The sequence below is a fragment of the Anopheles moucheti genome, chromosome 3, assembly GCF_943734755.1.
Source record: "Anopheles moucheti chromosome 3, idAnoMoucSN_F20_07, whole genome shotgun sequence".
In the NCBI taxonomy this organism is placed as follows: domain Eukaryota; kingdom Metazoa; phylum Arthropoda; class Insecta; order Diptera; family Culicidae; genus Anopheles; species Anopheles moucheti.
This window is the reverse complement of record NC_069141.1, coordinates 44,214,288-44,337,950: the sequence shown is the minus strand read 5'-3', so window position 1 is coordinate 44,337,950 and position 123,663 is coordinate 44,214,288. Positions and strand designations below refer to the sequence as shown.

Sequence of the window (123,663 nt, the reverse complement as noted above, 5' to 3'; positions counted from 1 at the left end):
TACAGGATAATTTGCATTTTTTTCTATTGACAACTGCGTTATAAGTTAAGTATTCTCGTTAGGTTAGTAGTAAACGCACGCATTTTTACACAAAAGGACCAATACGAAATCTCGCCCAAACCGTTTCTCCTAACGTAAAACTAGCTGCTTAGCTATAGATTACATTAAAGCCATGCAATGGTATGCATTTCCTAAGGTGACAAAAAGCAGATGATCAGCACTCTATGTTGATGTACTACAATCAGTGGAGGATCAATCCCCTTGGAGGCCCTGGGCGGAAATATAGTTGGGGCCTCTAATTTTAAAAACGATGCAGGATGGAAGGGGGACATTGAGGGGACTTGAAATGAGACAAGGCCAAAAGTGCAGTAAGAAGGGGCCTACTCCGCCTACCGTTTGATCCGCCGCTGGGCCGCTCCTAATCATCTTCTTCAAATGGTCCGCCAGGGCCATCACCATCTTCGAATACAATAACGGAACCGGCTATATCACCACCAACACCAGTTACCACTGTATCTGTACTCTTCTAAATGGAGCTACAATCATACGTGCGCCAACTTCGAGAAGCTGCACGTGGTGGAATTTACAACTACAGCATCTAAGGAACACTTTGCCATCGAATTGGTTCGCTCGCTGTGCTTCCGGGATATTTGCCATGCACCACTCAGTTATACTTCTTCGATCTTAACTTAACTTAACAAAACACTCAAGCACCAGCATTTGGTGGTGAACTTAATCGCTATTGTTTATCCCCGCTGCAGGATTTATCACACACAATCTCCTAATGTGGGAGATGTTCAGTCATACGTATGAACGCATGTCTGTTCGCGATGAACTGCGCCTTTGCCTCCTTTCACGTAAACCAGGTATTGACCAGTGCCGAAACAACGCACCGAATGCAGGTGAGATGGGTCATGTGTGTTTGTGACGATATCACCGGTAGCACGGAATATACACGGGAGATTGTGCTGCAACATCGTGCTGCAGGATCCTTAAGGCCAGTGTATGAGACCATCCAGATGATGCGTCCACTACAGTACCCGATCCTGTTTCCACGGGGTGAAGCCGGTTGGACTCATGGTATGTTTAAGATACGTCGCCGAGGAAGACAGCCGAGACCATCGAGCACGGGGACAAACACAGATAGTGGTGCCGTCATCAATGAGAATGATCCCCAGATGGAGCCGAATGCAGAAGAAAATTCATCCAATCAAATTACTCTTCGTAAATATGCCGCGTATATATTGCATATCCTGGCGGGAGATCGCTCATTCTCTGATGCATTGTGAGGGGTAGTCACCTCTCATACATTGTGCAATACAGAATGAGCGAGTTACTAAGTTGTGAATTTCGATTTTGATTTGAAAGACTACCTCCATGATCATTCGCTCACGTCGATATTTTAGGCGATGAACAAAAATTAACGGTGGATTTCTGCGGTGAGCTTCTACTTACTGAACTACTTCAACAATTGATTATGTTTTATAGCATTCTTTGATCCATTAGGTGCAGGGCCACGAGAGTTGACAAAATGCTGACAAATTTGTCCAATGACCAAATCAGCTGGTCAACTATTGCAACCACTATACCAAAGCCGTGCACACAATTGTTTTCAGATTTCCGATACCAGGAGAGCATGTTTTTCAAGTGGTGACATCTGCAGCTTGGGACAAATTTGCCCATCACTATTGCTATTGCATACTATCAAACACGTGAGATCGCCAATGCAAGTGGGGTGGATGAAATGGGAAGTATCTCTCATCTCTCTCGCTCAAACTTTCCATCGACTGGTACGAAATTCCGTACAAACCCAGCTGTTTTCAGATTTCCGATACCAGGAGAGCATGTTTTTCAAGAGGTGACATCTTGTTTCCCCTCTCCCCCCTTCCCCTTTCATCGCTCACTTACCGGCGCTTCCCGATAGTTGCAAATCCCAAGTGCCAGTGAGATGGATGAAATGGGAAACGCATCTCTCCCGCTCAAACTTTCCATTGACTGGTACGAAATTCCATTCTAAACCAGCTGATTGCAGATTTCCCATACCAGGAGAGTAAGTTTTTCAAGAGGTGACACCTGGTACTAGCCGAGGAAGATGGCGGTAGATGGCGCGCAACTTTTTAAGACATTCCATGCCAATTCCATGCTATTTAGCCGTCGATAAGCCGTCGATTAGCCGTCTATAAGCCGTCGATTAGCCGTCAATAAGCCGTCAATAAGCTGTCAATTAGCCGTCAAATAGCCGTCGATTAGCTGTCGATTGACCATCAATTAGCCGTCAATTAGCCGTCATCTCCCCCACGTGTCACCTACCCCTCGTGTCACCATCCCCTCGAGTCATCTTCCTCCTCGCGTCACCTCCTCCTCCCACGTGTCACCACCCTCCTCGTGTCACCTCCCCCTCCCACGTGTCACCGCCCACCTCCCACGTGTCACCTCACTCCTCGTGTCACCTCCCTCTCCCACGTGTCACCCCTCACCTCCCACGTGTCACCCCTAACCTCCCACGTGTCACCACCCACCTCCCACGCGTCACCTCCCACCTCCCACGGGTCACCACCCACCTTCCACGGGTCACCTCCCACCTCCCACGGGTCACCACCCACCTCCCACGGGTCACCACCCACCTCCCACAGGTCACCACCCACCTTCCACGGGTCACCTCCCACCTCCCACGGGTCACCACCCACCTCCAACGGGTCACCTCTCACCTCCCACGAGTCACCACCCACATCCCACGGGTCACCACCCACATCCCACTGGTCACCACCCACCTCCCACGGGTCACCACTCACCTCCCACTGGTCACCACCCACCTCCTAAAGGTCTCTTGGTCCGCCATCTTGGTCCGCCATCTTGTCCGCCATCTTGGTCCGCCATCTTGTCCACCATCTTGGCCGCTATCGTGGCCACCATCTTGGTCCGCCATCTTGTCCGCCATCTTGGCCGCCATCTTGTCCGCCATCTTGTCCGCCATCTTGTCCGCCATCTTGGTCCACCATCTTGTCCGCCATCTTGGCCGCCATCTTGGCCGCCATCTTGTCCGCCATCTTGGCCGCCATCTTGGTCCACCATCTTGGTCCGCCATCCTGGTCCGTCATCTTGGTCCGCCATCTTGGTCCGCCATCTTGTCCGCCATCTTGGCCGCCATCTTGTCCGCCATCTTGTCCGCCATCTTTGCCGCTATCTTGGCCACCATCTTGGTCCGCCATCCTGGTCCGCCATCTTGGCCGCCATCTTGGTCCGCCATCTTGGTCCGCCTTCTTGTCCGCCATCTTGGACCGCCATGTTGTCCGCCATCTTGATCCGCCATCTTTCCCGCCATCTTGGTCAACGATCTTGGTCCGCCATCTTGATCCGCCATCTTGGCCGCCATCTTGGCCGCCATCTTGGTCCGCCATCTTGTCCGCCATCTTGGCCGCCATCTTGGTCCGCCATCTTGGCCGCCATCTTTTCCGCCATCTTGTCCGCCATCTTGGTCCTCCATCTTGTCCGCCATCTGGGTCCGCCATCTTGTCCGCCATCTTTGCCGACATCTTGGTCCGCCATCTTGTCCGCCATCTTTGCCGCCATCCTGGTACGCCATCTTGTCCGCCATCCTGGTCCGCCATCTTGTCCGCCATCTTGACCGTCATCTTTGCCGCCATCTTGTCCGCCATCTTGGCCGCCATCTTGGCCGCCATCTTGTCCGCCATCTTGGCCGCCATCTTGTCCGCCATCTTGTCCGCCATCTTGTCCGCCATCTTGTCCGCCATCTTGTCCGCCATCTTGGCCGCCATCTTTGCCGCCATCTTGGTCCGCCATCTTGTCCGCCATCTTGGTCCGCCATCCTGGTCCACCATCTTGGTCCGCCATGTTGGCCGCCATCTTGGTCCGCCATCTTGTCCGCCATCTTGGCCGCCATCTTTGCCGCCATCCTGATCCGCCATCTTGGTCCGCCATCTTGGCCACCATCTTTGCCGCCATCTTGGTCCGCCATCTTGGCCGCCATCCTGGTCCGCCATCTTGGTCCGCCATCTTGTCCGCCATCTTTGCCGCCATCCTGGTCCGCCATCTTGTCCGCCATCCTGGTCCGCCATCTTGTCCGCCATCTTGGCCGCCATCTTGTCCGCCATCTTGGTCCGCCATCTTGTTCGCCATCTTGGTCCGCCATCTTGGTCCGCCATCTTGTCCGCCATCTTGGTCCTCCATCTTATCCGCCATCTGGGTCCGCCATCTTGTCCGCCATCTTTGCCGACATCTTGGTCCGCCATCTTGGTCCGCCATCTTGGCCGCCATCTTGTCCGCCATCTTGGTCCGCCATTTTGTCCGCCATCTTGGTCCTCCATCTTGTCCGCCATCTGGGTCCGCCATCTTGTCCGCCATCTTTGCCGACATCTTGGTCCGCCATCTTGGTCCGCCATCTTGGTCCGCCATCTTGGCCGCCATCTTGTTCGCCATCTTGGCCGCCATCTTGGCCGCCATCGTGGCCGCCATCTTGGTCCGCCAACTTGGCCGCCATCTTTGCCGCCATCTTGGTCCGCCATCTTGTCCGCCATCTTGGTCCGCCATCTTGGCCGCCATGTTGGCCACCATCCTGGTCTTCCATCTTGGCCGCTATCTTGGCCGCCATCTTGGTCCGCCATCTTGTCCGCCATCTTGGCCGCCATTTTGTCCGCCATCTTTGCCGCCATCCTGGCCGCCATCCTGGTCCGACTTCTTGGTCCGCCATCTTGTTCGCCATCTTGGTCCGCCATCTTGGCCGCCATCTTGTCCGCCATCTTGGCCGCCATCTTGGTCCGCCATCGTGGTCCGCCATCTTGTCCGCCTTCTTGGCCGCCATCTTGTCCGCCATCTGGGTCCGCCATCTTGTCCGCCATCTTGTGTCCGCCATCTTGGTCCGCCATCTTGGCCGCCATCTTGGCCGCCATCCTGGTCCGCCATCTTGGCCGCCATCTTGTCCGCCATCTTGGTCCGCTATCTTGTCCGCCATCTTGATCCGCCATCTTGGTCCGCCATCTTGTCCGCCATCTTGTCCGCCATCTTGGTCCGCCATCTTGTCCGCCATCTTGGCCGCCATTTTGTCCGCCATCTTTGCCGCCATCCTGGTCCGCCATCCTGGTCCGACTTCTTGGTCCGCCATCTTGTTCGCCATCTTGGTCCGCCATCTTGGCCGCCATCTTGTCCGCCATCTTGGCCGCCATCGTGGTCCGCCATCTTGGCCGCCATCTTGTCCGCCATCTTGGTCCGCTATCTTGTCCGCCATCTTGATCCGCCATCCTGGTCTGCCATCTTGGCCGCCATCTTGGCCGCCATCTTGTCCGCCATCTGGGTCCGCCATCTTGTCCGCCATCTTGTGTCCGCCATCTTGTCTGCCATCTTGGCCGCCATCTTTGCCGCCATCCTGATCCGCCATCTTGGTCCGCCATCTTGGCCACCATCTTTGCCGCCATCTTGGTCCGCCATCTTGGCCGCCATCTTGGCCGCCATCTTGGCCGCCATCCTGGTCCGCCATCTTGGCCGCCATCTTGTCCGCCATCTTAGTCCGCTATCTTGTCCGCCATCTTGATCCGCCATCCTGGTCTGCCATCTTGGCCGCCATCTTGGCCGCCATCTTGGTCCGCCATCTTGTCCGCCATCTTGGCCGCCATTTTGTCCGCCATCTTTGCCGCCATCCTGGTCCGCCATCCTGGTCCGACTTCTTGGTCCGCCATCTTGTTCGCCATCTTGGTCCGCCATCTTGGCCGCCATCTTGTTCGCCATCTTGGCCGCCATCTTGGCCGCCATCGTGGTCCGCCATCTTGTCCGCCATCTTGTCCGCCATCTTGGTCCGCTATCTTGTCCGCCATCTTGATCCGCCATCTTGGTCCGCCATCTTGTCCGCCATCTTGTCCGCCATCTTTGCCGCCATCTTGGTCCGCCATCTTGGCCGCCATCTTGGCCGCCATCCTGGTCCGCCATCTTGGCCGCCATCTTGTCCGCCATCTTGGTCCGCTATCTTGTCCGCCATCTTGATCCGCCATCTTGGTCCGCCATCTTGTCCGCCATCTTGTCCGCCATCTTGGTCCGCCATCTTGTGTCCGCCATCTTGTCCGCCATCTTGTGTCCGCCATCTTGTCTGCCATCTTGTCCGCCATCTTTTCCGCCATCTTGTCCGCCATCTTTTCCGCCATCTTGGCCGCCATCTTGTTCGCCATCTTGTCCGCCATCTTGTTCGCCATCTTGGTCCGCCATCTTGGTCCGCCATCTTGTCCGCCATCTTGGTCCACCATCTTGTCCGCCATCTTGGCCGCCATCTTGGTCCGCCATCTTGTCCGCCATCTTGGTCCGCCATCTTGGCCGCCATGTTGGCCACCATCCTGGTCCGCCATCTTGGCCGCCATCTTGGCCGCCATCTTGGTCCGCCATCTTGTCCGCCATCTTGGCCGCCATTTTGTCCGCCATCTTTGCCGCCATCCTGGTCCGACTTCTTGGTCCGCCATCTTGTTCGCCATCTTGGTCCGCCATCTTGGTCCGCCATCTTGTCCGCCATCTTGGTCCACCATCTTGTCCGCCATCTTGGACGCCATCTTGGTCCGCCATCTTGGTCCGCCATCTTGGCCGCCATCTTGGCCGCCATCTTGGTCCGCCATCTTATCCGTCATCTTGGTCCGCCATCTTGTCCGCCATCTTGGCCCGCCATCTTGTCCGCCATCTTGGCGCCATCTTGGCCGCCATCTTGTCCGCCATCTTGGCCGCCATCTTGGCCGCCATCTTGGTCCGCCATCTTGTCCGCCTTCTTGGCCGCCATCTTGTCCGCCATCTGGGTCCGCCATCTTGTCCGCCATCTTGTCCGCCATCTTGGCCGCCATCTTGGCCGCCATCCTGGTCCGCCATCTTGGCCGCCATCTTGGCCGCCATCTTGTCCGTCATCTTGGTCCGCTATCTTGTCCGCCATCTTGATCCGCCATCTTGGTCCGCCATCTTGTCCGCCATCTTGTCCGCCATCTTGGTCCGCCATCTTGTGTCCGCCATCTTGGTCCGCCATCTTGGTCCGCCATCTTGGTCGCCATCTTGTCCGCCGTCTTGGTACGCCATCTTGTCCGCCATCTTGTCCGCCATCTTGGCCGCCATCTTGTCCGCCATTTTGGCCGCCATCTTGGTCCGCCATCTTGTCCGCCATCTTGTCCGCCATCTTGGCCACCATCTTGGTCCGCCATCTTGTCCGCCATCTTGGTCCGCCATCTTGTCCGCCATCTTGTCCGTTATCTTGGCCGCCATCTTGGTCCGCCATCTTGGTCCACCATCTTGTCCGCCATCTTGGTTCGCCATCTTGTCCGCCATCTTGTCCGCCATCTTGGTCCGCCATCTTGGACGCCATCTTGGCCGCCATCTTTGCCGCCATCTTGTCCGCCATTTTGGCCGCCATCTTGGTCCGCCAACTTGGTGCGCCATCTTGGTCCACCATCTTGTCCGCCATCTTGTCCGCCATCTTGGTCCGCCATCTTGGTCCGCCATCTTGTCCGCCATCTTGTCCGCCATGGATTGGTGGTGGGGGAAGGAGGGGAGGGGGAAGGAAGATGTCACCTCTTGAAAAACATGCTCTCCTGGTATCGGAAATTTGAAAACAGCTGGTTTGTATGAAAAGTTACTGTATAAACATTGCATACCTTACGGCGCATTGCATTGCAAGTTGGTTGCAAAGTTAGTGTATAAACATTGCATACCTTACGGCGCATTGTATTGTAAGTTGATTGCATACCTTCCGGCGCAGTACCAGGAGCTACCTGTTCCGTGCATGCTCTCCTGGTATTATACATTCAAAAACTGGTTGTTTTCGAAGAAATTTTTCAGGACCAACGGGAAAGTTAGTGTTTAAACATTGCATACTTTTCGGCGGTTTTCGAGCAAAATTGCTGCAAAATTTTACTCGACCAACGGGAAAGTTAGTGTTTAAATATTGCATACCTTTCGGCGCTTTTCGACCAAAATTGCTGTACAAGGTGATCTCTTCCGTGGATGCTTTCCTGGTATCGGAAATCGGAAAACAGCTGGTTTTGTATGGAATTTCGTACCAGCCGACGGAAAGTTTGAGCGAGATGAAGGATGCTTTCCGTTTTATTGATCTTCCTTACATTAGCGATCGTTCTCACTTGTTTCATAGTATGCAATAGCAATTGTGATGGGCAAATTTGTCCCAAGCTGCAGATGTCACCTCTGGAAAAACATGCTCTCCTGGTATCGGAAATCTGAAAACAATTGTGTGCGCGGCTATGGTATAGTGGTTTTCACAGTTGTCCAGTTGATTTGGTCATTGGACAAATTTGTCAACTCTCGTGGCCCTGCACATATTAATGTGAATTTCGATCGTTTGCTTGATTTTCGCGTATGAAGTTTGATGCTCCAATTTTAGGTCGGTTGTCCGTGCGTCAAGAAATCCAAGAATTTCTGGGCCGATCTCGTCGGTCATCGTGAAGACACTTGCGATCATTTCGTCACATTTACATCAGTATGAAACACACTACGCGCTCCTCAGGCACAATTTGATAGTCAGTAGCCAATTATAGGGATACAACACCACAAATCACACACTGTTTTTTCTCAAACAAACTGAGTTTTCAATGCAAAAAAACGAGACCGCTTTCAGCACGCATTACAATGTTTTAGCAAGACTACTATGATAGGTTCTTTACTGAATATGTCGTTTTTATATCAATACCTGATTTCTTCAAGTATCTTTTTTCGTGTTCTTTTTTTAATTTAGATCAACGATTTCGCGGCGATGATCTTAAACCGTATGGATTTAGAATTGGAAATTTTAGAACAATTCCAGTCTAACAACGATGCAAATGTTACCGAGATTACAACAATGTAGTTTGAACAGTATTCTACACGGGGATATGATGAAGTGTTTGGACAGTTTGGGATGGGTGGACATAAGCTGGACCTACAATCCAGCTTCGAATAAGTAATAATCAAGAAAGACAGAAATGGTATTCCATGAACCATGAGGTATGAAATATCAAACGGAAAAGAGAGTTCTAATGATTGCAATATGATTTTATTCATAATCAATGACAATGCTAGCTATTTCGTAGTACACTGACAGATTGTGTCAATTATAACATCATTACCGGCTTGCAAACTTGCAGAAATTGTGACAATCGAAATACTAAACACAATACTCCACCACAATACTGTTTCGAAACACGTAGGCTGAACATTTTCACGGTTCAATCGGTGAGAGAAAACAATACCACACCACGAGTATCGCAATGGCAATAGCTTGCGAATATTGCGGAAGTGAAAATAAGCATGGTTTCTATTCTAGCATCTAACGGTAGGATCATTTATGAACAGATGAAAAAATTCCGTTCAAGAAATAGAATACATGAATAGGTTGAAATAAAAGGGCATATAAGGGTTCACGGGGCGGCCAGATGGTGTATTGGTAGCGCAGTCGGTCTGCACAAGACAGGACCACGGAAAAATTTCATTTGGACCACCAAACCTCCGTTCGCAGGTCTGACTATCCTACGGGTAAATAAAGTAAAAATAAAAATGGAAATGGTAGGCTTAAACACCCTAAAGATGTCGTGCCGATAAAGAAGAAGGAGTTTGAATAAACTGCATACTTCTCTTGCGTAGCCGTGTAATTGGGCCGATAGAGCTATTCAAATAAAAAAAAATTATCTAACCAAGGATATATAAAATCTAAGGATATTTTCGATCAATTTTCTACCTTTATAATTAGATTTTGTGCAATAAATTAACTCTGCTGCTAAATTTCCAAAAATCGCACAATCGGCACAAGTTGTTTGGGGCCCCCAACACGGCGAGGCCCTAGGCGACTGCCTACTCCGCCTACCGTTTGATCCGCCGCTGTCTCGGTACGATGCCAGCGGGACTGATGACAGGTGTTTGTAGGCTGCTCGTAGTTCATTCGGTGTAATCCGCTGTGCCGGTAAACCCAGTCGATGTACTGTCCGTACGGGTATCTCATACACGTGATCGTTGCCCCTGATGCCTGATATCCCAATACTCATATCCATTGACTTATTTTCACACCGTTGCTGCCCTCCGGTCCACTTCAGGCAGAGCGGCCGCAAGGTTCCTGACACACCAAGCTCTTCCATCAGCGAATGCTCCATTAACGAAACTGAGGTGCCTTCGTCCAGCAAGGCTACTGTGTATCGTTTTATCTCCTGCGTGTAGCACGACTGGTACGTGTCTGAGCAGGACATCACTTTCCGCTGTGGTAGAGTGAGAGAAATTAGTGATTGCTTTACCTGAGACCGAATTAGAATTATGCAGCGTTGGATGGTGTCGCGCTGTACAATTGTCCTTTGCACAGACGCGGGATTCTCGACATCCGATCCGGTTCCGATGGTTTTTAAGACAATGTTTGCACCACGAGTTTTGTTTTATCAGGTTCCAGCATTCCGTCACACTCATTTTGTTGTATGCGTCAAAGTCAGCTGGGTTTCTGCATCCTTTGTCGCAGGCACATCGTTGGTCTGATTTCGGTTGTACCATGTGCATGTTGACGCGCTTACGGCTCTCGGTGCTGGGGGAGGGAGGTGTTACATGAAGCGCTCCTTTTTTTATTATTTTAATCCACTTTCCAAACTCCTGTAACGTGGTTTGCGAAGTAGTTGCGCAGTGTATGCCCCATTGCAATCGAACGAACGGTGGAAGCCGATCGACTAACTCCTGCAGCAAAGGTCCATCGAAACGAATTTCACCATCACTACACCTCAGCGTTGCGCATATTTCTTCTACCGAAATAGCAAAGTCGATTAACGTGTCCAGTTTATCGCCCTTTGGAGGCGTTTGGCGTCTTACCAGGTCCAACAGGGTACTCACCACGATCTCTGGCCGACCGTACATCGATTTTAAAGTTTCGAGAACTTCTTTGAGGTTATCCTTTTCCCGAAGCCGGCACTGCACTGCTTTTAGCGCCTTGCCTTTTAACGCTTGTTGAAGGCGTATCGTATTTTCTCCATCGGTGAATCCGTAAAGCCGTGTAGTTTCGTTGTAACACGATTCAAACATAAGCCACTCGTCCTCGTTCACGCATTCGAGGTGATGATATCGGCAGCACTTATCACATGCGACGGCGTCATCCAAGTTCGCGCCATTGCAAATACTGCAAACTTGATCCATGTTTTCTCGCTCGCTTAACACTGCACTTCACTAACACTATCTTTCTCTTGGAGTCCTTCCAACGAAGCCACGTGAAGATTCGATGTCCTACCGAAGACGTCACGCGTGGTTAGGAAATAGCGTAATTAATTCGCGAAGTGATTTAGAACGTTTAATAAAAGTTTTTTTAAATTGTTGCGTCCAGCAACAAAGGTCGCGTCCAGCAACCGCTTCTCGACAGCCAAGCCGACACAAATAGCTTCTCTTAACACTTTTCATTCTTAGATGAATGTGGGAAATAGGGGGTGGAATGCGTGGTTAAAAAAACTTCTATCCTTGGCCTAAGCTGGTATCGAAAAAGCCCTAGCTGTCCCTGCGCGCTGCTTTTATCGGCACTCTCTCCCGTTTTCCCTGAACGGGAATACGTGAGAAGAGCGCACGATCCTGCTACGCAAGCGCCACCTAGCGTAAACCTACTGAACGAGGCTGCTGTTGGTTTCTTCTTTATTTAGTCGAGGGGGAAGATCTCATAGAGAACCAACATCCCAGAAGGGGAAGCCTGCTAGTTGACAGGAACCACCACGGTCATGGCACTGCCCGATTTGCATTATGCACCTACGGACTAGAAGCCCCTCTATCCTCGGCAATACTAGCGGATCGCCTGTAATAGCATTAACTTCACTAGTAAAGACCTTAGGGCACGCTCGAAAACCTCAATATCGAACCTCCCACGGCAGCACACTGTGGCCCTTGGTTAGAGGGCCAGGCGAAAATAGACAGCTCACAGCGCACGCAGTTGAAATTCAAGCAACTGACAAGCGCCGGTACCATCGCCGACCACGTTTAGCGCGGCCGACTCCTAAAACGCACCTCTGTGTTTGGCATGAATCCAACTACACGTCCCCTTGGCAGAACCCAGAGGAAGGCAGAAAGGAATCACGCCTAACACTCTATGGTGCCTTGGGTATGACCACATACCGTTTCGGGCACATGACACTAGCGGTCACGTGCCGTTGCGGTACGGGTCCTACACATTCCAAACAGACCACTTCGGACTTGCATTTGCAAGCCTGGTGGCCTGTTTCGCCGCACCTCCTACAGAGGCTACGGCGATCCTCCTTAGTGCAGCTATAGCTGTAGTGCCCCACGCACCAACATCTATAGCATCGCACTATTGTCCTACGCTCTCTAATGCGGCTCACACTGCATCCAATGGGCATTGAGCCCATCTTCAGCAGCTTCGCCGCCTCGGAGATCCCGAGCTTAACGTTGGCAACCTGGGTGCCAGCAGCATGACCCTTGCGGATACGGATGCTGCTTAGCGGCACGACCAGGTTGGCCCGCTCCTTAAGAGCTAAGGCGACCTCCGCTAAGTCGGTGATCTCGTCCAGATCACACAATTCAACGAAGAGCTTCGGTGAAAGGACCGTAGTCTTCGTTGAATTCTTCTCCTTGACCGCCCCGGCAAGGAGTGGAGCGACGGCGCTAGCCGACTCTCCCTTCTTGAGAGTAATCAGCAAGCCACCGTTCTGAGCCCGGCGGACTTTGCTGATTTTCTCCCTCGTACCACTTAGGCTCTCCTGTTCACGGAGGCCTTTCAAGATCTCCGCATAAGATGCGGGATCCTCCGACTTAACGAGGACGGCTTCCGGCCGGGGTCGTATGCGCTTGACCTTCGGCTTCGGAGGTTTCGGTGAAGGTTCCACCACCCTCTGTGGCTTTGCCTTCACGAGCCCCCCCTTAGCCTTAGGCTTACGCGCGGTCGACCCTGGCTGGTTGTTCGCCCTCTCCTTAAGGGCTGAGGGAGCCTTCGGCTTCCGGCCCTTACGTGTTTGACACGCGAACCCCTTCTCCCCGGAATGCCCCGTGCTTGCTGGGCCTGCTGTTGCCTGGGTGAAAGCTGTCACCCCAGCAGACGGCGTAGCACGATTGCTCAATCGAGCGCTGGCCTTACTCGCCGGGCCTGTTGTTGGTTGGGCAACAGCTTTTGCCCCAACAGGTGGCTTTCGGGCCTTCCGGGAGGCCGTGACAGACGCTCCAAGCTTTGACTTAGGAGTAACGGTCGCCGGGATCGGGGCCGTTTGTGTGCTGGCGCACACGGCTCCGGTCCGTTTATCGACCGCCTCGGCGTAACTTATCGGAGGCCGGCTTCCCGCTACTGTCTGAGTCTCCTCAGAGACCAGAGCAGTGGGTCTAGCCGATTGCCGCTTGAGGAGTTTAATCTCCTCAAACAGCGCCTCCATTACGCCGAGAGTCTCCTTCAAGAACTCGGCGTTTGCCACCACGAGCGTGTCGTCCACAAGGGACTCCACGTAAACCCGAAACAGGTCGAGGTAGGACGGCGTCCTTTCCTCTGCACCAACTTCGAGCTTAATCTCGCGTGCCAACATTTCCAGCGTAGAATCCGTATCCACTGTCCCCTCCACCGGAGTGGAGGGGGAAACCGCTGCACTCTGCATCGCCCTAGTGGCCGACCGGGTGCAGGGTTTTTTGCCTGCGTTCAATTTATCATGGATATCTGACATTCCAATAGGGTCCCAACTCCAGTCCGCTATCCGGACCTGCGGCTGTAGTCCCTTATAACGACCCCGTGGTTATCTATGCAAGCAGGGAGGCCACGCGAGGGTTGACGACTGTCCTCATGAGACAGCCGTTCAGAGCCAGGTCAGGGTAAAGCAGGGCCGGAGCTCACCTGCACCTACAACTACCGGGGGTTAGCCCGGCAGCAGGCCCGGAGCGCTACTGGAGACTTGCCAGGTTTTAATAGGACGGCGACAGACGCACCATTAGCCCTCACGCCGTTTCAGTTGGGTTTCACCCCAACTTACTAAGGGATCGGAATGGATTGTCCGCCAGCCCCGCAAATTGGTCTACGTGATCCTTCTACCCGTTAGGGTAGAAGTCCTTAAGCGTTCAAGACGGCTCCTACCGCTCCACTTGGTATGCAAACTGGCACGACAGTACCAGCTACACTCCGCCCGGGGCCACGAGGAGGTGGGAGTCGGATTTTCCCGGGCGGCTGCTGTTGGTTTAAATGAACCGTTGTTCGCAACACCTTTAATCTTTTCATCGACTTCAAGACAACATACGACACCATAACCAGTATAAAACCTTAACGACGCAATGACCACTTTTGAAATCCCATCCAAACTTATCAGACTAGTACGAATTTCATTGATCAACGTCACATGTCATGAAAATTATCAGGGCTGATTGTTACCACTAAGGAGATGGGCTAGCTTGTCTACTCTTCAACCTAGCGCTAGAGGGGGCCATTCACGAGTCGAGATGGAAACTTCGGGAACCAACTTCAATAAGGGCTCATCCAATTATTACGTAACGCTGATAGGGGGGGGAGGGGGTCAGTACCAGCGTTACGATTTGTTACATAGGGTGGAGGGGGGGTTTAACTTTTTGTTACGTAACATACAATAAGATTATACTTAGATTCCCGCTTCATACTATATATATGAAAAATTAACTTATATTAGGGATTTTTATACAAATTCCATGTTATTTATCTTCTTGTTGAATGTTTAAAGGTCAAGTTTCTTGATGTCGTCTCAAACCAACTCATCGATACTGATGTCCACTGGTGGGATTCACATGGTGATTTTAAATTCCGGTTTGTAGCAGTGGATGCAGTTTATACCCATTGTCATATAACAAGCATCGTCGACTCGTAAAACAAGTATTGAGCTTGAAGAGCTCTAAATAGTCTAAGAATCGTCTTGCGTTTAAGCAAATGCAGCAAATTTTTTATTTTTTTTTGTTTCGTTAGAACGGCCTGGTCGTATCGACTGCAAAAAAATTAAATCTACTAACATATATCCAAATTAATGTTCAAAATTATAAAAATATTGCCACGTGATGCATCAAAGACTTCGCCTATTTCAAAGAATTTCAGTTTGCAACACACATCAGTTCATTAATCACTATAATTTAGTGATCGAACGCACATTCACGGTACAATAATGATCAACTTTCAACAACTATAACGTGCTGCATCGCGATCGGTACTTATATGACTGTGTTTGAAGTCAGCATACGATGCTTATCAATTCAATTTAACCGTTTTTTTCCTAACCAAATGCAATGTTTTACTGACATTCTAAATTAATGATGATCAACTGGGTGTTGAATGAGTTGGTTTGAGTTTTGAGTTTTCCGGCACTTCGTGGACTTGGCCTGCTGCAGGAGTCCTATAAACCACCTACGGTCGAGCGCCGTCGTTAGCCAATCCATAATCCCGATATGTCTGTTGGACTCATCAACGGGATCTCTCTAACTTAATTTGGACCTACCAAGTCTCCTCTGTCCATGAGGACGACCTAAAACGGCTTTTTGGACAGGGTCGTACGGTGTCATTTTCATGACATGACCAGCCCACCGGAGTTCAGACTCATAGAGCTCATCATTGTAGCGGCTCCATTGTCCTTCCACACATACGGGGCCAAAAAACCTTCTGAGCATCTTCCTTGCGAACGCGGCTAAGAGGGTTTAGTCAGTTTCGAACAAAGACCATGTCTCACTGGTGTATGTAAGTACTAGGGCTATATAAGTACCATATACTCCCAGCTTCGTTCAACTGAAAATTATTCACTAAATCTACTTTACCGCCAAATACATTCGCCATTTTTTTAGATCCTATAAATCTGTGTTTTATAAAAAAAAAGTTAGTCAAAAGTAAAGTAAATGAATAATGAGAATGAACAGAAGACAACTAGGCAAAAGAAAGGTTGCTAGATAAATAAGAAATGAATAGTACTGATAAATAATTTACGTACGAATTCTTTTTCTTAATAGATTACATCGATTCGCCATGATACTATGTAATGTAAACTGTAATGTAAACTCTCAAACCAGCTTCTTAAACTTTTTAAATGTATGATTAGCGAATGAATCCTTCGTTTGGGATCTGTGGTGTTGAAGATTATCCAGAACCTATCCAACCTTGGTTTAGTTCACTTGGTACATGCCAATGATACCAATTATATTGATGAAAGATACGGACAGCCTGAAAATTAACATGGTTGATGAAGTATCGTATGCAGAATCGTAGCTGTATGGATTGAAGAAGATTCTAAAACCGCTTAAATTATTAGCAACGATCAAGCAAGTCAACCTGGCGTGAGTATTAAATTTAATAGGCTGTATGTTTGTATATTTATGCGTTAGTCGAAACACGATGGGATTACATGGATTACTTAAGAAAATTTATTTATTTTTTAAACAAGGGGGGGGGTCATCCAAATGTTACGTAATTAATGCAGGGGGGTGGCGTCCAGTGTTACGTTTTGTTACAATAGGGGGGGAGGGGGTCGAAAATTGACAATTTTAGCGTTACGTAATAATTGAATGAGCCCTAAGTAAATCCAACTTCCTGGTATTAGCTGATAACATAGACATCATTGGTTTACGGTTCTCCTACGTAGTGAATGCGTAGTGAATGAAAGGATTGAGCAGGTGCTGGCTGCCAACCGACTAATCTACAGTGAGAGGAAACTTGTCAGACTCAAAACGCCTGCCGCGATGAACGCAGCTGGGACTGTATACAACTTATACTGACTTATACTGAGAATAATACTAAGTACAGACTCACATACGCCTCTGAGCCATGGACTTTGTCCAAAATTGACCAAACCCTCGTAGCCGTGTTCGAGAGGAAGATGCTCAGAATGATGTTTGGTTCCGTATGTGTAGAAAAAAAGGGAGGAGGCGCTACAACGGCGAGTTCTTTGCGCTGTACGGCGAATTTACTGTCGCACAGCGGATGTCGTCAGACTTCGGTGGTCTGGTCACGTCACGAGAGTGTCACGAGAATGACACCGGACGACCCAACCCGTAATTTCCTTTCAGGTCGTCCACATGGACAGAGGAGGTATGGTAGGCCCAAATTGAGATGGAATGATGACGTTGATGAGTACGCCTGGCAGGCCGGGATTGGCAGACGACGGCGCTGGACCCTGAGTGGTTTAGAGGACTCCTGCAGCAGGCCAAGACCGCGAAGCGATTGTAACGCCTTATAACTTTTTCTCCTTTTTGGCCTGCTAAAGGTTGAGCACGTCGTGGTGACATGGCCAGGTCGCCAATCCAGTTCCAAGAAACTCGATCCAAGGCTGCAGTCCTCCATCCACCGTTGTATCCGATCCTCAACAGATTTATGTGTTGCTTGAGCTTTCTGGATCGCAGGAGTTTGTGGAGCAAATAATATCAGTGTGCGATATATATGCACCACATTTCATGTGTTGCTTGAGCCTTCTGGATCGCAGGACTTGGTGGAGTACATAGTAGACACGATTTCCTTCAAGAATGTGCCTTGGGATTACGCTGCTTACTGTTGTTGTCTGACCACCGTAAGATCGTCGCCATCAACTGCTGCGCCATCTGGTTGCGAGTTGGGCTCTATCACGATCCTGTCAGCTCTTGGTAAGCACGTGCTTCGTCTATTGCTCTTCATTCCATTCATATCGACCTCGCATTTTAGTCGGGTGTACACCTCGCACTCCGCCGCGGTTGTAAGTCCGATGATGTCGTTGTCATCCGCGAAAGCTAGCAATTGGAGAGATCGGGTCATTAGCTCGTCCGACTCTTCGAAACTGCGTTTCTTGTCTTGGAAGAGGCTGCTGCCTTCTCAGTCGCTTATAGTTTTCCACGGTATGATGGGTCTCGCGCTGGAGCATTCGAGTACGCACCGTAGTCTTCTCGGATGGTGTCCGTCTGCACTTATCAGCCCTTTGGCTACGCATAGTTTCTGCAGTAACCTAACCATAACCAGTAAATCTCTGAGAGTCTGTACGTCGATAACATCCGACGCCGTGCCTTTCACCAATGAGAACGTGGTCAATCTGGGAATATGTCTGCTGCGGTGATCTCCAGTTGTGGTTGAAACGAGGTGCGTGCTGGTGTTGCGAATGGTCATATGTTTGGAGAAGGCGAAGTTTATAAGGCGAAACCTATTGTTATTCGTTGAAACTTCCTGTTGTGGGTTTAAATGCCTCCTTCCCTCTGACCTGAGCGTTAAAGTCTCCGATGGCAATCTTGATGTCGTGCTGTGAACAGTGGTCGTACTCTCCAGCTGCGAATAAAAGTCGGCCTTATCATCATCGGTGATTCCAAGGTGCGGACTATGCACAATGTTAATACTCAAATTAAAGGTTTAATATGCTACTACTCCTCGCTACCGCGGGCCTTCACCTTGCCCTAGAGTATGAGAGATCTGCAGTTGCATGTCCCGAGTTTTCAACCGTTGTCCTTGTTTCGTAGCGTGGGTCGATTTCCGTTAATCCGATTCAAAATTATTTGTTCGGTGGTATTGGGGGTTGAAGTGTTGCATGACTTCGTGCGGATACTCACCTTTAATTGCTCACAAGTTAGACCAGCAATTTGATATTTCGTTAAGCTCATGCTTTAGAGGATGAACGTTATTGTTGTATTTTTCTGAATTCATAATCTTCATTGCAATTGGTTCTCAAGAACACCCCATGGGTGTTTAGGCACAATTCCAACGTATTACAACAGTATTTCCGTACTTTTTATTCTCGATCAAATGAAAACAAAAACTTACAAATTTAAAAACAACGTTACATCCAATTCTTTCGTGTTGTTTAATCATTTTCAAACATTCGAAATATGTGTACTGAGTGCTGATCTAAAACTTCTGATCTTTCGATACATCTTTTCGCGAATTTCCCTCTTTACTTGCTCTCTTCTGCGTCTTCTTTCACTTGGCGATCTGAACGATAGTCTAAAAAACTGGTTGACGACTTTCTTATAGTACAATAAATAGAAATTAAACAGAGTTAATACAAAACAGATCTACATTTTAAAAACAAACACACACACGCATGCATAAACCCCATCCCGGCCAGCTGCCTTCGATGGCGGCCCTGTCCAGTTGGAAGGGTTATTTGATTGCGCTTTTAGTAGCTTTCTCATTACTCGGTTGCTGGGACTTTGCGTTTTCTGGTGGGTCGATTGATGGAAACGAAACCAATCAACTGATTCCTGTTGATGGAGGAATTAGTAATGGTGGGAGACTCAACATTGAGCGGTATAAAAATGCAGTAACATTGCCACTAGCGAATGATGTTTGTTTCGGGTGCACTTGGGTTGTTGTCCGTGTTTGTCGTAGTATGCGTGTGTTGGTGTTGATACTGCATGCACAATCGCACAGATTGCGTACTACAGCGACGAGATGTGCTTACAGACGGATGCCCGGGTTGCGGGAGCGCACAAAGTTCAGCAGCTCGTCCGAATCTTCGCACACGAATGGCTTCAGATGGTGGCAGGCAACGTCGTGCCACTTCAGTCCATCGTTGTAGAAGTTGTTCAGGATCGAAAGGCAAGATTCGTCATTACCCTGTACGCAAACGAGAGAGAAAGAGAGAAAAGGAAAGACAGAGCATTAATCCAGGTCGCTTAATGGCCGAGCCGATCTGAAGATTGTCTTACCTGAGCAGCTTCACGATTGTCCGGTTGCTGTTGGCCGTATCCGCCGGTGTAGCTCCAGTCGCCGGTGTTGCGCTGGGTGGTCGGTCCAATCTTGACGCCCGATCCGGACCAGAACCAGCCGTTCTCGTTCGGTGGCTGCAGATCCGGACGGTCGCATCCGGCAAAGTTGCACTTGCGTCCGGACGACCAGATGTACCGCACATTACCGCGGGCGATGCGCTGCTTGATGAACTCGTTCTCCTGCGGTGTTTCCATCGAGACCGCATCCATACAGTGTCGCCGGCAGATGTTTCGTGCGTCTAGCCAGTCGACCTCCAAGCTGCGGGTCGGTGCATGTTCCCAGCTGAAGAAGTACGAATGCGCTACTCCACGGGCGTCACGGTACGTCGCATGTCGCACACCTGTCGGAATAGGGAGACGGTCAGTGTTAGTCGGCGGGTTTTCCATTCCAGCAATAGATACGTACGGTTGGCGCAGCTGCGGGGATCCGGCAGGGCTAGACGGCGCTGAGCCAGCACGACGGTGGCTCCGATGGCCAACAGTGCCAATGTCCGCAAGACAGACATAATGGTGGTAGCTGCTACAGCAGTCGGTTAAAGAAAAGATAGAAAGTTTCGCCACGTTAATGCAAATCGAACACGGTCTGTTGCCAGTTTGTTGTGACAATAGCAAACCCAGAAACCCAAAACAAGAACCCAGAACTCCGAAGTTTGGAGCACACAGAGGTGCAAAAAACGATCGATTCCCAGACCTCGATCGCTTCACATCGATCGAAGGCCGCTGCTAGTTGGTGGTATTGTTTGGCAGGGGTGCACTTGTCAGTGTCGCCGACTGCCGACCAAACCCATTTCCTTCATGGAACGCGAATGTCGGACAGCTCCGCAAGAGGAGTAGTAGGCGGAAGATCACCTCTCCCGCTGTAAAGCGCTGTCCATGATTTCATTCCACGCCCATTCCGAACCCGTTGTGTTACAATGTTTGATTGTTGTTTGTGATGTTTTATTTTTACCAGATGAAATTGATTGCAAACGCGACGGGCTGTGGCCACCGTGTGGACAGCAGCGAATGATGATCGTTTATGATCGAGTCGTGTTTTGCAGCGGCATTCAAATGCACCCCATCACGCCATCGGGGCCACACTGTATGCTGCATGCTTTGAACGATCCGCGCGAGATAGCTAATGTTTGACCGAAGATCAATTCAACGGTTGAGCAAACATTTTACGATTTTCCATGATTTTGAGGTACGTACCCTGGACAAACAACATGAACACAGCTCTGAACGGGCAAACAAAGCCCGTCTTCTGCTGAGGTTTGTTTTCAAGTACGCCTTAGTTCCGGCATGCTATTTGAATAATGTTTCGACGGCGCTCACAAAACACTGCCTTCCGTACGGACGGAAGGTAATGCCGTAATTTAGGCAAACAGGCCCCAGTGTCATTGCCTCAATTATGACTAATTGCAAAACCCCCTAACGAACTCGTTAGATCGTGCCCCGTGGGTCGAGTACGAGAAGGCGCAATGGAACAAACATTTGCCCACCGGAATTATACCCTACACAGAAGAAAACCCCCCAATCCGCCGCGTGAAGGTCTTGTTTGTCAAAGCAGCGATGTGGCCAATGCGATCGAACCCATCTGTATCTGCGGATGGCGGCGGCGCACAATCAAGTCCTCCGAAAACGTGGCATCCAAGGCTGTGTGATGGCGTCTTTCGTTCCGCGCCGGAGTGACTCGCGTGACTAATCAAAACATTAAACCGATCATCCGATCGTGGTGTGATCGAGCAGAGGGTGCAAAAGGACCCGAAGATGTCCCTTGGTGCATGGTTGCATGGGTACGTTGCGCAACTGGTTCGTGTACTTGTCCACACCGTGTAGACCGTGTGCCGCAGGCAATCTCCGTGTGGCTACAGCCCGTGTGTTGCATCTCATGTAAGATCATGCATTTTTTACGGTTTCCGCCTCATTCTTTGCGGCAAACGGGGAACGGGGAAGGTTTACGATCCTACTCCTCCTCCACTCCATAATGTCCAGCCATGACCTCACGTCCCACAGCACAGGAGGATGCGGCTGTTATCCACCGTACTTCACAACCCGAGTAGCATTCGATAATGCAACCGTGTTTCGTAAAGCGCTTGTCAGCCTGTGCTAAAAACCACTTCTCTGCCCATTCCGTTTAGAAGCCGCGACGGTGACGCAATCGCACGATGAAGATGGAAGCTTCTGCTCCAGCTGACAGCCCAGATTAGCACCCCTGTGACTAGGCATCTGCAGGGGAGTTGCATCGTGAGCGACACACTGCTGCATTCGGGTGATGCAATTCCCCACTGTCCGGAGGTCCGGAGTACGGCAAGAACAGTGCATGCTGAACGCTGGTGACAAAACAGCCGGCATTTGTCGTTACGACGAACAACCTCGCCCGGTACTGTAAGTTCGAAACTTTCTCTCGCCCGCCAACGATAGTGCCCGCATGTCACTGTGTTGTTCGGCAAAGAATGAGGCCGTATGATCGTGGTGAAAAGACCGCCCGTCGATGGTCCGCGCAGACGAGGAAGAAGTAAGGCCGGGTAGCGGGTGTGCACACGGACCAGGTTCGCACTTGCCGGTCGAGGTGTCGTCGTGTACACGATACATGGCAGACCTCGAGGTATTTTGATTTTTTTTTGTTGTGATGGCCTTTTCCAACAGAAAAATTACGATGGGTCGCGGAAGAAGTTACGACAGAGCACCAAACGGTGTACGGAGTTGGGTGTACGATGCTCGAATATGAATGAGCATTTAATGGCATTAAAACGGAGAGCTTTCCGAGGGCTTTACTTGTTGGAAGAAACCACATACCTTTTGTCCCAGATACCGACACACGGATGGGCAAAGATTGCCGAATAATGGCTTGGCACTTGGAAGGGCTTCTCTCTGGGCACTTTGGCCTATTAAATGTATGTTTCCCTGCCTGCAGCTAACGATGAAAACATTTCGTCCGCCGACGACAGTTGCTGCAATCGATCGGATCACTTTCGTCTCGTACGAAACCTCCCAAATGGGCGGCCTGGGATGGGAAAAAGTAAAAGTTTGATTTTTCTTTTTCCCCGCACACATCAAAGACAGGTTTGTGCGCTTTCCCGCCAGTGGGCAACCACAGACACACGATGCACCAAATCTCGCCGGAATGCGATTGATCGCCATTGGAAGTGCGGCATTGGCGAAAATGTGGGTGGGGGGGTTGAGTTCCGAATGTGAACGAGTAGAAGCGCATAGGAAAACCGCTTTTACGACGGATGCATAAGCGGTTCCCGTGGGCCACCCTTTTTAAGTGGCCGCACTTTTTTGCACCGGAAAACCGGTCCATCGTTTTTTTTCTTGACGTTGTTTGTGTGGCAAAGCTTTTGCAAGTTCGCCGTGGCTGGGCGCTTGTAATACGGTTGGCAATTGTTTAATTTTTCCCTGTCTACCACGGATCCCGACTGAAGAAGACGCGCCATCGCATCCGGTGGCGTCGGTGTCTGTGTGTGGTCGGTGGAAAGCCGGTTCGCTAACGGTCTTCGGTTGGATTCCTGGCGCGACAAAGGTTCGTTGACACCTCGATGCGTTGCGAACCTGTCTGGGGCGAGTGTCTTAAGTCCTGGCAGAACCACCTAAACTAACGGCATACCCCACCCTCGGTACCGCAGAACTCCGCCGCCCGCAGCACCGGACCGCCGTTCGCCGGTGGGAATGAATGAATCCACTTTTCCAAAGAACAACGAATCGGACGATTTGGATCTTTCTTTCCGTGGGCCGTGGAAGTGAGATGATGAATGGGTTGCGCCAGCTAGGCAAAAAGAAAAACAGGTAAAAAAACGGGCCCATTGTGTGCACTCACTTAACGGCTAATTAGCTGGCCAATTGCGCCCTGACTCGGTAGCTGTTTGCTATTCAGATCGGGCCACTGATTTGCCACCGCGAAACACAGTCGGCGCTATCGGTTGCCGGAGATCGTTGCATTACAAAATTGCATGTGCAACTGTGCAACCAGTGGGCTGATAAATGACTCGCGATGGTTTGCCTCCCGCTGTGGGATGGGAATTTCCCATCTGTACTGCCGCCCAAGCTTGGGAATGTTTTGGATTATGTGTTTATTTATTTTATTACTCTGTCCCTCACTCCTCCATCCACCATACCGCCCCCTTCTACCATCGGTGTTTTCCAACGTTAACTTCAAGCTCCACAACCCGGATTCAGCTGGCCGGTGGGATGGTACGGGCGTATGGTGTTGGGAACATAAAACTCTAGCTGTAAATTCATATTCCCGCGGATAGACACCGTTTGCGTTGGGTTCTGCACGCAATGGTCCACCCACCTTCCCCAAATCATCGCGCTTGGTCACAGGTGACACACTGCCATACTTGTGTCCGCGTGGATGACGGCGCTGTAAGGGCTTGGTCAATTGCGGTGTCGTGACGACACCGCAACGAAGAGGGAGAAAAAGTAAGCTCCGTTAGCGGGAGGACCACCGTATAGCAGCAACCTCGTATGGTAATAGCATGGAAAGGAGGTGACATAGGCATGCGTTATTTAGAAACGCGCTTAATCATTATATGTCAACGGCTATTTGCTAATGTTAGTTTTCTTCGACCGGCTCTCCTATTTGTAATGAACAATTAACGCTTGATATACATTGGCCACATGGGTTAGTCGAAATGTTTTTGAAAGCAATATCCAAGCAGCAGTAGAAAATTCAAAATTTCTGTGCCATTTGAATATTTCATCTTTTTCGTACAAAATGTCATGTCGATCTGAAAGTCGTTTGAAATAGCCGAATCAGTAATATTTTTAATATTAGTATTTGTTAGAAATATTCTGATTTTCGTGCAATGATGTAGAAAGTATTAATAGAAGTCTTCTCATTCATTTCTGTCGAAGAACCTGTTCTCTGATGTGTTTGAGAATGATCGTACTGATCGTGGTGCCAAAAATGCATCAACACTAGAAATCATAGGAAAGTTTTGGATCGACTGTGGATGTGTTGCTGACACTAAAGTCGTCGGCACCACAGAGGTTATTTTTACTAAAGTTTTTGGATAAAAAAAAACAGCATTAGAACACAACACAAACATGTTCAATGCCGAGCAACATTTGCAAGGAAAAAATGATCCTGCGTCGATTCCTGACTAAAAGGATGAGATTTGTGTCCACCACAGGAGTTCTGGCTCGAACCAAGAGGCTAATGATTGATGTCAAACAACTAATTAGGCACTGAAACGAATTTGTTGGATTGAATAGCTCCAAACTGATAAGACAATTAACTCTGATCACTATTGTGATCTTTTTGGACCAGTTAGATGAAATAAATTGTGAAGAGTTAGAAGATCGTTGGACATGTACATGTAAGGATCGCATGGGAGACTATACTGTGCAATAAAAGTGATGTCCTCAATGCATGGTCAATGCATTTCCACTTTCAAAACTATTTCACTTACCTAGTCGGTCGACTGCTAACGGCTAATGTCTTTTTTCTTTGACCGACTCTCCTTTTTAATGAACAATTATCGCATGACGGCCATGGTTAGTAGTTGAAATGACATTTGAACAATCCGTCATCAGTTGGCCACTTTGTCTTTTCCCCAAAACCAATTTCTGCACATCGTTTTCTGCGCACGTCATTGCATCATCTTGGCATCAATCTCGGCAACCCAGCAATGGACACGATCGACGCACGACAAACGATTGATGACAGGAAAAGAGCGTCATCAACTTTCTACGTTACCCAATGGTATCAATGGATCAATTGTTCCTTGCCAGCACTAGCACAGTTCCGAGTGTTATTCAAGCGAGTTGCGGGAAAAGCTTAACCATCTAGCCTGGGCCCCCGCGGCACACTGCCGTCCGGGTTGGCAAACCCATTTCAATTAGCCGTGTTTGTCCATGTTTTCGTTGTTTTTTTGTTTCGAGGGCCTCAAACACGAGCCACGAGGGGTGGTACACACACACTGTAAGTTGGCAAACATAATCGATTGACAGCAACCGAACAGCAAAAAAAAGCAAGCTCCTCGATTAAGACGAGAGCTCCTTTATTGTGCCGGTGCCAGGTCCCCTTTAGGGGTGGACTTTTGTCCATGTTGTTCAATAGGCCCCCGGAGGATGTTTGATTCATGCTGAAACCCCTTACGGTTACGATGCCATTATTTTCTCCGCCCAATATGTTCCACGACAAGGACAGTACGCCCGCACTCGGGTCGGCTTGGGGGTATGCCGGGGACATAAGCACATCTGAAAGGAACACACGTTCCGGTTCCATCTCCGGTGCGCTAAGTTTCACTTTTGGAAAGGAACGCGCTCGCAAACACACGGACACACGGTGTTCCCGGCCCTTCCACCCGTCAAATAATGGGACCTTCCCATTCCACCCATAATGTTGGAAATTGGATTGGCCGCGAATGTGAGCGGCGCGCGTCCCCGTTCGAAAAAAAAAAAATAATGGCGCACACGTTCGGGATCTGGCTTTGTGTGTGATGTGCGAGAAAAACGGGTTTCGTCACTTTCTTTCTGCGCCAGTTTACCACCGGCGTGACCGAAACACCCCTTTCCCGCGTCCCGCGTGATTTTCCTCCCAGGGATTCGCCCGCACGTCCCCGGCGGGCGACAGTCACACTGCCCTAAGGTCGAGGCTTTTCTTTCTCCTTCGTGGGATGTTCCATGTAGCGTTTTTTTGGTGTTGTTTTGCTGGCTGTTTTTTTATGGTCGAAAATTGGATGAATCCATGCACGGACGGAGATATCGACCGTATGCTGATAGCACTAACCGTTTTCATCCTTTCGCACCAGGCGGAAGACCGAAGTGGACGGAGTGTGATAGTAACAGGGATGCTGATATGGGTTTTGCAGCGGAAACGAACACACGGTGAATGATTGCCGTTCCCGCATTGTCGTTCTCCGATGACCATGTTTAAAAGAGGTTCGGAAAACGATGCCCTACGCATGCGTCAGCAGCAACAACGACGGTTCGTCGCTTGATGCCGTTGCAAATCTTTTGTATCGTGCACGGCGCGGCCGCGAGCGTCACATCCTGACCGAAGGAATGCGAAACCAATCTGTGGCACGCTGGCGCAGTGTCTGATAGTAGGAAAGATTTAAAAAATAAACTATCACTATCGTGTGCGTATTTTCGTGCCGAGAGCCGCTACACGCAACACCGCGGGAGATGGGAATGGATGGTTGCTGAATTCCGGTTAGCAGACAGGAGTGTGGTCCTCACCTGTCCCTGATCTTGGAACGCCTTTCGCGCGCGCGCGCGTGTGTGTGCTTGTTTGTTGACTAAGACCGGAAAGTATTTTCACCCCAAAGCCAACACACCGCGTGAACCGCGTTCAGGTTGCCGTTGCCGCCGGATCGGGTAGATCGCTTTCATTTTCCAAAACCGAACCGGCGAGGTGAATCGCACTGCCAAGTGCACCGGTTGAAGGGAGTAAAAGCGATTGATGTGGCTATTGGATTGACTCTCGTTTTCAGGGATGCGCGACATGAGCATGGACACAAAGAAAGTGTTTTTGTCGATCGTTTTACACCCTTATTCGGCACCGTAATCGAGCGGCCAGGAGATGTTTTGTAATCTCGCTTTAACGATACGCCACAATGGATGCTCAACGGCGGTACAATCCGTCGGGAATGTCGGTACTACTTTATGCGCCAACAATATTCATCCGATTTAACGATCGAACGATCTATTTAAAGGCCTATTGGCATATCCTTTCTAATCCGTTTGATGCGACTCGGACCACCATTGGTGGGCAACAAGAGTTCACTAACCAGCCATACCCCCAACACGGCCTCCGCTCGGTTTCACAGCGGCAATCAAATCAAATGAATTGTCGGCATAAACCCCCAATACTGGTTGAGTGAGCGAAATTGACCTTTGATGGTGCACCGTAAAGCACACGGGGCACGGCAGTTGCAGTTGCAAGGATGCGAGTACTTGTGCAAAATTACTGCACCGGTGAAAGTCGTGAAATGTTACCGCAGAACGACGCTTATCTAATGGCTGTGAAAGTGCTCATAATACCGAAATGATGGCCGCAGGAACTACTGCCGCGGTGTACGGTACTTGTCATGAAATGCATGACATTAATGTCAGTAGCTCCAGTTCCATGTAGTGTCGGCCGTGTCGTAGCAATGCGTACATCCCTTCATACACCCGCTATCGAATCAATCGAAATGGAAAGTGTAAAGACTTTCCGTCTGGTGCTTTTTTGTGCGCCAACGTCAGGAAGCAGGCCACAACACAACGGAACGGTACAGGGTGTTCCGGAATGGGGCGTTAAGCCAGCCGCATAATAATCACTCCGAAATGATTGGAACGTGAATTTGTAGCGGAAATTAGCAACATTGTTGGGCACAAGCACTGCTCCGAATCGGTACTCGCATCAAAGCGCGGCGACTATCATTTTGCGTTTTGTGCGGTGTGTCGCTGCCGACGATAAATGGTACCGGGCGTTTGTGCGTGCCGATGTTCCCTCGCTACTCACACACAGACACGGTAGAAGAGTATGTAAATCGAGACTTAAAAGCTTTCTTTTTCTGTTCAGTTGGCTTCCCAAAGCGTTTCAGGCGATGTTATTTAATTAGGTGCTAATGCAAAAGTTCATCAATGGTCGCCAAAGGGAAATTAATACAGTTACATAATCGCTAGTCTTTTTTATCAATTTTTGCAGCATACAACAGTTTGGATATTATCATTGTTTGGAACTCTTGTTGGAGATGGAGTTGGATTGGAATTTTAATCGCAATTTTATAATTGATGTTGTGATAACTCATCTAGTGAAACGATTTCCTGAGATATCATTAACCTTATTCAAATAAAATTTAAAATTTATCAATTTCTTATTTTTCTATTTATCCTAGTGCGAAACGTATTATAACGTTAATCTAATTTAGTGCAAAAATTCAGCCTTTTGTATGAAAGAACGAAAGCATGGTAAATTGGAAAGATTTTCTGATTTTTTCATATTAGCCTCCTGACAGTTATTGAAGGGCACACTATTGTTTCGTCTATTGTAGATATCCTTTTATATTCAACCAAAATTTGACAACGTTATCAGTGAATTCATTACAGTTGCTACGAAAACTGTCTGGCACGTGATTTCGAAGCACCCTTCACAGTATATACGAAACACCTGTGCGAAGAAGTTGCACATGGTGAGCAATTTCATATCCTTCGTATCCAAGATAGGATATAGTCGATCGGACATCTTTTTCCATCTCAATTGGAAAAAGCCTAGAGTGACAAACAGAATAACAATTGTTACTCTAAACTCCAGCAGCATCAAACGATGAAGATCGAAGGCAAAATGATCTTTTCGTTCCCCCTTAAAGTAGAAGCAATTGCCCAAACAATGAGAATTATCTGTTGATATTTTAATTTCCTACTAAAAGGAATATGCGTTTGACTTCGTACATGGCATAGAGAGAGGTCTTCACCATTCCTACACCCGACAGTCAGTTTATAGACATTACCCATAGAGCGTCCGCATGTCTCTATTCTCTGTAAATGTACTCACATTCTATTTTATTTTTCTTATGTAATCACAATTTCAAAATTTAGTAGAAAAAATCAGCATCACCCTGTTGCCAATTGGGTATACATTATTTCCAACGAAATCCCAAGAACTGTTTAGGACAAATCTCAAACAATGGATCTATTCTAAGCGCTTCTAGAGACAGTTGATCGCTTATTGTCAGCAATGGAAACGTCTGGTTTATATATAATATAATATATAATATAATATATAATTGCCAGTTTCTTTTCACAACTAGTCAAAGATAACCAGCAGTACATCCAGGGTTTTTAAGCTCAATATTGAGCTCAATTATTCTTTGGACAGATTTGTATTCTATTACAAAAGTGTAGCGTTGAAATTGCATCTTCCAAGAGAACGAAGATCACGTCTGCATGTTACCAATGCATGAACATTGTTATGTTGCACTGAGTAAATTGTGTTCAATTTGCACAATTTGAGACACAAATCGTAGGCCAGCGCTGAAACCACACACACACTTCCGCAAACAAGCAAAACATCTATGACCATTCAATAATAGACTCATGCACGTCATGGCCACACTTTCTTTTACCGTGCAAACGCGCCTTGATGAAAGTGTGTGCTCCAGATTGCGTTCTAATGTCACTGGGGAAAATTCGCCGTACTACCCCACAACCCGTACAAACACTCGCGTACGGAAACGCGGGCCGAAGAGAAAATAATGTTCCAACCTCGAACCGCGATGCCCGATCAACGCAACAGCCGGAAGAACCGAACCGCTGGCTTCAACGTACAAGAAAACCACCAACGGGCACCATCAACAACATCAGCAACATCACAACGGCAAGTCGGTTATAACGGTGTTTCTCCGGCTCGATTTCACCGTTGGCACCCACCAACCGGCCGACCCGACGCGCACGACAAGTGTGGCCGGCCAGATCCCAAAACAACCTCACTGCACTGTGCACACTGTGCGGGAACACATTACGGCAGGTACCAAGTCTCGTCTGTCGTCCTGGCAAGGCATTTCGGGTTTGCAAAATGTGTCTACTGCAGCAAAAGCACCCCCACACGGATGCTGTGGGTAAACATATCTAGGTGCGCTTCAAAACGGGATCCTATCGCAGGTGTGAATGTGTTGCACTTACGTGTTTGTTAGACTCTGCTTTTTGGCACTTTATGCACTCACTACCGAGTTCACAACAGGGTGTTTTAGAATGTGCTGTACGCGTGGAAAGTATCCGCTTGTGCTGGCACGTCGGCGAGCTTAGCATAAAACTGAACGCAAAACCGCGGCGCGACTTCGGTTTATAGCTGATCGCGGGAAGGCTACACCACTCTTGATCAGCTGCCGTACGCGACTCTCTCTCTCGCTCTCTCTCTCTCTCTCTTGCCGAACACTTCCTCGAAAGAGTCTCTCATTGCTGGGGGAAGCCGATCAACGGTCACTCTCTTGGCGGCTCTGGTGCTCGTCTGCACTGGAGCAGCATTTGCTGGAATGTTCGACCCGGAGCGATGTTTGGCGGGAACTTACCGAGCTTCAACAACTCCCGCTAAACCTCAGGGATGTTGCAGACATACAATTGCTTACCTAAATCAATCAATCCTCTGCTTGATTGAGGAGTTTCCACCAGTACGAGCTTTTCCAAATAGTATCCAGCTTAACTGCAGAACTACTGTTGGAATCTCCACACGAAGGAAAACTCTCCGTTCTCTCTGTCTCTCGTGCCATCAGAAAAAAAAAACCGACAGTCTCCCGACGATCTGCTGCGAGTCTCGGCAATGTGCGAGAATTTGGGTGGGGACGCGCATTAGCGATCATCACAACGGAACCACCATGCGGACATGCGAATCGCTTGCGCATGATGTGAACATACGGTTTTACATGCCCCTCGCTATGTCCAAAGGGTATTACACCGCTGCAAGAAAGCTTGTCTGGCCTAAGGGAGGCCCAAGCCAACTTGGAAAGGCCACAGTACACAACGCACCCGACACTTCTGTTGCCTCGAAGAATCGATGTGACGCTACTGCGGTAGATAAATTCAATCCAAACATCTATTAAACTCCCTGTACCGAGGTGACCTTATGCCAGTGCTGGTCCACTCCGAGCGACGCATCGCTTTTTTCGCCGGCAGGCGTCTTTCAGAAGACAGCATCAGGCAGGTATGCGGAAAGCGAAAGTGCACATTTTTGCACGCGATCAGTCGAAACGACAGCGTCACAGAATGATGTACCTGGCAGTTCCAGGTGATCGGTCACAGCGATAGCTCCCCAAACACACACTCGTTGTCATCACATAAGTGGCCGGGTGACTTCTGCCTTTCTGCCCAGAGCCCAATGCAATACACTCATGAATATTCAAAACAGATAGTTAGGATAATGAACAAACAAAAAACAGCACAAATATCGCTTTGCGGTTTTTATTCAGTTTTCCTGGATGGACTCATTCGTCGAAGGAGGTTTTTTTGATGACCTAGCTATTTTCTGTACCATTTGGGCATTTGGTTCCCCGAGGACTTCGGGGCTCATCAGCATGGATACATTCCATAGGTCGAGTAGGTGCTAAAATGCATCTTCGAAGGCAATGTTAGATAATCGCCTTTTGTGTCTGCCGAGCAAATTGATCGTACGAATGATGGACGTAGCAAAAATCTTTCGCATGCGCTTCATTGTGTAACTTGCAATGCTGAGTGATGAAACGCATTAAATGTTTGGGTTCAACATTTTTAAATAAATCCAATGAAACGCAACATATGTTGGGGTACAATGTTCAACCTGCTTGACACATTTCGTTTCCTTCGTGCGAACCTCACAACAGGCCGCCATAACTTGATTGTTTAATTAGCTCAACTTCAATCGTTTGCTCAAAACTGCATGCTGTTCGTTCATGTTCCGTAAACCACTTCCTAACGGCTTATGTCCGGAATGGATGGTTCACGATTCGTTTGGATTCGCATGGTCTGCTAACGATATCCGCTTAAATTCGTTTTCCCTTCCACTCTCACTGCACTGCTTCACTAGTGCGAAGTGGTTGTATTTGCAGTGCAGCTTAGTAGTTAACAGCAAAACCGCCAACCGATATGCCGATAATTTCTTTCTTCAAACTATGCTTTATTGTCGTTCGTTGGCTGCTGGCGTAAGGTATCGCCCCAAAACTGATACAAAAATATTCATTGCATCTAATCGTGGACAGTTTAGCGAAAGCGAATAGCGACAGGCAGCCGCTCAAGATAAGCATTTGGCTGTTAGGCAGCTCGACAGGGAAGGAAAAACATTTACCATTATGTGTGTCAACCTCACTAATAGGCGAAGTTATTATGAAACTGTTGATTTTACGGATGTAGATTTCCTCTCTCTCATCAAACAATTTGCACTACGTAATTTTTTTTGCCACAAACGCATTGAGAGAAATGGGAGGGAAGTCGACAATCGGCACATCCTACCCCACAACATGTATCGTAATGTCTGAACGGTGTCAGACAAGCGCTTCTCCAACGATCGACGCCTAATGCCCAAGTACAACCCCCCAAAAACAAGCGTGTAATAGACAGAGTCACTCGTTACGAGCGATGTGACAGCAATTTCGGAACAGTCCATTGCTGCTAAACGGCCGTTTTTGGGAATTTCTGGCAATCATTGTGTTGTACTCCCACTGAACGCCGGTGGCCAGTGTCCCACAGCACCGAATTTGACATCATCCCGCAGTATTTAACCAACAACGGCTTCTTCCCATCGAAACAATGCGGTTTTATCGCACTCTTCTGCCTTCGCTTCTTTGTGTGTACGCTTACGCTTGCGCGGTTGCATAAAGCTCGTTTAATAATTGCTCGTTGTCGCAGCACCAAGATTCCGCACCGTTTTCATCTGGACCAAGATAAACAACCGATTCTTCGCGGTGGTTGGTACGTTGGGTTTGGAAGCTGCGACCAGATCGTCACGATCCCCACGATTCAAGTGCGTTAAATAATGCTCACTGAACATCATCATTCCGACACATCCCATGACGAGCGACTTGACGGTTGAATGTACCATTCTTCAGCGGGCCAAGCAATTCGGGCTGAAGGGCCCCGTAGGGATTCGGGAATTGGGCAACGGGGACACACGAATCACACATCGACCACGCACTCCAAAAAAAAAACTCCAACGCCATGATGCAACACACCGGTGGATGGTGGCTGTGTGACCCTTGATGGAGCTAATCTCACGTCCCATGGAGGTCAGAATTGATACTATCCGCGTTCGGAGATTACACGCCAGCGCGCAAAGAGTTGGTTCGGGTTTGGGGTCTCATAACTGCCCTCCAAGATGCGATCATACCCAACGATCATGGCAGCAGCAAAGTGCTCGATAAGTCAACCCAGCAGGCGAGCGTGCGCTTATGCTGGAGTGCTTTGAAGTGCGGAAAATTGCGTCATCGCCATCACCATATCATGGCCGATGGCACTTCTAACGCGTCTCCTATGCTATTGGGGGGAAAATGGCATCAACTGTCTTCCGCATCGGATAAACCCCGTTGCCCCGTGTGTCCTGAGGATCACCCCCCCTCCCCCCAACCTTCCCCTGCGCAAGGCTGTTTTATTGTTACTATTTTCGTACGCTTTCCACACCGTCAGCCCCACACGCCACTTTCTTTTTCTTATAGCCGATGGCCTTTGTCACCTCTGCCTACGGCCGAGGATGGCGGGAATTTCGCCGGTTGCGACCCAAATCGCGTAGGTCTTTTTCCGCCCATTTGGTCGATCTGATGAGCTCGAGTGGGAAGAGAGACGGCAGCAGCAAAAAAAAAGGGAATGGTAGGGCCGCGAGTGGCCGCACCGATGTTGCGATGCCGCTTACGCCGAAATTCGATGCCCATGTCAGTTGCGTAACCACTTTCGTTTATATAGCCACCGGCACAATCAACCGGCAGGAGGTGTGCTTCCGATCTGGGGTCACACTCGATTCACTCGGGTCGATTTGGGAGAGCGTGTGAACCGAGCAAAGTTACACCGTGTGCGTTTCCTCGATGTTCAGCATCATCGGTGCATGGACGCGGATCGGCATTCCTTCGCATTAATATGTGGGTCAGTGCTACCGAACGTTAGGCTAGACTCTCCTGATGCCGCGTGAGCTGGTCTAGTTCTACGCAGTTTGCGATTGCAAGGATAGGCGGGCAATGAGTTTCCGCATGAGGCCACAAGTGAAGGGATGCTGTGATGACACGCCGACCAATCAGTGGCCCATTTGAATAGCACAAAACATTACGTTGATTAAACCAAAATATGCCTTTGGCCGGGCAAAGCGCGCTGCAACCTGCCAGGGAACGATGAAGGAATCATAATTATGGCACTTCATTACTACCTACAGCAAACAACCTCCAACCGGTTGCAGAAAACAACGGCACACTGATGGTACTACCGATGGCAATATGTTGAGCAATGCCATCGGTTTGCAAACGAACGCGGGTAGGGAGGATGCATCGTAGAACCGCTTAACTGCTAAGCTACACCAACATAGTACAGCACACCGCCGGTATGCAGTCATTTATCATCGCGCTCAGGAGCGCACACACACGACACACCAAGTTCGGGCTCGTAACATCGCGCACAGCCAGAAGATGACGAGACCTCCAAGAGCTGACGGAAAACAACTTTCCATTTTGTCTTAGCGCATCTTTTATTCTGTACGGCCCCCGGTGATGGAGCATTAAAATTCGCTAGGCTTTGCGATAAAGCCAGGCGAACACGAGCCTGGCTTGATTGGTGTTGTTCTATGCTGAACAGCGACGAGACGATTGAACACCGAAAAGTACAAATTTCAATTAGATGTCTGGATGGGCCATTAATTTTTGATTGATTTTGCTCGCTACATGCCAACACTACATGTCAAGGAAGAACAATAAATTAAATAATTAGGAACGCAACAAGTTTAATCTTTCTTTGTACTCAACAAGTACATAAAGCTGTAATTCTGTAACCATTACACTAAATTATGTTTATTCTCACCAAGTGCAAGAATTTAATAAAATACGTAAACATAGTCAGCCCTTGCTACAGGGGACTGGTCCGGATGAGATTTTGGACCGATCCGTTTGTGTGAAGACCGGCGCCGCTACCAATACACCACCGGCCGCCTCGCATTCCACGTATTCTTCCGAATACTCAGATTCCTCAGCTCAGATTTGAAGAATTTCGCAACGTCAAAGCCCTATAATTGCCTCAAAAATCAACCGTTTCATCATAATCGAACTTTTCGAATTAATGCATTCGTTTGCGTCATTGAAGTCGTGCACAAAATAAGCGCAACAATCAAAATAATATTCATAGTCATAACACGAGTTAAAAGATTTTATCATACGACGACGAGTTAGTTAAATAAACATGAAAATCAAAGGAGAATTTTACTTACTTACTTACCTATCCGACCATACAACCGCTTCGTGGTCTTGACCTGCTGCAGTAGTCCTCCTAATCGCACACATATGAGCGCCATTGTCATCTAATCCATTATCCCGGACTTCCTGGCATCAACGCCATCTCAATTTCGGTTTACTATACCTCCTCTGGATGACATAACAGGAATTTACGGGTTGGGTCGTCCGGTGTCATTCTCATGACGTGACAAGTTCACCGAAGCCTGCCGAGTCTAATCCGCTGTACGACAGTAAGTTCGCCGTAGAGCTGATAGTGCTCATCATTTCAGCGGCTCCTCCATTGTCTTTCTACACATACGGGGTTAAACATCCTTCTGAGCATATTTCTCTAGGACTCTAAGTTCTATATAGTCCCATCTGCGTTCATCGTGGCAGGCGTTTTGAGTGGAGAAGTTTCCTTAGACTGTAGAATGACCGGTTGGCAGCCAGCACCTGCTCAATCCTTTCATTCACTACCCATTCATTACGTAGGAGAACCGTAAACCAATGATGTATATGTCATCAACGTATGCCGGGATCAGGATTTACTTATGGAAGATGGCAGTGGAGGATCAATCCCCTTGGAGGCCCAGTAGTATCGGTGTTAGGTGTTAGGTGTAAGGGAGGTGTACTTCAAACATGATTTAACAACACCAGCAAAGTCTCGGAAAGAAAGATCCCTTGCGTACACCTCAGAGTTCTGTTGCGTAGCCCTGTAAATGGGCCTAGTAAGCTACTCTGTATATAAACGTTTGTATGCGCTAAGGAGAACTATAACGCCACTTTTTTTTACGATCTACGTAAATTTACGATTCCTGATTAGTCCAACGCCTTCTACGATTTTTCGCCCAAGGTACAGTTTTCAAACGGTTTACTTCTTCGGTAACAATCAGAGAAATTTCTTAGAAACCTTTTTCGCTCATGTTGATGTTTAAGACAATGAACAATACAATTGTTTTCAGATTTGCGATACCAGGAAAGCATGTTTTTCAAGAGGTGACATTTGCAGCTTGGGACAAATTTGCCCATCACTATTGCATTGCATACTATCAAACCCGTAAAAACGATCGCTAGTGTAAGGAAGAAGGTTGAAACGGAAAGCTTCCTTCTACTCGCTCAAACTTCCCGTCGGCTGGTACGAAATTCCATACAAAACCAGCTATTTTCAGATTGTCGATACCAGGAAAGCATCCACAGAAGAGGTAGCACTTTGTACAGCAATTTTGCTCGAAAACCGCCGAAAGGTATGCAATGTATAAACACTAACTTTCCATACAAACCAGCTGTTTTCAGCTTTCCGATATCAGGAGAGCATGTTTTTCAAGAGGTAACACCTGGTAGCAGCCGAGCAAGCACAAATCACGCGCTTCCCGGTAGTTACAATCCCAAGTTGTTGCATGTAAGATGTTGCATGCCAGATGTTGCACAACATATGTCGCGCAACATATGTTGCATGCCAGATGCTGTGCAACATGTGTTGCGCAACATGTGTTGTACAACATGTGTTGTGCAACATGTGTTGCGCAACATCCTGGTACTCGGCTGGTACCAGGTGTTACCTCTTGGAAAACATGCTCTCCTGGTATCAGAAAGTTGAAAACAGCTGGTTTGTATGGAAAGTTAGTGTTTATTCATTGCATACCTTTCGACGGTTTTCGAGCAAAATTGCTGTACTAGGTGCTACCTCTTCTGCGGATGTTCTCCTAGTACTATACATTTGGAAATTCTGGTGCAATTTCGTTCATACTTTAAAATCACAAAGTCGATATTCTTCTCTGCATTTAATTTATCACATAGAAACAAATGTTTTTATAACCAAGGAAGATATGTTCGATCCTTGTTTTACCTTTTAAATAAATTTTTTGTCATAAATGAACTCTGCTGTAAAATTTTCAAAAATCGCTCAATCGGCACAAATTTTTTGGGGCCCCCAACACGGCGAGGCCCTAAAAGTCATAAAGCTTTTTTCACCTGGGCCGAATGGAATATCATCCTGTATCTTAAAGAAGTGTATTACCTAGTTTTCCCAATCTTGTTTAGTCTTTTTTAAGATCATTTTAAGTGGATCAGCTGGCTGGAAAACGGTCTGGATCTTTCCAATCTTTAAAAAGAGGGATCGTTCAGTCACGTTCAGTTTTCGTGTGTCGTGTTTATATTGTGTCGTCAAGTGGACACAATATACACTGACTTAAAAGGAGCTTTTGATACTTTGCCTAGTACCTAATATAAGCAAAACTGAATAGAATATAGTTTGGAAGACCAATTCTGTCTTGGGTTGGGCCGTTTCTTTAGATTCATTCTGATTCAGTCAGCTTGGAACACTCGTTTTCCTCATCGTTTGAGTGCTTATCTAGTTTAGCTCAGGGAAGTGGTGTTCTACCTCCTTAAATGTTGTGTAGCGTCTTTCAGTAGATCTTCTGCGGGTCGACTGTCATGAGGTTAATCCTTATGCGGCATCCCAATAAGTAAAGAATCCACCTTGAAATACCTTGCTGTTTAGTTGGATGAGTGTCTCTCATTCGACGAGTACTTTAATCATGTGGTGAATAAAGCGAATAGAGTACTAGGCTGTATAATTCGCATTGCCTCGGAAATTCAAGAACCTTTATGTTGAAAATCACTGAATATATGCTAGGTTCATTCTGTTCTGAATTAAGTCAGCGTAGTTTGGGCTCCAGTTTAAGTGATCACTGTGCAGATACTAGAGAGGGTTCAGATGAAGTTTGCGCGGATCGCAGTTCAAAGATTACTACTAGGTTATATCGTTCCTGTTCCCTCATATGCTCTCCGATGCCATCCGCACGCGCAATTCTACTTGATCGTATGCATCTTTTCCTCCTAACAGGACGTTTCCTCTCTTCTATCTTCACATCTATCATTACGCCTGAACGTCAATTCTCGTGGAACTCGTGATAGATCTTCTATATTTATCCCTTCCTGCTGTTCGGAATTCGAGCAGAATGAACCCTGGTTAAGTGCGTGTTCTCAACTTAACACGGATCATCAATTCTTTGACTTCAACAGACCCATTTTCCGCACTCGCTTATTGGATTCCATTAACCAATTCTCTTAGTTAATGGTACTTTTTTAACAGAACGTTTTCATCATTTAACAGATCGTTCACCAGGTTAAATAATGAACCTCTGTAAGTACCTCTGAGCAATATTAAACCTATCTACCTAACCAATATTAGCTATTGCCCCTAGAACACCGTCATGACAACGTCGTACCAAGTGATCGATTGTGTCTGAAACTAGCTACCATTTGTACATTGTCTGTTTTAACCCGTGTAGTAATGCCAATCGAATTTGGAATAATTATTACTACAATCCGTTATTTAACACAAACCCGGTAATAGCCTAGCTCACGTATCCGGTAAACTTTGCAACTACATCGTTTTGTCCAGGTTTAACTACCAGTAACCGTGTGTTGTTTCACTATTATCCAACAAATCAAAGCGATTAGTTTCTTCTTGTGCCCCGGCACCACATTCTAGGATGCGTTTGGTGAAGTATGATTACGTGGTTACCTGACTTTGCGTGTAATAATCGAGCGATTTGTTTTTCCTTTCACCTCCGCACCAACTTTCCAATCGATCGATTGGAACTCACGACATGGCTGGAAATGAGTACGGATCTGATGCACACAGTGGTACAGTGTGCCCCCGCCGCTAGGTACGACGCGTCTTGATAGCTATGCTCTACTATGCTACGTACGTAATTTTAATGGCTACCCTGTAGCACCTCAATCCAGTAGCACCTTCGCGAACGAGCGCGATGCTCTGGTTTGTAATGTGCAGATTAACGTTACGACATGCTTGTGCACTTACTCACCACTTCCACCACTAAATAGCGTCACCTACGAAAATCCATCGTCCGCGAAAAACGGTTATGGGCTGGGAAGCGTTACATAAATCTCCGTGCTTTAAAGATGCTGCTTGCTTTCGATTAAACGGTTCACAGGCATTGTTTCGCACAGAAACCGATTGTTTTGACTTCCCTGCCAAGGACGGCATGGGTGATGAACAATCAATAAAATATCAATTATCAAAAGCAAATTCATCTCAACCTGTAGCGGTGCATAAACATCGCAACCTTACGTACGAATCTGCTTTAGACGAGCATTGTTCACAAAATTGCAGCCAACCCCCGAAAGACCTTTTGTGCATGATTAACCTTAATTCGTATGAAACTGCAGTTAGAATGATTCTCCTCTTACCAGTGACACCATCGACCACAAGGAGAGAAATATTCTTATTGTTTGATTGGAACGATTTAGTCGCACAACGCACCAACGAACAGGTTGCATAGTTCTTGGCTGTACTTCTTGAGGTGTCAGTAAAGCCATTTGCCAGAAGCTAATGTAGAAGATTTCTCACGATCACGACCGCCCCCATAATATAGGACTTACCGGTGAGATCTGCCCAACGAATAGTGAGCACTGTTCGGTTGTAGTAGATGGTGGCTCCACCGCGCAGTACCGATTTTCTTTTCGATACGATTCGCAAGCCGAACAATACACACCAGACGGCGGATACTGCACACCTCTTCGTGCAACATGGGGTTTTGTGTGTGCAAAAAGGTTGTTTGTTCAAGGGTGTAATGTAATTATTTTTATTTATTTGTTCACGCCGTAAAATGGCGGGTGGTTGAGTGGGGAACGTTGATAAACGAGCTGCGATATGAAAATTTTATGCAGCACATTCTTCAACAGGTTCGTTTTGATGCGCGACGAACAGTTTATGAAGCTACTGAGCTGTGTCTTTTCGTCACAGGCTGGACGGACACGATGAGCTTCATGCAAAACGTTGCCGAAGGGGAGTTGTGGATGTCAAAAAGAGTTGATAGTCAATCACGTTCACTACTACCTTGTGCGATGAAGTAGGCTGATGATCAGTTCGCTACTAAATCGTATCGAAAAAATGAGAGTTTCTTTGGCCTGTTGCTAGTTGAAGTCTAATGTCCAAAAACCATCACATACGCGCGATCGCAACAACCAAACCAGTCAGGATCAACGAACATAAAAATGAAAGTCATTCTCGTCCACGGTGGCACGTGGATGGGTGAACTTGCGCGCCCGTGTTCCTCTCTAAAAGCGCATCCACGCAACATTGGGGACCGACCGAGTGAAGTTCAAGTTGAAGCGATCCTCGTCTGAGCGGAAGGCAACGCTTGCCAAACAGCAAGATGCAGCGCGCACTGATATAACCGGTTCCGGTTACGTACCAGCACCGTGCAAATATTAGCAAGCGGAATTAGCCAGCCGACGGACTTGTGGTGACCATCGGTATATTGCTGAAGGAGACGACTCTTACTTTTACCACTTTTCAGTGTCTCTTTCAAAGCGTCACAATCACGTGACATTTCTCAAATTACTCGATGACTTTATGGAGTGTTTTAGATGCAAAACTAATGTATGTCAAGAAGAGTGATTGGCCAAATTTATAAAAACTGACATAGAAGTAGACACTCTGCATCTCCGAGTGTTGAAGGAGATGTTTTGCGTTTCTATTTCCCTTCCGTATTGGATGTTCTATTATTACGTCCTTCCGGAGATGGTTTCCTTAAATGGAGGATTTCAACAAGCGATAAGAACGCGTCCAAGACTCTATGCATCAACCTAACACGACCTAATGAGTACCCCGACTGCTAGACTTAGCTAGTGAATACGCTTTTTTGTTTTTACTTCAAGTACCGCATTAATGGGGTGTCAAAATAAGATGGTACGGATGGTTCAAGGACAGTTGCGGCGTGACTGAAGTGGTTCACGGCCGGCCGCTCGCTATGATCTCGATCGTTCACCAAACAATTCCCTGCACCAATGCGCTCGTTGCTCCCTTGAATGGATGAGCCTTCCAACAATCATTCCAACCGTCGCCGGCATCAGCCTTTGGACGCCTCTCGCGTCTCGCACGATCGTGGAGTGATCGGTGAGCGGATGCTAACTCTGGATCGTTCCTTCCGTCAATGACAGCCGCAGCAAAGGGGCCATCTGCCTTCCACGGCAAGATGACCCGCAGCAGACGAACGCGGATTCCCCCGGCAAATTGTCCAATCGTTGAATCTTTAATACTTCGTCCATTCATTACAACAAGGCCGCTCGGTAGCGTGCGGGGTGGGGAGGGGGCCTTAATGTTTGCAACACATACACACTGTGCCTCCCCGCTATGGGTTTACCCTCACGTACCGAGCAGGGATTTACGGTATGGACACTAGAATTTGATGAATTTTTGGGCATCAGACACTGCTTTTATCGCATCGCCGTTCACCCGATGATTCCGTTTGTCCTTCCGGTGCGGCCATGGTATCGGAATGGAACGACAGAATGGCAAATGAAATGGCAAACTGCAAACGTTATCAACCGGGGATGTAAGGAAGACGACTAACGTAATTAAACGGAGACGCCATCGCTCCAAAATTGCGAAAATTAAGACAACAGTTGGCAACAGAAAAGATCGTAGTTCAAAATCGTAAAAAATGTTTTCGTCAAAGACGGGACCTCTATTTTGTTACGGCTTACTCGTAGAACATCTAAAAATCTCGAGAATAACGAACAAATATCAATAAACACTAATAAATCACTAAGGTCCGCCTTCATGTCTTTACTCGACTCTCGATTTCAAGAACTCCTTCGCATAAAACCTTTCGTACCCGTGCCTCACTGAACATTGACGCGTTAATGGCTTTTCACAAATGAGATGTTAGTGATACAATGGTCCGTTTCATACTGCCGTTTCTCAACTGTTGAATCATCCACCGGTTCGTCTAAAGATAGTATCGCTGTTTATCCGGGCCAATGTTTACATGTCGCGTCGGAGTTATAAAGCAAAATTCAAACACAACTTTATGCGCGACAACCACGGCACACCCAACGGAATGGCTGTCAGCGAGTGTCCTTTCAGGGCGATAGGATCGCTCGTCAGTTTTATTACAATCGTTTCCGCAAATGGCTCTCGGATGACGCCACAACCGAACCGAACCCAGCGGAAAGCACACATTACAACCAGGTCTCACCTGTGCGATAAAGCAACGGAGAAAGCAAATCAACACCCATATACCAGTAAGGAACCAAAACTGTACCTTGCGATAGGTGGAAAAATGAAACGGAAAGTTCGTTTCATGAGAAAATTGAGTAAGGCGGGTCGAATCAGGTATCGGTGTTCTGTTTTCTCTAGAGCGCAAATACACACATGCCAAATCGATGTTTAACGATGCAAATGATATTCTTGTTCGGGCTGATAGCCGTCACCCATCACGACATTTTCCGAAGGGAAAACGGAAAACACTCGGGGAGAACCTAACGGTGAGGGTCATCAAACGAAATGAGCTCAAACTACAGACTCGTGCGATGCGGTAAACGGTTTAGTTTGCCAACCGATACCGACCGCGATACATATCTTGACCGACGGGATGCGGAAGTGCTTGCGAACTTTTCTCAATCCGAAGGACTTTTACGCCGCCCAGAGGCCTGTGTTGCGCGTTTCATTCATAGCCGGCATGACACCGTTTACGGTCGTGAAGGGACCCACGGAGTTGATGATGCTGCGCTGCACTCCGTTCGGCTACATCAACTCCAGCGTGCACGTGATCCTGTTCTGCAGCTGCTACGTAAATGCGTTGCTCAACGGGGAAACAATAACGCGGTTCTTCTTCCGCACGGACATCAGCACGTTGGGCGATGTGTTGCAGTTCACCATCGGCTTCACTGCACTATTCATGACCTTCTTCTGCAGCATATTCCAGCGGAACAAGCTGATCAAATCGTTTCACGCGCTGGCCAGTATCGATAGACGCTTCAAGGAGATCGGCATGGAGACGAACTACAAGAGCACACTGCACTACAACCTGCTGGTAATGTGCACCAAAGTAATTATCACCTCGCTCTATCTGGTCGTGTGCCTAACCGTCTTTATCTCCTCCGACACGTATCCGAGCGTGACCACATGGATGGCGTTTTTGCTACCCTACTTAATGATGTCGATGGTGATCGTGCTGTTCCTGTGCTTCGTCAACCAAACCAAGCATCGATTTCATCTGCTGAACAAGGTGCTGAAACACCTGAAGCAGGCGACGTTGGAGAAAAGAATCTCGCCCCAAAGACGACCCAGCTATTGGCATGCGATCAAAATCCAGCGTCCACTTGGTATCGCGTCCGTGTATTCCAACAACGACAAATCCATGCCGGACGTTGTCGCTACTGTGGCCGAAATACAGGATGCGCTGTGTGAAGCGTGTAGTTCCGCCGAGGACTATTTTACGATACAAATGCTAAGCATCGTGACGATCGTGTTTGTAATCATCGTTTTCAATTCGTACTATGTGCTGGATGCGCTGCTCGGATCCACCTCACGAGACACACCATTTTCCAAGGGACAGTTTGCGATGTTTTTCCTCTGCCAGGCTATGGTGTACGGATTCGGAGTGTTTAACATCGTGTACGGAAGTAGCTCGCTGGTGCACGAGAATGACAACATTGGTTCCAATGTACACAAACTGTTGAACGCGGCCGCCGGTGCGGACAGTGAGCTGGCGGGAAAATTGATGCAGTTATCCTTACAAATGTTGCATCGGAAAGTGCGCTTTTCCGCCTGCGGACTGTTCAGCTTGGACTTTACGCTGCTCTTTACGGTACGTTACGGCTCAAACTTTGTGTAGTACAATCAAAAGCGCTAAAACAAATCCTTTGCTTGTAGCTGGTGGGAGCAGCAACTACGTATTTAGTCATCTTGATCCAGTACGAGCTGAGCATGGACGAAAGTAAACACGAAACAATTGCAAGAGCTTTCCTGGGTAATGAAACGTGGTAATTACGATCACGTATCTCTCGTTGATGTGTGTGATGGTCTATGTTATTTCTTACACAAGTAAAAACTAAGATTACAGTACAACGTACATATCATGAACATACTCTACAGGCACTACTGTTGCCTATTACGATCGATTTACAACGACGTTTATGACTGCGTTTAAACTGGATGGCATAAATTTACATTTTAAATATAAACCAGCAACACCTTTTGCGTTCTTTCGTCATGGACATTTTTTCTTTTTACATATAGCCAAATTTAAAACAAAAATGAAGGTTAAGTAAATTTCCCTGACATCACATTCTTCAAGATCAGTATGGCTTTTACACACTAATTTAATCTTTATAAAATTATTCTATACAAAAAATGTTGAAATAAATAACCACGATGACAATGACAATCCTAGTTCTTTTCTTTTTTATTTCTTTTATGTGTTCCCTTTCGCGAAGGACTGCGGATATTCGACAGTCGTGGTAAATTCCGTCGGTCACGTTTGTGATTGTTATCTTCGGCATATCTATGCCTCGATTTGTGTTCTCCCCGTTGATTATCTTTGACACTATGCTTCCGATTCCGGCTATGACTGCGACTGCGACTCCGAGTTCGACTACGGCTGTGTTTGAGCGTACTACCATGATGACCATGACGATTTTTAGGACTTTGGTGTCGTTTTGAACTGTGGCTCGGTTTTTCGCGAGATTGATGAGAAGATTTTTTGCTTTTCCCATCATCGTCATGCCGAATGCATGCTACAGATGCTAGGATCTTGCTAGTGTCTGATTTTTCCACTTCCAACTCTGGTGATTCAGACCATCGCCATTGGGAAGCTTTCCTCGAGGATTGCCCACCGTTGGACGTTATTTCATCCCAAGTCCTTCAAAGAAAAAAAAATACATCTCTATGTTGAACTGAGCTCTAGCACTATTGCACAATAAATCGAACAATACTTTTCAACTAGCGGCGTAGCCACGTGCACAATTTCTTCTTTCCGCATTGATCTGCACTCTTGGAAATGGTTGTACACATAACGGTGGTCCGGATTCTTCAGGATGTGTAGAAAATTACACCCGTTTCCTTTTTGGCACCGCTTAAGCTCGAAAAGTCCTGCAATTTCGATCCGACAGTGTTTCGTGTTACAAGATGCAACAAATCAGTTCCATGCAAACACACTATTCATTATGTGTGTAGGTTAAGGATAAAATAAATAATTTATCGTTTGAGAATACTCTAAATGAATGAAATACACAGATTTCAAAAAGGATACACTTTTTACGCGTCATTTACCGCACACCGCTGCTGGCCAGACGATTGGACTCCTGAACTCCACGTGCAGTTGTTTTTTGGCGTAAAACCTTCCATTCATTCGCAAATACGCCGCAGCTGCATTCCTGTGGAAATGTTTTCTGGGCGATTATTCCATCTAGGCGCTTCAAACACATTGTAATTCTTACCTTAATAATTCATACTCTATGTACACACTTCCCCTTAAGTGTGTTCCAGCATTTCTGCACGCAAGGATGTGTTGGATCTTACCAAACGCTTCAAACTCCACGATTATGTCCCGAAAAAAATCATTATAACAACTCTGCAAATCATCCTCATCGAACTCGAGACGGACGTCTTGGCCGTACTCCGCATGTACTTTCTGTTCCAGGGCCGGATGGCTGAAGAAGCTTGGAATCAAGATAACCTGCTCAAGAGAGCCAATATGTATCAGTCTTTCAAACGATACACGTTATTTGAACAACTTACCTTACCCACACCGGGTGTGGGATGGTTTCCGCTACATCTATACCCATGACGACATGCACCTGTTTTCAGGAAGAATTTACAATCCTCAGCATCGCTCCGTGTGCTGTGTATGCTTTGTAGTTCATGCAGGTATTCATCAACACCCGTTGCAGCAAATTCTTGCAATTTTACATGCCGCTCATACAGCATTCGACGTACGAGTTCTTGCTGTTCCAATCGTTCTGCTTTGGCTTGTTTAACTTTACATTCCCGGTCTTCGAATTCTTTCCGTATCTTTTCCCTTTTCTCCTGTTCATCTCGCTCTTTAGCTTCCTCTTTCCTGCGCAGTGCCTCAAATTTTAGCTGTGCTTTATGTTCCTCTTCAAGCCATATTGCGTTTTGAAGCGCATGTTCTAGTGTCTTTCGGTCAGTGGCAATTTTTTCTTGGCGTTCCTTCTCAACAAGATACGACTGATATTCCGGACAAGCCAATTTCCGTTCTTCCTCTTCAGCTTCCAGCCTTGCTTGAGCTTGTGCGGCCTTTTGCCGTATCGCTTTACGTCTTCTTTTCTTGAACAGCTTTCTCCATTCTCGATGTCTAAAATTATGGTCAGGAGCCACGGTGAATAATTTATTGCAAATAGCCGCTTCAGTTAAATACAGACCTCATTATTCCTCCCGCCAAAGAGTCCTTGTTGCACAGCAATGTTGTTGTTATGTTTTCGTTGAGTTTGATTTTCCGTCTGACAGTTCCCAGCTGACAGTTTCGTTCAAAACATATTGAGCTCGAAAACCTGCTCGAAATCTTTTTAAATCTGCTCGAAATGAACAATACATCGTTAAGTTGATAATTTTCTAGAAGTGGAAAAGGTTATTTTTTAGTTCATAACATTTCGTATATTACCGTCTCGCTATTGCACGTGTTTACATATTCCAAGCACAGTCGTTAAAAATACTTGTAAAAATTTGGAAGAAGTTAGGAAGATGCCTTAGGAAGAAGTCATTATTCTTCCAATGATTTGAATTTGATTTATTATTTTTTGTCAGATGTATTACAAATGCATTAATTTATATTGTACTACGTGAATTTTTCCTTAATGTAATGTTAGGTCCCAAAATCATTACATTTTTATACAGCTCTACATGGTGTGACAATAACTTTCGGACAGCGCAATTCGACACACTGCGTAAAAAAAATAGTATAGTTTGATTATTTCTTAAAAAGTCTATTTATTCAATAAATATACATTTAGAAAACATTTTACATGTGTTCCAGTGTGCGCGTGTGTGTGTTTAGATGTTTGATTACCTCTGTATTGATAAGATTGATATGTTATTTAACCAAACTTAATAAACGGATGAAGAAAGGGTACGTTCAAAGGAAACAAGAATATGTTATAATACGTTAAGATGCAAGGTTATTTGTAATTCATGACCACTTATCCAACGATTGAGAAAGGATGGCTAATGTTGGAACGATTCGGAAGGTGACATGTTGATTGTTTGGATCGTTTTCACTGTAATGCATATTGTTGTGTTCGTCAACCGTCCTATTTAGCAAAAGAACAAACATATCGCACTGGATGTTTTCTGCAAAAATCATCGACTACATGAAATGAGGAAACGTACTACGCCTTTCCAGGATGAGCAGTATGGTAGCAATAAAAGTTGTACAGAAGAAAGATAGGAGGACATTTGGTTCCTCGAGTTGGTTGGTGGCGCTTCCGCGGCAGTTTCACCATTTCACCGGGCAGTTCTAATGTGCTTGCACGTCGAGCACCGGCTGCTCTGTTCCCTCTTAGAGACGGATGCCCGGGTTGGTAGCGGACACGTAGTTCAGCAGCTCCTCGGAATCTTCGCACACGACCGGCTTCTCATGGTAGCAGGCGACATCGTGCCAGCCAATACCGTCGTTGTACACATTGTTCAGGATCGACAGGCAGGATTCGGTCGTCTGGTTGATGTCAAACTCGGCGTTGTCTGGCTGCGGGATCTTCTTGTGGCCCGATTTGCTCCACGGGTTGTAGCCCCAGCCGTTCGGAATCTGGTTGGTGGCATGGATCTTCTCACGGTTGTTTGACCAGAACCAGCCGTAGATGTTCTTTGGTTCCAGATCCGGGCGACCCTCGCAACCCTTGAAATCACACAGCCGACCCGCGGTCCAGATGTATGGCACATCGTTCTGCTGAATCAATCGGAAGATCAGGTTGTTCTCTTCCTGCGTTTCGAGCGACACCAGATCCATGCAGTACTCGCGGCAGATATTACGGCCATCGAGCCAGTCAACTCGCTTGTCGGCGAGAGCCGGAACGTGGGCACTGTAGAAGTAGTTATGTCCACGGTAACTGAACTGCTTCGGACCTGCGGAAATAGATTGATTGCGGAACAAACAAAAGAGAAATCGTTACCGATGGTGTTACCTATATCCTTGATCACTATTCCGGAAGACCGTTATCCCCAATAGCAAAAGATCACTGCCGATCGCACGTAATCGTACGTCGCCCGACTAAATGTCAGCGGTAGCTAAGTAGTGTTTTGTCAGCTATATTATTCCTTTTACCTGCTGGGACGGTGATCGTGCACAGGAGCGTGCCTGTGGCTAATCTTTGTAATCGTCTTCCACAAGATACGATCGTAACACAGGCACGCATCGTAACACAAATTCCTATGCCAAATCTTACTGCCTCTTCGGTCGACGCCGATGGTGAGATGCACGGCTTTTTTCTCTCGCTCTATCGCTCCACGTATGCTCCTCATCATCGTCATCGTGTTTTGTACACGATGTTCATCTTTTCCCATATTTCTCTATGAGGATGCAAAGTTCAAGTGCTTCATTAATTATTAATGAAGCACCATTTCAGGTTTACTTTTTGTGGGATGAATGTGCCAAGTGGTGGTAATATTACCGGTTGATTGGATGGCCGACCAGGAGCTGGTGCTGGTTGGACGGTTCGCTAAGGCTGGTGTTTATTTTTGTCCCAATATCACCAGCCACCCTGCACGCGAACCCCCGGAAATCCGTTCACCAAAGCCACTGAGATTTTCATTGCGCAATCGCTGTTTGCCAAGCGACCCGTCCCGTTTTGACACCTTGAGTGACGCCGTTACGGCGGCCCTGAGAATCCGGCGCAAAGGCAATTTCAAATAAATCAAAGACACTTTTCTACGCATCCACACCTGACTGCATGCATGCAACTTGGAAGGGCAATCGTTCATCGGTGTGTTTTGCAGACATCGTAACGCTGCCCCCGCGCACGATGGTGTCAATTGGGAATTGGCACCAATAGACGCTAATTTAGTTTCTTTTTTGTGGTTGTTGCGAATCAATCATGATTTGGGAATGCTTTTACTCTCACTTTCGATTGTCCGATGTGAAGCAGCACATAAAGCCACATAAAGGGAGCACTTTCCTTTTCTTTCTATCTGTGGCCAAAAGTGGCTGCAATAAGTAGGCCAACGGCGATAACTCAGTACCTGTTATTTTGTCCCAACTCCAGCCCATATTCTCCCCTCGATCACAACGGTTTTTACCCCCGAGTCGATGTGTGTGCCTTAGTCCGGTTATCACAGCCGCCCCACCAACAATCCAGTTTGAAGCGTCCTGTGTCGGTAGCTAATGTGGTTCGACAGTGCAAGAAATTGCCTCATAGTCCTCATTCCTTCACAAGCCGCACCGAATGCAGAACGCCACAAAGCACGCCAACGAGGGCAACGGAAACGTAGTGGTGGAATACGCGCCATACTCGCATGAGGAGAAAAGTCACCATCACGTTTTCGTTGCAGGTCACAGGCTGCGGACCGCAGCATTAAGAAATCGTGCTTATTAACACCGATAAATAAAGGTCGAAACCGTACCATTTGGAATACCTCGTGGGCTGCGGAGATCTGCGAGATGAAAATAGCCCCCGGTCACAGGGATGACGAGGGCCTCGAAAATCATCTTGCCGCTCCGCACACGGTGATGGTTTGCAGTTCATTTATGTCAAACGCATACTTAGAAATCACCCTTCTCTCCGATACGATGGGGCGCACTATTGATGTTTCCCTTATACTTTCATCTCTCCCATCATTCTCTCGCAACTGCAATCCGCGCTCCCCGGTCCACGAAATAGCGACCACGATGGTGCCAATTTTATTATGAAATGCCTTCTGCTTACGACAAAGCGGATCTGTCATAATAGTAAACATTTGCTGAACCTGCCCAGTGTCCCGCTTCCAGTGAGCTGCTTCGAAAACCCGCATGCGAGCAGTCGCGGCAGGGAATCATGGGCGCCACGTGAAGTAGACACCCTAAAAGCCAACAAATTAGCGTAATCGTATTGGTTAAGACCGTATGGGGTGATCTTCTTCAACGATCATCCTTTTTCTTAACCTACGTCTTCGCAATCACCACACCGCCGCAGTCGTTGTGTACAACGAGTTTTGCTTCAAAGGCACAATCTCAAGGTCTGTGGAACCGGTGTTGTTAGTCTTTCCCTGGGCTGGGTGTGGCAGACGTGTTTGGTTTCTGGCTTGCGTGTTCCCAATATGCAAATTAGCAAAGGATTTTTTCGATAGCTTCTTATTCGATCTCATCAGTTCGATGAACTTCGTTTGTACAAAAAACTTCAACGTCCGAGTGTGAAGCACAAGTTTTAAGCGACGAACCTCCTAAAACGCAATATTTGGAATATTGGAAACGTTTCTTCCATTTCATGTTTACTCTCATGTTACGTGAAAATTTCTTTGTTGTTGTTCCCTTTTATGAAATGCTTATGATGAAAAAAAAAAACAGAACCAATTGAACTTAGTTTGTTCTAAAGACTTCAACGTCCGAGTGTGAAGCGCAATTTTTAAGCGACGAACCTCACAAAATTCAATATTTGGAATATTAGAAATATTTCTTAAATTTCATGTTTACACTCATACTACAACAAAATTTCTTTGCTGGACTATTTCGATAAACCTTTTATCAATTGCTTATGAGGAAAAAAATAACAGAACCATCACAATCAATACGATGGAAATAATACTCACGCGATGCACATTTCTCGGGTACGGGTAGTGACAAGAATCGGCCCGGCTTCTGCAAGGGTTGATTTGACTTGACCTCATTGATGGCAGGCTTTGGCTCGGCAAGGCATACGGCGACCAAGGACGCCACCACTAGCAGCAGCAGCTTCATCTGGAAGTTAATATAAAACAAAACAAAAAAGACACGCGATCTTTAGTGGTATTCAATTAGCACTGGGAGTACAAAATACGGAATAACTAATGGACTGTGAAGAGGACTGCACCACACCGTTTGACAAGAATTAACGGACGACCTAATCCGGCGGTCCGTGAATGGAGTTACCTTCATTTGTTTTCAATCACTAATTCCCTCACGGTCAAACACGATCGAAGCAAGTAAGTAAGTGAGTGAAGAAGTCAGTAAGGCAATGAACGTAGCACAAATGCAGTAGACAGTACGTGCGCCATCGATCGTGATTGGATTTTTTTCTCCTATCCATGCCATAACGATACACTTCGTTTTTGTCCCTGTCCCTGTGTGTAGGGTTTGAAGGACATGGCTAGCTATTCTTCTGGATGCACAAATTTTGGTGAAGTGTGCTAGAGAATGTTGCTAACTTGTTGCATACCCCAGGGCAATCAATATACTAGGCTGGTTACATTTTTCAACCTCAGTTTATTTTCTAACCCGTGCTGGATTTTTCATCAGCGCCTGGGAATTATCAATCAACAGTGTAAAGAACAATGACTCTCGGGGTGGTTTTACCATGTAAGACAATCCATCGCCAACTGTTGCGCAGAAGATCGGAAATTGCGCGCACAAAAGACCACTTCCAAATAGGCCTACACAAAAGAAGCCTTTGACTAGATGGCAATGCTACCGTTCGATTAAACCACAACCACCGGGTCTTTTTACCATAAATCGTACCATCTGTAGCGAAACCAACCTGTAACTGATAGCTTCCAGTTCGACCTATTACGTAGGCACCGCGAACAATGGTTTTCTGCGAAAAGCGCAACGCAGCGGTGGCTTACCCACAGCCAAAAACATCACCACTGCCGCTAAACAGTGCCAACCGACGCGGTGTCTTGCCAACAAACGACACAGATATCGCAGTCTCAATCAGCCTCCGTTTCGCGAGCTCTTTGCAGCCACAAATGGTTGTAAAAATGTTCTTCCATGCACTCAATCGAAACACTGCCGAGGCTGTGTCTAGAAGGTTCACTGCCGGGCAGATAAGCTAATAGAATTGTAAAACAACGCAACATGGACAAAAAGCACGGTGCAAACGCAAACAGGGTACGGAATGGTATGCAGCTTCAAGTGCATGACACAGCACGGATGTGTATGGGCAGGGTGGAAGATGCGACACAATAGTGTGCGATTCTCACTTTACAGTGCGCTACCTCAGGATCGTTCATTGTTGTACTATGACTCCCTTCTGTCCCTCACCAGCCAACTCCGCTTTGTCCTCTTCGGGCATTCATCAGGCTAGCGTTCGCGCGACGAGCTGTTGCCACGTATTGTTCTTTGTAGCATGAGCAACCGCGGTGGTACTAGAGGCATGATCTTCTCTGTAAGACATGCACCCTCTTGGGTTAAATGTGAGCTGAAACGCAAACTACACCATCTCCGGGATCATGGCGGTGTACATCATCGATCAAGCCGGGGGTGTTGTTATCGGCACAATTGTTTCGCCGAACGTCAGCACCAAGCCCAATAAAACACCATTGTTTTACGTTGCTAATGATGATGACTATTTCATTAGCGTTGCCACCGCATGCATCCAAATTAAGCCGTTAATCTTTTCTGCGTCATCTCGGTGGTTTACTGATGTTCGCTGGTAGGGGAATTCCCCTTCCACCAGCTCCGGACGACATCCGGAACATCATGCCGCATGCTGCAGAACTTGTTTGTTTAGTTTAAATCTGATTCAAGAAACCTGACCCAATCAAATGAGGTAGATAGAGTTCCTCCATACTTGTGCACGTCAATAGCATTCATGTGAAATTCTTGTGAATCACTCATCTGAGCTAATTTCAATATCATTTAAATAACTGTTAAACAAAGGTCAGAGATTAGTCACAGGTTAATTTCCACACGAATATCCCCTTTCGAGTAAGTGTAGGAAATCTATACCACAGCATTGTAAAAGTGCCTTGTGACGCATAAACATGAGCTTTTTTATTCGCTCTTCTTCATTGCACAAACGATGATTGGTTGCCTTAGTGCGGTAATTTTCATTTATCACTAATCATTAACTAAGGCTAACGGTTAATTCAGCGCAAACTCTGCAATTCCAATTCGACCGAGGTTGAAAACCGTTTCCAAACCATCGAATTAACATACTTACTAGTCAGTACCATCCAACGGCACAGATCGTTGGGATAGTTTCAAAGAATATGAAAGGCTCTACGCTCACCATCAGTAGCAGCAGCTGCAATTGACATTGCACAAACTAAACCGCTGATGAATCTGTGCTAAACACTAAAACTCTACATCTCCGGCAGCGAGAAGTTGCATCAATATGCGAAATCTTGCTCGTCTTCCCCTTCACTAAACTGATCGCGGATCTTACCGTGGTTTACAATGTTTGTGGTATTGATGCTTTCCCTTCTAACCGTAGAGCGGTGGATACTAGACAAGGGATACTGTATCTAACCACATTTTTTATGCTTAATGACGGATTTCCTGTCAACTGCGAACTGCTGATATATTTGTCAAATCCAAATCTCCTCAAATACTTATATTTACCTATTTCTGCACATTTTGTTGGTGGTTTTATTTTATTTTGGTAGGGACAGAGATGTTTTACAAAACATGGTAAATTTGAATAATGGTCAAACTCTTACGGTCCTACTCGGGACACGGATCGCTTGAAGATGGATAGGAAACACCTTACATAAACCACCACAAGCCGGTATTTTTGCCAATTTTTCTTCCTCTGCATAAATCCCCACATAAAAATACAGTATCATTAATCTTCGCCAACGGTTAATCGTTAGTTTACCACTACAATTGGGAACCATGGGATGGAAATGAACGGTGTACCGCTTTAGACGATGGCACTGAACAAGGGTGGGGGCTCAAGCACAAAACTTCAGGTTTAAAATTGTTAAAATCATGATCGATTGCAGCTAAATGTTATAAACTTTTATAGAATTTTACTGTTCCGTTCTCACTTTACCCACGGAAAGTTACAGCAGGTACATTCCGTTTGTAAATTGCGTAACATCTCCGAGTATGAGTTTGGATAATACCAGCATGCTACCGCTTCAAACACATAATATTTGAAATATTATACACAACAAAAAACCGTCCCAGCCGATCCAATCCATTGCCGATCTGGTGGGTTTGATCTGGATGGAGCAGCACTCTTTTATTGCGTTATGCACATGGACCGTCGACCATTCTCTTTATTTGGCTTTCAGGCAGCCTTTCTATGTATCTCAAAGACATCGTCATCGTGACGATGAGGGGTTATTATAATATGGCAGTCAGGAGTTGTGTGTTACGACAGCATCTCGGCACAGGAACCACCACCGTACACTGGTTTGCTGTGGTGCAGGAAGCGCTGGACTCGCTGATACTGTCCACATATTGCACGGGATGCATTACAGCGCACACAGCCACACACACACGCACGCTACTTTCACATACGCGCTACAGTTTATGCTCAGAATGTTTGCACGTTCAGAAGCAAGCACTTGCCAAAGAGTTGAGCTAAGTAGTTTTACTCTGCATACGTCACACACGGCGGGAATTGCGAACCCGGACACGAGCATATCCTGCAGGTGTTCCCAATTCAATCACTTTCTCCGTAACGATGAAGTACAGTAACACTTTGCGATGCCGGATCACATTCTTACCTTTATGCTCACTGTGTGTATGTATTGACTGCTTCTTCCTGAACGGGCTTCGATTCCTGCTTGTCTGCCTGCTTAACGCTTCGCACAGCTCTATGCCAAGCGACTCCGCTTTTTATCTAGATCGTTTGAGCTTCGAACGAAAACAAAAGTGAATTCATCAGGGTGTTGTGATTTTATAGCTAAGCGCCCATTGCAAACTGCCGAACCAACACAGTGCCACACGAATCCGCGACGGAACGACTCTCTCAATACATCCCAATACGTGCCGCATACACCAACACACAGCCCAGACGCATGCACAAATGTGCCGGGGATCACGATTCATCCGCCCGGGATAATTCGGCATCTGATCGTGTAGTAGTGGTGTACCATTCCGGCTGGAAGTTGGAGTGTTTTGCGAAAACTAGTGGGGAGCGTTCGTGAACACCCCTTTTCCCGGCGTTTCCCCACTGCTAGCTGATCCATTGGAACAGCCGTGGAAGAACTTCTCGCCGTGGGATGCCGCGCACGAATTGATGCTCGATTATTTGCATGTATTGTACACACACGCAACGATTCACCACGTGTGCACAGCACTCCCACCGTCACACAGCGCTGCGAGTGATCGAAGCGGGAGAATCGGCTTAAGAATCGCTAAGCCGCTATCAACACAAAGATCGTTTGGTTGGCGATCCGCGACGCGCACGAACGGTTCGCTGGTGTATCTTCAATCCTTCGGCGTTTTTGTACGCGATCGATCTACACGTACACTTGAGTTCCACATTTGACACCCTATTGTTGGTGTTAGTTAAGCCAAGCGTATCGTTCGTACATGATGGGAGCATTCTGCAGGCGGTCGCACTTTTTTGTGCGTTACAAGGTTTCGCGCACTAGCCGATATCCTGGATGGTATTTCATAATTTTCGCTTAATTGCCTAATGACTCTTTGTACGTTCTGTTCTTCCCCTATCGTAGCAATAACTTGAATTTTGCCTGTTGTGGGAATTATTATTAGGAGGAATTATTGCTGAACCGGAAGTAAAATCTTGATGATGTCCGCTTTCGCCAGCACTTGAAATGGTGCATGGAAATTAATGGGTCCATAACAGCAGCTCCACCTCCGGCAGAGCAATCTAAACATTCCACGAGCTGTCGCTAATTCTCAGCTCACATGCACCACGAGCAAATTTTCATGTTCCATGCTCGTGCTATTTTGTACGCGGTACAGCAAATTCGCCACTCCGCTCACGATTCTTCATTGTTTGCCGTTTTTATCAACATTTATTACGCGCCCGGCCTAGAGGTTGGCTCGTGTACAACACACGGATGCATCATCTTGAGCACATGTGATCCTCCTTTCACCGCTCAGATACAGCAGGCACATCCCTGTAGCTGTAGTCATCTTGCTCGCCAATCAGATCACGTGCAGGAGCAATGGGAATAATACCAGATGTCGGTCAGTTGCCGCATGGATTAAGTGTGCTTTGTATTAGAATTTTAAAATAGGGAATTGTTTCAGTTTCATAGGTTATCTGCCGTACCGTGCCGCCTGGATCCCGAATGGATAATTATACGCGCGGAGCATGCGATGCATTCAATGTCAACCAATTATTTACTATCCTCTCCCCGGGTGCAGTCGCCGGAGATGATACGCGAGTCGACTAGCTTAAGCGGGAAGGAACCATTCAATTACTCATCTTTTGACTCCGAAAGGTACTGCACTAACTGCAGCTCGTTCGACTAATAATGCATCGGCACTTCGAAATCGCTTGGTTGCACTTTTAAACCCCCTCGCTCGATCACACCCGTGAACCAACGCGTAAACAAATGCGATTGATGCGATCGATCGAATTTGCGTGCAGTTATAGCGGTGTATGTGTGCAGCGCACGCGATAGGTGAATCTGTTCAAAATGGTGTCATCGTGGCGGCGGTTCAGAGCGGCTCGCACACGATTTGATTCGATTCGATCACATTGTGCATTGACTTGATTGAAATGCATCACGTGTCGGTGTACTGTACTTAACGGCAAGCACTGGACATCTGCCGTGCGCACGATCTGCGTTGTATCAAGCGGCATTATCTCATCGATATATTTGGCGAGTTATTAACCGAATGACACACTCCACCGAACGGCCCCGGGAGGTGAATCTTAGTATGGTGCACCGTTGAAAGTCAAGGTTGCTCTCAAATTACCTCGCGGAGTCCCGATACTGCCAGTGTCCAACCCTACCGCTACCTTTTCCACCCTAAGAACGATTGAACGCGACGGCACAGTTCAAAAGGGAGCAGTTGCAGTTGATGGTTGCGTAAAAATGAACAAAAAAACCTACAACACTCACTACGGCAGTTCCAATGTCAACTGTCGACATTTCAAGACTTATGGTGCGTAACGGAGCTCATAACCGTGGTAGCATTTCACACGCTTCTTCACGCAGAACATTCTGTCTAATCTGCCATGTGGGGAACAGTCGAGTTGTTACCGGTGCCACTAGAAATGGTCACCTTGCAGTAAAAGGCACATCAGTATCCTACATTGCGGTTACCCTCACCTGCATGGGACGTTTTGAGAACCCTTGGATGGTTCATATTGATTCTCCAATGAGAACAAGGGCAATTGCCATTTAAGATAAACTTAACTTAAATTAACATGATCCTGAGCATATTTCATAAAGTGATCGTATCGGATATGGATGGAATAGTTATTTCACCAATTTAATCGAACTATTTTTTAAATATTATTGGAGTTTTATAACATTATTGGATTAATAATTGGAGATTTAAGGGAGGTTGTGATATTTAGAGATATATTCACTAAATATGAAAAATAGCTCTTTTTTCACTTAGAATCGAGACAGGTTTACCATATGGAATTGAAGGTAGCAAGTGAATAATACTAGGTGAATAATAAAACTGTTTGTCAAACTATTTTCGAGAATAGATTGTTGTTTAGATCATAAATTCTAGAATAACATATACTTAATCAGTTGTGGTATTCTTAGTGCCCTGTTTAAATTGTGTCTAGTTAAGCTGTATTCTGGTGGACTATGTATTTAATAAATATCAAATATCAATAAAACAAAATACCTAGGTTTTCGCTCGTTGTTCGGGAAGGTATAAATCCAATAATTTTATTCCATATTTTTTTCCAGGACACGACGAATCATTTAACATTAACACAAATTATTTATCAACCTGATCAAATGAAAATTTATATACTCAATTCTATCTTAATTGATTTACTAATTTCATTTTTTACTTTGAAATGGTCAATTGAAATGGACATCCTGAAATGTATGTTTGAAAATTAGCATTTGAAGCTTACACACTAAGATCTTTCTCTTTTGAGGCAACTGTATTGCCGGAGTGATTTTTGCTAACACATGCAAACCTCGTATACTTTCAACATCTTCAGAACGTCTTAGATTGAAGAGAATGAATGAATCTTCCACTGCAAAAAATCGCAATAAAATTTTCCGTTAAACATTTATTCTTGATATCAGGAATTCCGTAAGTACTTCGGGGTCCGTAAGTACTTCGGGGAATGGGACTATCAAGTGCTTCGTTTGGAGCTCTTCGGTGTTATTGATTTAGACTCACAACTCTAAACTAGTTACTACAAATCACTGAACTAGTTTCACAAGTTCTTTGATTTTTTTAATGCTATTGCCATTATAAGACCAAAGTTACTACCGAAGTTCTTCTTTGGTTACGAAACAAAGAGTTCTATTAATTCAAATATTTGAAACTGAGCCTATTTTAAGGAGTATTTGAATAAATAGAGTACATTTTAATTTTCAAGCAATGTTTTTAAAATAGCATTTTTTTCCTGGTTTTCTAAGCTTTCAATCAATGTCAAAAATTGATATCGTCTGAAATTCTGGGTCATCAAAAACTACAACAAAAATTTGTTAGAACTATGATAAGGTATCTTCGATCAATATCTTCTTTGATCGATCTACTAATAACATTTTACAAACATGTGTTAAAAGCTTCGTTTAGCTTTCAGTCCTATATGTGGTATTCCAAAATTTAATACTTTTTTTAAATGACTTTAATCAAATTGTTTGGTGGTTTTGGGGGCAACTCCATAGTTTTACATTGGACTGTACGTAAGACAGTTTGATAGGCATAGAAAATGTCTTAAAACATTCGATTGAAGGATGACTTTCCGTTCCATGTACTCAATTTTAGTTACCGTCGTAGTAAAACCTATCAATTTTACAATGTTTTCCCACTTCTAGAGCGAAGGTTTGGTTGCCCATAAACTTCATTACACTTCCACAGTGTCGGCTCTTTCTGGTTCTTCGTGAGAAAATTGGTGACATTCGAGGTATCATCACGCATTCGGTAAGACCTTGTTGGTAAACTGCACAGTCACTTGCGTGGATGGGATTCGTTTCGCGTCGAAGTATAGAAATCCCATCAAACAGTACGATATGAGGAGTGTGGCGAATGAAAACCCCCGGGTTTCTTCTTCTTCTTTCCCTCCCCCAATCAATACACGACTTCGACTATTCTTGACGATTCTGACACCAAAGGCGCGTATGACGAAGATGAACTTGTTACCTTGGCCATTCCCAGCAATAAGCACCACTTAATAGCAGTAATGTGTCATCAATTATCTTCGAGGTCAATGTCAATGCTTGGGCACTGCAGTAGAAGAGGATCGTGAGATTTCGTTGCGAAGCTGTACGAAGTGGTAGAATCTTTATCGCCACTGACATGCACGCACACCGTTTTCGCACATCTGAGTCCCCACATGCAGTGCTTGTATTCGCACCGTCCTTGATTACGGGTGCAGCTTCCTCTCGCAGCAGGTTGCCAATAAATTAGGCTCTGATCTTTGATATTTTTCTCCCATTGCAGGCTCTGTTTTGTAACTTCTTTTTCACAACTTTATGCCATAACTGATTGGAACATTTCAACAATTGAGCGTTCCTGGTACGGAATGCCAGCACACGTTCAAAGTAACGCCCAATTTAACAACAATAAATATAATCCCACTCACGGTGCTTTACAGAATATGTAGAACCGGTTCCTTTTTGTATACCAGCTACCACAAACCGGTTAGAGTTGATAATAATTTCTCGTTTCCAGATAGGTTTACTTATCGGGCTGTTCCGAAATTTGGAAATTGTTACGCGCAAAAAAAAACACACACACACCCATACCCATTTAAATCCCGTGCTTCCCCGTTTTATGTCCTCTGTGAGGATCTGCATCGGAATGGCTTTCGTCTGAAACATAAACTTTGCATGTATCTAGTGACCTCTGGCATACGGGCTTGCACCTTGCAAAGTTGTTGAAATATAGATAAAAAAGAAACATAATCACTCGCATGATTGATGATTTGCATCAAAAGCTTTCTTTGCCGTTTACGATCGTGGTATGACAGATGGCAAGAGAAAGTTAATATCAGCAGGATGCTAATTTGAATACATTTGTACATGGGGCTTCGGTAGTCCTTAAAAAAACGATGTTTGCTTACAATATGTGCGAAAATTGAGCACAAAATTGTGTCCATTCTTAAAGCATTGCACGAAATATACCGAGATTTTGGACCACATCTCGCAAGCACATGTTCAGTGGGAAAATTTCCAATAATATCATGTAATATCATTTGGCGGGCAGGTAATCTATTGAATCAACATGATTTATTCACCAACCGACGTAAACTATTCGCCGTTGCTATTCTTTGCCAACTATCCGCCCAGACAGCTGTTGAGTACATCATCCAGTACCAGTATCGCCAGGTGTTGTTGTCGAAGACAGTGAGTGTTTGAGAGCTGAGGTTGATATGATTTACAACAGGAACCGCAAACTCTAAGGTGAGATACGGCTCATGCGGGGCTAGGTTTTACCAAACCACCCTGACCAGACCATAGGCTCGGTGGTGTAACAATCAAAACATTAATAAACACTTGGGCTGTTTGTGTTACCGGAGCTTCTTCTTCCTTTCGTTTGCAAACCAACAAACAATGATTACGCAACCCGAAAAAATGGCCGACACCTGTGGATCAGCGTATGGTGGATCATGTCTTCGTTCAGTATTGATAAACACGCTTTCCTTTAAGCGATAAGTCGATCCATTCGCAGCCTAATACCGACTAACATAGATTCCACCGATACGTAATCTTGCAAAAAACACAAAAATACACAAAAATAATGTGACACTGGTTGAAATTGCGATATTAAGTGCATATTAGCGTCTTTTGGTTGCGTATTCAAACCAGATTGAATCGAGCTGGTGCTAAATAGTATTTGTGAAATTTCTCGGGTTTTCTTTTGCGAAAGTGCATCTGCTAAGGGTGTATTCACACTCGACAGACGTCTGCGATAAGTGAGAAAAAGAAGGGCATTGGGACTAACTGAACCATATCGCTCAATATCTATCAAACACTTCCCAAATACTGCACGAGGAACAATAATGTTCTCGATTTTATAAAATGGCCATCAAAGTTTCGTAACTTTCTGTCCCAAAACTTATCTCCACTACTGTCCTCCATTTCGAAATCGGTCCCAATTTCCCATTGATGCTGTGGCTCATTCATCAAAAGCGAAGATGCGCTTTCCATTCCAGCCGAAATTTACTTTTCTGCGCACCGCTCTCAAACCAGGATAACCAGACATTGGAGTAAGTGGGCCACGAAACGGGCGAGGTTTAAAGGTCTGTGTGTAAAGGGTTGTCTTTTTGTGATGGAAATGCGCAGATACATAACCGAAACGAGGTGCATACCAACATAAAGGGTAAAAGGAGCCACCTCGCTCCACGCTTCTTGCATTCGATTATGCCACAGGGTTGGATACGACCCGGAGACCTACACGGGTCGCCAGTGCCTCTGTCCGATCGATTGCAATCAGCTTCATCCGAACGCACCGATACGCCAGACGGACGAAGCCTAACCTTGACTTATTTTCGGCATTTACGACGACGTTCGACGTTCGACGCCATGCACGCTTACGCCTGATCGCAGGTGATCATGATTGCGATAATGCTGTCCCCAGCGGTCCCCACCAGCACGTGGTCGTCGGTGAACACGCATGATAAACAAGTCACACTCACCGCAAACATTTGGAGATGAGAGCCATCTTCTTCAGCATAACAATGCATCCTCGAAACGATGACCGTAACGACTTGCTAAGGGTGCTTGACTATGAATACATATTTATATACAACGGGCATCACTTCAGCCCTGCGTCCTGTGCAGGTGCATGCTTCCTCACCGTCCGAGATGGGTAGGGCTCTGGCGCGTCCCATACGCGACCTGCACGTCTCCGCAAACATGGCGCGCCATCGCGCGATTGGAAACAGACAACGATGGTGATCGTGTGTGCTATAACCCGTGGCGAACATAAATAGTCGCCCGGCTTATTATGCTTGGCGATGAGACGTTTCACCAGTCGAATACAAATCTGTTACCGACAAATGCACGAAACATAAGCCGGGACTGTATCCGAATGTCGAATGTCAGCTTGAAAGAAGTTTAACCACTTTTTTCTCAGCTTTTCTCGCCTAAACGTTCAGTTTCGCTCATTACACAAACACGTATGTGGCAGCACACCCACTACTATGGACAAGCACTCGACCGCAGCCTCCGAGAGCTCCACCCGAGCACTTGCCAGCTGATATTGACTGTAAAGTTTAACAACATTTACAATCCAACTGTGAAATGCAAATGTTACGAGCTCTTTAACACAAAAAAACACACACACATACATAGCTTCCCAGCGACTTGTGTGCATTTCAAGTGACTATAGTGTATATTGGCCGAATGTGCCGACAAGTCTTCTCTCGTGTCGTCGTACCGCGTCGCTCTACCATTGAGCACATGGCATGGACAGGGGAGGGTTTTACGTTATTATTATTAATGAAACTGTCCGCCAAGTGCATTTAGCAAAAACCACTACACCACCGCCACGCGAGCCACAAAGCCGCTGCCCATTCGTTTGGCAGAAGATGCGACCTTTACGACGTCCGAGTCGCCTCATAGCGATGGTGGCTAGACGATTACCGGCTTTTCGAGGCAACGATGTAACCTCTGCATCCATACCGTCATTTGGTTTGAACTTTACCTCTTCCTCCTGTCCCGGCCCTGATTTCACTACTGTACTAAATGTACTTTCGGATTCACCCGGTACAAACAGGTCCGCTAACCAAAAGGAGATTTATTTTCCGATTCGTGAACCGGTGTGGGCATTGTCTTGGTACTAGCTGTTGCCAGCGAAACACATTAAACTGTTGTTTTAAACACATCTTTTCATTAAGTAAAATCGAGTTGGTGAATCACATAGACGTAAAAAAATCGAATACTGTTCAATCAATTAAAAATAATACAATACACGTTTATTTATACACACGATCAACGATTTACGTTGCTTCATCTTACGTTTAGCATGATTGTGACGATACACTAAAGAAATCTGCTTCGTGAGTATTGGTCGTTAATCTCCTCATTCTGGGACAAATATCATCGTGGAATGGATGTTTGCGAGTTTAAGTGAAACAGAGATGACTCAAAAGGTTCTCCAAAAGCATACCACCGACCAAATGCCAATCACCGTAGGCGCTACGTCACTTCTTCGTATTGATTCTCCTTGAAATGTTTGCGTGGATCTTGCAAGAATTTGTCCAAAAGTTTATCACAGTTCGAGTTGCTTGGTAGCACCAGCGATTCTTCGATTGTGCGTATGAAGTTGCTGTAAACATCCGTCCGAAATGTAAACTCTTCGATGGTCGAGTAGATAAGGTTAAAGATGGGCTGTGCCCGCGAATGGAAGTATCCTCTATTGCCGTGGATGATTTTCACCCCATCCGGAGCGTCGCACACGCTCATGTACATGCAATGGTCGGCGCGATAGTTCCAATCGCAAGGAAAGATATACAACCGGTCCGGATTGTAGTGGAACAGCACGTTCAGTATGTCCTGATCACCCCACACTAGTTGTAAACGATACTCGCGATATATCGGCAGTATGTGTTCCTCCCAGCGAAAGTCTCGCATTCGCGTAAGGTTCATCAACATGACACCTGAGTTCACTCCTAGCTCTCCATAGTAGGGATGCCGTGCGAAACGATTGTACCATCCGGCATTCGTATCTTCATGCTCCGGTGCCATACCGGCGAACTGAGATGCGTTGAAGCTCTGAAACATTGCCCATATTTCCTGTACTGGTGACAGAAACACGGTATCAGAATCAACGTACAACACCGCATCCAGATGTTGCAGTAGTGACTGAAACGAAGAAAAAGATTATTTGTTTCCCCTTCTTATAACAATGTGTTTTATCCAATCTTACCGGCAGGAATAGTCTTTGGGCAGCGCAAGGTTTAAACAGTTTCCTCCATTCGTCCTTGTTGGCTCGTGGAAACGTTAGGGAATGGATTTCGTAGGTAAATATTCGATCGGTTACTTCTTGCCAATCATTCAACTTTTCCATGAAATTTAACTTCAGCTTTTCCTCTGCTATCACCACAAAGCGTAGTGGGGATAGATTGCGATTAAACATTATTGCCGATTTGATCATATTGAGGGCTTCGTTGTGCCTTTCGTTGCATGCCACCACCACCACCGAAATCTCGGTGCCATTCGATGAACTAGCATAAGATTTTCTGCAATATGCGTTTCGATTTTCCTATATATTTATCGGTCTCATTAAATTATGCTCAACATGCAGGACATACCTTCCAATATCAGCATTTGATTGCCCATTTGGAAGACGATCAGCCGAATCCTGCTCGCCCAAATTGGGTCGGTCTCCAACCCGGTAGATGTAGTACAGAAGCAACAGAAACGATGCCGCTGCTAGCAACGCCACATATCGGAAGGTTCTCATTGTTCAGTGACTGGAGAAACCATTTGAGCATCGTCAACTGCCTTAACTCCTACACAGCGGAGGCTATCCTTGATTCGTTTTCATTTCCGTGACAAACACAATGTTCTAAATATGGCACTGGAATGCTATGAGCCTGAAATTTGCAAACACCTTACTGTTCTGTACGTACACAGTGTCAAGCAATTGCGAGCATGCTTTTCGCGAAGTATTTGTGCCAATATTAGCTATCGAAGAACTGCACAACTTTAAATTCAACAAATGCCGCACGTAAATGTAAATAATAATACAAATGAAACGCTCTCGTTCCTAGTTGTCAAAAAACCCACGTATTTCACTGCCTTTGCACAGCGGGTAGTTTGTTCATACACTAATAACAATTACATTTTAGGCCATAAATGATCATTTTCTTTACTTCATTTTCCGCAAATTTGTTTTTATAAATAGAAGCTCCTAATAATTAGAAAAACAGAAACATAAAAAAGAGGTAACAATTATTTTGGTGAACAGGTCCTATTGTGGGGTGGATTTGAACAGAATCGTAACATTCAACCCAGTGTGGTAAACTAAACGCAATGACAGCAAAAGTTTATCAACAAATATGGGGTTTTTTGCAAACCGTACAGAGAAGTGATTGAATATGCTCCAAAAAATGGAAAAACTGTGCTGTTGAATCATTACGGAAACATTAACAAACATCATTAAATGTTTGCATTGTGTTCCGTTCAAGTCTTAGCGCAGTAATCGAAGTGAAATCTCATTGGATTACTGTGAGGTAGGAACAATACAATAGTAACAGACGAAAGAAACAAAGGTGCAGTCGATAGAAGTATATCCGAAAGAAGGACTATCAGGCAACAATGTCGTCTGCACAACGAGCATTCGCTTCCAAGTTGACCAAGTAAGTATTTCCTCGTGCGTAACTTATCGGTAACGCCGTTGTGCTGCGAGTACGATCACCTCTAAGTGTAAATGACGTAAATGATACAAAATCAATACATTTTTACGCTCGCAGACACAATTCTTCAGATATCCGTAAGAACGTGGCGAACTACCAACTACTATCGAAAAGCGACAGCAGCTCTGTATGCTCGTCTTCGGTGAGTCATTACAAAATCTAGTTGGAAGATAAGAATCGTAAACTATGTTTTTGTTATCCATTTCACAGATATCACTGTGCGATCTCGTTGAACCGATCGATTATGAGGAGTTTCTGGCACAGCATAGTAACCTCTTGCAGAAAGATCACCTCCGATCGATCCTGGACTTTCCTTCCGGAGATGTGCAAGTGAGGATAGTGCCGCGTAAAATACGTACCATCGAACATGTTATTCCGAAGGAACCCTTGGAGGAATTACCCCTATACGTGCAGCACTGTGTCGATTGCTTCACAAGGCCTTGGAAGGTGGTAGAGTTCTCGGCACGGCATCACTCTAGCTCGTGTAGTACTCGTGAGCGAAAGGAAAAGGGTGCGCTAAGTCCCACTTCGTACCAACAGGAGTTTGAAATAGACCGAGATTTTAGTAATTTGGTATCGTTAGATGAATCGGTTACCTCCACTACTTTGTACGCCAGCGAAAGCTGCACCCCTAGTAGTCGTCAGTCGATTGCAAGCCTTTCGTCTGTGTCAACCTGTACCGATACGCTGACCCCACGTGGATCATGGGCATCGTTTGATCTGCGCAGCTCGGTCAATGACCCGCTGATTACCGGTGTTTTGGAACGGGTACCACCGGAAAGCGTTGACCAGAGCAATGAGAGCAAACGGCAGGAGGAACGACAACAGGCCTTATTTGATTTGTACGCGGATGGCGAAATAGAGGAATCGATTGAAAAACGAATGCCAGCAGAGATGCCGATGGAACATTTGGGTAATCGAATCCATGTGAAATGTCTTCACCTGAAGCTGGAACTGGAAGTAGAGCCTATCTTTGCTTCAATGGCTATATACGATGCTAAAGAGAAGAAAAAACTGTCCGAAAACTTCTACTTTGACATGAACCCAGAGTCATTGCGACGTATGTTGGTGAACCATGTACCTTTTGCTGATATCAGCACACAGGCTCGCGAAGCAATCTTCGATATTACGAATCCAAGCAATGAACTCTATCTCGTAATCCGGCTGGAAAAAGTGCTGCAAGGAGATATCAAAGACTCGGTGGAACCATATTTGAAGGAGGATAAAGATAAATATAAAGATAAAGCAAAATCGAATGCAGCCGACTACTGCGAACGGCTTGGAAAGTACCGAATGCCTTTCGCCTGGACCGGTATCTATTTGACTAGCATCTTCAATGGAGATGGCATGGAAAAGGATGATCGCGAAAGCATTGGTTCGGCATCGAGCTCGAATAGCTTGGATCGTAAATCGTCCACCAGCAGCTTTGACCAGTTCCGGAAAAGGGCCAGTGACATGGGGACGCTTACAAGGCGCGGATCATTGGAGAGAAAGATGGAAAAGCGTCGTTCATGGTCACCGGATGATTTTGCTAACAGCATTGAAACTTTTCGTCCTATCACGATCACCGTGGCGAGCTTTTTCAAGCAAGAGTCAGATAAAATGAAGGACGAGGAATTGTATAAGTTTTTACCGGAATTGAAACGACCGGCCGCACTGATGAAGAAGCACAAATGTATACCGGGTTCGATAAAAGTGGAGATAGCTCCGGCACCGGAAGAGCTAAAATATGCGTTGACACCAGAGTTGGCAAAAATCGAACCATATCCCGATGATCACTCTCGTCCAGTGAAGGAAATTTTAGAATTCCCATCAACACCGGTACTGAATCCTCATTACGCTTATCGTAATTTACTTTTTGTCTCCACGAAGGAGCTAAACTTCTCAACACGTGCCGGTTCGGCTCGTAACATAGCCGTGCGCGTACAGCTAATGGGCGGTGAAAAGCAATCCGATGCGCTTCCCGCTATATTCGGAAAGAGCTCCTGCTCGGAGTACAGTACGGAGGCTTACAGTGCTGTTAACTACCACAACAAACAGCCAACGTTTTACGATGAGATTAAAATTGAATTACCGGCGAATTTGAAACAAAACCATCACATTCTTTTCACGCTGTTCCACGTTTCCTGTCAGAAGAAACCGCAGGAAGTGCAAACCACCGTTGAAACACCAGTAGGATACACATGGCTGCCGGTGCTAAAGGATGGTGGTCATTTAAACGTGGGAGAGTTTAATTTGCCTGTAATGGTTGAAGAACCACCGAATAACTATTCCTTCATACCGCCTGACGTACAACTGCCTGGCACCAAGTGGTTGGACAACCACCGACAAGTATTCTCCGTTACAATCGATGCCGTTACATCCGTTCACGCACTGGATGATTATTTGGATAAATTTGTCTACCTTTGTGAATGTTTGGATATGCGCAAAGTTCCACCTCGAATCGGTGAAGGAAACATGGAAAAGGAGTTTAAGAAAACGTTGCAGGAATTACAAAGTGCCGACCAAGAACAATTAGTGAAGAATCTGCAAGTAATATTGGATAAGCTGATCGAATTGCTGGTAACAAGCTATAGGATTGGCGGGGAAGCATTGTCCCTCGGTCAAACAGTATTTGAAACTATCTGCCAGATATCGGACAAGATATTCGTAAGTATCAGGAAATTAATACTTTCTGGTGAAAATAATCCCTCTTATTTACCCGAAACGTCCACTTTCAGTTCCTCCAGCCTGAAGAACGGTACGGCCGACAAAACATACTTAGCACTTACATCCAATTCCAATGCAAAATTCCTCATCCGATGGATCCGAAGTGTAAACTGGGCTCACTGCAAATGCCTATTCGGCGACCTGCGTCGGCTGAAGAAATGAATCGTAGCACAAGCAATTCCGATTTGATGGCACTTACGGATCTTAATGCAAGTCGTACCGTTGATCGTGCGCTGAGTATGCGATCGGATGGTTGTTCTCCAGGATCGGGAGTGAAAGATGGATTGGTTCGACTGTTGCACGAAGAAATCGCTTTAAACTGGGTAGTAGCCAGTGGTTCTGCAGGCGAGCTATCCATGACCAATTCCTGGATGTTGTTTGAACTGATCGTGAAAAGTATGGTGGAACATTTGGAGCTTACGAATGCATTGAATTCTCCACGTAAAAGTCGCTTCCCGCATCAGTACACGGACGATATTGCCACACTGGTGCATCTGGTTACAACCAAAGTAGTTGGCTATAATAGTAGCGATCCCAAACTCGCTCAATCGATAAACTCCAGCTTAGCTTTCTTCATTTTCGATCTGTTAAGCATCATGGATCGGGGCTTCGTGTACGGATTGATCAAGACGTACTATAAGGTGATCATGACTAAAAGCTCATCTACTCCGGACATGATTCACTATAAGCTGGACTTTTTGCGAATCGTTTGTAGCCATGAGCACTTTGTGGCGTTAAATCTTCCCTTTGGTACTCCGTATACGGTTCTTTCTGCACCGTGCAGTCCTACTCCAAGCGTCACATCGAACAACAGTCAAAATTCGTACATAAGCGCCATGACTGGTAACGATCGCGCGCTGTACGCTGATTTGAGCGTCGAATTTCGACAGCAACATTTTCTGGTAGGTTTAGTTCTGCAAGAACTCTCCAATGTGCTGGACATTTCAAACACACAACTTCATGGGAAAGCAATACGTTGTCTGAGAAATCTCCTCACTTCACATGATCTGGATCCGCGCTATAGCGAGGTGGAAGCAAGAGCACGCGTTGCCGCCCTCTATCTTCCCTTGCTGGGAATTGTGATGGACGTCATACCACAATTGCATACTCCCGTGTCACAATCGCACGATCGTTTGAACACGATTGGGCAGCTGGACGATTACCAAGGTCCGGCAGCTTCTGTCCCGGCGACTAGTACGATCAGTCCGGAGGTAGCATTTGCCATCTCTGGAATCCGTCGTTACAGCTACGTTTCGGAAGCACCTAAACCAAAAACGGTACTAACAAATGATACCCGCAACTTGCTGGCCTGTTTTTTGTGGGTATTGAAGAATCTAGAACCAACCACTCTGATCAAGTACACGATGGGTTTAAGCCCGCATCGTGTTCATCAAATGCTACAGGTGCTGAATATTTGTATACCAAACTTTGAGTATCGTGGTAAGAAGCAACCCACCAGCACATCCAAACGAAACACTTCGAGCTTCCGCAAAACACCCGATATGCGCGAAAAATTGGAAGAATTTATTCGTGGCACGGGATCGGCTAGAAACGATCTCATCAACCGCCGTAAAGACGGGCGAAACTCGACGGAGAAGCTTCGCTGGAAGAAGGACCAAATTCGAACACAGTTTTACGACAGCAACATTAAGAACGAGGCGGAGTTGGAGATAAGCAATTTCATCGAAGGATCTCTGGCGACCGAAGTGTGTTTAACTATTCTGGACACATTGGAAATGATCGTACAGGTAGCGTCCTCTTCTGAAATGCACCACAATCTCCTGGGGACGGTACTGAAAGTGTTGCTGCATGCACTGTCCCGCAATCAGAGCACGTTGGCGCTGCAAAATCTATTTGCTTCCCAGCGCTCACTGGTATTCAAGTACCATAATCTGCTGTTTGACGAAGAAACAGATAACTGTGCGGATCTTTGTTTGCTGCTGCTGAAACATTGTGGTTCTCAACTGCCTACCGTGCGATCGCAAGCAGCGGCATCTTTATACTTGCTTATGCGTCAAAATTTTGAAATTGGAAATGTATGTATTATGACAGGATTAAGGTCCAAACTTAATATTAAATTTAATGTATTTTATTCTTATTTTCACAGAACTTTGCTCGTGTTAAAATGCAGGTTACAATGTCACTAAGCTCACTTGTGGGCACCAGCTCATCGTTTAGCGAGCAGTCCTTGCGACGTGCATTGAAAACGATTCTCGTCTACGCGGAATCTGACACAGATCTACAGGAGACATCTTTTCCCGAGCAGGTGCAGGATTTGCTGTTTAACTTACACATGATTCTTTCTGACACTGTTAAAATGAAGGAATATCAAGAGGATCCTGAAATGTTGCTCGATCTCATGAACCGTATTGCAAAGGGATACCAAAATTCTCCAGATCTTCGCCTCACGTGGCTTGAAAACATGGCGAAGAAGCACACGGAGCGTGCAAATCACACGGAAGCGGCAATGTGTTACGTGCACAGTGCCGCTCTTGTAGCTGAGTATCTTAGTATGCTGGAATCTCAAACTCATCTACCGGTTGGTGCCGTCTCGTTCAAGCATATTTCCCCGAATGCCCTAATGGAATCAGCCGTTTCGGACGATGTTGTAAGCCCCGGAGAAGATGGAATATGTCTCGGTAACAGCTTCACCGAGGGAGGCCTAAAGCTACTGCTCGATCATGCGGCCAGCGCATTCCAGGCCGCCGGCATGTATGAAGCAATGAACGATGTCTACAAGGTGTTGATACCGATTTGTGAAGCCAATAGAGATTTTCGCAAATTAGCCCAAGTGCATGGCAAACTGTTGGAAGCCTTCAATCGCATTGCTCAGTTGCAGGGAAAGCGCGTGTTCGGCACGTACTTCCGCGTAGGTTTCTATGGCGCAAAGTTTGGCGATCTCGATCAGCAAGAATTCATTTATAAAGAACCGACACTCACAAAACTGCCGGAGATTTTCAGTCGATTGCAAAATTTTTACGCCGATAGGTTTGGCCCTGACGTGGTTCAAATCATTAAGGATTCGAATGCAGTTGAAGTCGCGAGCCTGGACTCTGAAAAGGCCTACATACAAATTACGTACGTGGAACCTTACTTTGAAACATACGAACTGCGCTACAGGGAAACGTATTTTGAACGCAACTTTAACATAAGTAAGTTTTGGATGGAATGGATACAATGTGATTGGTGATTGTGATTTAATATTTGTCTCTCTTACAGAACGTTTCATATTTGCTACACCGTTCACGAAATCCGGAAAAGCACACGGCGATTTGCATGAGCAGTGTAAACGCAAAACTATTCTAACCACCGCAAACCACTTCCCGTATGTTAAAACACGCATACAAGTAGTGCATCGGCATCAAATCGTGCTGGAACCCATCGAGGTGGCTATCGAAGATATACAGAAAAAGACTGCCGAGCTCGCAGCCGCTACGAATCAGGAACCGGCGGATCCAAAAATATTACAAATGGTGCTTCAGGGCTGCATCGGTACCACCGTGAATCAGGGCCCAATGGAAATGGCTCTCGTGTTTTTGTCGAACATCGCTAATGGTAACACGATTCCGACTAAACATCAGAATAAGTTGCGACTTTGTTTCAAGGATTTCTCTAAAAAGTAAGTAATTGGCAACTGGATGATAGGCGGTAATGTTTCAATTTCCTTGGCTTTTTCACATTTGCAGATGTGCCGATGCGCTGAAAAAGAATCGTAATCTTATTCTATCCGACCAAAAGGATTACCAAAAGGAACTGGAGCGAAATTATCAGGTATTTACAGAGCGACTGGCTCCATTGATTACTATTAGTCCATCTCAGGCCCAGGGATTGGTAGCGGTGAAGAACGACCTACACAATAATAACCGATTGACCTGTTCCCTTCGATTCTAAGATTTTTTTTAAGCAGTTTACGATCATCCATGGCATTACAACGCTCTCTTTTATTTTTGTGTTCATTATATTTCATTGGTAATTATGTATCAATGTATGAATATCGATCATTTCAATATGGTAATAGTTATATATCAACAGTAGAATACCAAAAACGTATCATCACTTTTTCATCAAAGTGGAATTTTGGTAGAGTTCCATCTGGCATAATTAAATTATTCTCAGCTGTGTTGGCATTAAGTTTTTGGGTGTAATAATATAGATTCACAGCGCAGTGGCATAAAGTGAAACATTATGCGAATAACGGCTCTCTACAGATTTAAATAATTTACCTTTAATACCATCAAAGAATTAATTTCTTACCATTAATATACACTTGAATATTGGTTTTTAATTTGTATTAAAATCAAAAAAGCACATAAAAGCGCTTGTGTGCAATCACAAACATTTGATTTATTATCGCTCTGTGTTTCTGATCAATCAGTGCCAAAGATTTATTACATGAGAAGTGATGTCTCTCTACATTCATTATTTGATTGAATTCTTGATTTATAGAGCGCACATTGGCATGGTATAAGAACTATTGATAACAAATGAAGAAAATTTGTCTATACTCTTAATAACTTTCAATACTTGTGAATGCGTGTGAGTATTGTAACGTGTGAATTTATCTTTGCAATATACGAATATGGTTATTAATTTTCGTTCTAAATTACCCTTATATTTAGTATTATAAAATCTGATCTTCGAAGAGCATAAAGGAAGACCAGGAGGCACTCCACATTAACTTGAACTGTAACTTTGATGCAAATATCAAAATCGTAGAATGACAAACAGTTCGCTATTGCACAATAATGAACAAATTAAGGGTGAGCTTTTCTATCAAAAATATCATGGCAATAAATTACAAACATTAATGGTAAACGTAGAATTTCTTTCATCCGAACCACCGTGATCAGGGCATTGGGATTTTTGATTTTCTATAAACCAATAATAACTTTCAACTGTTGTAATGCATGTTATTTTATGCTTTCATACTCAATGCATAAACATAATGCTAGTGATATGGGGAAACCAGTTCAAAGCTAAGACATAGTTTCAGTAAATGAATGTTTTTACTCATATTTTACTAGTCGTACAATGAAAGAACATAAGTTATTTGGCAAACACATGTTAGGTACGCTATTTAGTGACTATCTATATGGCAACTGTTATTGATCCGCTATATAAATGAGTTTATAAAAACCAAGTTAGGTTTGATTAGGTTGAATAAATTAAATAGAAGCTAATTGAGAGAGCTCTTACAGCACCAAATAAAAAAATTGTGCGATATATGTATTTATGCCATCCAGGCCATGGTGAAGTTATGAAAACCTTTTCGATTATAGTTCATCATCGAAGTGGTGAATGTTTTGCAGATGATCGCCATAATCTGTTGCTTCACTACCAACGAAGATGTCGTATTTATCGATGATCTCCTGGTGTGACAAACGATTGTCATGATCATCATCACTGGAGGCAAATAGGTGAGCTACTTCGTCGCTTGCTACCTCACTGTAAAGAAACAGAAATGCAAACATAATCTAACAAGTTTAAGTCATAAATCGTCATGCAGAAACTTACTCATTGCTCGGTACAACCCATGAAAGGATTTCATTCCCGCTCAGGAAACCGTCGTTATTCTTATCAAAGTCTTCCTTGAACTTGTCCATTTCGACAATCAACCATTCCTTGTCATGATCCTTCGCATTGTCTCCAACAAACTCCTGGAAATCGATACGTCCGTCTTTGTTCGTATCCTTGTCGCGTAGGGTTTGTTGCAGAATGATCGGTAGCATTTGGGGGAACTCTTCCGGTGAAATGAATTGAACGAACTCGATTGAATCCAACTTCCCGTCCTGGTTGGTGTCGGCTGCTTCAAACATTTCCTTGTCGTCTTGAATTAGCTTACGTTCCTCATCGTTTCGAGGTTCATCGAATGGAAGACGAACGCCTTCCTCGTCTTCACTATCCATTCCATATGTTTCCTGGAGATATTCCTCCCACGTAACCGATTCGTCGTTATTCAAATCAACGTCTTCGAACCTCTCCGACGCCTCTTCTTCAGCGAGGCTCTTGAAAGACCGCAGAATCCATGCTTTGAGTTCGTGCCGATCGACATAACCGTCCGAATTTTGATCCATTTTTACCACCAACACAGCGAGCCGTTTCTTCGACTCTTCTGGTGAAAGATTATCAAACTCTTCCGCTTCCTTCACACTTCCGAGGATCGCTTCATGATCGAACTCCGAAAAGTGTTCGCCACCTTCCATATGATGCGCATCTCGTGGTGCGTATGCTCCGTCCTCGGTGCGTTCCTTGGTTGCCGTGTGTGTATGAGTGTGTTTATGCGTAGCCGCGCACTGAACGCACACGGCTATTAGTAGAATCGAGAGAGCCGATAGCCACATAACGCGATCCATCCTACAGAATCTTTTTCACAAATGCTTGTAGCTGCTAACTAATGTCGTAGAATTCCTTCCTTCAATTACGATTACGTAGGGCTTGCTCAAGTTGAATGATTTGCTTCCTTTGGCACCATTAGGAACCGGGTGGTGCGTAGGGAGCTTTTTTGTTACAACACCTTAAAATTAGAGTAAACAGAAATACGATACGAGATGTTGCTGCAAAGCTTGTTCGGAATGCTTAAAAATATGTCAAACTTTTTTTTTTGTGTGGAAGCTGTGTTGTCAAATCAGGGTTGAAGAAAACTAAGAAAAGATACGCATCCCAGTCAAAGTAAATTGTCTGTTCTCAGTTTGCTTTAGATATTTTGAAAAAAAATCCGAAAGAATCGGGTATAATTTTAATCAAAGGGATCTTGAAATTTAATCGTACCACAGAATGTACTAGGCAAGTTTTGGTGCATGTAATGAAATCCATGTTTATTTGTTTAACGTTGAATAGATGGTGGCAATAAAATACAAGTTACTCCAGAACCTTACATAAAGTATAACCAAATAAAAGTGTGCAAGTTCATGAGGAAAATCTTGTCCGCTTTTCACATTGTTGCTCATACTATGCTTCCGATTGAGTGTATCGTTATTTCCGACATAACTACACTCTGCTATTCTAGACGTTCGCCTAAAGCTAAGAATTGTGTATCGTTTTCTTCTCGCTCCAAAGCCCGCAAGTATTTTCTACGTTCTTCCACTACCAACTCCACATCAATGCCATGCTTAAGAGCCACTTCTAGTGCTTTGTTCCATCGATGCATCCGTAGACAAAATCGAATTGCTTCCGGAATGCGCTTGTTGTGCATGAGAATGATTTCAGCCTCTTGAATGCGACCATTCATGATCGAGTTTTCTGCCATGTGTTCCGGGCCTGACAGAGGTAACGATTTAATATAATTTAAATAATTCACCTTATCAATTTGTAAAGAGGCGGAAAATGCTTCCTCGCTTATTTCTAACTGATTTCGCTTTGAAGCCATTGCTGCCAGAGTGGCCCATAACAGATGGTTCTGTGCTAAGCGACACAGCTTCAGGGCTCGATCCCACTGGTTCTCTGCAAACAGTTTGTGAAGAACTACGCAGTAGGTTTTCACCGATATGGTGAAAATTGCACCAGAGCTACGAAACGTTATGTTTGCTCCTTCAAAATTCTCTAGAGTTATGTTTTTACCGAACTCGCTGGTGTCATATGTAAAGGAGGTCAACGCAATCAACGTCGGATCTCCACAGGCTTCTCCAGGACAATACCAAACACTGTAGCTGAGGTCATGCAGTCCTACTAAAATATTCGTATCAGATGACCACATCGTTGTTGTAACCTGGGTTCCAATTTTGTGCATTACGTATTCCGGTCCACTGTGCACGCTTGTAATGTACAAATCTTGATTGGCATCAATGAACACTAGATACTGATCATCCGGATTACCGTAACGGCATACAGCTACCTCTACTATGGGGGATTTGCTGTGGATGCTGTATGGTTCTTCCTGCCGTGTGGCACCAGGCAGCAGATCGAACACATGTACGATAGTTTGATCGGAATGGTCGCGTATGGCCAAGGAATCCATTCCTAGTGATATGCAACGTCCATTCAGGTGAGGTATTTGCGCCTGAGATCCAGGAAACCGAGGATTCAAATGTAATCGTCCGGTGTACGTGTAAATCCAGATGGAGTTGTAATCAACCAAGATGAAATGTCTGTGAAGAAAGAGAAAAACGCATATTTAACGACACTAAGATAGCACGAACGGTTGTCCACCTACTTTTTTCCAAGCATAATAATGCGAATATCACTTCGGCCATCAATGATGATCGGGGTATTTATGTAATGTTCATTGAAAATGTGCACTTGATGATTCGTAGCTACCACTAAATGGCCGTATCCTAGTTCCCATTTGATAATCCTTTCAGAGAAATCCAACGTGTCGCTAGTGCGTACCACAATGTCTTGCAATTGGATCGTTTTTCGCCCAGTGGTGATTGCTTTCAGGTTTCGATTTCTTAGCTCACGTTCGATAATGTGCCCGAAGAGCAAAGACCCAGTGCTAGTAGAGGACACAATTTGCGTGCTGTCTGCGGACCACACTATGTTAAACAGCGATCCAACCACTTGCTGATTAAATCTTACGATACTGTGACTCCACTGCAAAAAGAACAACAAACAATGATGGATTATTTCCACGTGAATGCGGAATTGCAAATAATTTATCTCCAACTATTACCCCCGTGTAATGGGAGAGCTTCAACATGTTGAATCCTCCGATAGCAAGCAGTTCCCCATCTGGGCAGAAATCAATCGATGTGATAGCATAATCATCAGCGACACTCGTATAAATGTTCGTCCCTAAAGTGTCCCATATCTTATATCGACAGTCCTCGCCACCAGTTCCGATCATACTCGTGTTGTTGGACCACGACAGACACAGGACCAACCCATCGTGTGCTCTCCATTTCGTTAGCTTACTGTTTGCAGCCAGCGGTTTGACTGCAACAAACGGTCCTTGGCAATACACGATAGCCGTAGCATTGGGAGACCATCTAGCACATCGGATTTGCCCTTCGTTTTGCACAACTGTGGACCGGAGCATTCCTGAGCGGGACCAAATTTTGATGATACCATCCTCACCGGCAGTGAGCAAACCGGCACCGTCGGGGCTCCAGCGAGCAGTTACAATCGGTCCGGTATGCGCCGATACATTGCGTTCGATGCGTGCACTTTTATTCAATATTACAAACCGACCATCCGCACCGGCTATCAGCAAGGATTCGCCACCTTTACTGCCACCAGGTGCACTTGCTCCCGGTGTACCCAATCCGGTCCCTTTACCAATGAGCCAATGCAAATCTGTTGTTGCGAATCCATCGGGAAGTTTAGCCACTTGGACCATTTCCCGATTAGTCGAGCTCCACTTGTACACCTGTTGATCTTCACCGCAACTGTATATGTCTTCATTGTTGCTCCAACCAAGTGCAGCAATAGCTTCTTTCAGCTTAGAATCTTTAGAAATGTAAGTCTTGAACTTCATCGTTTCTATTCTTCAAATATGATTCCGTACCGTCTTTCAATATTCATCTAAACAACGGGCAATGTTTGCGTTATGTTGCATAATTTGGTGTCATGGCAACGGTATTCAGAAATTCACAGACATGATTTGTTGCGTTTTTTGTATTATTTCATTTTACTTTATTTCATAATTCATAAACTTGGAATCTAGGAACTGTGTTGCATTAATGTCAGCTAAGATATTGCTTAAATTTGCTGCAACGACATCTTTTGTTCATTTCATCTACATAAAACATACTTCTTCGCCACAGCATTATAAAACGGCTAGAAGGTTCTACGATTAGGTAGAAGTTATTGAACGAGGCTTGAAAGGCCCGTCGAGACTAGAACATGCAAATTATCAAATCCAATCGGCAAATTAATCACATCCTAAATGTGGCCAGACTATTCACAAATAGTATGTTGTTTGACAACCCTGGTACACAAAAATTTTGGCACAGTGGGTGACAATGCAGGAACTGTGGTACAATATTGAATGTAATAACAGATACAATTAATTTAAATGCACTGCTGGAACGCAATAAAGCTCAAAAATCAACATTCAATACATGGATAATTTTACAATCGTTCTACGATTTTTGTTTGGGAAATCAAAATCATCAAATGTCACGTCCATGTACCCACGAAAAACACACACTCCCAAAAAAGTTGAAAGAAAGTCGGGTAAAACAGCAGTGCGAAAGGAATTCAACACAAAATTGTTCGAACGCGCTACGCCATTTGAACTACGTAACACAAATTGAATTACAGCTCCGTGTGCTTTGTGCTCGAATCTTTGTGTGTTTTTAGCTTAATTTTTTGGATGTTTCATTGCCACCCGGGTTGCCTAGGAAACGAGTGCTCATATACAAAAAATAGATGAAAATTACTGATCTGAAAAGTTGGATATCAAAAGGATTTCTCTGCCGTATTTTGCGAACAGCGCAATGTTTTTATTCCAAACCAGTCTGTAGTTTTTTTTATTCTCTTCGACAGCACAAACAACATGGTGTGCGTGTTAGCCGAGCTTGTGTGATGGAGTAGTGTGCGTGCGTGTGTACGGATGGTGTTTCGTTCGTGGTGTTCACTTTCAGGCGCTTTCGTCTTGTTGGTTCGAGCTGTCAAGTGGCAAAATTCAAAGGTGGTGCAGGCGATTGAAGAAAGTCTCTGTTTGACCGGACTTAGTGCAGTGCGTGCAGGGTGAAAAAAGAGAAAGCCGTCCTCGTCCGATGCAAGAAGCTGTCGTGGTTCTCGTGAAATAGTACGGAAAAGCAATCCTCATTGCCATCTGCAGTCCGGGGTGCAAATTTCTGTCCAGTGTACGAATCGAGGTGCAGTCCTTTTGTTTGTGTTTTTTGTGTGTTATTTCTGTGTCGTCCGTGAATCCGTGCGTGCGTGCGTACGAGCGAGAAAAGAGCAATGAAAAATGCAGCGCTTTTCCGTGGTCCAAAGTGAGTTCATTGTTCGTGTGAATAAATAATTCGTATTAAAATCATTTTTAAGCTGTTCGCATCGCGCCACGGTTTGTGCTAGAAGTGAAAAAAGGAAGAGCCAACCAACAACGACAAAAAAAAGAAAGAATAATATAATTGTTGAACCTCAACGAAGCGGAGGTGAAATTTAGGCCGCTATCATCATCTTCTCCACCATCAGGCGGAAGTGGTCAAGTCACTGCTGCTTGGTTGATAGGCGGGAGTGCACTGTGCGGGCAGCTGGTGGAACGCAGTGAAGGTTTTGTTTTACAGCACGGGCACAAATAAAACGCAGTCAGCTTTAAAGGAGAAGCAGCGCACCGAACAGCAGAAAAAGCAGAGCAACGATGGCCCTGGTGCGGAAGAAACTCGATGACAAAATACTGAAAACGTTGCGAGAGCTGGTAGGCGTTGGCGGTAACAAAGAATGCTTCGATTGTGGCCAGAAAGGGCCTACTTACATCAACATGACTATCGGTTCATTCGTCTGCACCAGCTGCTCCGGCATACTGTAAGTAATAGTAGTAGGCTTGTCTGGGGTTTTGCTGCACAGGCATTGTGTGAAACAGAGCCTCAAAGTCAGTAATGAGCTTTAAGCCGCCACCGTCATCAATTTCGTGCTGTCGCCTTTATGGCTGTCCATCGCCGTAAAGATTGAGCACGTTCTGTGCTAGAACTTCAATGCGTCACCTTCAGAATAACAAAAAAAAACCTACATCGTGCGACGAGGGGTTTCCCAGTGTTTGTTATCTGGAATTGTACTTTTTTTTGTTTTCTATTGAGGATGTTACCACATTTCGGATTAGAGGAAGTCGTTCATTTCGGCGTATTTAATGAGAAATGTGCGACCAGAATGGTGCCCAAGATAAGACCGAATTAGATCATTAAATCGTAGTACTAGTGGATTGGTTATTCGTAATCATAATAACCTTCCCTAAGTGCTTCGGCTTTACTCAAAGGGCGTAAACATTGGGGTAGAGTAGTAAACACAGAAACTATTTTTTAAATCGACAACTACAAGAGATAACGTTAATCGGACAGTAATTAACTTGTTTGTTCAATGAACATCAACAACTAGTTCCGGAATTATTTTTAACTTGTTTGAAAGGTAATTTAATGTAGACTCTCGATTGATACGAACTGGCGGTATGAATTTCCAGCTAATCCTGTTTAGTTTAATTCTAGATTGTTTAAGCTTCGTGATGCAATACCTAGCTTCAATAGCCTTAATGCTTTAAAACAACTCAACCACTCTGAGAAAACTGTAACCTTTTCCGAACCGATCCTTCACAAAACCAAAGGGAGGAGATCTTCCCTTACCACCTTCCTTGTCGATTTCCCCAACTGCTCGACAGTTTAAGATGTCGTGCACACCGAGCACCATCTAAGGGACGGATTATCTAAGCATTACCACCGGTTGTTTGCCTTCCAGGTTCCATATTGAGAAACAGTGTCTCCGCTCGAAACCGTGCTTTGTAAAAGGCGATGTTTGCGATCAGTTTCTTTTCACTGTGCGCGATCGCGTTTTGTCTGCTTGGCTCACCTCTGATGTGTGCCTTCATGTGGCATTCCAGTGAATGGAGCAAAGATGATGTCGGAGGTCGTTCGCCCGTAATTGTCAATTCGTTACAGTGCGATGCACACACAAACACGCAGGAGGATGCTAAAAACAACAACGACCAGTGATGGCCGAGACGGCATCAATTCTGTTTTGTGAAGGCCCTTTACGTCGTTTTGTCGTCAACGAACGGCGGCCACTCGATTACGTCTCTTTCCAGCACATTTCTCTCGTTCACACTTCAATCCGGTCCTTGTGGAGCCCTTGCTGCTGCTGACTAGCGGAACCGCCCGTTTCCGGCTGCGGCATTATGGTGACTGTGCCTGGGGGATATACTTTTTTTTCCTTTCAATTGATTGATATTTCTGCCTCCTAAGCGTCAGTATGTTGTGCTCTTCTTTGCACGAATTGGCGCAAAGCAAAGTATACATCTTCCACGGCGGAGAAGCGCCTGTCTTCTTGATTGGGTGACTAAAACCAGCATTTCTGGTTCGAAATGAGTGCAAATAACTGCATAATGTACTTTCATGTATCGTGCGAACGGCAGGATGGTTGCTGTGAATCGGTTTGTACAGGTAGCCGAAGTTCAGAACTCGTACCGAATGGTGTCATATGAGTGCAGCGTCTGCATCCTGGAATGGGCACCTGGAAACATATCAACAGGTAGAGCGAACAAGACTGAATCTTTGTGCCTCTTTGCTTTGTTACTTTTGGTTCCACGTGTGCGTTGAAGGATGATCACACGAAGGAATGCAACAACATTGGAAGAATTAGAAGGCGCATTCCAAATTGCCCTACATTCATCCTTTATGATGAGATGTACTTTTAAGGGCGAACCTAAAATGATCAAGTAAAAAGTTCATTTAACTACGTGGCCATTACATTCCCGATTGGCCAAAACAGCTGTAAGTAAAATGTCTTTTACGTTTTTAAATTTTGAGCCGTTTGCCACCAATCGATAGAAATATTTGCATGATGCAAAGATCGTCAACTTAAAATAGAAAACTTATATACCGGGTTTCGAATCACATAAGGGAACATTTCAAGCGCTTGGAATTTGGCAATTAATTGGTGGATATTGATTGATGGACGATGAAGAGAAGTTAAAAGACAAATAGAGAAATAACGGAAAAATTTTGGTAAAAACGCTCTGAAGAGTAATTTGTCAATTGTCATCATTCGTTTTTGGTTGCATTGTCTTCGGTTTGTTTGAATTTCGGCGACGAAATCACAATTTTAACCAAAAGCAATCCTCAAAGCTATCTTTTTACTCTAGAAATTCCTTAAACAGCATTGAACCTTCATTCAAATTAAAAAAAAGAAGATTGTTTTTTTAATGTTCCAAGATAGTCAGATCTTGCACTTCTCCGCAGAAAACGTTAGCCAAAAACACCATCTCAACAGGAAAAGCTTAAAACTTATGTGAAAAAGCTGAGCATATGTATGACTGTATGGTATTCATATTCCATTTCTGCTGAAGATGTTCTATAGTATCATTTACTGCTTTTTTATGTGTTGGGCACTGATCTTTCTTTCACTTCGCCTGTTTCCTTATATGCATTTTAAAATTAATATGATTTCTGTGTTATGCATATCAAAGCTATGTCGTTTAACTGATTGAAAATTATGTAACTAAACAATTTCAAATCGCAAAATACTACAGAAATTTAAACAAACTGAAGACAATGCGAACAACAACGACAAAACGAATGACGACAATTGACAGATTGCTCTCCAGAGCATTTTCAGCAAAATTTCCCTGTATATTTGAACATTTCCCCATTGTACTTGAACATTTCTCTTCATCGACTGAAAATTTACCCAAATGCTTTGTAAATGTAAATTCCACTGTGTCAAGTGTAAGTGAAGAAAGCATATTGTCAATCAAAATGCCAGTGTGTTCTTATATCATTCATTTGTATGGTCTATCTTGTCCGAATTTTCGCCAGGAAAGCGATCAACTGCCAATGGTCCAAAATAACGCAAGATCATATGCTTGCAGCGTGTGAATCGATTCAGTTCCGCTTGTAAGAAAACCATAATAAAGGCTAAATATAGTCATAGAGCTAATAATATGGTATGTTATGTCATAGTCACAGCTACCCATCGATTTTTGACTTATTGGTTTGGGCTCGACGAAGTGAAGAATTCATTAAAGCCTTACAAACCCGGAACCAACAGTGCCGTATCAACGAACGGCATTAGTGTCTTCATTTATAGCTATATTTGCCTTGATTACACCAGGATGTTTTGTAAGGTTAGGCTGCGCCTCATGTCGACATATTTTGCAACTTGAGGAAGCGTTAACAGTGATTTCTAGTGCAATTAGAATTTTGTTTAGGTCAGCAAATCACCACTAAGCGATCGTGTGCAATCAAAACAAACCTCATTTTACTCATTGCAAGTTAAACCCGGTGTCCCGGGGTGCGGTGGGGTGTGGACTGATCGTTTTCTTCGTACGGGGGGTAAATGGAAATGAAAACAACAAACAGCACTGGCAGCAAGGTCTCGAGCGGCAGCCTTTTTTCGCAAACGCTTCTTGTTGTGATGCTCGCGATGCCTTTTGCGCTTTTGCTGCTGCTGCTGCAAGCTCCCCGTGGCGGTGGTACTGATGCTTCTTCAATCTCTTCTGGCCTGGCGCATTCCAGTTGCGTTTTTGTGTCCGATTTGTGCTGTGCTCGTGATTTGCCCCCACCTTCCCGACAACGGCGCAAAACCGGTTTTCAATTCCATTTATGAAATTCCATGCTAGCGGCGGATTCGCGTCGGTGAGGAGTGCTGTCGCATTCTAAAATGCGCGATATCGCCGGTTGTGATGCGATTCGCTTTTTTTGTTCGTCGGCGTGCCGTTTCGATGGCACGTTGAGTCATGCTGAACCGTTTCGTTGCAGCTAACTGCTGATGATGTTTGTTTAATGGGAATAATCTGAGCTTGAATCTAGATGTTTACAAAAAAAAATAAACTAAAACAAATGTTAAGACACGAGAACCGTTCGACGCTGATAAAGTAAACCCGTATTGCTTCCTTATGTGACCATTTCGCACACTTGTAGTTGTGTGTAGGATCACATATGAGTCATTGATTAAATCGAGTTGATCTTCTCTTCGCACACCTTTTTCGTGGTACGTTGATCAATTTGCTGTTTTTGTGTGAACCGATTTGACTCTTCGTGATGAATTATGCCTAGTCAGTTTGAGTCAGTATTTTAAATATTACAGCTACATTACATGAATTATTTACAATTCAATTGTTCTAAAGACGCTCCTGAGAAGGCCTTAAAATGCCCGAATATTGGAAATACGATGATAATGCCACCCTTTTCCCCTGGAATTGAGAAGAACGAAGGTACCTTGAAGATTATTTCTAATTAATATTCGACGCTGTCTAAGTCTCTTGAGTTGATACAGTCCCTGACGTAATCGAGTTCAAAAAAAAAACGTATACCATTTGATATATGTATTGTATGTAATTCTGTAACCACGCTCAAACGTCTCTTTAAGGCAACTGGGAGACATGTCATTAGAAATTTTGTATCTGTATCTGTATCTGTATTAATGTCTAAATTAATATACGTTTCCTACCAGACATCCACTGCATTATTTTCAGCGTGGTAACTGATGGTCTAAAATTGATCTCATAATCCTATTTTGTAATTGCTGTAGTCTCATTAATTGAATTTGATTGCCATGGAACAACATTGGTTTTTTACAATAATCATATGTGTGTGAATTTTTAGCTGATCATCTAATATAACGCGTAGACCGTTTCAAGCTGATTTTGATTTATTTACAAACACCTCACTCAATAATGGAAATAGTGAGCAAATCGGTAGGATGCATGTAAAAAAGAAAGCATAGTCGTATTATGGATCACAAAACTTCATCGATAAGCTGACAAATCGTTATTGCAGAATATTTTGGCAGCAACAAACGCTGAAACACGGCTGCCAATTTTTGCTGTTTGTTGTTGTGCTGTATACGTTTCGATCGGTTGCCGATAAAATGCCCATGAAATCAAGCGATGGTGTGAGTGGGTGCATGGTATGAGTAGTGTGTTTGTGGGACACAGAAGATATCTGTATGGTTCAAGTGGAACTTCCATTAGTTTGATTGACAGGGCAGAGAAAAGGTGTGCGCGTTCGTTGCCGCGCTGTGTAAAATCGCCCAAACGTGTTTGCTACCGTCTCTTCGTAAATAAATGCTCTTCCCCACTTGCGGAAGAAGGTAAATCGTTTGCAGCGTTAAGCAAATAGTGGATGAAAAATAGAGGAAGAAACTTGTTCCCAAAAATGCATGAGACACACACAGTATAGGCCAGAGCGCTGGGGAAAGTTGGTGTATTCAAATCGGGTGGAAAAGGTCATTATAATATCGATTGACATCTGATCTTTTTCTCGCGTTCCAATTGCACACCCATACAAATGGACGATTTTTTTTATGGTGGGGGATGTTTGTTCGCTACAACGATCCACATAATGGTCGGTAGCGTTTTAGGTGACGAACGCAGTGCAAAAACCTTACCCAATTGCTGTTCATACCGTGTACAATGAATTTCGACCATATTTTGCTCCTATGTACCTCTCTTGCCAAAAGATGTGGCATCGTTTCACGCATCGTAAGTGTAAGCAGGGTAAAACTTAGTTAATTATTTAATCACATTTAAGACGCTTCCCAGCTCACATTAACCTTGTTCGGTTCCTGGTAATCAGCGAGGTCATTCTATCACCATGCCTGCCTGAGGAACAGAGCATAATAGCTGTTCCGAACAACGTTTAATTACGACCGTCGGCCTTCACTTCTTAATGCACGGCACTGACCACGGAACATGAGACACACGAACTCTACGACGGTTCATTTAAAACTCGATTGAAATTGCATTCGCCTTGCTTGCGCGTATGGGGGAGTCGGTGGCGGTAGATATCAAATTATTAAAATTTCTCCTCATCTTCATCCGCGAGCTTCGGTTCCTTTCTTCCGCTTGGATTCAAACGGATCTGTCTGTCCTACTCCACCACCCGACACATCTCTGTGTGTGGAACCGTGGTCCACAAACCGGTCAATGTATCATACGCGGGTTTTACTTTCCTTTTTCGCTTTCCGCATAGCGTAGAAGCCAGTAGCTGCTAGAGTTCCACAGATGCCTTACGACGTGCTTGTTTCACGATATATGACGTTTTGCTTTCATCGTAAATGATATGCGAAATGAACCAAATAAAACCAAAATACTTTCCAATATGAAACAAGTTGAAGTTTCGATCTATTGCATGGATCGTATTTTTTGGTGTGTCGTTAAAAAATGCGGCTTTGTCTTCATTATAACCGAAAACAAACTTTTAGATAAAAGAAACGATCGCAATCATTAATCACCAGATAAGAGGGCCCTTCTCTACAAGCAGTGGAGATAGTAGCAAATTGAACACATTTTCTATCGCGCTGTATAATTTAATTATTCAAATATGAATATTAGGTAGTAACTAAAATTCTCTAAAGTTAAAATTTAAAACCAAAAGTTACAAAGTAAGTTGTAAGTAAGTAAGTGTAAGCTTAAAACTTAAAGAGCAGTAATACTTGGGTCATCAATCAAGCGGTCGACAATAACGTTAGTAATAAAACGTTGAGTCTTCACACTTCTATATTCTCCGGAGTTCAGTCTCAGTTCAGATCGGACAGCATCAAAGCTAAATGACTAAGAACAAATTGGGAATTTCCACTAGCGCAATGGAGCATCTGCGGTCGTGTAGTTGAACGATGTCAATTCACAACTTATGGTGGTATGCCTTATATTTTAAACAATCATACAAAATTAGACCCAAACATATTTGTATGCTCCATTTGTGGTAAGATGCATGTTAACAACACATGTAAATATTACCTTTTGAATGACGTCCGTTCAGCGATGAAACCACCAAATTATAGAAAATAAAATCTGGAATAAAATCGATAATACTTACTATAATTAGTTATAATAACTATACTATATAGTATATCATTATACTATACTATAGTTAGTTATTTTCATGTAGTTGGGGATTTAAACGGATACTTGAGAATAAGTACTAAGAAGTAAGCTATTGGATCTCAAATATTGATTGACATTGCGTACTATAATTAAATGATTTTCGATGAATGTATCGAAATGTAAAAGAGATCAATAGAAAAGAGGTTCTAAATTAATATTACATGATTGTATAACCATGTAATGATGTAAAATATTAGCGAATTCTATTTAATTTTACATTTAATAAATTACTAGAGAAGAGTATTTTTGAACTATCAGTATTTGAACCTTATCACTCGTTTAAAACTTTGTGCATCGCATCTGCGACTCCTGTTCTTTGTCCTTTTGTTGCGTAACGTAATTCTTCAGACTATATCGGATTTGGTTTCAGTTTGTGCAGTATACGCCCATATTTTGAAGCATTATTAATATTGCTATTTATAGTTACATATTTTTTTAGTTATATTGTAATTTCAGCATAACAAAAGTTGTCGTAAACATCGCTTGTGCTAAATATCGTTCAGATCAGAACAGAACAGATCGAACAAGGCATTTCCTACTGGCATTTTTTGCTGTATCCCGGGCAGGCTTGGTTGATAAAATTTTATGTATCTCGCAAAAAAAACTGTAATAATTGCAGTAAAGGCATGGTTTTTGAAATTGAAGATTTTTGACTTTTTGACTCATCTAACACCTGAGGATATCCTGAAGAAATTTTACTTGCGGATGTATAAATTCGCTATGATCAGCTGATCAAGTCATTGGAATGACACCGGACAACCCAGCATGTTAAGTCTGATTCAGTCCGAACAAATGCACAAAGGAGACAAAGAAGGCCCAAATAGAAATGAACTGATGGCATTGAGTCATCCACCAAAAAGCTCGAAATAATGAATGATCAAACGATGCGCTCACTCGTGTGCGGTTACCTTCACAAAAACCCAAGACCACAATGCCGTTGTAGCGCCTGAAAGTTAGCAAGTATAATTTTGAGCGAATTTTAATCATTGTTGCAATATTTGCAGTAAATATATAACAAAAAATATGATGAGATCTGTTATTGTGCTGTCTATAGCTCATAACTAAACGATTTTTATATAACTCTTAGGTTTAGTGCTCGTACAGTTATATTACGCACTGTATAGCGCAAAAGTTGGCTAATGTAAAATGATTAACGTTTCTTTTGTGAACAATTTTTTTTCTTGGGAATTACCAAAGCCTACGGTTACTCGCTATACCTTGTTTTGTTTTCCTTTCCGTTGGGCAAGTTATGCTTCTTGGTATGAAACTGTAATCAGAGTGGTGAAGCCTCTAAACTGTCCAGCTTCATTTGTGCTCGGTTGGCTTCTTTCGGGCCTGACAATAATATGCATGCGCACAGTACTCGAAACCTAGATTAAAAGCGAGTAAATTATTTGTTGAAACTCACCGCACCATGAACATAACGCCGTTCCGTTGCTGGGTGGAAAGTTGACGCTTTACAGAAATTGTAGCAGATTTGAGTATACAGTTGAGGGTAGGTAGGTAGCACCATAAACCCGAAAGAGATCGCTAGAAACCTTGGACCAAAGCAAAAAAAAACGCTCGGATAGTGAATAAAGCATCTGATTTGCATGCAAAATCATTGCTGAGATTCGAGAAAGTGGTTTGAGAAAGCGTGAGGTGACGTTTCTTTGTGGAACTTATGAGCTGTGCGGTGTGTAAGTTAAATTTGACCATGATGTTGCTGTTTCATTTTACCTCGATTCAGTGCGTAGTGCGCGCTATGTTGACACAGTTTTTTTCTGTTATTCAGTTATTGTTGAGATGAATTTTACACCTGAAACGTGTATGGAAATGACATTGTTTATTGGTTCAATAATTGCATCAAAGTCGCATAAAGAAGATATATCTAAAGATCATAATCGAGAGTGAAGATCGTGGTCTGATCGTGGTCCGATCATGGTACCACAAGTTCAGGAGGTCTCCAACCTAACATTCATCGTGTTCGTTGATTTCATTTGCTCACAGTTAGATAATTAAAAATCAAATCATGTGGAAAATGCCATAATTCCATCAAACCTGGGAGTGTCCCGAGAATTCACGTCGGTTTGCGCAAACGTTTTTGTTCGCTTTCATTAACTTTCTTGTAATATTTCGTTTTTGCCCTTTCAAATATCCCATTATTCGATTTAGTTGTTATCCAGGAAGATGAGCGATGAGTGCCGATAAAAAATAGCTAGTCAAGTAAGAATGATTGCAACGAATTGGAGTTCACCTGTTAACTAATACGACGGCCACCACCACCTTCGTAAGTTTGCGTGCGGTGCATCAATCAAGTGCCTTGATTCGTGCGGTAGTACAATCTGATGCAGTAATGCCGCCGCACGACTACAGCTGTTACAGATCATCGCTCGCGCGCGGGCTCGTTTTTCAAGGCACCAGAAACTATCGGGCTTTTAGAGCATTAACCATGGCACCTGTAGGCGCACGTATTGGCGAAGCGTGAACGTAAATAAACGCAAACATTATTTCCCTTCGGCAGAACGCTTGAATTCGTGTCTTGTTTCGTTGAATGCCAGTTTATTGTACTACACGATTAACAACAGTGTAAAACGGCTCAAAAGTAATGATGTAATGAGGTGAAGGATGTAACAGCTATTTTGCGCCATTAGGGTTTCAAGCTGATTTTTACTAGAACACGATTAAAATGGATTTAGAAGCATAGTACATCGTAGGCGGCGCAAACCAACCAACAGTGACAGACCATTGGCGACTGATTTATAAAGGCATGAAACAACTTGGAAGGATGGATCACTTATCAATGCTCCGTGGTGTATGCTTATCATGTTGCAGTTATGTCCTGGGTTTATTTTGCCTCTCCCGGAAGTTGGCGACACAATGCTTTACGTCTGACGTACGAGCAATTATCAGCTACATAGTTCTGTTCCCGTACTTTCGTATCTTGAATTTGCAGCAAATCTACATCGTATCTTGAATTTGCAGCAAGGCAAATGATTTGCAGAAAAGAAGACTTCCGTAAAGAATATCTAACGTCTAAGACTGTTTTAAAATGCATAGACGGTTTAAGTGTGTATTATTCTGCTATACTATTATGTTTGTTTAGTTTCTGTTATTACATTATTGAGTTATTTAATGATCTTGTCTTTTTTCTTATCCAGAACATGCTCGGTTGTAAAACTATTATGATTTATCTTTTTTTTCAATATTGGATGAATAATACAGAGATTTTCGCTTTTGTTTCGGTAGCAAACTAGGTCAACGGTATTTCCCTGACTGAAATGTTCCACTATATTGCTCCAATGTACCAAGATCTCAAATGGATTCTAGGCCGGTAGCTTAGGCAATACGTTCCCATATATCTGCCATAAATAGATTACTAGAGTAGAGTAAATCCTATCTAAGATAAGTTGGTCCAGATGAGTTTCAACCTATTACATAAGTAGTATTAGAACGTACGTCGTGGTACGGGACCATCGTTTTTCACAATCGAAAAAATGAATTCATTTAGCTGAAATTTGTAGGTTAGAATTCCACAACGATCCACAGTTCTTGCACATATGTTGCAGTTGTTGAAAAATAGTTGCAACACAAAAAAAAATTAAATTCAAATACAATATACAGAACACAAAGTAAATAGAAATTATATATCTTAGGTGGAGATTTTACAGTCAGCATGTTTGAACAAAAAAAATGAAGAATGTATTACACATTCTTGATGTTTGAGGTTTTACGAAGATCTAATGAAAATGTGATCATATTCCAAAAAATCCAGCATTTCCCCGAGATCAGTCCATTGATTTGCGTGAAGTTTTCCCATTGCGACAGGTACTTGATTTAAGTGTACGCTTTCTGAAGTAATACAACCTGCCAAAACGTTAAATTTTCTATTAAGTTAATTCCAATATCGCATACTCTTGGATGAGTAAACTGATTCGTCCAATCCATTATAGATGCTGGTTTAAAAAAAAATCCCCAAAAGTTGATGTGTATTTGTAGATTCTGGCATTCTTAACACCACGAAATCAGTTCGTCGTTAGCCAAACACCCATATGTGACGTATTATGGTCTCAAAACGTAAAAAAATCGCCTCAAAATCGGCTTGAAAGCTATTAAGTAATGCTTTGTACTTTTCTGTTTGGCTAAACCACCATTCCTATTACCTTCCTGTGGGCGATCTGTATGCGTGTGTGTAAAAGTTAGTTTGCATTATGTTTACCATTTCCGGCTTTTTGTAGCAGACAGTCGGTGCCGAATGGTGCGGGTTTGTAAGAAACCTCACAATCACTCCGGCAAACTCTGGGAGTCATACAAAGTCACTCGACTTCATGTTTACGGTCGATGGAGTGACATGTTGGTTGTGATGGTAAAAGGTTTGGTTCGGTTAAAACGCAATGACCATGTACAGGCCGGCATTAAACTGATGCTTAAGTATTGTTCAAGTCGAGGTTAGAAGGGTTCCTGACTGCCTGTTTTAAGCGTTGCGGTAATTATTGTGTTCAACGGTTCTCTTCCTATAGCGCTGGCAGGCAGGTGGATGCTTGGTTGGCAAAGAGCAAACACCTTCGTTAGGAACATTGTTACACTACCACAATAGCGGCCGTACTCTTGGATAATGATCGCGTCCTAATAGAATGGAAACGAAGTGTTGTCGCCCGTGACGCATATCGGCAGAATGGTTCTGTGAATAACCGGTCTTTGAGAGGAGGGCGCCGGAGTACAGTAACATTACGCAGTACTGGTATCGTTGTTATGAACGTGAAGTAACTTAAATACATTCTGGGAGATGGCACAGTTTGTGAAATCCGCAACACAGTGTGATATAGTTCTAATAAATGTTCACGTCAATATTATTTTCTCTTATTTTATATTTCATAATGGTATTGCTTAATATTAGCTTTACAACACATGACTTATTATTACTATCGTATACATTATTAGTGATGGATGTATCTCATCGAGAATTTGAATCTCTATTCTGAAGAATCATGTATAATAATTCGTCAGAAGTATAATATAAGTATAATCGAATCTGACGCAATATGGCCAGTCTTCGGAGATTCGGAGAATCTTTGAGAACTCATCAATCTTGGAAGATTCATGTTTTTTTTGGATCATGATTGGAAGATTCATGAGCCTGCTCATGGTTTGAGTAACTCTTCGCAAAGGTTTAGGCACAACGCTGTAAATCATCACACCTGTTATTCGTAAAAGAAATGTTTTCCAAGTCCCGCTCTAAAATAAAATACATCAAATAAAAAATAGTACTACTATCTTCGTTCGGAGTTTGTTTGGTTTGCCCATTATTCATAATGCTGAAAGTAAATGCCACACAAAAGGTGCAAAAGGCAGTCTAGGCGCAATGCAATGCAACATGCAACCTTGCAAACTGGTGTGGTGTGAATTTTTCGTTCGTTCGCTTGTAGTGTCTGTTAGTGGAAAACGATTTAGAGGATGGCGATAAAAACGAGGTGTATGTCCCTTACTGCTGCAAATGCGTACCTACTTCCCCTCGCTATTTGTTAAGTTTCTCGGTCTCGGGTGTGCCGTCGTTTGTTGTATGCGCCAAACGAAAGCAACGGTTGGCAAAAGTAAAAGTTTTTCACATTTGGGGCCGCGCGAACGCCACGCAAAAACACCGGAGGCGCGATGAGTCATATTGTGCTTGGAACGATGAAAGTGTTAGGGTTAGGGGGATTACTGGGCGATGGTAACGCCTGTTGTTGTGAATCTAAATCGTGCCGCTGTGTACAATAAATGCAGCGTTATCCGATCAGCATCGATAGTGTTGTCGCTGATCGTCGAGTTTGGCAAGCCCCGGAAAGCCAAGAGAATGATCACCCTTTCCCTTTTGGGGTGATTCGGCTGAAAGATTCTCAACGGCCGGTCGGCGGCCACCCCACCACAAACGGTAAGGATCGTCTCCGCGCCCCAATGTGTCACGGACAATGGTTTGCCTTTCTCAAGACATCGAGCCGCCGCATGGAGCGTGTCGCGACTTTCCCGGTCGGTTGGTTGTTCCGTCTGTTTGAGGCGACGGTCGACCAACCAACCAGACTGGACGTAAATACAAACAAGCGTGCATTACCATGCAGCCGTAAAAATGCGGCTTCACTTTACGCGGCCTGGCCGGTATCGTTTACCCAATCGGCCATCCGAGGTGTGATGCGAAAGAAAAGAGACCTTCGCCGATTTCATGATGGCGCCGTTGATCTGTTTTCGCTAGATTTCGCTAGTTTTTAGTGTTATCAAGTAGCGTTATATCCTGCGCAAATCCGGCGACATCCTTTGCGTTTATAATTCAATGCCATGTGATTATTGTTGTGGCATGACGTGCTGAAGCATTCTTTTTTTTTGCGTTCACAATTTGTTTTTCGTGAAAACAAAACCTCTGCGCAACGTTAGTTTCGGTGCAGACATCCGCACCCACCAAAAGCAGAATAAAATGCGGGAATGGAATTTTCCCTCATTTTAGTCGTTCACAATTCGATGGTTGCATGAAACGTGCCACGGTTGTAAACAGGTGTTTAAAAATAGGCCACCCACTACCGGCATTCGCTAGGGAGAAGGTGGGAGACGATGGGCCAACCGTCACTGCGGCAGGAGCAGTAGTGACGTTGGAAGGTGCGGTGAATCGTTTTTATTTTGAGTGCTGTTTAAACTAATCTTGGCTAAGTTTTGCCCTTTCACTTCCGATCATCCTGGGCGTCCCCTCTTGCCCGGTAATCCTCCGGTTGTCCGTTTTATTGGAATAAAATAAAAATGAAGCGCTTATGTCGGTGCCTTGGTCATTGCCAAAATTGTAGCCAATTTGCAAAATCATACCGACGCGATCGGAAAAGGGCCGTCTCGTGAGGCCGTCCGTGAAGCCCAGCAAGAGAAATAGCAAGCAGGCAGGCGGAGATTATTATGTGACCAAAAGTTACCTCACCTCAATATCTTACCCAAAAGTATATATGGGATGTTTTATTGAACATGGCGACGTTTGGCGTCGTGTGAAATCAATCGTTAAACATTACGTTTTCGGGTTTTCATATGACGATATAAATAGAGCCAAACGACGCTGATTATGAAGGTTGTCGGTAAGTGGTAGTATTTCTTCCTTTATAAAATGTAATCATAGTTACTGCCTGACCTAGTTGGTTTGCCGACCGATGGCAAATGTTTGCCGTAAATTTGACGCACTATCGATCGGCGGGTATACTGTACATTTTCCAGATAAGGTAATCGATCTATAACGCAACGGAAGTTATATCTAGTTTTATCTTGGAAGCCCTTTTTTTGTTAATTTTTTCCCTGTTTTTTTTGTACTGTGTGGTATTTTTATGGAAATCCACACAACTCGATATCTTTAAATAGCCGTATCGAGTACGATCACCGCAAAGAAGTGTTGACATTCAGACATTCAAAGAGAGCCAGGTGGATGCGTGAAATATAAACAATTGCGCTAACGTTCGTTTAACTGACCAGAAGTGCGACCAGAATATTCTTTTACGAGACGGAAAAGGCAGCGCAAAACGCTGGTAGTAGACTGTCTACATCACTACTATCGATTGCTGACAGCTGCTCATCATTCATTCATAAAGTATTGTTCCTCGTCGATTTGCATTGTCTTAACATGCGAGCATTCCTGTCTAATTGCTGTCTGTGTGTACAAATCCGGATGTATTCCAGTTTTCTAACCGCTGGGTTGACTGTAACTGGGCTTGTCTTTTCTATAATATACAGCATTCTTGTGACACTATTACCTTAAAAAGCGTAAAGCATGAGAACGTTGAGAAAATATGAGGATAAATCTTCTTGATTTTTGGAGACTTTAAACAACAGTTCGTAACTTGATACAGAGTTTAAAGTTAACACATCCAACATTGATTAAACGAAACTGGTAAATTAGTAATATTCCAGAATCTCCGCTGAACGATCACCCCGCTATCTCATAGTCATAACATCTACATTGCATCCTCCATCCGGGGAGCCATAATATTTGGATTGATCAATACGATGACAGCAAAGATTTCCGATTGTAATCACTACGTTTAAGATAGGATTAATGCGCAATACCGTTCTCTAACAAAGTGTAAATAGTTGCGAACGTGCACAAATAAGTCAAGGGCAGTCTCGGGTGTGTTTGTGCGTGCGTCTGTTACGTGAGCGGTATGATTAACTTCCTTGGCTTGCGTTTGCAGGGCTTCTTATGTGATGCGAGACAAGAACGCTTTGATTGTGTTTCCTGTTTCCCCCCCCCCCCCCCCCCCCCCCCCCCCCCCCTTAGACTTTGTTTTCTTTCTCTGTAAAAATGTCACGTAGCGAGATAGACGACAAGCAGATTACAGTCTGATCTGATACTGCGGAGGCCACCACAATTGTATGTGGTAGCGTACGATCGTCACGTTACGATCTAGATAATGGGGGGTCGTGATACAATAATCCTAAAATATTGAGCGTGATATATTATAATCGAAGTTACTCTCAGATCTTCGCAAATTAGTTTCTGTAACAGCAACTGTTTAAAGTTAAAGGAAAAAAAGGATTTAGGAAAGGATTTAAAGGAATTAGATTATAATTTTGTTTTTTAATTACTGCTGAAATGTATAGGTACAAGATTCGTTGACATTATTTAGATATTGAACCATGATTGATCGCTATCTTATTTAAACCATACAAAAAAAAACTTGTTTCCTGTAATATCATTGATGAAGTACGTTTGTATCTTATTTCCTTTCCATGTACATGCAGGAGGGGAATTACACCGCCACATCGCGTAAAATCGATTTCAATGGCTACGTTCACCCAGGAGGAAATCGAATTTTTGAAGCAGAACGGTAACGATAACTGCAGTCGAACTTGGCTGGGCCTTTGGGATCCGAAGCGTGCAATCAAGCAGGAGCATCGAGACTTTATGATAGACAAATACGAAAGGAAAAGGTACGTATGCCGGATGGATCGGCATGGATTTCGGTTGAGCGACGAAAGATGCCTCCGAACCTGCTGCTAATTGATTGTTTCGTTTGGACAAAAGATTTATTAATCTCGTACCGCGTATGAACGTATCTGTTTTGTATTTCCCTTGCAGATATTACCTGGAGCCTGCTAGTCCACTGAAATCGCTTCCCACGAACGCATCCAGCTCTTTGACATCACTGTCGGGAGGCAGCAGTAAGAATGCCAATGAAAGTTTAGTTCCTCTCAAAACGCCAACGCTAACGCCTCCGGCAACACTACGATTGAATCGTACCAACTCCGGCTCGTGTAATGGACTGAACAACGTGAACTCATCGTCGTCATCATTGCCTGGTGCAATTGGTGTTGTTGGTGCTCAATTTCAGCAGCAATTTACGCCCGACGACTCCGGCTTTTTCGGTTCCGATCCGCCCAAAATTTTGCCACCAACACCGCAAAAGAACCACATGCTGCAGCGAAAGAATGGCATCAAGATCAAACAACCGGCCAATGGGTTGCCGCCGACGTATGGACGGAACCAGAAGAATGGTTTGCTCAACAGCAGCACAGCGGGTGGGCTGTCGAGCAGTAGTGGTGACATTAATGCCAATAAGTTTACACCAGATGCGGACTTTGTTGCTGACTTTGGTAGCGCAACTATTGTAAACAACGTCAGCAACGGGGGTAGTCACTATGGGAGTACTAGTAGTTTGAAGAATGGCCACAATAACAGCGATAATGGAGTGGGATTGTACGCACAACACAACGGTGGCAGCGAAAAGTCATCGGGCAGGGGGATGGAAAACTTTGCCGACTTTGACCACAATCCCATCTTTAATTCTGCAGGTATTGAGCGCTTTAAGTAACCTTTAATTAACATTAAAAAATGTATTAGAAATATTTGATTTGATGCGAAATCTAGATAGTTCCTAAAGTGTTACGTTTCGACCATTCTGTGCTGCAAATGATATGACCGTGTACATTTGTTTGGTTTTTTTTTAATTTTCCCTATTGCGGCATTTGCGTGTATTCTCTGGATGTTGTAAAATAAGAAAACATGAAGTCCTACTTCAGCAGCAATAGTATTGACAGCAGCACTACGACCAGTGTCAGTAGCACGGCCAGCGTGCAGAGCTTGACCGGTCCGGATCCGTTCGCGAACTTTTACTCAAATACTATTGGTGGTAATAATAATTGCGGTAGCAATTCCACGGGGTCTACTGCCGGCACACCGACCGCCTCGTCCGGTTCAGCATCCACTGGACCGTCCGTTCGCGGTGTTGGCTACACATGTATTTCACCAGAAGATAACACGCATGCAAAAGTCCACACGAACTATGGATTTGGTAACACTTTCACCACCGGTGAGACGTGTTATGCGACCAACGAGTGTATCATCAACGGTGGCTCCGGTGCTGGATCCGGTTACGCTAATCAAAATTACACCCTGCCTTGGGGAAATAGTAACGGTGCGCAAACCGATTTCAACTCAACGAGGTATACTGGAAGCACAAATCAATTGAATAACAATGTCAGCACCGAAAGTTCGCAGAATGATGCTGTGCAGTGGAATTTTTGGCAACAGTTTGGCAACAACTGTTGTTGGTCGGCGGATGATCGTGTTCAGCAGCAACGGTTCCGCAATAGTGGCGCTCAACAGATGATGAGCCCTCAGCATCATTCGGCAGTTAACCAAATGAAATGTTACTCAGATCAAAACCGGTGGAGTAAGTGGTTGTGTGGCACAACGGGTTGTCTTTTAGAATTGCGAGGGCTAGATATCATGGGGCCTGTCAACATTGTGTTTGTGTATAAAATATTTTGCTTATTGAGTTTGGCTATCGATATAGCAAAATTTTGAACATAAGCTGCTTTCTCACGTGTGCCTAATTGAGCATGTAATTAAATAGTTCTGCATCCTTTTGGTATTGTTTGTTTTTTTTTTGTAAAAAATGCAATTTCTTAGCGTTACTGTCATCATTACTAGCCAACCATACCTTTTCAGCGTTATGAGTAAAAAGTAAATTAATTTAAGTAGTTTTGAGTTCTTTTGCTCCTTTAACTAATGTATGTTTTTTTTTAAATCAATATTTTGCTTTTGTATTATGTGATGCGGTTTTATTACAAGTTTTTTTTACTTCTTTGTGTCTATAGGTCTTCCAATGCCGTTTGGAACGAACGGTTCCGAGAGCAAATTGAGCAACGGCAAAAGCAGTAGCACGTCCATCCATTCGACCCCGTCCGTTGACCGATACGCTGCACTGAAGGATCTGGATGACCAGTTCCGGGAGATAAAATTAGAGCAGCAAGCAGAAGCAAATAACAACACAATAACGTCCAACGGACTAGGAAATACGGCCAGCATAAACGATTCTGTTACACCAAGTATGTGATTGAAGGGCGGGAAAAAAGAAACCAGCCTTATGATCGTCAGAAAATGAACCATTTTGTACAACGTGTTTTATGTTTTGTTTTAGCTTCCTCGGCAAACCCGTTCAAAACGGCTAATCCGTTCCAGTCGCAACAACAACATGCACAGCAACAAACGATGGCTTGGCCAATCAGTGGCATTAACGGTACGTCACCGGATGCACGACATCAGACAGCATCAACGAATGGGACTGGTTTCTATGCTACGTCACCGTACCAAGGTGGGTTTGCACATGGTGCAAGCTCACAGCTATACAACGGTAATGTTGTTAATGGAACTGCGATCACAGGAATGAGTTATCTTCCTTCGGCGGGCTACCATCCAAATGGTAATGGATATTCCGGAATGTCGGGAGTTAATGGTGTTATGATGGGCGGACAGTTTAATGCGACATCGAACGGTGGTGGTGTTTCGATGTTGGGCAACGTTCCCGGTGTCACCAATCCGGTACATCATTTTACAAACTTCGGGAATCCGTTCATGGTATGTTTGATGATATAATGAGTATATTTTGCGAACCAAAACCAAATTAATGTGTTTGTTCCTTTTTCAGGCTGCTGGTACTACAGCGGGAAACTCTAATAATCCTTTCTTATGAGTAGCTTCATAAGAAGTCGTGTGTATAGATAGCGAATTATACATTTTACAAGAAAATGTTTGGATGTGTGTTTATTACGCTTTGTTGTTTTAACATAGAAAGTGTTTTAATGCTTCGAATTGTGTTTCACACAGATAATAGCGAAATCAATTAAGAAGTGAAGCGATATACTACTGTGAAAGAGATTGTGAGGAATTCATGATGCATTAGCGGATTGTACATAGGTTTTAATTTAAACTAACTAAATAGAGTAACTAACTGATACATTCAACGTATAGATTTTATCGAAAAGTCTAGCTTTTAAATATGATTTGCGAACAATGCAAACCTTTTATTTAACCCATGACATATTAGTGGGCACAGTTAGTGATGAAACTATTGGAATACAGACACAGCTTGTCGTGTGAATCCGTTGGTTAGCGGCACCACTATACGATATAATCATCAAACGATGAAACATGATTAATGAAGAAAAGAGAGAACTAAATCACCTAAACTGCACAAGGTTTCATTTTCTCGGAGGTTTCCATCTAGCAATTGGTGGGGAAGTGATCTGCAGTCCTGCATCTGTAACTGTAACTTCTGTTCTGCGTAGAAATGTGTGAAAATTCTGCAAACCCGATTTTGAGAATCATTCAAAATGGGATATTCGTGCGGATGCAAACACCAGCTGCTGGGTTTATCCTGGGTTACAGCGTATTTGTGTTAGAACGTTGACCTATAATTGCAGCGATTTTCGGTTAATTTTTAAACAAAAATTAAAACACGAAGGAATGCACCAAATAAAATATATGAGATACATATAACAGCGACGGAATACTGCTACTAAACTAAATTTTGCAAAATGAGAGGGATTGTATTTTAAAGGAACTGTCACGGTTTTAATAGAATGGTGAAAATGGGCTATGCGGCGATAACTGTTTAATGAACAAAACTAACGATCAAATCGAACAATTCAATCTTTTTTGGTTAAAACGTCGATAATAAAAAAAAACAACAATCCTTTACGTCGAATTCTTAAAACTATGAAACAACAGTTTCGAATTTGCAAACTCTGTAAACTTTTCAACGTATTGCAGAATCGTAAAAAGATTTGTATGTTACTAATGGTTGTAAAAAAACAATTCAATACAAATGAACGAAGAAAAGCAAACATATTTAATATATTGTATGCTTCCAACTCGTGACACATACAAGAAAAGTGATATAGTACAGAAGTATTAATGCTAAATTTTAAGCCATTTTCTGCCCTCATAAAATCTACTCTAGCTCGATTACGTTCGCTGCATGCGCTACGTCTAGCAATGAACGGAACACTAGCGAACCGCTCTATTTAAATTCCTGTTAATTCCAAAACACAGAGCGTTTTTAAACTGGTGGTGTTCTCTTGTCTCAAAGAATATTTAAACGAACGATATATAAGTGAGTGGTAGCAAAAAAAACTATGGTCTTCAATTGAAAGTAGACGACGTAACACAAACAAAACGAGACGTGCTCAATGGGAATAGATTTACGAACGATGATTTGCCTTTTTCACAAGCCACTATTCTAAATTGGCGTCCAGCATCCACCATTCGGGTGTAATTTTCCGGAACTAGTACGAAAAATGTTCTGATCTGAAAGATCGAAACTTTAGCGCAAGAATGTTCGACAGTGTATGGTGAATAAAAGCCCGCTGGGCGAAAACAAAGAAAACGCTTATGTGGCCTTACATAAACAAAGAACGAAGATTAAAATTACATAGAGCGGGTGTGTTGTACGGTTAAACAATTGTAAATCGTACACCCAGGCAGAATTGTATCAATTAAATGTAGTGCTGCATACAAAAAACAGCTCGACAACACCAAGCGCAGTACCTATGCAAGTTGAACTTATCGCTCCAACAACGGTAGCAAAACGACGACGGTCAAGGGGAGTTGCTGTCGAGAATGTTTATTCTTAAAAAAGATTGCCAAGTGCAACATATATATCACTACAGGCATTGTTTAAAAAAAAATATTTTCATCGCTCTATCTCGATGCCGTTTTACTAGCTAAAAATTGAGAAAAAAAACTATTATCATCTACCTTCACTGTGGCGACAGAAAAATTACTTTACTCGAAGATCTAAAATATGTCCTGCGTAGGGAACGGTTAAAGAAAACAAGCTATTAGGTAAGGAAAACAACACAACAGAAATAGAGATAAAGTTGATTTCTATCCATTAATCGATACACTTCCTGGACAAAGGTCTAAATCTTATAAGTGATACCAAGCAAACGTGAACATGTGCTTGGAGATGAAACATTCGCCTTCTAATATATAATCGTTGGAGAATTAGCGAACGATATAAAAAAAACCAAGAGAATGATTAATAAAGTACATCAAATTATAGGACAGTTTAAAACTACTAAAGAGTAACTCAAAACAGAAGGTAGTGCATATGGGAAGGCGCTTATTATACCTATCTACATTGCCACCAATGTCTGTGAGAGTGTTCATGTGTTATGCTTTACTCACGCACAAGCATAAACTCGCTTGCTTGCACGCTTAACGTTGTGTAACAATTGACGAATTGAGTTGTTGATAAACCATGTGGGTTAAACAACTTTGTAGAATGCAAGTCAACATGTTGAATCCCGAATCGAGCGGTAATAAACAATTAAAGTGCTTTTCATTGTCTAATTTAGATATGCGATCAATGTGTGGTGGGTGATTTAACGCGTATATTATAGGAGCTATATATCAAAAGATTAGTGCAGTGCAGTGCATCTATTGTGCCTTAATTTGCGTCAACTATTTGCTTCATCATGTCGTCGGATGATCTTCACTGTGGCACTGTTTGTTCGACCGTTTCCTATACGTTGTTACACATGTTGTAGCGTGAAGATGGTGATCTACAAAAAAAACACACAGGATGAGATGGGCCTTTTCTTTGCCATTACCGGGAGGAATCCGTCCTGCAAGCATTGGGTTCTAGCGCCGCTGCGCTTCTATAAGTTTGCACAGTCGCATGTTATTGGAGGCCATCGCATGGATTGGAGGATTTTAAAACATGTTGCGGTCGTATACCGAACTGCTACTACTATTAGCATCGATGCACAGGCCACGGCATATGGTGATACACGGAATACATGCGAAATGTTGTAGATGGATGTAGCGATTATCAAAACAAATGAACAAATTGTTGTGAAAAACGTACGTTTATGCCAGTACTCTGTGGTTGAATGGTTTTAACTCAAATATCAATTAAAACAGTTTAGAACAAGTACCATAGCGTTCTAGCATGACAAAGTATAAAACGTTATTACTATATCCATACATTTATGCATCCCAAAACAAGGCAAATGGTTGTTTAACCACGATAATACCAATCTGTAGCAGTAGAAATTATAAAGTAGCAGTGTAGTTCCGCAGCGAAAGCAGACGCGATTCATATATACATGCATACACATGTATAACAAATGCAAGTTTATGCGCTAACTATGTTTCAAAAAGTCGTAAAATAAAGAAAAATACTATTTAATATTTATTAGGTGACACATTTAGTTATGGAGCGTTTGTTTTTTTTTATTTTCTCGTGAATTTTACACGGCTGGTCGTAGTTTTATCGAGAACACCAACATGAGATGTTCTTTTTTTTTAATTTTAATTTCTTAGTTCGGTTCTAAGTAGTGTTGGCAGAATCTGACTCAGATTCTTGATTTGGAATGAATCTTTGATCTGAATGATTGATTTTGAGTGTTTTTCCGGACCGTACAAAAAACCATTACCCAGAGTCTCTTAGATCTTTCGTGAAGAATCGTCGGGAACGTTCATGCGGTTCGATCGATGTCGTCGGATCTAAACTAAAATCGGACCTGTATCGTATGGTTTACGTTCTTGAGTTGATTTTGTACCAAGAAATTGAATGGATCATTTACGTCGCAGACCTGGATAATACAAGTATTAGTACTGTACCATTTTATCATCAAATAATTTTTACGATTTGGCGAGAAAGAAAACGCTTATGTGATGTAAGATCATATACTGCTAAAGTTATTACGTTGCAGAAATGTTTTATTTTCAATTTTCGCTTGATAATCATCAACCACTTAGTATGCAAATTCCTGGTCACCACACACACACGCGCCCCTGCTCCCCTTGCTACACTCTTGTTTTGTTTTGTTTAATGTCTACGGCACTACTAGTAATATGCTTACGTACGTACCCTAATGCTTAGTCGGATTATTAACCGTTGTTCTTAGGCAATTCTGAATGCGTTACTAATAGTGTATGAATCGAGTGTCGTGTAGTTAATGGTGCCGCGCATTGCTGTGCCGGTAAGGAAACGGGTGGAATCAAAACAAAACACATTCCGTCGCAACTTGTGCCGAGCGCACACAATCGGCACGGTCCGAAAGTGTGGTTAATTACGGTTGAACCGGTTGGATTCCGTGAATCAAAACCAAAAGGGTACTAACTAAATTAGAGAACATTGAGCTGGCTTTGCGACATAGCTTAGAAAAAAACGGACTGCTGCAAGCGGCGCGCAACGATTTATAAATTCACCATCGGGAAAATTCTCGATCTTTCGCGCGCGCTCTCTCTCTCTCTCTCTCTCTCTCACTCTCTCTCTTCCTCTACCGATCATTCAACTATGTTTTCAAGCTCTTTCCAATCGTTCGTCATTCGCTCTCCCGCTCTTTTAACTTTAAGGATATTTTCGACTGGCTGGCGGTGGAAGAGTGACGAGAGACAACGCCTCACGTTTGTTGTTTTGCCCTAACCCTTCCGATGATCCACATTCGAGAAGCGTCTTCAGTAGATTTGAATGATTCCAGACTCAAGCAGTTTCTGGATTTTGGAAGCTACCTGAGGATTCTTGAGATGTCTAAAATGATGCAACAAAATAAAACGTAATGAGTTTCCGATGTTTACCTAAAAAAAAGTACAGCGTTACTCACTCTTGTACCGCCTTTGGATCGTTCTGCATCTGCTCTAGAATGATACGCATTGCCGGATCTTTCATGATTTGTTGTACTTCCGGATCCTGCATGGCCTTCTTCCACACCTCCTTCGGATCTGCGTGTACGGCCAAGGTGCATGCTCGGTATCCTTCCAGAGCTTCCGCATTGTTCGGATCGATCTCTAAGGCTTTTTGGTATGCTGTGCGCGCTTCCGACGACTTTTGCATCACCTGCAGAATCTTGCCTTTGCGAATCCACCCTTTGATAAATGTTTCGTCCAGCCGGCAGCATGTTTCACAGTCCTTCAGACCCAGATCGAACGCGGCCAGCTTTGTGTAGCAGGCGGCCCTATTACTATACAGTTTCGCATCGTCCGGATTGCGCTTTATGGCTTCGGAGTAGTGCTTCACAGCTGTACTGTAGTCACCCTGCTTGAAATAGTCGTTACCCTTTTCCTTCTCCTCCTCTGCCTTGACCGGATCTATGTAGGCTAGTCTCTCCATCTCCTTGATCTTTTTCTCCGTGTCGCTAAGCAACGACTTCACCTCGGGCGTCCGGTGCTCCGACAGTGACTTCTCGAAGTAGGTCTTGGCGGATTTGTAGTCTTCCAACTTGCGGTATGCATTGCCAGTGCGGGTGAAAGCCTTCGCGATAAGCTTATAGTCCGCCCGGTTTTCACGACCTACCTCAACGGCCTTTTCACACTCTTCGATGCATTTTTGGAACTCTTTCTGTTCAAAGTATACTGCCGCAATATTGTTGTGGAATGTTATGTCCGTCGGATCATGCGTCAATGCCGTGCGGTAGTGTTGAAGTGCCGTGTCGAATTCCTTCTTTTTGTACGCCGCATTGCCGAGATCCTTTTCCTTTAGTGCCAGTTGCTTGGCTTCTGGAGTGGCCATTTTCACTAAAACAACTTCCGACCGTGTTCAATGACGAATAGACGAGTATGTTGTAACGGAGGGGTTAGAAACACCCGGTCGAGATAAAACGTGATGCTATGGTAGCACTTGCTCGCAAAACACACACGCGCCGACTTTCGAACGAATGTACTTATTCGCGTCCGATGAATTTCGTAGATGCTTTGTTACGGAAAACTCACAGCTCACAGTCGCAGTAGTGCCGAGACACGTTTTTCTTCGCTTAAACGACGTTTGTATTTTCTTCTCATCCGAATGTTCGAGAATCTTCTGTTCTCTGTTTCTCTGTGTGAGCGTTGCCTGATAGTGTGTGCAAATGCAGCGCGAGCATGTGTCAACGCAGATGAGATTGTCAAATTTGAACAGCGACTGTCATTTTGTTCCCGGCATATGACAACCTGTATTTGACAGAAATGGGTGGAAGCGCCTTCGGATGCATGCGGTTCTGTATAAACTATTTTTTGGTTTTCAATAAAGTTGACGAGCGCTCCGTCGAAGTAAGTGTGTCGCAACGTTAATCTGCGTGATTTTAAACCCTCTTTTTTCAACAAATTCATATACGCTGTAGTTTCAAGGTTCTCCTTCAGGCTCTGCTTAACGAAATTCGTAGGTGTCGGACGTTTGAAAATGTTGAAGGAACATTGGAGGGGATTCGTATGGATGGAATATCATATTTATTCCTTAGGCCGCTCTATTCAAAAGAACGATGAAAAATAAGAAAATAAATCAAAATCGAAATTTAAAAAGTACGTACATACACGTGCTGTGACCTCCCCGTACCTTGAGCGATATTATTGCTCTTCTTCAAAGGAATGAAATATTTCAGCCGTTCAGGTTTCAGCCCTGTAGCAGGTTGTATAATCGATTATTTAATTCTGATAGGGGTTACGACGAGATATTTTAGCAGGTTGCCGATTTTCTATGGTAAATCTGAGTTATGAAACATCTTCTTGGGAACGGGCTTATTTTCATAAATGTCGCCACCATATCCGAATCCAACATCAGCACGTGTAAACGTGGCTATAGTTTGTCGGAATAGAGCTGTCATTTCGTTGACTTCAATTTGCCGCTTTTCTAGAACAGAAAATCGTATGCTCATGGAGCTGAAAGTTAGCATGCAGAGCAGACTAGAGCAGGCAATACGCTAGAAACAGTGTTGAATTTGGGAGTGTTTTGTTAGAAGGTTGATGATTTTAATGAATGTGTTCCTCATATTCAATACTTGAATGGTTAATTTATTCTGAAATGCATAATTAGTGTAAATATTGTGTTATATGTGTATAATTAGTGCTTCGTTATCGAAATTTTCTTTTCTTTCTAGCTGCATGGTCTAGCGTCTAGTGAGAAAACGATACGGTCGATTGTAAATTGTAGGAGTTGAGGATGTAATACAGAGCACAAAGCAGATCATCGTTATCGTGCAATATAAGGTAGGTCTTTTGTCCGTTTTTTTCAGAATACAGCCAGTAACTTTTATCTGTTCTCGATTTTCAAAGTACAGCGACTCCGACTGTAGCTACGGTGATATGTACAACTGTAAAGCTTGTTCCAATGGCTTCTGTGATTGCAAATGTATCACTCAACGGATCCACTAAAAGGCATAATCTAAAGGCAAAGGTGGGACGTATTGATCGATGGCTGAGAGTAGCCACATTGAATGGTCACTTGTCAACCTTTTTCGAGTGGCCAGAGTCCCAGCAATAAATACCAGATTCGCAAAAAGAATCGACGATCCCACTTACGCTGGATGGATACTAGTGCGATTGTCCGAGTAGCATTGGGCCACCAAACAACGTTGGTGGCGTACTAGAGTACTGACGAAATCATCGAGCAGTACGGCGTCTTCGCACATAACGAGCCTTGAAGCTCGCGAGCTCGGTTGATGACTAAACTTGCCAAACGTTGGTCAAGTGCAACGACGTTTTCCAGCTGATATTTCGAAGAGCTTTGGAACCCGAGCAGAACATAGTAATCCCAAATCGGAGATAGTTTTGATAAAACACAAAAGACGAGGAAAACGTTGATGAGACCACAGTACAGATCGCCATTCTTGCCAAATCTGTGAAATAATGTATGACGCTTTAGATGGTGGACTAGCTGCAATGTATTACGGTTTTACTCTCAAAGGTAAGATGATCTTCACCATTTCGTGTATTTCAATTCATGAAATATCTTGTTTCTTTTCAGTCGTAACTTACAGTAACAGTGTTTTAGCTGTGCTGACAACGTCATGACAACAATCATGAATGACGTGAAATTGAAACTGAAAACTCGAACCCCTTTGGTTTCGTGATACCAGAAGGATCATCGCACATGTTAACTACATGTATGGTGATTCCATCGCCGGATCGAAGGTACTCGTTCGTGATCCATAATACATTCACCACTTATAAGTTCTCAGTTCAAGGTATTTGGGTATGTTAACTAATTTACTGATTTACTTATCAAGAGCTGTCCTATCGCTCAGCGGACTTGTTTTGCTACAAGATTTCATGAAACCACTCACGGTCAGTCGACGTCGTTTGCCAATCTATTTTTACGGAATGTACCTACCACATACATGTATTTATTTAATTTAATTGATATAGCTTTTTTGTTTAACTTAAAATCATGGTCATCAGATCATCGTACAAAATTTAAAGTGAGTCCTTTTATCTGCACTTTGATTAATAATTCACACAATGTGCTCCAGAACTACTTGACGTTCCCAGCATATTCTTCTTCGAATTGACTGAAGGATTTGCGTCAACTGTGGAAAGAGTTCATTTTTAAGCAGTGTTCATGCTATGTTCACCACTACCGTATCAGTCTGTTGAAAACCTCTCCGATGTCTAACTCTTTTGTTACACGCTGGTTAGTATAACAAGTCTAGGATCCGAGACAGATTTTGTTATGATTTTGATTTTGTTCGTAGTTTATACTAAACTAAAGTAGTCATTTTTTTCATTTCACTTACGCAAATATCTCCTTAAACGACGGGTGATTTATTTAGGTTGTTTATCGATTTATTTTTTTACAGAGGGTTCTTTAATTGATTTGATTCAAATCATACACTTATAAACATCGCACATCTCTGCTACCTATTTTCATCCTCCGTTACTTCACTACTACTCTACTTTGGTCCTTCCTTGCTTGTTCAGTACACATATGTTTGTGGGAACGAAATGGAGTTACAACCGAACCGTTTGGAGTGCGAATTAATATTGATTTTATCCAATCTCCTCATTATCGCAAATGATGTTGCTCCGTTACAAAAGCGATGTAATGTCTACTAGATTGATCCGCCACATGTTCTTCTTCAATCGGTTCATCATTTGTTCTGATTTCGTTCCGATGTTAGTTGAAAGCACTACTACAGCTTGTAGACGTAAGAGTTTGATCACCGACGAACCGACGTGACACTGGAAACAAAATGAGCTTTAAAAGTTGTCCTCGTATTTCAAATAAAAATACGTTGAACACCAGCGCTATCTCCATAAGGAATCGCGTGTTACTCTACTTAGATACAGACGCGAAACTGTCAGGCTTTTGACATCACAGTTAACTGTATGCTACTGTAAGTGGATTGTATGCTGGAAATCCGTGTATGCAACTGTTAACAACCGCACAACAACAACCATTATGATTGTTATTGCTATTGAATTGTACACTTTTTAAAACAAGCAGATTGTGGTTTACAATAACCAAAATAACACCAGAAAACCATATATAAAGGTGATTGTGTTAAAAGGTAAAAATCCCATAGAATATGTTAATAAATATTACAAAAAAATCTGGTAATTGATAAAAGCAAACATGTTTTGTAACAAAGCTTGAATAGCTTCTTTTTATATTACTTCTCCTGTTTTGTCCAGAATAACTATATTCACTTGTTCACTTTTCACCCTACGTTGTGTTTTATTATCTTTTTAAAAAATGAACAAAGGGCTTCGTATTGACTCGAAAGCCAGGACTTCCTCGAAGGGCTCGAAGGCCAGGTCTTCCTCGTTAGGCTAGAACGCCAGGTCTTCCTCGTTGGGCCCGAAAAGCCAAGTCTTCTTTGATAGGCCTAAAGCCAAGTCTTCTTCGATAGGCCTAAAGCCAAGGTCTTCCTCGATGGGCCTAAAGCCAAGGTCTTCCTCGATGGATGAGAGCCGGATGATGAGGCTGTGAGAGCCGTCGTGATGAGGCTGAGAGCCGTCGTGATGAGGCTAAGAGCCGAACGTGGTGAGGCTGCGAGAGCCAACGTGGTGAGGTTGCGAGAGCCAACGTGGTGAGGCTGCGAGAGCCGACGTGGTGAGGCTACGAGAGCCAACGTGGTGAGGTTACAAGAGCCGAAGTGGTGAGGCTGCAAGAGCCGAAGTGGTGAGGCTGCAAGAGCCGAAGTGGTGAGGCTGCGAGAGCGGATGGAACTATCCTTAGTCCTTGCGCGTTCACTAATAACTAACTAAAAACAGCGAAGGATCCCTTTTTATACCCTGTTTTCGGGTGCGAGCGGATCACTCGCGGGAAGCATCTTACGCTCTGGTAGCAAAGATGTTACGCTTGCTACCGTAAGCCGTGCGCTAAGCGGAGTTTCTAGGAAATTTTGGTTTCTGATACAACACCTCCAATTCCTAGACTCGCAACATTTTACTCACTTCTCAAATCTTAATTTTTGGTTTGGAAACATTTGCTTGTGTTTTTTTTTCACAATTATTCGAACAGAAACTAGCCTCACACTTGTTGTGATTTGTACATTGTCTAAATGAATAGTACCGACTCGAGAGACAACTAGCAGACAACTAACTCGTTTATTAAATACAACCAAATATATACATAGTTCGCTTATACCTAATGTCGCCTTTACACGTTAGAACTTACTACAGTATATCGCACCAGGATTGACTACTTGAATTGATCCTTGACAACACTTCCTTCCCATTTTGTATTTTTAAAAAGTTGTTGTCATCTAACCAGAGTCATCAGAGCCGACTTTGATAGAAATTATCTCCTCATTTGAAAATGACAGTCTCTTCATATTGGACACTTTTTTAATGCAAGTGTCACGACGGTTCGTCGCTGGTTTGATTTCCGAAAATTTTCTAAAAGGATCTCGGCAGTTTCTGTAACATCTGGGTGCTGGGTAGCTTTTAGAATACAAGGTTTGTTTTATTCAAGTTTGACTTTAACAAGATCTAAACCTGACCTCTCCACTACCACCACTCCGTTCACCCGCGTGGGTTTTCCTGTTCGCAATTTCTCTTTTACTTAGACACAACTTCAGTCTTTCTCATTTCCTTTTTTGGAAATGTGACAGATGCGCTAGTTTATAGCACAAAATCTGAGCAAAAAGGTGAAAATTGGTCGAAAATACTTTGTTTTGTTACATGAAACATTTCTTTCTAACTTATTTACCTTATTTAGAATACATCTTTCTTAAAATCGCCTGCTTCAGTGAATATATTAGGTGCAGAGAAGGAAGTCGACTCTGTGATTTTGAAGTGTAAACGAAATTGCACCAGAATTAGACTTACGCGGAAATTTTACGCGATTTATACCGGGTTATAGCGATCCGCTATAATAGCGTATCGCGGGGACTGCCTGTATTCGACTGTGGTTTACAATTCATTATATTAAACATGTTCTTATGGTTACTTCGATTTTTCAAAAATCCAAGACACAACATATCCCGGTGAATTATGCAAATAATATTTTCGGCTTTGTGATTTTTGTTTCAAATCACGTTTTTATTCGACTCTCAATTACGATTCGATCTTGCATTTCTTCTGCATTGGACTGTTTGCATTCTCCGATTGATTTCTCTTGCCAGGTTTCTCCGAAAGTGCTCCTTCGACTTCACATCTATGACTGCAACCTTTACAGTTGGTTGTTTTAACTACCCTTGTATGGTTGTTACAATAACCGATTAACCCGTCTATTGCTGTTTCCACTACCTTTCCCGGGCACCGGGCTATTGATGTTTCCACTACCTTTCCCTTTAACCATTGTCCAAGTGGAGCATTGTCATTACTGATCACCACGATATCACCGATCTTGATTGATTCTATTTTGCATGGCCATTTGTTTCTTTTCAATAATTCTTTTATTCTTTTTTCCATTTAACGCAGAATAGCTTGGCGTTGTGTTCGATTAATTTATATTGTTTACGGGAAATAGGTGAGGGCCGTCTTCCGGGGACGTTAAATAATTTACACCTCTTGCGATAAGGAAATAGAACGGTATCAGTACTTCTTCATCTCCTAAAGTCAATGGTATATATGTTAAAGGTCGCGAATTGATTAACGATTCTATTTGAATGGGCGTTGACCTTAGCGTTTCTGGGTTTCGTAATTTTCATTCTGCAACCATATGTCTTCGTGCTTTTTAACGATTTGAATTAAACGCCCCTAGAAACCTTCTAAGTGCGGTGAAGCTGGCGGGTTAAACTTCAATTCGATGTTGCAATGTATTGCTGCCTCGCGCCCCTTTCGCTGGACTATTTCTTGAACTATTTTCTTCAATTCTTTTTCGGCTCCCACAAAATTTGGTACCCATCTCCATTGATCCATACTAGTTGAAAGAAGTATCTCACTTAGGCGATGAGATACGAACACGTTGTATTTTCAATGTTCACTATTTATCCACGACAGCACAGTCTTCGAGTCACTCCAATAAATAGTACTGCTAATGTTCAAGCGAAGCTCCTTTTTTACAGTCACCCTTTTACAGCGGTCACCCTTGTTCCAAGAACAGCTGCTTGTAGTTCCAGCTTCGGAATTGATAGTGCTTTCGTTGGTGCTACTCTAGCTTTTGCGGCGATCAAACGTATCACGTAGCATCCATTGAAATTACTTCTCGCCATGCATCGACAAATGTATGTATTTCGACTGGATTCGTGATCGACCCCACTCACTTCTGCTCATCTGCTGGGATATTCCTAAAACGATCAGATCGATGTAATGTATGGCAACCATTGCAAAATGGGGATAATTGTTGAGGGGTTCGGTGTTGAATGCTTCCTTGCCGTGAATTGGATGGTTTTACAAACAGTCGAATGTTTCACGGTTGTTGTCCTGATGTTGAATTTCGAGGATGCCGAGGCCGTTTATAATTGAATTGTGGCGAACGTTGGTTATTCGATGGATCACTTACATTTTGAGACTGGTTAATATTTACCGATTGTCGTGGTCGTTCTGCGTTTTTATGCAGCTTTCTAATCTTTTCAGCTATGGGAAGAAGCCATTGGCTGAAATGTACAACGTTCGGTACTTCTTAGGCATTCTCAATACGCTCTGTATATGCTATCCATTTTAATTGCTTGCTTGTCAATAATTTGTAGACTAAATCATCTACTAACCGATGATCTTGTAAATAAGCCTCCCATTTCATAGCCTTGAGGTTGGTAATCATGTCTTCTAGTGCGTTTGATAGCTCGAGCTCGATAGCTTTTCATTTCATTATCGAGCTTCACTTTCAATACTTCTTTTAACAGATAATTGTACACTTGTTTTGGTGTTTCAAAATGTTCTTCTAGCTTCTAAATGATGGTTGTAACATTATCCGAATTAAGGAATAATCTTCGAATACATCGTTCTGCATCTCCTTTCAATGCATGCTTAAGACGGTTGAGATTCTCTAAGTTGCTGAATTCTCCTTCTGTTGGCGTGAAATACCCTACGAAATACCCTACGTGTTCTCTTTGTATTAAAATAATTCAAACTCCTTCCGTTGATTTCTTCTGTGTTTTAATTGCAATATCGCTGCCGTCAATCTCTTACAATGTATTCTTCTCGAGCAGTAGATACATACTGATTTTTTTGTCTCTCCTTATGCTATGTGATTGCTTTGATCAAAATCTTTCTTGTCATAACTTTCGTATTCTGTTCACACATCTGGATTGAAATCTTTTCTTCACAAACCTGACTCTGCTTTTAAAAACTATTGAAATTCCAACACCTTAGAAGTTTCTTCAAAGATTCGTTTGAATTTGGACCAATCGTTGGGATTTCCATCAAAGTATGGCAATTTGCTAAGCGACATGCGCATCATACTCATTGCTGCGTTCAGGCCACTTGCTTTCAAAGCTACCACTAACGCTTGAATTGTTGAATCATTCTTGGACATTCGCGAATATTCAGCTCTATCGTCATTACACGTCTCACTCGTAAATATTTCATCATATTTCGGTAATCGCAGTACCTTTTCATATGAAGCGTGATACCAGCGATTACATTCATTGCAGCGGTACCATTTTATTGGGATCGTCAGGTTCGACATTTACATTTTCCGTTTTCATTTTCAACGAAATATTTTCCTGTTTGCCATGATTGAACGTTAGTATACTTGTGCAATTGTTAAACAAAACGCAGATTCCTTTCTGATGAACCACAAGAATGAATCGGTTATCTTCAGTCGAAGTGTTCTACGTCACGGATTCTTCGGCAGAACCATTCTGTTTCCAAAACGATATCTTCGTTTTCTCGATTCGACGGTATGACGTCTTCTGATTTCTTCCTCTCTCGAGTCACCAAATGTTACACTCCGAGCTTCTTCGCCAGACCACGCGATAGACTGGTCTTTTTGCTGAAGTCACAGGGCGACGGTAACGGAGTGGTGGTGATTCTTCCCGCTTGCCAGACCTTCCTGCTAGTTGCTCTTTATTCAAAGCTTGGATAGCCTATCCAGACAGAAAGGGGTGTAAGGAGAAAACCGATCAATTTATACGAACATGAAATGTTGTCGTGATCGTGTGATGCTGTCTTGGGAATGTCTTCCACAGCAACGGGAATAAGGTGGTATGGACGAATGATTTGGAAAATACTTTGTAACACAGTCTTTGACAAACAACAACAAGAGCAGTAGACTGCCCTGAGGAACACTGCCTAATATTGACACTCCAGCGGTTTGACAGCTCCTCCATGGTCGACATCGACTGAGACGCGGAAATGTATCGAGCGTCCAGATCAAAGTGGGTAAAGAGACTAGGTGGGCTCATAGCTCTTTTCAGCAGGCCATTTTTAAATACCCATTTGACGTTTCGCGTTACGGTATCCGTGCACAGCTGTTTTTGTTTTGATTGTGTTGCCTGAAGCTCTTCCTGCAAATTTGAATCGATAATTTCTGTTTCTGTATTCAATATTCTGCTCCTTCCCTACTCTTTGCGAGTTTATTTATCAGTTCAATAAAGGTGTCCAGCTTCCTGAGCCGTGTGTGATCAACGGGCAGCCAACTTCGAAGAAATTTAAGACCGACAACTGATTGGCATAGTTCCTAATAAGCCGTATTGAGAGCTTGGATTTGGTACAGTTCTTGAATTTGAACAACACTGAAAATATACTCTCTGCACGCAATATCATTCAGAACGATAACACACACACACACACACACACTCTCAAGTGACCGTACCGCGAACTGTCAAACCATTTCTACTTTTTTTTCATAGCGCGGTTGTCAAATCGTTAGGGATGAGCCCACCTAGTCTCTTTACCCACTTTGGTCAAGATACTGATGTGCAACGTTCAAAGACTCAACAGCAGAAACGGCAACACGATCGTGGCACGATCGTTGTATACATTTTTATATTTTTTCACGCTGGCTACGTTCGATCATACTTCAATGTTGATATGGTCCAACGGTTCACCTTTTAACGGTGCGGCCACCGTTTCAGCGACGATATACCGGATATATATCCTCTGCCTGATGTTTTTCGTTGGTGAACTGTTTTGGAAATTTTTTCGAGCACACTCCATCTTTCATTCAGCAGGGTGCCTGTGGATTCGACCGACGACCGCAGAGACACCAATCGGATCGGAGACGTTCGAAACTTTTAAAATTTTTCAATCTTTTGTATCACACGGCTCTTGATCCCAACAGGCATGTTGTAGCCAATGCTGTGGCCGACAAATGTTTTCTTGATCTTTATAAATCCTCGTAACCGAAGGAGCAGACCTTTCCACGTTGGCTGTTGGATCCAGACTGCGGTTGTGCAGACTGCTAACGCTGCACTTTTTTTTTTTTTTTTTTTTTTTTTTTTTTTTTTTTTTTTTTTTTTTTTTTTTTTTTTTTTTCGCGACCATTCAGCTGGTCCTCCCTCCACTTCCGCTGTAGCTCCACCAGGATCAGACGCATCGTTGTGGCTGTGGCTTCCCACAGATCACCGCTCTGCAACATCAACTGCATCAGGTTCGATCGGCATACCTCCGTTCCGCATTTGTTGCTCAGCTGCTGGCGCTCCTCGGCGAATCTTGGACAGTGGAACAAGACATGTTCCGCCGTCTCATCAACGTCCACGCACGCTGAGCACCGAGGCGAGGAAGCGTGCCGGAATCTATGTAGGTAGCTCCTGAAGCAGCCGTGACCGGACAGGAACTGCGTAACGTAGAAATTCACGTCACCGTGCTTCCTACCCAGCCATGATGTCCGGGATCAGCGAGAAGGTCCATCTCCCGCTCGTTGCGCTGCTCCAAGTGTTCTGCCATTTCTCCATCGACACAGCTCTGTTTATCGCTCTCACTGCTGCGGTGAGTGGTTCCCCCGAACGTGCTTGCCGAAAGTTCTTCCGGTCCTCCTCGAGGATGATACACAACGGCATCATGTTCGCAATCACGCATACCGCTTCATACGATATGGTACGGTACGCACTAGCAACCCGCATAGCCAACCGCCTGTACACCTTGTTCACAGCATTTTGGTGCTGCTTCTCAGTCAGGATGTGCGCCCAAACAGGCGCTCCATATCTCAACATGGACGTGGCAACGTTGGCATGAAGAGACCTGATGCTGCTGCTCGGTCCTCCTATATTTGGCGTGAACGATACCAATGCGTTTGCGGTGTTCATAGCCTTCCTGCAGGCTTCCTCGAGATGGTCCTTGAATCTCAGTCGGTCATCGATTTTAACCCCAAGGTATTTGAGATTCCTGACAGACTCAATGCGTTCTGAGCCTACCATTATCGATGCCTTCTGAACCTCCTTGTGGCTGCTGATGAGTATGAACTCGGTTTTTGCGTGTGCAATCTCCAGCCTCACTGATTTCATCCACTCGTCGATCCTTCCGACAGCGTCCGTGGCTAGTAATTCCACCTCCTCGATGGACTCGCCGGTGACCGTCAGGGCGATGTCGTCTGCGAAACCGGTTAGCTGTGCCCCTGGAGGTAGTGCAAGGGTTAGCACGCCATCATACATGACGTTCCACAGGGTGGGAGCAAGAACTGATCCCTGTGGGACGCCTGCCGTGATGTTTACCGTTCTTACGCCTTCTTCCGTGTCGTACTGCAACACGCGTCCGTTGAGGTAGCTCCTCAGCACCCTGCACAGATACGGGGGAACACTCATGCCCTGCAGCGCGACCGCAATCGCCTCCCAGCTGGCGCTATTGAAGGCGTTTTTGACGTCAATGGTGATGACCGCGCAGTAGCGAGCTCCACACCTCTTCCGCCGAAACGCCGCATTACCATTTTCCAGCACTGCCAGTATCGCGTCGACCGTTGACCGGTTTTTCCGGAAGCCAAACTGTCGATCCGAAAGACCATCTTGCCCCTCCGTATGCTTTGTCAGGCGGACCTGGATTGGCATCTCCTGTACCTTTGCCAGGTTGTCGACCAGACCTAATGGCCTTAGGGCTGACGGGTCGCCCGAGGGTTTACCTGGCTTTGGTATAAGCACCAGATTTTGCCGCTTCCAGATCGACGGAAACTGGCCAGACGACAGTGTGCTTTGGAGAATGGCCTGGAACACCGATGGAAACGCCTGCATTGCTGTCTTTAGAGCCTCATTTGGAATGCCGTCCGGACCAGGAGCCTTTCCTGGTTTGAGGCGGGCTGCAAACTTGAGGATTTCGTCAATGGTTACCGGCGCAGGTTCGGATTCCGCGTTGCTGAAAGAAGGGCTCAGCACCGGAGCGTAATGCGTCGGGAACAGCTGCTCAATAATACCCTTGAGCTTTATGGGGCATCGTTCAACCGGTTCGTGTTTCCTCTCTTTCCCCATTAGCACCTTGAAGGCGGACCCCCAGGGCTCGCGAGCGACGGTAGCGCAAAGCTCGTGGAAATGTCGCCTTTTGCTTGCCTTTATTTCCCTTTTTAGGTCCGACCTGGCCGTAACGTAGCTTGCCCTCAGTTGCTCCTTCGTTACAGGACACCTCTCCCGTTGCAGCTTCCTGCGCACCGCAATGCATTCGTCCCGATGCCTTTTGATGGATGTGTTCCACCAATAGGCAGGGGATTTTGCGTTTTTCGGCGCCTTCCTCCTGGGCATCGTGGCGTCGCACGCCTGGGCCAACGCTGCTACTAGGCCCGAAGCATCGAGAGTCTCCCCGAAATCGCCGAAGTTTAACGCCGCCGCAAACAGTTCCTCGTCGAACAGCTCGGTTTTCCAACCTCGGATACTCGTCGAGGGGACAGGTGCTGGGCTGCGCCTTCTGTTGACGTAGTACCGGACTACACGGTGGTCACTGAGAGTGTATGCTTCACTTACTCGCCAGTTTAAGCTCTGCGCCAGAACGGGACTACAAAACGTCACATCAATAATCGACGTCCTGTCGTTCCTGCTAAACGTGGGAGTAGTGCCAACGTTACCCAAAACCACGTTCAATTGGGCAAAGGTCTCGAGCGCCGCGTCTCCCCTGCTGTTAGTCCGTTTACTGCCCCATTCAACTGCCCAGGCGTTAAAATCTCCAGCGATGACAACCGGAGTTCGCCCGCAAAGCTCCGCTACTATGTTGTCCAACATTTCGGTAAACTTCTCCAGGTCCCACCTTGGGGGTGCGTAACAGCTGCAGAAGTAGACTCCATTCACCACGGCGATGGTAAACCCTTCGAAGGCACAGGATACAACCCTTTGTATCGGGAATTTTCCCGTTGCCCAGATAGCTGCCATTCCCGTTTTGTCCGACACCCAGTTGTTGCTTCCGATTGGTGTGCGATATGGCTCCGATATCAAAACCACATCACCGTTTTCCTCCACCGTTGCTTGCCACAGGAGGTCCTGTGTCGCCTCGCAGTGATTCAAGTTGACTTGAACTACTTCCATGTCTTTCTTGCTGCCAGGCAATATGTTCCACTGACTTGGTGTCCGTTGTTACCCGGCGGACATATCAAGCAAACGGCAGGTTTGGTGCACGTGCGTGCTTGGTGGCCCTTTTCTCCGCAACGCAGGCAGTTTTCCCGTCTGTCCGGGCCTTTGCAGTCACGCTGAATGTGGTCAAACTCCCAGCAGCGGAAACACCTTCTGTTTGGCGGGAGGATCCGGACGCGGCAGATGGACCAGTCGATCTCCAACTCTCGTTCAGCTAATAACATCGCAGACTGCCTAGCAGGCACCCTAACGAAACCGGTCTGTGTTCCGTTAAACGCCGGCTTCAGCTTTACGTCGAGTTTATCGCTGCCCAACTCGAAACGGCCTCGTAGCGCACGATCAACTTGATCCACCGTTGTCACCTCGTCTATGTCGCGTATTTCGACGGTCGCGAGGTTACCGCGAAGAGAGACCTGACCGGCTTCACCCACTACAGACTGTAAGAGGTCTTTCACGTTTCCTCCGCAAACGGACTCTTCCTTCTTTAATTCGAAGATCATGTTGCCCTCTCTCGTGCGCCTGATCTTCGAAACCTGCTTTCCCAGCGACTGGAGCGTCGTGTCGGCTTTCACTTTCCGCAGGATGTCAGCATATGTCTGCTTTTCCTTCAAGCCGATAACAATGGCCTCGTTCCTCGGTCGTGCTTGGATTGCCGGCTTGGACGCTGGTTTCGGGTTCACCGTTGGCTTCTCGCTCGACGCCTTCGGTTTGCTTCTCACCACCGTGGTCCACGTCTCGCTCGAAGAAGACGCTGGTTTCGGTTTAACGGAGCCATCGTTTCTCGCCTTCTTTTGTCCCTCTTCTGCTTCAGGCGTTCTCTGGTTCCTCCCGCGCTTAGTCGGCCCCGTGAGCATGGGTGTCATGGGATGGCTGCCGGTAGCCCCAGCCTCACTGAGTGCCTTCTCAGCACGCTCAGCTTGCATTTTCCACGTGAGGAGCTCATTTTCCACACCCCTGATTTCGGACAGGGTTTTGACCACCATCCTTTTAATCTCGAGGTGGACGTTGTGGCGATTCTTCACGAAAAGATGTAACTCTTTCGCCGTTTTCAGGGCTTCCTGAAGTTTCCCCCCGTTTCCTGCATCGCTTGCACTTAACGAACTCACCGACTCCGTGCGCTGAATGCGGACGCTCCTTTCCTCCGTGACACTAGCTTGCTCCTCCGTGGGCAATTCCGGCCCTGCAGGCTCGCTCTCGGTCACGTTTGCGTTTGCGGGCTTACCTGCCACACCACCTTCCTCTTTCCTCTCGGCATCCGGCTCGACTCTTGGCGGGGAGCGGAGAGTTTTACTACTCCTGCCAAAAAACTCCTTCAGTGCCGCACCCAAGGCATTTGGGTGGCTCGTGTCATGGTCGCTCATCCCGTACGGCGCTTCATAAGCTTGTGTAGAAGAGCCTTAGCATCGGGCACTCACACGGAACTCACGAACGAACACGGGACGAAACGAACACGTAGCACTACGCGAAGCCCGGACTAGCTCACTAAGCCACTTACGCACTGGCTATTGCTGGTGTCAAGGATGTGCGTGAGAGGGCTACAGTACTGGAGCTGCTATCACTCACACTAACGCACACAGCACGCAGAGCGTGGTGATGGATGCTACCGACGCCAACACCAAACAGCACTAAGGACGCACACTTTTTGTTGCTATAGCGATGCACCTAGCAGAATAAGCACAGCACGGCGGTCACTGTTCCAGGCAAATTTCTTCCTGTTTCGCGAAAAGCCGCTAGTGGCTTGCCACTATAGCGGCTGGGAGCCTTTGCAACATGCCCTGAAGCGCAGATACGTTCAGAGTCGATTTCTCGCGGAACACCACTCCAATCACTCGTACTGGAAACAGCACGCAAGAGTACGCACAAAACTTGAACCACGTAAAAAAATATTATGCGCAGTGTCGCTATTTGCACCGGTTTCAAAACAATTTACTGAAGAGCAACAAACTTAACGTCTGTCTTCACCGACGTTGTTCGACCGACCGCCAACCGACCGCTTGCGCAGTTGCGCTTGTAAGGACGGGGAACTGGACGGGGAAGGCATTGCTGTCGTTGTTGGGGATTGCTACTGTTCTCTAGGTGCTACTGTCGACTATTGTGTTTCTGCGAAGGTACTCTGATGCGTGTAGGAGTTGTTGCCGGTTCGCCACAATACTCTCCCCTATGTTTTTAAGAACCTGAGTGGGATCCTCACGTGTCGTCCTGAGGATGTAGTGCGAGGTTCCAGTGAAGGTTTACCAGGGATATCTTGCTGTTGTTCGTTATGTACAAATGCTGCTTTAAGACGGTCGATGGATATGGATGAACTTTTTCCGTTGATGTCTACTATGAAATATTTCTTTTTTCGCCGAATGACGCGGTAGGGTCCATCGTAGGGTGGAGTTAAAGGCGGTTTGATGGCTCCGGTTCGAATAAAGACATGTGTGCAGGTTTCCAATGATTTTTGAACAAAAGGTCGCTGTGTAGAATGATGAGAGGTGGAAGTTGGCTTAAGCTTTGCCATTGTCTTTTTTAGATTTTCAACGAAATCTGTTGTTGGCTTGGTGCTGGTGTTTTCGTTGGTGGCAAAGAATTCCCCTGGTAGTCTAAGCGATGTACCGTAGGTTAATTCAGCTACAGATGCTCCTATGTCGTCTTTGCATGAAGTACGCATTCCGAGTAATACTATTGGTAATGCTGATGTCCAACTGGGGGTGTTGTGACATTTCAAAGCTGTTTTGAGCTGTCGATGCATGCGTTCTACATGTCCATTGGCTTGAGGATGGTACGGTGTAGTACGCAGTTGGTTTATTCCAAGAAGATAGAGAAGTTCTTTGAAGAGTTCGGATTCGAATTGTCTGCCTAAGTCTGTTGTTAGCTTGCTTGGTACGCCAAATCTGGCGATCCAACCGTTGACAAACGCTTTTGCTACTGTTTCGGCAGTGATATTTGGAATTGGCATAGCCTCGGGCCATCTGGTAAACTTGTCTATTATGGTAAGACAATATTGATTTCCCTCAGATGGTGGCATAGGTCCAATAATGTCCATGTGAATTTGTGTGAACCTATTGTCTGGCATGGCTATGTGTTCGATCGGTGATCTGTTGTGACGTATTATCTTCGACTTTATGCGCATATTTTGACGTATTATCTGCGTATTTTAATATTTTGACGTATTATCTGCGACTCAGATGAAGTACGCCCTTGTACACGAATCCAGCGGGAATCCGTGGAATCGTCAGGAATCCTTCAGGTACTTCACTGAACATCATCATGTAAGCTGCTTGGATAGATGGTTGCTTCGATAGTTGTTTCGCCGACGGAAAGCCTCCGCCGCGAATCCCAACACCGGTGCTTTACCCCGAGCTGGGTGAATTAATCCCCTTGGCAAGACCGGAGAAGTGCCTCCGACTTGTCTCGAGCGACCGTTCCGCAATTTCCAAGACCGGAGAAATGCCTCCGACTTGGCCGCTTCTTTCTTTCTTTGTTAGACCGGAGAAGTGCCTCCGACTAGTAATGTGGCGATCCAATAACGCACGGGTTCTCGTTATTCATTGAATGGCCTTTATTTCATATCTTAACGGCTAATTTATACTAAATAATTGCTGACCGATCGCGGTCAGCATTTCTCATGGCATACAAATTGTCAGTCGAATTGCGATCGCTGAATTGCCTTGTGTGACATCGGTCAGCACTTTTGATGCTATGCAAAGTTATTGATCGGTCGCGATGGTCGATTTTGCTTCACGCGATATATTGGGTGAATTGCTGATTTTACGAATTGTCGCGTTGCCCACATCGCGTTGGTAACAATAGTAATGTTATATTTCAATGTTGCTAAAGGTTTATATTAGCTGGTCGACGCATGGTTGCTTCGATTGTAAACTTCTGAATGATTATATTTCAATGTTGCCAAAGGTTTATATATACATGCTGTTTCGATTGCTAACAAAATTGCGTGTAATTCGCTTGATGGTTCGACTTAGACTCCTGTATTTCAGGTACCGTAATTACAATTGTGCCTTACATACTAATACTAATACTATATCACGAACTTCCTGCAACCCAATTACCAAATGTACGTAATGCGGATAGCCTACGCATAGGCGCGAACATCCCGACCACCTTAAAATTACCCTTTTTAACAATTCAAAAAAAAAACTATCTTTTTCAATTCCTCTCTATTCGTTCGCATTGTCTTCATCAACCTCTTCAAAAGGAAGTATACATAATTTAGCTACTGGCCTCTTGACTTTATCTGAGTTAGCCGTGCGTAACGTGGCTACTCTTACAATTCCATCTTTCCCTGGATGAATCTCCGTGATTCTCGCTAACGGCCAGCTATTCGGTGGAACATTATCATCGCGTATGATAACCATCATCCCAGGTTGAATTTTCGTAACCAGACCCTTCCATTTATTTCTCGACCGTAGTTGTTGCAAATACTCCACACGCCATCGTTCCCAGAAGTGTTGCAATCGTTGTTGTGTTGCTCTCCAGTGATTTAAACGATTCTCGGGAATATTTCGTATGTCCACATCCGGAACTTGCTGCAAACTCGTCCCGGTTAGGAAATGACCTGGCGTCAACGCTTCCAGATCCGAAGGGTCATTTGACATCGGTGTGATCGGACGGGAATTCAAGCACGCCTCAATCTGCGTCAGAAGCGTGGTCATATCCTCATAGGAGACGGAATTGTCTCCAAGCACTCGTCGCAGATGATGCTTCATAGACCGGACCGCCGCTTCCCACAAGCCTCCGAAGTGAGGTGCACCCGGCGGGATAAACTTCCATGTCATGCCTTGTTCGGTGCTCCAAGAATGTACCTGTTCCTGAAATGCAGATGGCTTAAGCAAATCAAACAGGGATTTTAGATCATTGGCTGCTCCCCTAAAATTAGTCCCGTTGTCCGAATGAAGTTCAGCTACAAGACCCCTTCTGGATACAAATCTCCGTAACGCAGCGATAAATGCAGCAGTGCTGAGGTTTGATACCAGTTCTAAATGAACAGCACGTGTGACGAAACAAACGAAGACGGCAACATAAGCCTTCGTAGGACTTGCCTTTCGTGAATTCCCCTTTATATAAACTGGCCCGCAGTAATCCACGCCAGCTACTAAGAACGGTCGCGCTTCCGTCACTCGCGATGTAGGAAGATCTCCCATGGGTTGTACAATCGTTCTCGGTTTACACTTAAAGCATTGTACACACTGCCGATGAACTCGCCGGACCATTGTTCTTGCGCCTAACACCCAAAACCGTTGCCGCAACGATGTCAGCATCAATTGTGGCCCTGCATGTAACAAGCTGAGGTGGTAGTGTGTTGCTAACATTCTTGCCAACGGATGATCCTTCGGTATGACAATAGGGTACTTTATTGCCATATCCAGCTTTGCATTTTTCAGCCTCCCATTCACGCGAATCAATCCGTCTTCGTCCACATAAGGATTACACGCCCATAATGCCGAAGAACGTGGGATCAATCCCTTTTGGTGCAGCTTTTTCGATTCATCGCTGAATCTCTCCCTTTGTGCCAGTCGACATATTGCTACTTCCGCCTTCCTCAGCTCCTCGGTGCTTAAATATGTCGTGAGCTCCTCTGTTGCTTCTGGTGCCTTCGTACGCCTTTGTAAGGCATTCAAGTATCGCAAACAATATCCAACCACTCTGCGAAGTTTCGTATACGCTGAATATCGCGAAAACACACGATCACCAAACCTTTCTTCCGCGTTTGTCGAAGACACTACTATCACCTTTGCTCGTTCTTCACCCGTCATAGGAATCAGTCTGGCCTTACTTGGAACCTCTGGCCAACTGTCTTCTGATAGAGAAAGCCATGATGGCCCCGACCACCATAACTGAGCCTCGATGAAAACTTGTGGATCAACACCTCTAGACACCAAATCAGCGGGATTCTCCTTCCCTGGAACGTGTCTCCATTGGCAACCTTCTGTGAGCTTCTGGATCTTCGATACACGGTTCGCCACGAACGTTTTCCAATCATTATGTGACGAGCTTATCCAGTGCCAAACCGTCATTGAATCTGTCCAC

The 123,663-nt window shown here is 44.7% G+C and overlaps 10 protein-coding genes across 11 annotated transcripts; 3 read left to right on the top strand and 7 right to left on the bottom strand.

The window, feature by feature from the left end:
* Positions 1-18,618: 18,618 nt before the first annotated feature.
* On the bottom strand, positions 18,619-30,330 carry LOC128300960 (uncharacterized). The gene is made up of 4 exons (XM_053037227.1): positions 30,211-30,330; positions 20,021-20,134; positions 19,555-19,955; positions 18,619-19,462 (listed from the first exon to the last, which is right to left on the bottom strand). The coding sequence occupies exons 2-4, from the start codon at positions 20,118-20,120 to the stop codon at positions 19,304-19,306; spliced, it is 660 nt and encodes a 219-aa protein (XP_052893187.1). The 5' UTR covers positions 20,121-20,134; positions 30,211-30,330; the 3' UTR covers positions 18,619-19,303.
* Positions 30,331-42,862: 12,532 nt separating this feature from the next.
* LOC128304035 (putative gustatory receptor 28b) lies at positions 42,863-44,259 on the top strand. The gene is made up of 2 exons (XM_053041158.1): positions 42,863-44,080; positions 44,146-44,259. The coding sequence occupies exons 1-2, from the start codon at positions 42,863-42,865 to the stop codon at positions 44,257-44,259; spliced, it is 1,332 nt and encodes a 443-aa protein (XP_052897118.1).
* A 40-nt stretch (positions 44,260-44,299) lies between these two features.
* Positions 44,300-47,593, bottom strand: LOC128302738 (U2 small nuclear ribonucleoprotein auxiliary factor 35 kDa subunit-related protein 1). Its single transcript, XM_053039599.1, has 7 exons — positions 47,562-47,593; positions 46,656-46,805; positions 46,012-46,588; positions 45,711-45,949; positions 45,544-45,647; positions 45,207-45,363; positions 44,300-45,133 (listed from the first exon to the last, which is right to left on the bottom strand). Exons 1-7 carry the CDS (start codon positions 47,591-47,593, stop codon positions 44,662-44,664), a joined length of 1,731 nt encoding a protein of 576 aa, XP_052895559.1. The 3' UTR covers positions 44,300-44,661.
* On the bottom strand, positions 47,214-54,984 carry LOC128300947 (uncharacterized). Its single transcript, XM_053037209.1, has 3 exons — positions 54,853-54,984; positions 51,007-51,154; positions 47,214-48,351 (listed from the first exon to the last, which is right to left on the bottom strand). The coding sequence occupies exons 2-3, from the start codon at positions 51,152-51,154 to the stop codon at positions 47,789-47,791; spliced, it is 711 nt and encodes a 236-aa protein (XP_052893169.1). The 5' UTR covers positions 54,853-54,984; the 3' UTR covers positions 47,214-47,788.
* An 8,196-nt stretch (positions 54,985-63,180) lies between these two features.
* LOC128303827 (glucoside xylosyltransferase 2) lies at positions 63,181-64,939 on the bottom strand. Of its 2 annotated transcripts, XM_053040905.1 has the most exons (4): positions 64,836-64,939; positions 64,515-64,771; positions 64,130-64,442; positions 63,181-64,065 (listed from the first exon to the last, which is right to left on the bottom strand). In XM_053040905.1, the coding sequence occupies exons 2-4, from the start codon at positions 64,664-64,666 to the stop codon at positions 63,400-63,402; spliced, it is 1,131 nt and encodes a 376-aa protein (XP_052896865.1). In that variant the 5' UTR covers positions 64,667-64,771; positions 64,836-64,939; the 3' UTR covers positions 63,181-63,399. The 2 variants fall into 2 exon arrangements, with proteins under 2 accessions (XP_052896865.1, XP_052896864.1); XM_053040904.1 differs by having other exon boundaries at positions 64,515-64,896.
* Positions 64,940-65,444: 505 nt separating this feature from the next.
* Positions 65,445-72,724, top strand: LOC128300190 (dedicator of cytokinesis protein 7). The gene is made up of 8 exons (XM_053036171.1): positions 65,445-65,564; positions 65,679-65,763; positions 65,832-68,270; positions 68,342-68,444; positions 68,487-70,366; positions 70,438-71,482; positions 71,550-71,949; positions 72,017-72,724. Exons 1-8 carry the CDS (start codon positions 65,524-65,526, stop codon positions 72,219-72,221), a joined length of 6,198 nt encoding a protein of 2,065 aa, XP_052892131.1. The 5' UTR covers positions 65,445-65,523; the 3' UTR covers positions 72,222-72,724.
* A 401-nt stretch (positions 72,725-73,125) lies between these two features.
* On the bottom strand, positions 73,126-74,861 carry LOC128300191 (reticulocalbin-2). Its single transcript, XM_053036172.1, has 2 exons — positions 73,845-74,861; positions 73,126-73,775 (listed from the first exon to the last, which is right to left on the bottom strand). The coding sequence occupies exons 1-2, from the start codon at positions 74,681-74,683 to the stop codon at positions 73,604-73,606; spliced, it is 1,011 nt and encodes a 336-aa protein (XP_052892132.1). The 5' UTR covers positions 74,684-74,861; the 3' UTR covers positions 73,126-73,603.
* A 466-nt stretch (positions 74,862-75,327) lies between these two features.
* LOC128304788 (intraflagellar transport protein 80 homolog) lies at positions 75,328-77,742 on the bottom strand. The gene is made up of 3 exons (XM_053042022.1): positions 76,939-77,742; positions 76,480-76,859; positions 75,328-76,414 (listed from the first exon to the last, which is right to left on the bottom strand). Exons 1-3 carry the CDS (start codon positions 77,740-77,742, stop codon positions 75,328-75,330), a joined length of 2,271 nt encoding a protein of 756 aa, XP_052897982.1.
* Positions 77,743-78,471: 729 nt separating this feature from the next.
* Positions 78,472-99,126, top strand: LOC128305302 (arf-GAP domain and FG repeat-containing protein 1). Its single transcript, XM_053042684.1, has 7 exons — positions 78,472-79,742; positions 95,524-95,712; positions 95,861-96,573; positions 96,780-97,454; positions 97,882-98,112; positions 98,205-98,641; positions 98,712-99,126. The coding sequence occupies exons 1-7, from the start codon at positions 79,579-79,581 to the stop codon at positions 98,754-98,756; spliced, it is 2,454 nt and encodes an 817-aa protein (XP_052898644.1). The 5' UTR covers positions 78,472-79,578; the 3' UTR covers positions 98,757-99,126.
* Positions 99,127-102,103: 2,977 nt separating this feature from the next.
* On the bottom strand, positions 102,104-104,909 carry LOC128305303 (stress-induced-phosphoprotein 1). Its single transcript, XM_053042685.1, has 2 exons — positions 103,681-104,909; positions 102,104-103,607 (listed from the first exon to the last, which is right to left on the bottom strand). The coding sequence occupies exons 1-2, from the start codon at positions 104,583-104,585 to the stop codon at positions 103,535-103,537; spliced, it is 978 nt and encodes a 325-aa protein (XP_052898645.1). The 5' UTR covers positions 104,586-104,909; the 3' UTR covers positions 102,104-103,534.
* Positions 104,910-123,663: the final 18,754 nt, after the last annotated feature.

Coding starts and splice junctions, on each gene's coding strand:
- LOC128300960 (XM_053037227.1), bottom strand. CDS start 20,120: ATGTCTGTCTTGCGGACATTGGCACTGTTGGCCATCGGAGCCACCGTC. Junction 19,956..20,020: donor TCCCCGCAGCTGCGCCAACC/GTACGTATCTAT, acceptor CTATTCCGACAG/GTGTGCGACATGCGACGTAC. Junction 19,463..19,554: donor ACAATCGTGAAGCTGCTCAG/GTAAGACAATCT, acceptor GTTTGCGTACAG/GGTAATGACGAATCTTGCCT.
- LOC128304035 (XM_053041158.1), top strand. CDS start 42,863: ATGCGGAAGTGCTTGCGAACTTTTCTCAATCCGAAGGACTTTTACGCC. Junction 44,081..44,145: donor ACTTTACGCTGCTCTTTACG/GTACGTTACGGC, acceptor CTTTGCTTGTAG/CTGGTGGGAGCAGCAACTAC.
- LOC128302738 (XM_053039599.1), bottom strand. CDS start 47,593: ATGATTTTTGCAGAAAACATCCAGTGCGATAT. Junction 46,806..47,561: donor GAAAACATCCAGTGCGATAT/GTTTGTTCTTTT, acceptor CATTTCGAGCAG/ATTTAAAAAGATTTCGAGCA. Junction 45,950..46,011: donor CCACACCCGGTGTGGGTAAG/GTAAGTTGTTCA, acceptor TCTCTTGAGCAG/GTTATCTTGATTCCAAGCTT.
- LOC128300947 (XM_053037209.1), bottom strand. CDS start 51,154: ATGAAGCTGCTGCTGCTAGTGGTGGCGTCCTTGGTCGCCGTATGCCTT. Junction 48,352..51,006: donor ACCCGAGAAATGTGCATCGC/GTGAGTATTATT, acceptor CTATTTCCGCAG/GTCCGAAGCAGTTCAGTTAC.
- LOC128303827 (XM_053040905.1), bottom strand. CDS start 64,666: ATGAGAACCTTCCGATATGTGGCGTTGCTAGCAGCGGCATCGTTTCTG. Junction 64,443..64,514: donor TCAAATGCTGATATTGGAAG/GTATGTCCTGCA, acceptor CGCATATTGCAG/AAAATCTTATGCTAGTTCAT. Junction 64,066..64,129: donor CCCAAAGACTATTCCTGCCG/GTAAGATTGGAT, acceptor TCTTCGTTTCAG/TCACTACTGCAACATCTGGA.
- LOC128300190 (XM_053036171.1), top strand. CDS start 65,524: ATGTCGTCTGCACAACGAGCATTCGCTTCCAAGTTGACCAA. Junction 65,565..65,678: donor TTCGCTTCCAAGTTGACCAA/GTAAGTATTTCC, acceptor TTACGCTCGCAG/ACACAATTCTTCAGATATCC. Junction 70,367..70,437: donor AAAATTTTGAAATTGGAAAT/GTATGTATTATG, acceptor TTATTTTCACAG/AACTTTGCTCGTGTTAAAAT.
- LOC128300191 (XM_053036172.1), bottom strand. CDS start 74,683: ATGGATCGCGTTATGTGGCTATCGGCTCTCTCGATTCTACTAATAGCC. Junction 73,776..73,844: donor TGGGTTGTACCGAGCAATGA/GTAAGTTTCTGC, acceptor GTTTCTTTACAG/TGAGGTAGCAAGCGACGAAG.
- LOC128304788 (XM_053042022.1), bottom strand. CDS start 77,742: ATGAAGTTCAAGACTTACATTTCTAAAGATTCTAAGCTGAAAGAAGCT. Junction 76,860..76,938: donor AGCTCTCCCATTACACGGGG/GTAATAGTTGGA, acceptor TTCTTTTTGCAG/TGGAGTCACAGTATCGTAAG. Junction 76,415..76,479: donor ATTATTATGCTTGGAAAAAA/GTAGGTGGACAA, acceptor CTTTCTTCACAG/ACATTTCATCTTGGTTGATT.
- LOC128305302 (XM_053042684.1), top strand. CDS start 79,579: ATGGCCCTGGTGCGGAAGAAACTCGATGACAAAATACTGAAAACGTTG. Junction 79,743..95,523: donor ACCAGCTGCTCCGGCATACT/GTAAGTAATAGT, acceptor ATGTACATGCAG/GAGGGGAATTACACCGCCAC. Junction 98,642..98,711: donor ACTTCGGGAATCCGTTCATG/GTATGTTTGATG, acceptor TTCCTTTTTCAG/GCTGCTGGTACTACAGCGGG.
- LOC128305303 (XM_053042685.1), bottom strand. CDS start 104,585: ATGGCCACTCCAGAAGCCAAGCAACTGGCACTAAAGGAAAAGGATCTC. Junction 103,608..103,680: donor GATCCAAAGGCGGTACAAGA/GTGAGTAACGCT, acceptor GCATCATTTTAG/ACATCTCAAGAATCCTCAGG.